We start from the raw sequence: 108,960 nt of genomic DNA, 5'->3' as shown, positions 1-108,960 counted from the left end.
GTCGCACATTCGATTGATCGGTGTCGAACATTCGATTGATCGGTGTCGAACATTCGATCGATCAGTGCCGCACATGCGATTGATCGGTGCTGCATATTCGATGGATCGGTGCCGAATATTCCATTTATAGGTGTCGCACATTCGATTGATCGGTTTCGAACATTCGATTGATCGGTGTTGCACATTCCATTGATCGGTGTCGCACATTTGATTGATCGATGTCGAACATTCGAATGATGGGTGTCGAACATTCCATTGATCGGTGTCGTACATTCGATTGATCGGTGCAGCATATTCGATTGATCGGTGCCGAACATTCGATTGATCGGTGTGTCACATTCGATTGATCGGTGTCGAACATTCCATTGATCGGTGTCGAACATTCGATTGATCTGTGTGTCGAACATTCGATCGATCAGTGCCGCACATTCGATTGATCAGTGTTGCTCATTCGATTGATCGGTGCTGCACATTCGATTGATGGTTGTCGCATATTCGATTAATCGGTGTTGAAAATTCGATTAATAGGTGTCGCACATCGATTGATGGGTCTAACATTCGATTGATCGTTACCGAACATTCGATTGATAGGTGTCGCACATTCGATTGATGGGTGTCGAATATTCGATTGATCGGTGTCGAACATTCGATTGATCGGTGTCGAATATTTGATTGATGGGTATCGCATATTTGATTGATCGGTGCCGCACATTTGATTGATCGGTGTCGAACATTCGATTGATGGGTGTTGCATATTCGATTAATCGGTGTCGAAATTTCGATTAATAGCTGTCGAACATTCGATTGATGGGTGCCACACATTCCATTGATGGGTGTCGAACATTCGATTGATCGGTGTGGATCATACGATTGATCGGTGCCGCACATTTGATTGATCGGTGTCGAACATTCCATTATTAGGTGTCCCAATTTCGATTGATCGGTGTCGAACATTAGATTGATCGGTGTCGAATATTCGATTGATCGGTGTCGAACATTCGATTGATCGGTACAGCACATTCGATTGAACGATGTCGTACATTTGATTGATGGGTCTAACATTCGATTGATCGTTACCGACTTTAACGGTACTGCACATTCAATCGATACTGTACATCAACTAATACCCTAACTCGTATTTGACTATAAAACTGTTGTAAAAGGCGTCGTTAGGGCGTTATAATGGGTCCTTGTATGTATATAATTATGAGGGCTTTCCTGCGGAGAAATGCTTGGAGAAAAAGAGGAAGCATACACGATGAGTTGCGTGCATTTAGCACATCTGTTTCACTCAAGACCTGGCAATCGAATGCCCTCGAAACTACTAAAAATTACAGCTGCTATACTGCAACTAATTAACATACACACAACAGAAATAACATTGACATACACAGCAGCTGTCTAAAATACTTCTAACATGCAAAATGCTACAGTTGCACATATAGACAATTAACATGACATAACGTCAACTCTTACTTCACTCCCCCGCCCATTAGAAAATGTCCTCATTTTTCCATGCATCTTTTCACAAATACAAATATACAAAATATATGGCTCAACAGGACCACTGTGAAAACTATAAAGTAAAGGTAATTAAGGTATCAAAACATCAATATACAAACATTGGTGAAACAAACATATGAATTTGTACAAATCAATAGTAACATAATAAAGCATTATATTTCTCCTTATGTTTATAAGGTATTCCTTTAATGTGATTTGCTGTATGCTTGTGACTGTTATTATTGCCTCTTCGTGTATTTGTTGTTTGCTTATTAGTAAGAGTATCTGGAGTTAAATTATTATCTTCGTAGAGTATCTCTCGAGAGGTTATTACTTTTGTTGGTATTCTATACATTCTCCAGAAAACCGCCGTAAATCCCAGAAAGCCACCGTAAACCCCTGTACACCGCAGTTTGTCGTGCGGTTGATTTTGCCAGATAACGATTGTAAGATAAGTTATAATTATCAAGAATGTAATTCTCTATGTTTTGTTTCATGTTACCAAATGTTATTTGTTATACTTCTTCCTTTTGTGCATTGGTCAGTCTTAGGAAATAACATACATCCGCAACGATGACACTCCCCCACTGGAATGCGTCACATTCAAGTATAAGAATGCCTACAATACCTAAACCACCCCATCGATGTACATTAAAATTCCATAACAGCTTTTGCAATCAAAATTGTGACGTAAAGCTTCTATACCAAGTAAACAACTATAAACCTGACAGTTCAATAACGAAGATAAAAAAATAAAAAAAAACTATATTTACATGGAATTTCAAAGATAATGCGTGCAAACACTTAAGAAGATGAGAATGCAGATTCAAGTAAAACAATCTTAGTAATAGGACGAACCAGCTCGGTAGTCCTAGTCTTAACTCTTACCGACCTAACTAACCCATCTCTACTACAGTTAACACTAACAACCAGCGTCAACGGCCAGAGGTTACGGGGAGTCATTTCATCTAAGATTAAAACCAAGTCACCAACTGCCAGATTATCTGTGACCCCCGTCCACTTAGACCTCTTTTGCAATTCAGGTAGATATAATTTTAACTACTTGCGCCAGAATTGGTTAGCTAGGTGCTGGACATGCCTCCAGCGGCGACGGAAACGGTCAACATTTTCAAACTTGCCCGGCGAAATGCTAGGACCATGTCTCAATAACAACAAATGGTTGCGAGTAAGAGGCATAGGGTCACGAGGGTCATCGCTGAGTTTTGTCAACAGACGACCATTAACAATGCTTTCGACTTCGCAAACAAAGTCCCCAAAATCTCATCTGTAAGCCTCACAGTACTAGGGAGGATAGCAGCCATGACTCTCTTTTAATTACACCCGCCATGCGTTCCCAGGCTCCCCCCATATGAGAAGCAGTAGGGGAAATAAGAAGCCAATCAAACTTCTCCTTTACTGCATAAGCATGTATTACCTTATTGGAGAGGTCTCTCATGCCCCGTCTCAACTCCGCCTCACCCCCAATAAAATTAGTGCCATTATCTAAAAATATGGTTTCTGGACACCCTCTACGTGCCACAAATCGCCTAAATCCATTCAAGAAGGACTCACTATCTAATGAGTCCAACTTTTCAATATGGACAGCCCTGACTGTTAAACAAGTGAACAACCAGCCATAACGCTTGACTTCAGAACGGCCAAATTTAACGTAATACGACCCAAACACATCAATGCCCACATGGATAAAGGGGGCTACATTAGCCGCAATCCTTTCCCTAGGCAAATTTGCCATTTGTTGTACACATGGCTTAGAATACAAACGTCGACACGTGACACAAGCCCTGAGAATCCTCTTGACCAACGGCCTTCCCTTAGTAACCCAAAAATCATTCCTTACAATACTTAGCACCAACTCAATACCAAAATGGGCAATACTGTGTACATCCTTAACAATAGACTCAGCAATAGGATGTCTACCTGAGATTATACACGGGTGTTTGCTGTCGAACTCAAACGGCCACCTACCCTGAGAAGCCCTTCACCATCCAGAAACAGAGTTAACGTTTTAAGGGAACTAGATGCTCTGACAGCCTTACCCTGACTTAACCTTTTTAACTCAGAACAGAAACTAGTAGACTGATTCTTACGGAGGAGGATATCTCCTGCTCGACGAACTTCTTGGACAGATATTCTGCCTAAAGGCATATGTCCCTTAAAAAATCGCACAAGACGCAAGAACCACGCTAAACCCCCCTCATTTTTAAACCATAAAGAATAATGATTCATTAGCCTACATAATGGCTCACCTGAATCTTCAACAACACTTAACTTAAAGGGGACACATGACCAGTAATAGTTGTATTCCCCACGGTGACGTCCGTCCCTTTGACTTCAGGATTGTCATCAGTTATGACGAGCGAATTAAGTTTAGCAGTTTGCCAACATTCTTGCATCGACACAACTTGTCAGGACCGTTACACCATCTACTGCTATAAAACTTTGAGAAGAAACAACTTCTAGTAACTAGATCAGCTGGGTTAGCTTTAGTTTCAATATGGAACCACTGTTGCGGGTCGCTGATCTCCCTGATTAGACTAATCCTATTGCCTACAAAAACATGGAATCTTCTGCTATTATTGTGAATGTACTCCAAGACAATTTCTGAATCTGTCCAAAAAATACAACTTGGCGAGTTCAAGAGCTAACTCCCTTCGCAATAGAGAATCAACCTTTACGGCTAATACAGCAGCTTGTAGCTCTAAACGAGGTATAGTACGTAGCTTTAAAGGAGCAACTTTACTCTTACTCATGACTAACTGTACATGAATTTCTCCTTTTCTATTTACACAACATACATAACAGCATCAGCCATAACCTTTAGAGCTAGCATCTGAAAAATGATGAAGTTTGATGAAGGCATCATCAAAGGAACAAGGCTTTATACAACGAGGTACTCTCAAACGACTAACAGAAGACAACAACTGAACCCAGGAGTTCCAAGCCCTTACAAGATCAGGGGGTATCTCTTCATCCTACGACAACCCACGGGCTGTAGCTTCCTGGAAAAGGAGCTTGCCTGAAAGGACTACAGGACTTATCAAGCCTAGCAGATCGAAAATTGACGAAACTATACAAAGTATTCTCCTCCTGGTTAACAACAAGCCAGTACCAAAATCTTTCTCCAGGGCGAAGAAGAACTCATCGCGGGAAACCATACACTTTATACCTAAAGCCCTGCTCTCACTACTAGTACCAAAATCTAGAACTTCCTCTGCATAACAGTTATCTACAAGTTTCACAATTTCAGCGTTATACCTATCATACAAGCCGTTCCTAATAAGTTTCTTGTACAGCGAGTCTAACCTAGTTTTGGCAACAACAAAATAACTTGGGAGGGTCTCCGACCTGTCCCTCCAAGGAATGGGAAGTTCATGGTGACCATCCACTTTCCTGTGCTCTTTGTCCCACAAAGATATCACCAACTTATCCTCGTATGACCATGACGTGAGATCCAAACCTGCATTCTCTATTTCCCACAAACGAGAAACATCACTCTGAATAGTCAAAGTAGATATAAAATTTGAAATTATCTTACGACTCGGGAGGCTGATGGAAGATTGTCAATTAAGATTCCAACCAAATATGTAACGTACATTAAACCGCCTAACCTCCAATGGCACAAGTGCTTCAGTATTATATTGACCTATCAGTATGTCCACTGTGATATCATTACTTTGATAAGCAGACAGGGGACCGATACCACTAAGATGGGAATAACATTCCAGATCGACTACAGAATTCTTAACTGGTATTTCTTCAACTACGTAAACGGCAGATAATTTTAAGATTTCACCCGATTTAGAAGACAAGGACAGGTCCACCATTTCGGATTGCTGAATACCTGAAGAGTTCAACATTCTAAGCTCAAATTGATAAGAATTAACAGTGATTCCTAATTGGTTGACCAATGCATGGGAACAAAATGAATTACTGGATGCACTATCTAACAATATAAATGCATCACACAAACTGTTCATGGTTACCTGAACTAAAAGGCATATACATACTTTTGCTACGTGGAAAGCTTGCATTAGAAACCTCAACATCGGGTGAAGAATTTACAGTATTATCATCGCAATGAATGTACATGGTATGTTTCCTACCACAACCTCGCACACTACAAACAGAGCGCTTGCCACAATCACTAGTGTTATGAGAGGCACAAAGGCAGTTATGACACAACTTATGCCTAATTACATCAATCAATCTCTCTCTCTAGGGCGCAATTGTTTAAACTATCACAATGCCACAGACAGTGTGCTTATTCACATAGTACACAACGAGGTTCAGCCCTAGCGTACGTTCCAGGTTTTACTGCCTGGGCACTTTCACCAGTACACGTATTGGACTTAGACAAAGAGATAGAATAGCTGCTAGAAGTACTCCTTTGTTCACGTTTACACTTATCTGAACGTTGGAGATACACGTCGACATAAACTGGGATTTCTGGCGATTTCACCTGTGTATTCAATAAATTCTTTAAACCCTGGATAACAACCATCGGCCCATTTGGCCTTCAATGCATATATTTTCCATCTCAAATGCACATAGTTAGGAAACCTGGCAACTATTTCGATAAGGACTGCTTGAGAATCAACCTCCTTCATAGTTTTTAACTCTGAAAGTACAAGGAATGCGTTTTGCATATCATCAGCTAACTGTTGTATGTCTTGCGGAAGTCTTACTTGCAACCTTAACTCACGTATTAACCCCTCAGTAACTATAGGTGCGATTTCCAAACCGGTTTTCTAATATGAACCTAGCTTTAGCATAACCGCTACTTCCTCCAACTAACTGGCAACTCCTAATGGCCTCTTTAGCAGAGCCTGATGTATATTGCATTAATCTAGACAACTTTGAATCGTTGTCCTCACATATCTTATCAACATTAGCCTCGAAAGCCTTTATGAATTGATGATAATGTACTGGATCGCCATGAAATATTTGCAGCTCTACCTTAGGTATATTCAATAAATGTAGAAATTCTTTACAAAATAAATCTGCTTTTGGATTATCCGTAAGGGATTGATCCTCTACAGCAGAATTCAATGCATCTTTAACTAAATTTAAAGCGGAAATGAAATCTTTCTGCTTTTCACAAAAATAGTCGTCACTCTCGTCAACATCCTTCTCAACAGTAAGCGTCTTGTGGTACTTGTCATGGGCCAACGTAAACACTTTAAAAAGATCTTTCAATAAAATTACATGATCGTTAATGTCCACGTTACCTTCCGCGATATACTGCCTGACACGACTAATCTGCATCGTAGCAGCCCTCTTTGCTGAAGTCCTGACAGTCTTTAGGTCTTCCATGAGTCATCAGACGACGATTACATTGGTGCTACGGGAATTAGGCACGTGGTACACTATTTCTGTTACTGGAATACGATGGTGATCGAGCTTATATACGACAGGAATTGGTGGGTTTGTAGACGACAGGAAAGGTGAATAACAACGGCTGGATACCGGACGGCGGAGGATATACAGGACTTCCAGTTGTCAAAACCCAACAATTATTTCACTGTCACCAAGACGACGCTCAATGAAGCTGAACCAGGTGTCGTAGGTTTTAACCCATTTATTTCATGCGTGGCTCAACAGGACCAGGGTGAAAACTATAAAGAAAAGATATCAAAACATCAATATACAAACATTTGTGAAACAAACATGAATTTGCACAAATCAATAATAACATGATAAAGCATTATATTTCTCCTTATAAAAAATGCACAAAAGAAAGAAGTACAACAAATAACATTTGGTAACATGAAACAAGACATAGAGAAAGATTGACGACAATTACATTCTTGATAATTATAACTTAACTTACAATCGTTACCAGGCAAAACCAACCGCACGACAAACTGCGGTGTACAGGGGTTAACTGCGGCTTTCTGCGGTTTACGGCGGCTTTCTGGGGTTTACGGCAGCTTTCTGGAGAATGTTTAGAATACCAACAAAGTAATAACCTCTGGAGAGATACTCTAAAGAAGATAATACTTTAACTCCAGATACTCTTACAAATAAGCAAACATCAAATACGGCAATAATAATAACAGGTACAAGCATACAGTAAATCACATTAAAGGCATATCTGTATAACACAATATTAAAAGAGATATACAATTACAATATCTAGTTCCTTAATACCTATATAAAACATTTAGAATACTTTCATACTAAGGGTCTACTATAGTAAACACATGCGACATCTTCCTGAACCAGGAGAGGAATGAAGCATGTGTACCTCACATAATGCGTAAGTATGCATCGATACGTAAGTGTGCATCGATTACGTAAGTATGTAAATCGAGGAGGTGGGTATAAAAGATCCCAGTTAAGGGCAGTATTGACCTTTGCCCGACCGGAAATTTCCCCTTGGTCACTTTTAGGAAATAACATACATTGGCAACGATGACAGGAAGGGATCCTGATGAAGCGGATTGATGTGGGTTTGGATAGACCTACCCTTTATTTTGACATGATGTTGCCTCGTCTGACATTTAGTCCATTTTCCACCAAGCGTAACTCCTCACCTGTGATGGCTGGTAATGAAAATTACAGAACAGGTAAACTTCAAAATGATGTGTAACTTAAGCTCTGGCCAGGAATAGGTCATAGGTGATTCAACATCATCCAACAAATGATCCTCCTAGTACATACAAATTTAAATGCCAATTTTAATACCTAGTTTGCCTTAATACATATCCAGGGCTTCCTTTGAGATACTCCCTGCATCTACCCATTGATTAAATTTTGAAGAGTACCCTGCCACGTGACCAGATACTCAGTTTTTCCCTTCTTCTGCCTCTTCTTCAGGACCTTCTCCACCGTGAAGAAATCAGCTGAAACAAAATATACTTTTACTAGTGTAGTAAAGTGAAATTTTGTTGTATGCAGCCTTTGAGTATTTACATGGATTACGTAATAGCAGGTTTGTAGCGTTAGTTGTTTGCACGTGTATTTCTTCAGTTCTGTATACGCCGTTTTAATGGCGAGCATAGAAGAGTATAAATTTTTCCCCGAGTAGGATAGATTTTAATAAGATAGTAAAGAGTTTATTAAAGCCATATAAGTTCAAGCCATTTTATATTGTCATGTGTCATGACTTATTCTTCATTTGTATATTATCATTTTGTAGAAATTGCAATAAATCGTCAGCCGTTGATTCAACGCAAGAACACTCTTGCATCCTCATTTATAACTTATGTATGCACCTTTTGAGTATTTACATGTATTACGTAATAGCCAGTTTGTAGCGTTAGTTGTTCTTCAGTTCTGTATACGCCGTTTTAATGGCGAGCAGCGTCTCTGCAGAGCTCCGGGGTTCGCCTCGTTATCCCTTTCATATTTTGTTAATATTCATTACTCTGGATCGTTAATTACCACTATAATACCTATATCTGTACTGCCTGGGGTCTGTGAGGAGATGTCCACCTTTTTAGAGGCAGGATGCCTCAGGTTTTGGATGGTTCGGCTTCAGGCTCGAAGCCACTGGTTTTTCCAAGATGGCGGATCCACCTTATAGCGAGCTGGCTAAAGTTGATCGAGTCTGGATGTCCGTTCCTCGATGTCCGCGAGCGTGGAGAGTTATTGTTATCCGCGAGCGAGTTGACTTCAGTATAGTAAGAGATTAAGTAATACATATTATTGTTTTGAAATGCCGTACGTACCCTTATTGTTATTTAATTGTATTGTAGTTTTAAGTGTTGCCCCTTTGGCTAGGTTGTACTTTACTGTACAAAGTACATGTTAGGTTGTGTATTTGGACCTTGGTCCTATGGGTTCGTAGCGTTTATTGTTAAGCATGTGGGTGTTATTGCGTACTTTTATACTGTAGTATTACAGTACCGGTTAGGTTGGTTTCAATTACAGAAAGTTATTTAATGATGTTTGTCATCTTGGTTCAGTGTAATTGACAGTTTAGTTGTATTGAAAGATTATTATTGATTATTGTGCCTTATTTTAGTATTGTACTGCTCGTGGTGTAAAGAGCGTATACGTATTTGTATTTTAATGTATCCTGAACATTATTGTTACTGTTGTTAACTAAAGAGTTGTCTCAGAGATTGTCCTTTAATCTTAGCCATTTTGGATAGCTACAGAGTGACAAGTCTCTTGAGAGTTGTGGGTTCAGGAGGTGAAATTCCTGCTGTCTAGGAACAGTAGGTAGAAAATGCCTATAATGGGTTGCAGCTGGCAACTGACCATTATGAAGGTGCCAAAAGTCCTCGCCTGTTGGCAAACGTTTTGTATTATTTATGCAGATTATATACATTGTTCTTTATACACTTTATACCTTATTGTACAGTATTGTACAAGACTACAAGTATTGTATTCATAGGCGTAGGAGGTGGGGGGGGCTGGGGGGCTGCAGCCCCCCCAACAAACTTTTTGGGTAAAAATTCGGGCAATATGCTGAGAATTTTCGGGCACCTACTGGAAGAATAATAATATGCAATGTGTTTTTCTGGGTTTTTTCTGGTAAAAATTCGGCAATATGCTGAGAATTATTCGGGCATCTACTGAAAGAATAATAATTTGCAATGTGTTTTTCAATTTTTTGGTGAAAATTCGGGCAATAGGCCTATGCTGAGAATTTTTCGAGCACCTACTGAAAGAAGAATAATTTGCAATGTGTTTTACAAATATTTTGGTGAAAATTTGGGCAATATGCTGAGAATTTTTCGGGCACCTACCAGTGGCAGAGCATCAGAGGGGTGATGACCCCTGACGGACTCAAATGGGCTACTGGCGCCCTTTTCAGCTTTTTACCACTTTTTACTTATTCGCGATTATTGACTTTTTTTATTGCGCTCTCAAATACCTATTGACATTTTTCACATTTTGTTGGTGCAACTTTCTGACAAATGGAATGACACCTATTTATTCTTCATTTATCTGCAAATTAGCAAGGCCAGGAAAGGGTCATTTCCGGCGATCTAGGGAGTATCTTTACTCAAAAATTTCTGTACGCTCCGCGCCAACCTGTGGTGGCGCCCCTCTTCCCCCCCCCCCTGACCAATTCCCCTAGCTCCGCCACTGGCATCTACTGAAAGAAGAAGAATTTGTAATGTGTTTTTCAATGGTTAAACTTATATTATTATTATTATCATTATTATTGTAACGACTTCCCCAATAATTCTAACCAATATAGAAGGGTAATAACACAGAAAATGATTTTATGTTATTGGCAGGTGATTTAATAACTGATTGATGCCTATATAATATGCACATTAACATGTAGAACGCGCGCGGAGCGCGCGAAAAAAAAATTGGTGATACTTTTCGGGCAAGTCGTTACAGCCCCCCCAAATCAAATGAGGCTCCTACGCCTATGATTGTATTGAGTATTGTATTTGTGTGGAAATGTTATTGATATTTCACAGATTGAGCATAGGTTCTGTGCATTTGTCATAGTATTGAATTAAGGTTTTCCCCGAGTTAGGATACATTTTAATAAGATAGTAAAGAGTTTAATAAGCCATTTAAGTTCAAGCCATTTTATATTGTCATGACTTCTTCATTTGTATATTATCATTTTGTAGAGTTTGCAATAAATCGTCAGCCGTTGTTTCAACGCAAGAACACTCTTGCATCCTCATTTATAACTTATGAGTTCGAAGCGAAGGACCCTAAATCCGGTAATTTCCCCCGCCATCCGCGGTTCGCTTCACTAGCATGGTAAACATAGTCATTTAACAACAGTAGTTGTGAATGATGTTCAAATCAGTAGGCCTATGCCCTAGAAGCAGGAACCCACAATGTGCAACAGATGCAAGCATTGAAAAATCTGTTAAAAGCAACAGAATCATCTACATTGTTGGTTAAGGTGTAATATACCATGGAAAGAGGGTCACCACACTTGCTTCTTCTTCCTGCTCTTTTTCTTCTCCTGCTTCCACCTCTTCACGCACATCTTCCTCAGTATTTTCTGAACATGACCACAAGTCTTTATATATGTCAAGTAGAATGACTGAAGGTCCTATGGAGATATGAAGATGATACATAGTTTCATCAAAAGTGCAAAGTCATGCATCGGGATGTTACAATCTTCGTAACTTCCAATGAAATGAGATGATGAAAGGGATAAAAAGAATAAACAATTTGCTCTTTCAGCACAATGTATTTTTAAATGACAGGAAGTAATGGTACCATTCACATTTAAGAAGGACATAATTCAAATGGCTTTAATGTGATTCATTTCAGTCATGCATGTTTATGTGAGACTCATTAGTTTTAATAAACCAATTACATAGGGAATTACATCATGCACTGTACATGACATTTGTCGCTTTTTAAACCTACTTGTACACGCCGATCAACACTTATTAGGATAGGAATGCTCACTGGCACACTGAGTACTAACAAGGGTTTGCCTGAGTGTCATGGTGAAAAATACTCCCCTAAGATACTACAAAATCTTTGTCACTCCAATGACTTTTGGAGATAATAGACACAAAATAAAGACCTTGTAAAATATCACCTTGCATGTCACTTCACAAAACATGTGATTAAATCTGACATTTCACATGAAAGAAGAACCAGATGGCACAAATGCACTGTGGTATCAATGATGAAAGATTTATAAGCAATAGCATAACAATCTGACCTTTATAACGATCTGACCTACTGTGTGCATGGTGAGGCTGTACAACATAAATAGATCTCAATAAGACAGAGAAAGCATGTATAAGATACTATCCATAATGAAAGCTTCTGCCCTAATGTAACCACCGATAAGCTTCTTGAACACATTGTGACATATTAGCTTATTATTTAGCAGCAAGCTACCTGTTGAGATATTAAATAGACAATTCCTCACAGCTTGATCCATTTGACCTCCACCAAACTCTTCTTGAAATAATTGTGATACACCTATACTTACCATGTATGAAATAGCTCCAAGCTTCCCTGCTTGAGATATGTTTAAATGGCTTTCACAGTTTAACCTGTTGACCCCAACTGACCTTTTACCTTCACCAACTGAAAGGCTACTTTCATTTAATGTATTTCATCCACATATCAAACATGAGATAGTTCTTTAGGTTTCCTTTAGAGATATCTTGTGTCTTAAGTTTTTACAATTTTGACCTCTGCTGACCCCAAAAAACCTCTGACCTCCACCAAAATGAAAAGAGTTCTTGCACTTAATGTGATACCGATATATCAGATATGTCCACGCTTCTCTTTGTGAGATATCGTGTTTACAAGCTTTGCTTCACAACACATACACATGCATGCATCACAACTAAAAAGGTTACGTTTATCATCAAAACCAAAAATGATGAAATGCAAAGCTTGTTTCATGCATAAGCAAAGAACTTTGTAACCACTGCAATAAAGATAGAAATGAAGTAGAACATGACAGCCTAACCACTAACCCTCTTGGTCGTAGGATGGATGAACAGCTTCATCACTGCTAGAGCCTTGTTCTTGATCTAGCATTTGACTATCATCACTCACAGACACTGCAAACAGAAATTACAGAGAAAGAGAACAACACAGTGAGGGAGCACATTATATAAAATTGATTATATTTGTGTTTTGTTTTAAACTTAGATATGTGCAATTCTGCTGCCGACATATTAACATTCTGATCATGGTCACTACAAAACTGCAGAACTACAATTAGCCTGAGTGTAGTACAGTCATTTTGCTCCAGAGAATTTTTACCAAATGGTCAACTTAAACCAAAAAGTTTAGATATTGACAGTCAGTAGAATGACTTGTGCTGTAAAATCGAACAAAAGACATCATTAAAAAGTATGTTATATCAGCAAACTTTAAGTTCGATATAAGTTTTTACATATCATGTTCAGTTGCTGATAGGCAATTGGCACCTGGAGTTCTAGTTGCATTGCTGGAAGTAACTTGTGAGGAAAAGCAGGAATGTTTCCAATGAAAATTAAACAAATTTGATTGGTTACAATGTTATGTTCTCACGAGAACTTACACACACTATAAGTATATACAACAATATATGGACAATATAAATGTGTACAGTCATGAGCACTATTACAGGACGACAAAACAGCAAGTACCCTTAGCCCAGGTCAAAATGTTTATGTAGCGGTGTAACTATAACATACCACTATCTATATTATGGACAGAACCCTCCCTCCTCCATTTCAGTGAATATATTTCATTGTGATTATTTCCCTTCAAGCCGGTATTGTGTGTACCTACCAGCATGTATCATGTGACAATTTCACTGAAGTTCTGCAGCAAAAACACCCAGACCCTCTCGTCCACTCACCCCCCCCCCGCTTCCCCTCCTCTCATATCATGTTTATAAGTGTTCAAATTGTCCTTCTTAGCTTTATAACAATTGATCAATGTAAAATGCAAAGGAATCTGCTCACTGAAAGGTAACACTTGCGATAGCCCCCCCTGAAAGCTTGTTGCCCCCCCCACTGGGATTTTGGGTGTCAAAAAAAATTGCATGTGCGAAAAGTATATCATTGGTCTGAATGGTCTCGAATCTCCATGATGACCACTCATGAACGACCCTTCGACCGCGGACCGGCAGTAGGCTATAGTTGCTGAAAAACCTGACGTGACATAGCGCATAGGCCGAGAAGTCTACAGTAGTCGCACTGTACTGAAAACACATGTTAACCACCGTCACTCTTTTTTAAATATCCATAATCCCTAACATACAAATAAATACTTATACAAACAGCCAATCAGTATCTTGTAACCAGTGCACATTAACTGATCAAACAAGATAGTAAGCAATACTATACCCTTATAGAAAGGTGGTTTCCAGGTACTTGAATGCCAAAGAAGATGTTAAAAGGTAAAAAAATGCTGACATCATACACATGTTTCTCACATCATTGCTCGCGTCATTGCCTCGATACCCTGTTACATTTTCAATCGGGTTTTCACTTCTGGGACGTACCCTGAGGCTCTTAAAACCGCTAAATAAAAACATATTTTCAAGAAAGGTGACTACACTATCGCTGAGAAATACCGGCCATCAGTGGCGGAGCGTCCAAACAGTCAGGGGCGGTTGCCCCCCCCCACCCCTGACGGACTCAAATGTACTGCTGGCGCCCTTTTCAGCTTTTTAGCACTTTTTACTTATTTGCGATTATTGACTTTTTTATTGCACTCTCATCTACCAATTGACATTTGTCACATTTTGTTGGTGAAGTTTATTGACAAAATGCTCTAACGTACGATGGTATTTAATTTATCGGCACTTTATTCTGTTGTACGAAACTCTTTCCAAGAACTGTACAGGGTTTTTGATCTATTTTTTCGAAAACATGAGCACTCACAAAGATACCACAGGGATTGTGATGAAGCGCATGTACTTTCAACACCCATATAAACTTCCGACTTGTCACAAATGGCGATGACACATATTTATTCTTCCTTTATCTGCAAATTAGCGAGGCCCGGAAAGGGTCATTTCCGGCGATCTAGGGAATATCTTTACTCAAAAAATTTCTGTACGCTCTGCGCCAACCTGTGGTGGCGCTCCACTTAGATAGTGTCGAAAGCGCCCCTACAGGCCATTCTCGCCCCCGACCAATACCTCTAGCTCCGCCACTACCGACCAATCAGTCTATCACCCTAATAATATTTCAGACGCAATCTTTGATGTCAGTTTGAAATATAGTTCGGTCATTTCAGTATGTTACTTGGCTGAAAGCCCAGTAAATCTTTCTTTATTTTCCACGCGCAATTTGCATATTTGTCGAAAAATGTCAATGCCAGTGTCAAACTCACAAAAGATATGTCATGATATTTCAAAGTAACATACCAGATTGTTTTTTTTTTCTTTTTCACTAAACTATTTGATGACCATATCAAAACATGGGATCTCAAAAAAAAGGATGTTGAGAAAACTTTAGAGCAGCTTAGAAGGCCTGGGAAGTGTCATTTCCAACGATCTAGGAGGCCTTTTTAGCTAAAAGTTCTCGGTACGCTGCGCGCCAACCCATGGTGGCGCTCCGCTTAGATAGTAACAAGAAAGTGGTCAAGCCCCCCAGGATATGTTCAAGCCCCCCAAGGCCCCCCCACTGAAAAAATCCTGGCTACGCCACTGTTGCAGATCATGGACTCCATACGCGGACAGTCGTTTACAGCTAATACCAGGTGGCAGACCATCTACCACAATATTCCCCATAGCAAGCTGCTTGTAGCTCATTGCTCTTCTGCCCGTACCTGCATCTGTGACATATAAACCAGTTAAACACCCAGCAAGCAAGCCGAAGTCGGCCCGACGGTGGCTGCCGCCGGTGGGCCGCCGTAGATTTGGCAGACGGCAAGTCGGCATACCACACGCGGAAACCCTGCCGGGCCACAGACGGCTCGAGGCTTGCCCGCCAGTCATCAAAGCAGGCCCGCCGGCAGGTGGCCGGCGGCGGGCAGACGGCAAATCAGCGCCGATGTCTTTCAATTATGTTTTTTTTTCATTTATACTCTAATTTTCTACTGAGTATAAAATGCTGTAATAGTCAAATAGATTATTTTAAAAATTGTGACAGTTGATGAAATATGGAATTCCCATTACATTTCCAGCTGGAAAATAGTCACTGCATGTGTATATTTAAGTGGGTTATTTTCGAAAAGTTTTATTAATTGAATATCCAGAAAGACTCTTAAGGGACAGAAAAACTTTTAGAAGTGTGTATTCCAGATATAACGACAGTAAAGTTTTTTAATAATAAACATAAGACAAGGAGCATTGACATAACATTGTCACAATTTATTAATTTCATGCATTTTCCTTAAATTACCAGATGTTTTAGCCATTTATGAACAACTAACACCAATTATTCGATAAAGCCACAGAATGAAGGAAAAGAGTGAAGCAGATTTATGAAAACACTTGCCATCATAATATCAAATGAAGACGCACACGGTGTGCCGAAATCGAAACAGTGTGAATTTTTATATAAGGAAAGCAAGACCTATCAATGCAGACATTCTAAATGCCATTGGAATTTAAAATGAAATACTATACTGTATCCAGAATTAATGTTGAATGAAGTTCATAAAACGTACAAGCACATTTTGTGGCTCAATTTTCAGTTGGGCGCATGATTCCAGTCACCTATGGTAAGATATACACAGCATTCAAGACACTATCATTACATTTACTGTGATAGTTAGTATATGTTTTTGGTTTTTCTCTCAATGTTTAATGGCCTGCTGCAAACTTACATATCAAGCGGTCCTGATAGGGGGGGGGGGGGAGGCACAAAAATGCTATGACCTGATGGGTTATGTACACATACAAAAAAATTCACATTTCGAGATTTTTTCTAAACCATTTCAAATGTATTAAGATTCTGGAAGAATAATGGGCTATACTAGATCGATACTTCTTGCACAGTCTGATTACTTCCATTTTTGGGCCTTCTGTTAATGGAGATAGTCATCCTTATTGGTAGGCTGGAAGTATGCTTTGAATATTTGGCATGTTTGCTATACCATTTGAAATTATCCATGCCAATTGTGCTCGAATGCCATCCCCTTGCACACCTCCCTGTAGCCCACTCTCGTTAATCTGTCTACAAAAACACGTCAAGGTCAGTGTCTACGCAGAGGCCCTCTAAAGGTTGTCTCCCTAATAACAGTATGCCTAAACTCATTAGCCACGATTGCCTAATTGTTATTCTAATAATGTGCATACTCAATTGTTTAGCTTCAGCTGTGATTTATCCCATAAGTGCAGTAAAAAAAGATCATGTTACAAAAGATAGTTGTATGCTGCTACACAAGGAGGTCCTGTGTGATGTAGTTCTCTTTAGCAAAACAAACGACACCAGCTATAACAACATGTATGGACGATTTGCATTGTGAGCATGTATATATTTTACTGAGATGGTAAAAGTTATCGCATTTTTCTCTTTTGAAACTCTTAAAATGTGTAACAAGGAATCCATCAGGCATGTTTTCTGTGGTGCTCCAATTGCTTGTGTATCTGCTTTTGTGGAGTTGTGACTTACTGAAAGCCTTATACTTTATGGCAGCAAGACATACCCCGCAGAGCTTTGTATTTCTTGGATTCAATTATTACTGCATCCACTGACTGAGACTAACTGCAAACACGATTAATTGCAACAACAAATGAAGACATATCTGAAATGTTGATATTTTTCACAAGGTAGGTATTGGAATTGCGGCAAGACCTCAATATCATACCGCAGACTATGTAAAGTGACCTATAATGCAACGAATCTTACAAAATATGATCAGTCGTTGAGGCAGGTTTGTAACCATAATTTACTTGTAATTGAAGAACTGCCAACCAAAATGAGTTCAAGTAGCCATGTGTGAACAATTCTAACAACCATTTCTTTCTCTTGTTGCTGCATGTTTATTGCAAGACTGAAGTTAATAAATGGCTCACTTTCTTAAGAGAAGTACAAAGAAAGTCCATTGTTATTGTTTTGCATTAGCGGTACACTCTGCAGACTAACAACACAGTGACTTGTACGTTCATGAGCTTTTACGCATCACGTTTCTGGTCAGTGAGAATCTGCTAACTTTGACATCAAATTTCTCTAAATTACTTTCTTTTCAACTAAACGAAAACCACAGTATTGTTTGTGTAGTAAATACTTTACTATGAGCCGAAAAAATGGAATATTGCATTTTAATGTCTGCAGCTCATAATAATGAACAATCAATATTAGGCAGCTAATGTAAGTAGCACTGTGAACAATTGGGAAACTGATTGACTGATGTTCCAATTGTTCGTATTTCACTCAGCAGTTAAAGAATGGAATTTGACTTTATCATATCAAAAAAAAATCCTGTTCATTGCTAATGAGTAAGTGATCACTTACAATGAGACAACACTAATATTTCTCTCCCAAGATGCAATCGATGAACGTGAGTTAGTCATTTTTACTTACAGAATTTTTCGTTAAGAGCTCCTGCACGCGGTACATAGTGTTGTACAGGTTGTTTTTTTAACAGGACCATCAGCATTACCCCCTATTGAATGAAACAGAAAGAAAAAAACAATCATAAGTTTAATCTACCTTCAAAATGAATGTATGACCTTTAAATACTTCCTCATATGCAGCTGATTTTTGTTGCATAATTATGCTACTGTACATTATACCACTTAATAGATTTGACTTCTACTGAAAAACCCGTTCATATTTCTGCTGTGGTGTTGAAATTCTCCTTACTACTTCAAATTTACATCAGCAACTCTTCTTCTTTTCTTGGTTTGCTACAATTTGAAAGGGATGTTGGTCGGTAAGAGGGATGGAGTCAAAGCAATCTGACTTCCAGGCATTTAAAGTCTCTATGCCACAAAACTTGACTAATAAATAACTGCAATGATTAGTAATTCAACACTGGAAATTGTTTTTGCATACCTATAACACTCAGTCCAAATTTTCATAAAATTTCTACCTCTTTATCTAAAAACTTTTGGCCTTCAGTAGTTCCTGAACTATGGAGATTTTGCTCGGTATATGCTTCATAGTCCAACTCTTGAAGATGAAAACACTGGAAAGAAATGAATAACAATTATATTACTCCCAGTAGTACGAACAAACATTAAAGCACCCTCAACAATCTAACACACACACAAACAGATGTGCAAAAATAGATGTAATCCCTTTTTGTTTTCCACCACAATACCCCAATGATAATTCATTGCAATTTTCAGGTACATTATTGAATTGCTAGTTATTTGAGTCAATGATATCATAGCGGACATGCTTGTAACATCTACTGATGAAAGAATACAGTAACTGAAATTTACATGCAACATCACAGAGTCAATCTGCTTCACTGGTTATGACTTTTGTGGTAAATTTGATTGTGATTGTTGTTTTTTTGTTTAATACTTTGAAAGATGACTTTGCTGTTCTTCAGTACAGAAGCAGAAAGTTCCCTCACCCCCTACTACTGAAATCACATCACTCTAGCTTCCTAGTTGGATATTAATAAAAAGAATAGGCACAGTGAAGATTTTTCCTCTGCGTTAATTGCAATGATATCACACTAATATTTCCACATTTATTTTTCTATAGTAAAAAATGTGGAGGTATGTAGCGGTTCCATGCAAGTTCTATCATATGGGGGAAATTGGTTAGAGTTTGCGTCTTAATTCTTCTTGCATGGGAATGTTGCTTTAGAGTATTTTCATTGGTGATGAAATATAGAGAAACATAATTTGACATAGTCATTGGAGTCCTACTCAGGCAATAAAAACATAAGTGAAAGACTATTTAATTAGCAGCCATGATAACACCTGCAATGTCATACCTACAGATGGGAGTGAAACAATATGCAGCTCTAATTGTTTTCAATATGCATACAGATTGTTATATTCATCAGTCTTCCACTGAAATTTCTGCAGCATATTACTGACATACCATGAAATTGTATTTATAAACACTCTCACTGCAAATGATAGCCTTTGGTTACTGCTATTTCAGTTTTTTACCATTTTCTTGATTTCAGTCAAAATGTGCCTGGCCATGACCTTCTTATGCGGCTGCCAAATTTTCTTCTGACTTGCTTTGTTTTTGTGTTGTCAATCCAGTTCTAATGAGATATATAAAAACAAAAGGTATGTCAAGTGTCATTCAAACAAGTACAAACAATCCAATAAAGTATGAGGCAAGTCAGAAAAAGCTAAATTCAATTTAGTGATGGCAGTGGCCTAGAGATACGTACTATACATTCCTGGAACATTTCTTCATGTTTGTCTTTCAACCTTCTCGACTATTTAATGCAATTTTTCATCGTCAGATTAATACGACAGATTTGGTCAACTCAGCTTACCAACATTTGGCTTATAAACATGGTAACAAATGGCGATGCCATGCATGGCAAGCATTGAATAAATAATCACTGATGCAAGTGTAGGTTACAAATTTTGGTAAACAGTGTAATCCATACAAAATCCAGACAGGCCTAAAATATGCTGTTGTAGCACATTATGTTGCCAATGAATTAAAGTGAAAGAAGGTTGAAGTCAAAGTACTGTACACTTCGTTATAAGGTAATGATGGGAGATGTAGGTTTAATGGAAAAGAACTTGCCACGCTGCTAGACTTGCTTTGCTTAATGTAGAGCACCAAAGAGCAAACACATTTAAGCCAATTGCAAGGCCCCCAGCTTTCTATATACATACTGGTAGCTGATATGATTTCATCACCTGAGCTCTGAGATATCCTGATGGGGTACACCCCTCAGTCCGACAAGTTTTCAGTCCGACAAGTTTTAAGTCCAAAAATAAAATACACGTTTTCAGTCCGAAAATTAAATATACGTTTTCAGTCCGAAAATGAGATACACGTTTTCAGTTGGGGAATGAAAGCATGCAGTTTTAATGCCATAATATCACCAATAAAAGTGACAGCACGAACTGATAGTAAAGAAATCGATTGAATCTTTCGTATTAAGTCTCACATCACCCGCCTCAACAAAGATTTGGGACCCATTAACAACTATCAGTTCTACAAACATATGTAATCCGTTCTTTGCTCCTAAATCCGCTTCCTGTATAGTCATGGTTTATTTGGTTCTAATTCCATCAATGCAATTTACACTTATACCTAGCGTCAGGGGGATCGAAAATTCCAACATATTTTCTCAAACTTTATTCCTTATTTGTCAATTATGAGTCAGTGTCAGTGGAGAAGAGTGTCGGCATGGTTGTGAAGTCAAAGCGACTTACTGATTTCTGCTGAATTGAGCAGAAGTTTTAGAAAACTGGATTATTTTAATCCGTGTCGGATTATTTTATAATCTGATTCCATCGTAATTGCAACGAAATATATTTATAACAATATATAGGCCTATATATATAATGAACAGTATACATATATATATATATATATAATAAACAGTATATATATATATATATAAACAGTATATATATATATATAATAAACAGTATATATTTATATATATATATGATAATATGGACCTATTTATATGAACAGTATATATTTAAGCTCCCACTGAAAACGTGTATTTTATTTTCGGACTGAAAACGTGTCGGACTAAAAACTCGTTTTTTCGGACTGAGAACGTGGATTTTTTATTCGGACTGAAAACGTGTCGGACTGAAAACTTGTTTTATCTGACTAAACACATGTATTTTATTTTCGGACTGAAAACGTGTTGGACTGACAACGTGTACCCATCTTGATAGCCTGATTGCTGCAGGCTGCCATACAATGATATAATTCCAATGAACCCAAATTATGTAAATTTTCAAATCAATCTTCTAAATCTTTATTAGGAAGACCCAAACATAACTTTCTTTCACAATGCGCTGGCAATACATTCAGCTGTGACAATTCAGGAAATGGCCACAGATTGAGGTAATTACCTCCACTATACACAAAACATACAACTACAATATATGAAAAAACAACATTTCTCTGTTTACAGAAGACACCCTGAAGGAGTGCAGGTCCAACCTAGGAGATCCTGAGATTTTTCCATGGTAAATTTGTTCTGCAGTTCAAACGCAGATCTGAACCATCAAAAGTTTAAAGACCTTGTGTTTGAGAAATATACAAGATAAGCTCTGCAAAGTGGTAGTAGATCCATAACAAAGCTGTGCATTCATGACCACAGATCAACTGGGACCCAGTGGCAGAGCGTCCATACAGTCAGAGGGGCGGATGCCCCCCCTCCCCCTGATGGACTCAAATAGTCTGCTGGCGCCCTTTTCAGCTTTTAAAACTTTTTACTTATTCACGATTACTGACTTTTTTATTGCGCTCTCAAATACTTATTGACATTTGTCACATTTTGTTGGTGTAATTTTCTGACAAAATGGGGATGACACCTATTTATTTTTCATTTATCTGCAAATAAGCAAGGCCCGGAAAGGGTTATTTCCGGCGAAGTAGGGAGTACCTTTACTCAAAAAATTTCTGTACGCTCCGCGCCAACCTGTGGTGGCGCTCCGCTTAGAAAGTCTCGAAAGTGCCCCTACAGACCATTCTTGCCCGCCCCCCCTGATCAATACCCCTAGCTCCGCCACTGCTGGGACCTTTACACAAATTATGTGACATAGTTTTATACATATGGCAAGACAGCTGTATTGGTCACATGACACTTTATACTTAAATCCAACGGCATGATCACACAGTGGGGATCTAAGTGTAAGCAGGATATTCATGACAAACTAGCCTTTTGAAAGAACATCCAGTGTAGTGAGGTGAGGGGGAGTGGGATTGACTTAATAGAACATCCAAATTTGCAATCTTACAAATGTCAGATACATGTCATGTTTGAAGCATTTCTTAAAGGTTTTTATGACTAAATTTTACTGCTGACCAGGGTAAGAATGAGTAGGCCTATGAACTATGTAAACACTGTATAAGGGTATAAATGAATGCATTTATCCCCAATTCTCAAGAGAACAGACAGGCACGTATCATGGATGCATGAAACTGCTCACTCTGGTCTGTGAGTCATAGAGTACTGCTCATACGGGAAATTAAACAGGGAGTGTTTCCTACAGTATATTGAGAACACATAGACAAGTGCTATACAATGTGTCCAGGCAAGACCTATTTTTGAGGTTTCTGAGAGATGCAGGAGTGATGACCTCTTAATTGACAGAACAATTTACACCTGCACCATCCCTAGCCGATGCACAGTACAGCTGTTCACCGACTTTCACAATCTGATTAATTATGGATCAAGTTTACATGGCACAACTGACTCTACCAGCCATTATTGGCTTTCTTACTCCATATAAACATTCAGAAAAGATTGATTCCTAGGAACAGTATCAGGCGCGTATCCAGGGGGGGCCCCCGGGTAAGAAAGAAAGGAGAGAAAAAAAAGAAGAAATATGGGAAAAAAGAGGGGGGAAGAGGAGGAAGGAGAGGAAGGAAGGGAAGAGAAAAAGAAGAAAGCAAGAAAAAGGAGAAAAGGAGAGAGTAGAAGAAAAATGCCAAGACAACGGGAAGCGAAAGAGGAACAGTGACATAATTACAGCGCTGAATCCTAGGGTAGCCAGTGACGGATCTAGGATTTTGGAGGGGCGTACGCCTCACCCTACCCCTTACACTGAGAACTCCATTTTTGACGTTTCCATATTTCCTCTCTCACTAATGAATATATATATATATACTATATATGGTTTATATTAACCACGGGGAAAAAACACACGTTTAAATCACTGTTTTCGGTCTGTAATTGCTACGTAAATTCCGCGTTCCATGCCTGTTTCCGTTACGTTTCCATTCCTGAAACAAAGTGATTAAGGTTAGCTTACGACCCACCTTAAACGTGTGAGTTTTCCGCCTTTGCGATGACTTATTTACCGAGTACGGGGTGACCGTAAATGCCAAGTGTCATCCAAATACAGTGGAAGCTTACTTAATCATGCGGTTTCAGGGAAGAGTAATCTTTACGTTTCCGGTCACAAATACAGATTCGCTACCTTAAACATGACCGTTAATCTAGAGTTTACGTTTGAATCCAGCATTCAACTTCTCGCATGGATCATCGTAAACGCCATGATTACACCAATATATACGGAGAAATGTGGTCATCGTAAACATATTACTTACGACCAATACAGGCTGGGCTTATTCGCCACGTTTAGGGAGTCTTAATCAGCTTGATTAGGCTGAGAAATACACGGACCACCTCTATCAAATATTAAATTTGATTGAAAGAAAATTGAAAATAATAAACATATAATCGCACTCGTTTGATTTTCTACTTTTTATTATATATTTGCACCTAACATCACATCGTAAGCGTTAGTTTTTATTTTTACACTCATACAAAAATTATGTAAATAAACGCAGACCACTTCTTATGTGTAAATACATCTAAATGCAACTCAACATTGCTATACAATATTTAGCTTTTTGAATACAAAGTTTATACCTCGAGAAGCCATTTTCCTTTCTAAATTTCAAAACATGCATAATTGTCTGGAGAATGTATTTTGATGCCCAAATATTACTTTACTTACATTGTGGCAATTATATACACATGCAACGATTTTAATGCCAGGTGAAAGAATGAAAAACCAAGTAAATATGGAATGTTTCTATATTTAGTTACTAGTTTGCAAATCAAAACCTCTGAAAACCAGCTACCCACTTGAAGTAACTTAACATATCAGCAGTTAAATTGAACAAAAAAAATTATGTTTAAAATTTGGTGTGCTTATCCTCAGATCATATAAACGCCTCGGCACTTCTTCCATTCATGGTTATCGGCCCCTCGACCCCCCCCCCCCACCCAGGCCCGGAAACGGTACCAGCCTCTTTTATGTGGAACAAACTTGACACAGAACACCATTTCCTGCCTCATTTCGTAGCACGCTTAATATTTTGTTGCTGCTTTAATTTTTATTTTAATTAACATATATTTTGATATAAAATTCAATTATAGCCCAAACAAGATCTCTAAATTCTTTACCCTGAAAATCTGGAATTAACCATGCATGAATAATGAAAGACAAACGTACAAGTACAACAACATTTCGATGACAAGTTATTAGGCATATGCTCTTTGTCTTATTTTAAAATATAATTTACGAAATGATTCATTAACAATTAATAGAATCATGCTTTTTTCTTGGCTTTTGTTTCCTGAAAATATTTTAAGGATAACTGAATTTACATTTAATCCCTTGATGGAATATATTAGTTGTGAAGGGAAATTTAACAAAAGGCTTCCATTAACAGCAAAAGACTTACAAGAAAATAATAATTAATCTGACATCTATTATTATGGACATATTCTTTCTTCCTTGTTGCATTTATCTCAGACAGGATTTCGTTTTAAAGGTATATAATTACACCAACCAAATGTTAAATTAGAGAAAACTCTTCTTTATTATACAAAATCATCCACTGCAACTTGTTTGTATCCGAAACAACAGCGTTTGCTGTTTGGTCCTGGTGCCTCATTAATCAACAAACGCTCAGGACAGGATTATCCACGTGCAACAGGGGCACGAGTTTAGACGTTGGGTAAAAATTTCAAAGAATTATTGTTAAAACGTTACATTATTCTACGTTGTATAAGGTACAAATGGACTTCGATATGCAGTCCTTACACTTTTGATCAATGACTGTTTTTATGTGATGTTTTAATCTACGTATCATAACCACCGTGGGCAAATAGATGTATTTTGTGAGCTGTACATCCGGCGTTATCCGGTACCAATGTATCTCTATGGGAGCTCCAATAAAATGTTTGCCACGGGCCTCCCACAAGCTTAATCTGGCACATCAAACAATGACCATTTTCACCATTTGGAGGAATTATTGTTCAGCCTAATTAACAGCCCAAGTTGGGGCGTCAGTCGGTATGCATTTTAAAGATGCGTCTCCTTTCCTAACAGTGGGTATTCTTTTTTTCTGGAATTTTCGCTAAGGAGAGCGTCCTTATAGAATGAGTCCAGCCTCATTTTGTTCAGTCTTTCCGACTCCCAGGTGAACTCCTGCACTACGGTACCCTAGCTCGTTCGCTCTCCATGTCAGATTCCTCGGATGACATAATCAGTTGACATCACTGTACTCAGTCTGTCTGTTCTCTCCTCTGACCAGTCTATCTTCTTCATTGCGCTCAATCTACACTGAAGTTTCTGTAAACAAAGACACAAGAATAAGTATGAATTAGACATATATAAAGATCAGTTGGCATAGTTCACTTTTGTTGGAAAATGTACTAGCTCCAACTGTCATTATCTCAAAAATAGCAACTTTTGTCAGAAGCTTTAACTTGCAGTAGGCCTATGTTTCAACGGTTTTCAAAAGAAGATTTGTTTTTGGGTTGGGGAGGAGGTAGGGGGTACGTGGTCGGGTGACGTTCACCATCACAAGGCTAGAACGTTAACGTATCAATAACAGTTTACCCTGGCAAATTGTGCATGAAACATTTTACAGATATCTAAAAGGAGATTATTGTATTATTTCTTTCACTGTCATATTTTAACTCTTTTAATTTATCGTATTTAAAGGAACGAATGCCTGTACAGGTCTAGGGTTTAAATAACGGCAACTTTTAGTGCTCGTAAAATTACATTAATAAGTCTTGGCCTAGTGTTACGTACCGAACAATCCAGTGGCACAGAGAACTTCGTTTTCGTTTTTTTTTTCGAAAGAAGTTGTTCCTTCTCAGTCAGTAGTGCTCTGAGTGCCTTTATTTCTCCCTTCAAATGTTTGCACCAAGCTTTCTTTAAGTCACAACATGTGCATACTGCCGCGGTAGCTCCAACTGTCCTTGCTTCTAAATGGTTTGTGTTTTCTTTTTCCAATACACGTATGACATTTTCCTGCGGAATATCATTAAAAACTAGCGACGGATCGAATTGAAAGTCCTTAATAGGTGTATAAACGTTTTATCCATTGGGGAAACTCCCGTCCGTCGTACCCATAGTGTGAAGCTACTAGGTGTTTACTTGGATGAAACCCTCAATCTCAAACATCATATTTCCATGAAAGCTCGTGCATCAGCCCTCGCCATGTTTAATCTGAAGAAGATCCGGAAATATTTGGACAAGTCGACATGTCTCAAAATTGCAAATGCCATGATTTTCTCTCATATGGACTATTGCAATGGTCTTTTTATCAACCTCCCGGCCTCCACACTTCATCCCCTACAAAGGATCCAAAATTACACGGCTAAAATTATTCGAGTACAAGATCCTCCTCCTCGTTTATAAGTGTATACATAATTCAGCACCAGCTTATCTGTCCGAGTTGCTGGAAATTAAGACACCTGGTCGTTCAACACGCTCGTCAAAGGGCATCCTTCTTAAGGTTCCTTTCACACGCCGAAATTGTTTCGCAGCCCGCTCTTTCAGCGTCGCTGGCCCTAGACTTTGGAACGCTCTCCCCGTCGACACAAGAAATTCGAAGACCATCAGAACTTTTAAAGCTGCTTTAAAGACTCATTTATTTAAGAAATCGTTTTTATAATTGTTTTGTTGTTCAGCGCCATTGAGTGTTTTTTTACAGTAATGTGCGCTATACCAAGTTTTACTACCTTAACCTTAACCTTAAACTGGCAACCTTGCTTCCGCGGAGTTTTCTGTTACTTCTGCAATAAACCATGGAAGCCGGAATCATCCATTTTGAATGCTCTTTGCAATGTACAACTCGATTGAGGATCAAGTGCGGTGTGAATCAAACCAACGTGTTGCTACTAATACCGCCTTTTCCTGATTTCAAATTCCCCGCTTTCTAGTAAGCCCAGGCTGTGACGTAATTAACTACTGAATACGTAATTGTTACTAACCAACTGGAGTTGCCAACCAGTGAACTGCAAAGTGACAGGCAGTAAACTTTATCATTGTGATGTGACCGGAAATTTCTCTTGCTTATCTGGAAATGGTATTTATAGTAAGCAGTATACTTTTCTGTATCGTACATATATTGCGGTGGGTATTTGTCTACGTTTAACGTGCGTTTCATCGCTTTACGTGCATGATATAGGCCTATACTTGTTCGAATATCACTTGACGGCTTATTCAGAGAAATCGGCAGAGCAAATAAACGGACTGTTGAAATCTATCTCTGACTAATCTATGAAGAAGGAAATGGACAATGGGAATCGTAAGAGAGGGCATTTGAAACGGGGGAAGGGGGCAGGGGGGTAGGAAGTTGGAGGTTGGGAAAGGTTTCGCACAATATTTAAGCAGAAATTACTTAAATCTCAAATATGGATTTGCGCCGCTGTGACCGACAAAGTTTAGCTGAGGTTTTTGAAGCCTGACACTGAGTACCGATTGTTCGATATCCCAGTTCCGAGGCTTGTCCCCCCACCCCACCCCCTGTCCCCGTTTTTAATTAAATGTCCTAAATAGCTATTCTGGACTCGACCATTTCTAAAGCCGCAACAACGGCATCACCAAGAAACCGGCTAATTATATTTTAATTTCTATCTTAACTCTCAGGACTAAACTCGGAGGTGGTACATAATTAGTTGGATAGAAGGAGAGATCCACAAATATCCAAAATATGAATCATCTGTAATATGAATTCTACAACCGTTCTGGACCAGTATAGGGGCAAATGTTGTATCCATGAGATGTCAATGTGTTCACTCGATCACCTAACTTTCCATTAAAATTTACGGTTAACATTCTATAACAAAGGCATATGCAATTAAACAGGTTCATAATAAAATAAAGAACGATTCTTTGCATTACAGTTTAAGTTTACCACACATTGGGGAACCTGACGAGGAGGTGGAGGGGCGAGTGGGTGGGGTGCACTACATGGTTGCATCGGGTCCCCAATGTAGTGTTAATGGAGGTCTAATTAAAGTACCCTAATTATTGTAAATGCTCATTTAAACGCGGGTTCTCGAAAGCTCACCTGGCGCAAACAGAAAAGGGAACACTCGATTGGATTTCAAGTGACAAAAATTGTGCGATGCTATGTACTCAGTGTGAAACCTCCAAGCAATAGTTTTTTTTTTTTGTCTTGTCTTCGAAAAGTCTTCAACGCAAAGCGATCCTTTTCACATATCAGTTACTAGAAACTGCAATTATTATATTATCATTACGTTCTACTAGTACATAAATTTGTTAGTACAATGTCCCTTCTACGCTTCTGTAGCTCCGTAGTTAGCATCCAACATTGATATTTCCGAAATCGACGGTCCAGCAACAATAGGCAGTTAAATTCAAATATGTATGGAAGCTGCAATAATTTTCAGGAAAATTCATTTTATATATATATAACTATTGGAGAATAAACCATTACCTTGATCCGGCACATGCATATGGCTTTCGCTGTGTGTACGTATTGTAATATAGGCGGTCTATTTTTGCCTTTATTAAGGCACTTATGTATGTTTATTTATTATTTTTATTAAATTTGTAACATCAATTATATGTTTATGTATTAATTTTATATTAATAAGTTGAGACTATTTAATTTATGTATACTGGTAGGGAGTTTGATTTTCTCTAATGGTTAGCATGTATTTAATAGTGCCAGTTATGGAGGAATATATATATATATATATATATATATGTGTACATATATATATCTATATATATATATATATTTATATATATATATATATATATATATATATATCTATATCTATATATCTATATCTATATATCTATATATCTATATCTATATATCTATATATATATATATATACATACATACATATATAAAAAATACCAATGTGTACATATATATATATATATATATATATATATATATATATATACATATATATATATATATATGTTTGGGACTTGTTTGGGACTTGCTATTCTGTTTATTAAAGACTTGCATGTGTCTCAAGCATGAATGTATTACCCTCACAGGATAAAACTTCCGTGTCTCAGGTATGCATTTCTTAAATGGAATTATATAACGGACACAGGACAATCTTAGCTATTATATATTTGCATATAGGTGCGTGAATTTTACAAACACCACACGTGAATATGCCTATTTTTGCATATTTTCTCAAGTGAGGGCAAAATTTATAGTTGTAAGTATGCGCACAGTTTATCCTCGTTATAAAACATATTCAACTTGTGCAAACAAAGGAACATTCAGTTTACATATAGGATGCAACTGAGGAAGATTTTAACAGAAATTACCATGAAGTTCTGTCCATGAATTGAAAATGAGTGAAGTGGACGTGAAAAAGAAGCGGGTGGGGCGAGCATTGGAAGAATACTTGTGTTTGTTGACTGGCGGATTGGAATCTGTGAATACTCAAGTAATATAAACCTTGCAAGTTGAATAATCTTTCAAACTACTACATTTTTTAAATGTAAAAATAATAATAATAATAATCAGCAGTTATTTTCACGACGCTTAAGCCACCACAAATGTGGGAGAAACCCGCATTGCTTCCAAATGCCACCGCCTTTATCCGCCACTCTGTCATAGCACCGGTATATATATATATATGTGTTGGACTTGCGATTTACTTGTCATACTTTACCAAGCTTGGGTAGAATTTCTATATAAGCGTTGGTTCAAGTCTTCGTCGCACGTAGTATTAATTTCTACTATAAAGGCCCGTAAAAACTAAACGGTAATGAACGTCGGGTACGTATTATACACTACCAACCTAAGCTTGTTCTCCTAAGCGTACATACACAATTTTAAACTAAGCTGATGGGTACAGTTTCTTCCTCGTTATGATCCCCCACTATAATTTTCAGTTGATATATGTAATCAACATATTAATATGTTAAATTAAAAGTAAGTATAGGTATCATCAAACTATAAATGAAATTGATCGCAGAGTCAATCAGGTGTAATAGATTTAGGGAGGGGAAATTGAGTGTGGGGTGAGGGGCTTCGAGTTCAAACACGTGTACTCCTTAAAAGTAGTCTGTAATGGCCCCAAATTACGGCATGCTATAATTGCTGGAAGTTTTCAAAACAGTCCTTTCCTGAAGGTGTTTACTCTCCATATCGTCGCTGACATTATAAACACACACAACAAGATGACTGAATTTCCCAGTGAGGTAAATTTCCTCCAAGGTGGTAATAAAACAGTTTAAGAATTTTAACCAAAGGTGACCATATTTTAATATGTAACATATATGGGGCCAATACATCATACTTTAAGCCTTCGAAATAACCTATTGGCCACAAATTAAGCAATTGGCTATAATTGCTAGGAGTTTTCAAAAAACACTTTCCTTGGAGGTCTTCACTCTCCAAATTGTTCTCAGACATTCTTAATGAACACAAAAGATGACTGAATGTCCAGTGAGGTAATTTTCCTCCAACGATGTAATATAAACAGTTTAAGAATATGGACCAGGGGTGACCATTTCTCAATATCTGGCATATATGGGCCAATACAGCATACTTTAATCCTTCTACTTAACCTATATTAGTTGCATATAACAAGTTTGAACCTAACTGGAGACCCAAACTTCTCCCGTAGCAACGTTAACACCTTCGAAAAATAAATGGGTGGGGGGGGGGGTCGGAGTGAAAGAGAATATAAGAAAGTATATGATATATAGGCTTTTGTCTCACTTGCATTTTCCTCATAGGGCCTTCTCGTTTGTACATGGTGTAATGCCTTCCAAATTGTAAAATTTTAGAACAGTTTTTATGACAACTAGCCTAATATATTTCAATCATACTTTTCCATGTGTGGGCACAATTCCCTAAGCGTGGGCACAATACGGATTATATGTATATATGTGTGTGTAGTGTACGCCGCTGCGTGCAGTATACGTTGTCCATGTTTATTTTAATCGTTACGTCTGTATCTAGCCGGTAAGCAATAGGCCCTACCTACAAGTTGTTTTTCATTCTACATTTATCTTCGTGGCATTGTTCCACTAATTTTGAGGTGAATGTTTGTAAAACATTTCCATGTTTGAATTCAGAGTTCAATAACATTTATTTACAATAGAAAATTTACAATAGAAACGAATGTGGAACAAATTTCTGGCATCAATATGTGTCATTTATTTACACTTGCTTTCCATCGCTGCAACAGAAACATTTGCAGCAATGAATAAGAGAGGAAAGGGAGAGCAAAATCGTTATTAAGTTGTCGCATTCCTGCAGTAAAGAGTGCACTGTCTTAACTACAAATTTATAAATATATACTTTGTACCTCGTAAAACTTGTTTAAAGTATGTTGTTTACTTTGAATCTTTTACTTGCAATTGTTTAGATTTTACACCCCAATACAAAAACAGTATATCCCGCTCCAAAGGTTTGCTGTTTTGGCCCCTAATATGCCAGGTATTCAAATATGGTTACCTTTGATAAAAAAAAAATATTGTATTTGTGTTACCACCCTGGAGGAAATTGACATTCAGTCATTTTTCGTGGTTAATTTAGAAAGTATGAGAACAATTTCAAAAGTGAAGACCTCCGGGAAGGTAATTTTCGTAAACTTCTGGCAATGCGTGCTATAATTTGTGGCCTATGCAGACTACCTTTCATCCATTTAGCCACCAACAAATTGCTCAACGGGCAAGTTCTAGCTTTGAAGTTATGTTTTCAGGAACACCGCCCTATAAATGTGTTACATGTGCACATAATGGTAGCAGTGTTATACATATGAGCTGTTAATGTTACCCTAAAACTGTGGCTTTCTAGGCATTAACCCATCATTTCATGCTCACGACCCGACCTATAGCCAGATTGTTTAACAAGTGAGTTACAACTCCCTGATTTAACTAGTAATTAGCTAGGAAGCACATCAACGCAGGAGGATCGCCATCCTTTTGGAAATTTTCCAGTTCATATACTCCCCTAATGGGGTATAAGAGAATGTATAGCAAACGCTGATACGTGTACGAAAATTATCAAAGGAGAAAACAACCTCCCTGTGAGAAAAGAAAACAAAGAACAAGAAGAACGCAGCCGCTAATTCAGAAAGAGTTACTATTACCATGGAGCTATAAACAGACATTCAAACATATATAGAATTAGTCAGCCATACATTTCGTACGCTATTCGCGGTCACATTATTAACCCTCCTGTTGTCATGTTAGCAGCTTTGACCGCGTTTGAAAACAAGCACGTTTTTTCATGCTGGTTTTGCTGTCGTTTGATTGGAGGATGAACAGCGACTGATCAGGGAGGTCTAAAATATCACCTCCCTGATCAACAGATGAGGGTTGTTCATTGCAGTTTCACAAATTCTCTACAATAAACCGATGGGATGCATTGTTCTGTTTGATCATAGCTCCATGGTTTGATACAGTATAAGGCAGGCCGTATCGTGTATTTTCATTGTTGTATCTACATATGCATCAAGAAGCAGATAAACCAAACACGTACCATACTAATCGGACATAAATAATTATAATAAATAATAAAAAAGTCAGGCCAACTTACTTTAACACATACACTAGAGCACCAATGGTGCAGAAGCTCATACCTTTTCGAGCTTAAAAATGTAGGGCCCACAAAACCAATTTTGGGCCCATGAGGGATACCCCCCCCCCTCCGTTAGCAGAATCCTGGCCACACCACTGGCTATAATTCCTATTTTCCCCCTTTAAATCCTATTTTACCCACTCTCTCAAACAATACCACTGACCTACTGTACCCTGTTAAACCTTCTCCCCTCTACCTTAGCAGACATAACTTCACAAGCACTCCCTATATAACTTCACAAGCTGCCTACATACCTCAGGCTCAAAGACTTCTAAGTATCGGCAAGTGCTGATTGGCTATAGGGCTCTCATGCTTACAGTTCAACAGTTAATAACAACTCCCAGTCCTGCTTTAATTCCACTAACAGCCTCTGCAGAGCTTAACCACAAATGTAAACAAACACTGCAGAGACTGGGAGACAAATTAAAGGAGCTTTGGCAAAAAGTGAAGGCTCAGATTTTTTTTAAACAATGGGGATTAATTGTAATTAATTAACTTTTGACCAAAAATTATTAGGCATCACCTTATTCATACACAATCCAACAATCATCAGTTCAACTTTGAATATGATCCATCAAAATCTTGAGGAGATTGAGATATTTGAAAATATTACAAAGAATGACCCCCGATGACCCCCTAAATGACATTTGACCTCAATTTTCCGAACACCCCTCGTAACTCTCATCCCGAGGAACATTGTGACCAAGTTTCATTATAATTGGCCATACACTGTACGAACAGGAGCAATTTGAAAATATAGGGCCGCGGCCCGGGCCACAAAAGACCCCTAGTTGATCTTTGATCTCAAATTCATGAACACCCTGAAGGTAAAACTACCATAGTACTATCGTGACAAACCCTCAACATTGTACCATGGAATCTGTAGGAGAAGAAGCATTTTGCGTATTTCCACACAATGGCCCATTACGGCCCACAGGTGACCTTTGACCCCAAATTTTGGACCATTTCTGATGGCCCTATACCCAATGGTCCTTGTGTCCACGTTTCATGAAATTCCATCGAACACTGTGCGAGTGGGAGCGGTTTTACCAATTGTTGACGGATAGAGTGATAGAGTGATAGACGCCGCACTGTAACAATAGCTCACACCAGCATGCTGGTATGAGCTAATAATTATACATAAAAAAAGTTAGACAGGCAGATGAGGAGACCCGTGTATGTGTCTTCTCATCTCTTTTCTCATGATTCCAGCGGTAGTGATCAGCCATGCCATAGCGCTAAACTTAATTCTTTGTGAGTGCAAGCTGTTTTTTGAGGTATTATGAGGGCCCGCAACGTGAATTACGTAACTTACCAAAATGAGTACAGTGGCGGATCCAGGATTTCGCCGAAGGGGGGGCCCAGATGGGAAATGCCTAATCGTCGTCCTGGGGGAGGGGTCTAAGGGGAGTGGGTGCCCCCCTCCCCTTTGGAAAATTTCACAAAATATGGAGGTCCTCGGTGCAATCTGGTGCTACTTTTCGTGAAAGTTTGGAGTAAAATTTATTTCCAATAAATCATGTATTCATGGTTTGCCGGGCATATATTTGCAATTTCGAGCAATGAGCTGGGATTTACGTCTTTGGGGAGTAGGTGGTGAAGCAAACTACTTTTTACCAGGCTACTCCAGGCCATTTCATCTTGGATGCACCCTTCCAGATGGAGACTATTGATGCAGTCAGAGTGCCCCTCTCACCTTCACTTTATCAGAATGATGGTGTACTCTTTTTGCAAATTTATTTTACAAAAAATTACATGTGGGATATCATTAAGGTGCAATAATTTCATGTTCTTAAAAGTAGCCTCGTGAGGTCACGCAATACTAGGGTAAGTTGCAATGAAAAACTTAAGCATTAATAGACTAGCATATGGAGCCTGGAACCTCCAGGCCACTGAGATGATTGCCAGTCCCCCTCACCCCCCAAAAAAATCCAGCCCCCCTCTGGAAAAAAATCTATCCTGGCTACGCCCCTGCCAGACAATCAGAATTGTGTTCCAAGTTCCCACAGTACAGAAGAGTGTGTAGTACTTTCATAACATTAGGCCACACCATGGGCGGCAATCCATACTTCCGAGTGAGGGGGAATATGACCTTGTTGACTATCTAAGCGTAGCGCCACCATGAGTTGATGCGAAGCGTACAAGAAAATTTTGGGATTTACAAACCCTCTAGATGGCCGGAAACGGCACTTCCCAAGGTTTCCAAGCGGCATATACCAAACTTTAAAATAGGGATATCATGTCCGAAATATCTCATAATCAGGATCCAAAATACTTTTTTTTTAAATTTCGGGTGTTATTTTGGGAAAATTGCCCCTGTCAATCTTGTTTCAGACGCTACGTTAGAATGTTCGAGAGCTTTTTTATATTATTCGATGAAGAAAATGGCCTCATGCAGGCTATTATAGGCCTATACACATGCAATACACAATTACACATAGTTACATTCCTAGGTACCGATTGCTAGGGCATCCAGGTGAAACGTGTACTAAGCATTACCTTGGTAACATGAGATTCTCAGCTGTTCGAGGGAACATGTACGTGTGTAGGCCTACTATAGGGCCTATATGAATACTATGAGGGTGCATATATGTACTATACAGGCACGTAGCCGAAGGGGGGGCGAAGGGGGCAGCCGCCCCCCCCCTTGAGCATATTTAAAAAAAAAATTTTAATGTTTTTATGATATCGCTAGTATTTTCAAAAGAGAAAATGCTAAAATGCAACTAACAAGGCCTGGGAAGTGCCATTTCCAGCGATCTGGGAGGCATTTACAGCCAAAATTTTCTTGTACTCTTTGCGCCAACCATGGTGGCACTCCGCTTAGATAGTTTGCAATGCCGAATCTACAGTTTCGACCCTCCCTTGGCAAATTCCTGGCTACGCGCCTGGTACTATATCAATACCGTGGGCGCAATAATACATTTTGTTGTTATAGGGCCAATGAAGCCAACAGTCAACTATTCTTGCTTTATAAAGACGGTTTATTTGAAAAGATCCCACTGCGTTTATGGTAGGCGAGAAATGAAGCTAAAAAAGAACTGTACATTCACGATGCATAAATGTAGGCATGAAAATATTCTTATCCCTATCATTTGGTGGGGGGGGGGGGATATGGTGTATTACATCCCTTCCACCCATTTTCATGGGGGATATATCCCCCCTCCCCCCCAGGATCGCCGCCCATGGGCCACTCACTGTAGCAATGGTACCGCAGTGATGGTATTGTTAGGGAAAACATAGGCTATCATGTGTGGATAGCCTAGGCTTGGATTGAGTCTGTCGTGCGATCGTACCACACTCGTTTTCTCACATTTTTGAAACTAATAATTTCATATACACACTGTGCGTGCTTCTGTGCAGCATGTAGCATGTATTGCTTTCGTCATATATACTCCGACGTCTAGTTGCGAGTCGTTTCCCTCTCTGCTAGCTTCGTGCTTACTGGATCCGGACTGCCGCGAACGTACGTTAAAAGTGCATCGTGCTCAGTGCTTCCACACTCAAAATTTGTTTTTCCCGAAATGGAATCCAAAATTTCCCGAATCGGCTCGGTATTTCCTGAAATTTCCAAAGTGCCGTACGGCTCACCCTACCCAACACCTACATTTTTGTATACAAATAATTTTCACACTTTGAGACTTCATATGATTTTTTTCTTTGAATTTTTTTCATCACGCATGGGGCTCTTTCCCTCGAACGCGGTAAAAAAAAAAATCAGGATTCTCAAAAAGGGGGGGCCCGGGCCCCCCGGGCCCCCCCTGGATCCGCCCCTGGAGTAACCACGAGGAAGTTTGCTGATACTTTCATAGAATTAGCTTAGGTTTTGTTGGTTGACTGAGTTTTGTTGGTTGACGGCTGTATATATGTATATGTTATAACATAACTGAAGTATGAGAAATACATTGTGAGGTACATGTGGTAGTATATGTATGTGTAGGCCATGCACATTCACGTTTAAAGATATATGCTGTATTAGAAAAATGTCAGATATTCAAATATGGTCACCTTTGGTCAAATCCTTTAACTTTTTTCTATTACCACCCTGAAGGAAATTTACCTCACTGGACATTCAGTCATCTTGTGTGTCAATTTACTAGAATGTCATGAGAACAATTTGAAGAGTTAGAACCTCTTTTTGAAAACTTCTAGCAAGTACTTAAGCATGCTATAATTACAGACGAACATATAATGAACAATAGGCAGCTGATTGTCTCAGTAAAAATTACCAGTGGGTACAAATTAAATGTGATGTATATGGGCATTGTAATCATACCGTAATCACATACTGTGTATTATTTGAAATTTCTGACGTTTAAGTTAATATTAATAATCTCTTAAATTCCCAACTTTTATTGAGTCAACTTAAGCGAAGTGTGCAAGTTGATGTAATCATGCTGTACTGACACTTGTGGTGTGTGTATGCTCTGGAATTTCCGACGCGTAAGTGAATCGTAATCTTCCCGTAAATTCCGAAATCAGTGGAGAATACATTCAACGTAAACGCAATGCGTAAGTTTGTGTAATCATGCTATATCCTGTGGTGCGCATGCTTCGGAATTTCCGACATGTATATCCTAAGCATGCCGTACTGTTCCTGTTTGAGGTGAACGAAAATATTCATATATGTTTAATACGAACAAACACAGTATAATGTCATCTTCGTATAAATAGTTTTAAGCATGACAAGTCCATGTGAACTTGACGTTTAAGGATTTCGTTATCAATACGTGAACGCTGAAATGAACGTATTTGTATATATACAGTAAATTTTTATCTGCACTCGTTTCAGCCAACGTAAATGTTGAAATTTTGTTCATGAGATGCAGTCACAGGGTAATATCATTATCGGGAAGATTGACCATGAGAATGGTGTCCAGTGTTTTATTTTATGGTGCAATCAACGTTAACGTGATGTTTAAGTTTGGCGTAAGTTTGTTGTAAACGCGTTGTATCTATGCTACGAGTTTCCGATGTGTAAGATAATCGTAATCCTGTCGTAAATTTCTTTGTGGCGAGCTTAAGGTCAACGTAAACGAGGAGAAGAAATAAGTTTTAATCAATACAAAAGTAATTATTAACTTCCGATATGTAAGTTGTCATAAACGTAACAGAAATCAGTTGTTCCGTGTTTACATTGTTTACGTATGCGTAATCACATCGTAAACGCCTTGTTCCAAAATGTACGGGTTTCCTCTGTTTAAGGTGACCGTAAGCAAGTCGTAAACATCTAAGGACTGTGCTTACGATAACTTAAATGCGTGTCTTTTTCTCGTGAACGCTTGTACAATTGTGATATGAAAACAAATGTGGCTGGTTTCGAACTTGACCGAGTCGTCGGGGAACATGACACACTTCGGAATTAGACTTTCACCGATAGTAGATTTTACTTTTTTTTCTCAAAATGAATTAGCTAGACGGGCCGCATCCGTAATGATGTTTGGTTTGCCGATAAAAAAAGGAAAATAGGGCTGTAGCACACAAGTAACCATAAAGATATAAAGATATATATACTATAACGAATATATATACTATAGCGCGAACGATGGGCGGGATTACGGGGGGGGGGCAAGAGGGGGCATTTGCCCCCCACTTTTTCCCAGACCTTAGTTCACTTTTTTGTCGTTTTTGCAAACAAATGTGCACAACCCTAATCAAAATTATTCCCCCAAAACAGCCCTATCAAATAGGCCTATTTGTTTTGATTCTAACATTTGTGTTTAACATCGTAACATGTAGCATGCAGAATAACTGGAGCTGGAGCTAGCACATGGTTCGCAGCACAGGTAACGAATCCTGGAGCAAACACACTAGCGATTCAATTCTGCATGTGATGAATCCGCGGCATGTGCTACAGTGCTAGCTTCTGGAATTGATTTTCAACATTGCAGCTCTACTGAATGCGTTGAACAACTAAATCCAGAGAAACGATTTCCGAAAGCCAGATTTGCATATTGGGTATATCAATAATTAAATTCAATACACAGTGTATTGAATTTGTTGCACCCAGGGACGTCGCTAGAGAGGGGGTGTGGGGGGGTGTCAGGGGAGCAGGGGAGCGACTGATCCCCCCTTTGAGTGTCGAAAAAAATGTTTAAAAACTGTTGTTTTTTTAGCATGGTATTTTGTTAGTGCTCTTTTGATCTTGAATACTCGTCCGTTAACTCGATTATAATCGTAAGAACATTCAGGCCTACTGATTCAACTACTAAGTGTGGCAGATGCAATTAGCTAAATTTAGCCTATAGACTATTTCAAGCCTACAGTTGGCCACTGCGTAATAAAATACATATCTACCTAACCTCACTCGATGGAATGTCACGAACCGTATGCACAACGACGACGACAACGTGCGTTCTCATCCTTTCTATGATTCTTCCTAAGTTGTTGCATGAACAGCATGTTATGAAGCTAAGCTAGCAATCGTACGCGATACGATAAATATGTATAATTATTACACTGCTAATACCCGGCGATAACAATATTTTTCTTTTAGTCCACTGCAAATCTGGCTGTCTTACAAAATATGAAAGTTTATATTGTCCATTAGTTAAGTTCGTCAAATGTATTATCCAAAGTCCAGACATTGGACAATAAACAAGAATCATCCGTATGGAAAAATTGTAAAGGAGCACTATGTTTGTCTTTCTGATATATTATGTAAAAGAACATGTAAAAGAATTCAAACAGGAAACAAAATCTGCCGATAATATGATATCATATGATAATGATGAAACTGGCAACAAATTGCACCAGATCGCATCTAAGGACCTTCAATTGTTCAAAAATATATCAAAGGGGAGGGGGACACCCCTCCCCTTAGACCCCTCCCCCATATTAATCGCAAAAAGTGCTCCCCCTTTCAAATTCCCCGCTACGTCGTTGGGATATACATTGTCTCTATGGTATACAATTAAAACACTCAATGCTAATCTACGGAAGTTTAAAAGTGCCATCAACATAAGCAAAAAACTTTGCCCCATAAGGTACAAATGTATAGAAAAAAGTTCGGAACAAAAGTGCAGTCGCGAAAGATGGGGTGTCTGACTGACACTGACAGTATCGTTGACGATTAGTACGGGGGGGGGGGTACAAGGCAGCAGTCGGAATTTTCTGGCTCCAAAACCCATCCAGTTGGAATTTCAGCCACTACACCCCCCCAACCATCAGGTCTTAGCTACATCCTTGGTTGCACCTTGTCGCATTGTAAAATCCACAAAGTCACCCCGCCACTACTTCAGTGGCAACAGAACCGGTGGACTTAAGGGGCTTATCCCCCATGAAAAAAGTGGGGGGGGGGGTAAAGGTATGTTCAGCCCCCAATATTTGCCAAGTGTTCAAATTCAAAAAGTGAGACAAATTGCCGATATTCTAAGAGATGAGAGCTATTCAAGTGGGTTTACAAGAATAAAACAGAGAAGGATCTTACGGAGACAAAGTCAGCCTTTCAGACTGGCTGAAAATGGAACTCTTGCGTACCGAAATTGAAGGAAAGTTTTGCTATCTAGGGCTTCTCAACTCGCCCAAATCCAGGCAGCTCATACTGACTAGTGGCATCTAAGTAAATGTATGTAACTTACAGTATAGGATACATACTATGCTCTTGGTTATTAAGTGTCGAAAGGCCATCCACAGTTAAAATATAACCAGGCCTCTAGGCCTGATTGGTGCACAAATCATGATATACTTTTACCACGTTTGTTTTGTTGTAAAAACTCGTTCGCAAAAGTCAAGCAATTTGCTTATGCAACATTATAATCAGTTGCATGCGTGAGCAAAGTTATTAGGGCCTAGTTCTTCTCGTTTTGTTTACCCAATTGTCATAACAAATTTTTGGGAAAATTATTATAAATTTTATCGCCCATGCCTATCATAGAAGTTAACAACATATCACTAAGGCTTACAGCAGGGTTGTCCAACCTTTTGCAGAGGAGGGCCACATGAAATGATCATGATGAAGGAGGGTGCCGCATGAACCCTACCCTTGATTTTTCGACTTTTTGCCCGAAGCCCAAGGCAACAAAATGTGAGCACTGTGCGGAGAGCACTGATTTATTTTCCTTCCTAATAAAACAGATGAATAAAGTCCAGCCGCCCCTCCCCCAACCCTCAGTATGCGCTGAGAGAGTGTCACACAAACTGACCTGTATGCAGTTTTTTGGACCCTTTGAATGATTGTTTATATAGCTTCATATTGTTATCAAGAAATCTGCTCACTAAAATTTCGCACTGTAGAGCAATTCTGGCGGGCTCGACGCAACCCTGCTGTGGGCCGGACCCGCGGGCCGTAGGTTGGACATCCCTGGCTTACAGAGATAGTCTGATATGCATGCATGGGCCACTATCAAATGCAATTAATGGACTACAGCATATATACAGCCTAGCCTACTTCTAGAGGAAAGTGGCACTAATACTGTACGTAACAAATTCACGTTCATTAATTTTGGTTGGTAAGAACAGATATTGAAGGCCTGATTGTACTTTTTTAGGTGTGCCATATGCTCTACATGCCAAACCTCACTACAGAAGAAAACTTCATAAATATCTATAGATCCCAATAGTGGCCATGCAATATGTACAATAATGGGAATATTCCATTTCAAATACTGATATAGAGTTGTAATTCAATTTTAGTGGCACTTCAGCTGGAACTACCAATTCTGCAGCCCATATATTTGTGTGTGTGTTGTTTTCTTATCTCTTTAAAGGTGTTCATCTTGGCATATATATAGAAAACCAGACAACAGATTATGTCTAGATTCTATTGGAAAACTATCAACGTTGATGTAACAAGGTATGTTCAACAGGATGTCAAAGCGTCTTTGTCCTGTAGACCTACGAACAAGTCTCCAGAGCATTCCTGTAACTGGATTATGGAAACAGGTAAATTCTCAATCTGTTTTAATTGTACAGGTTGTCCGAAGTATGCAGTGAAGGTTTAGTTTAGTTTATGTCACTCATTCTGGACAAATTAAACATTTACAAGTTTAAAGGTAGTCTGTATCGGCCCTAAATTTTTGGCCACTTTAATTGCTAGAAGTTTTCAAAAAGTACTCTCCTGGGGTAATAACCCTTTAAATTGTGCTCAGACATTCTAAATGATGACACTAGCTGATCGAATGTCCCAGGAGTTGTTACGGAACTCCCTGGTCCCAGTGAGGTAAATTTCCTCCAGGGTAGTAATAAACCTACTTAAAGAATTTTGTCCATAGTGAAAATCTGGAATATTTATGGCCAATACAGCATACCTTTAAGCCACACTTTGGACTAACTGCAGAGCAACCATCCATATAGGCATATAATTGTAAGTTGCAAAGTGTTTGATATACCTATTTCCAAATAGGTATAAAGCATACAGAAAGGTCACGAAGGAAGGTGAGAACCCAGAAAGTGTACTGTAAATCTTTGCAGGTGTAGTTCCCATTAATAAGTTTATGTTTCTGTTCCTATATTTACTTGCAAAGGTTCCACATCTGGTTCCTAAGTGGCATATAGTCTGACAATTGTCTTAATTTGGTCTACATCCCCAAAAAGTGATTTTGCCTGGACATGTTTCACTGTAGCAGACACAGTTTACTTGTTCAAACAAATGATGAGTAAATAATAAAGACCACATTCCACAGCTTGACACCACCTATTTTGTGTTGTTTTTCAAAAAAAGTGTTGGACAGTTTGATATTGTAACCACAGGGAACTTTTCTGTTTAGAAAGTGTGAACTTAAGGTGGCATACTCCTATTAGAGTCTATATCAATCCGCTCGATTGTTCTCCTTCAGGAAAAGTGCCAAAAAGCAGCAGGAGAACATCTTTTGTGACCTGTTATCAATCATAATCTAGTTTTTTGTGGCTTTCATGTTGAAGATCATGAATGGAAGTACATGTGGTGAAAAAAATTGGGTCAATTGAGGCAATTTTAGACCCCTTTAGGCTTCCCAGGAGCAGCGTAGGAAATTTGTTTACCACTGAGTGAAGAGGTTTGTTTACAAGTGACGAAAACTTCCGGCTCGGATAGCAAAAAATTTTCACGGTCATGGTACGGAAAATTGATGGTGCCATGAAAGGCCAACTTGTCAGCTATCCGGTGATGGGTAGCGTTAAGCTAGTGAAAACTTCTATCTAGACTTAGAGACCACATTACTTTTGTGGTTTAGTGTGTAAGTCAATGGGGCTTTTAATGGGCGTATGCTACCTTAAGCAAAAATGCCAAATTTTTCATTTTAAGTGCTAGAAGTCCCAATTTTGGATCAAAGTAGTTGCTATGGTGTGTAAAAATGGTTTTCAAGCAAACGTCGGAAAATTTCACGCTTGGGTGATTTTTACGCATAAATTAGTATTACAGCCTTAAAGTACCACAAAGAGCATGTGCGTGTCCATACATTAGACTAGAACAGCCTTCTGAGCATTTCTAACCAGTTTTCCTCCCCAATAAACTATTGGGTCATTAAGCCTTGACCTACCAAAGCTTCCATAGTATGATTCCTGCCTTGAATCTGCTAAGTAGGTGCCAAATGCACGAAATTCAAAATCCTTCAGAATCAGACCAAAAAGCCTGCAGTGTGTGTGACATGAACGACTAAGTTCAGTGAAATTTGACATCTGTGGGCACCTAAATTACATGGTAATCATACTTTAGGTTATTTTTGCTAAAGCTGGAAGTACCTGGTGTTTAACTAAGGACAAAAACTCAGTTTCAATGCATGAAATACCCCTAATGTTGTCAGCTTAGGCCTAGACCTCAGGTTCATAATGGCGCTACGTTAGTATCCTAGACCAAGTCTACACCAGCTGTAGCACAATGTTGTATGAGGTCTGTATCCTAAGTGGAGTGGCTGCTGAGGGCTAATACCTTGCACAGAGAATGTTTTGAGTCTTATTTAGCAAATAATCCACAAAGGTATGCATATTCTGCTTCTGCCAATGTGCATCAAGGGGTTTTTGAGCCTATTCACTCATTAGTTTTCTGTTGTTTTGTCAATTTCAGAGAAAGTTGATGTGCTAAGTCCTCAGCATGCACAGCGATATACTTTGAATGGGTGCGGTATCAATGGACTCAACTGGTTAGATGAGGTAACAACAAATCCCAAACAACTCTGACAGCAGAAAGAGATATCCTGATGCTTCCATGGGAGATCTACTGTAGTAAATATAGGAACCAGTGCTTGCCACCAATGAAGAATAAGGTAATTTGATGTTGTTGTTCTCTGCCGAGCAACAAATTTGAATGTTTTATCATGAAATGTGCCCCCCTATCCACCTCTCTTCTCTTATAACTGTCTTTAATACATTGTAACAACCTATGCACAAACCTTTAAATGGACTGGATATGCTATTGAGGTGAACAGTGTATCTAGATAGCATTCCAGTAAGCTTTCCTTTTGACTGCTGTAATACTGTTACAGTGAGGCTGTTGTTTACAAATCCCGATGATCCAGTTTTGGCAAAGAACACCTTCAATTCTCTTCTTTTATTCTTAGTAACTTAACAGTTGCACTGGAGTGACATGCAATATCAGTTTAACATGTTCCAAACAGTTCAGGAATACATTGGGGTATGTCCTGTGGGTCAGTTTGTGAGGAATCTGCTGAGCTAAACAAAAGTAGTTTTCATCACTTTTCAGAGCCAGAGACGAAAAAGCCCTCACCGCTAACCCTTCTATGGATGATGTTTCTGCAGGTAGGGCAAGCCAGACCAAGTGGATTGTGATCAGGGATACCAATAATACCTGCAAGAATCATAGATGCACCCAAATTGGTCAAGCTTATCAAAATTGGTGACTGGAAGTGTTGTTGCAGACATAGACCTGGTTACTGCTTACACAGTATTGCTCATATGTGTATTTACACACTGCACCGTGCATACTGAAATCTCTGAAAATACATCTTTATGGACCTAAAATGATAATTGCATATAATTCTGTTGTGGTTTATATTGTGACGACTATGAAAAGTATCATTTTGGAAAAAAAAAAAAAATTCAACTCTCACTTAAGGTGGCATACTCCTATTAGAGTCTATATCAATCCGCTCGATTGTTCTCCTTCAGGAAAAGTGCCAAAAAGCAGCAGGAGAACATCTTTTGTGACCTGTTATCAATCATAATCTAGTTTTTTGTGGCTTTCATGTTGAAGAGCATGAATGGAAGTACATGTGGTGAAAAAATTGGGTCAATTGAGGCAATTTTAGACCCCTTTAGGCTTCCCAGGAGCAGCGTAGGAAATTTGTTTACCACTGAGTGAAGAGGTTTGTTTACAAGTGACGAAAACTTCCGGCTCGGATAGCAAAAAATTTTCACGGTCATGGTACGGAAAATTGATGGTGCCATGAAAGGCCAACTTGTCAGCTATCCGGTGATGGGTAGCGTTAAGCTAGTGAAAACTTCTACCTAGACTTAATGACCACATTACTTTTGTGATTTAGTGTGTAAGTCAATGGGGCTTTTAATGGGCGTATGCTACCTTATTACTACTTGGCTGATTTGACAGTCCTGCTTCAACAAGATAAGAGAGATGATGTATCAACTGAGTTTTGGTACCATTTCTCTGTTAGGTCCCTTGTGGAAAATCGCTAAATGTGTTTGTGTGTGTATTGGTGGGGGGATATTTCCTGAAACCTGGGGGAGGGACCCCTTTTCTTTGGCAAAATAAGGCAATTTTTAGGTTTCTTGATGCAAAATGATGTATATTAGTACATATTACTATAATAATGGTTAGCTAGCATTATCTGTTTTTGCATTTGGGTCATACAGAGGGTGTTTTGAACCCCCATGGATCCTGATTCAGGACAATTAATGTTTGATCGGCATTAAACAGTCAGACCATGCACACACACATCAATAGAGCACCAAAAGGCATCAAACTTCTGTTGTATCCTAGCTTACACTAATTTGTTAAATGTGTGATATTAAATTTAATTAATATGTCACAAATGTTGTATTGGCTCATGTGGTTTAAACTTTTCTGGTTTGGTAGTGAACTGTATGATATTGCATGTCATATTTTTGGCGCTATATATATAGCACCAAAATTATGACATGCCATCTCCAATAAAAAAAATTGAGCTAGTAATCCCATAAACATGTAGGTGTCACTACAACTAAAGATAATCCAATTAACTCAATGCCTAAGCATAGTACAGTTGTACACTATACAGTCTACATTTAACCAATATGGTGAATGTTTATCACCTTTGTAGTGGAGCTTAAACATAAACCTTTCAAGATGATAATTTATTTTATATATGACTTACAGTGTGGCATTCTCTACTCATAATATCGCTTTCAACTTCTATTTTGCACAGATTTGGTTGTACTGATATCTCATCTCTGACCACCAATGGAGTTAGTATGTATGAAGTTAACGGAAGACATGTCTAGACGATTTTCTTAGCAGTTAACTTGTTACCGACAATAATCTTGTCCCTTCACTCTAACATATCATGATCATGAGAAAATTTCGTCAGCTGCTACACATTTAAGCAAAGACAGGCCATTGACTTTACACTGCCAGTCGTTCGCTGGAAATCCATATATTTGCAGTTCAAGTTGATGGGATATGACACTCAAAATTCTTTATCACCTCATTCCTTATTAAATAACAAATAAGAAGGCGTGTTTCTTGGTTCTGGAAATCGTGTTCAAGATAAGTTCTCATAGTAAACATATAACCGACCATATTCTGCTTCCTGTCGTAACTTTTGCTGTTATGGAGTTCTGTGTATGTCTTAAAGGTATTGAAGACTCGCCCCAAAACAGCGTGTGGCCATCTGAAAAAGTTAACTTTCCGTTGCTTGCATGTGACGTGTTGTTTGTGTTGCTACAAAATGCAGACAGTACAGTAAAATGTGATACCTTGTTATCTTTAGCTGGACTTGAGATGTCCATCGCTGCATTGTTTGTACACTGTGCTGTGGGTATTGACCGCAGCTGTATGTACTGACTATACACTAGTGTCTAATTACCAAAGGTAGCAAGCTGTGTGCGTATTTTCTGGGATACAAGATGGTGGTGTCTAACACATCTCTTACACCTCATTCGAAACTAGGTCAGATTACAGGCTATAGACATTTCTTTTTGCCCGAGCCTTAACACCCTTTAACAAAATACCCGTTGGATACATGAGAATCAGCCATTTTATTTGTAATTTACAATCAAGATTAAACTTTTGATGGTATCAAGTTGCACATTAAAGCATTATATAGGTAATCCTACTGTTTGTGGAAAGCAGTTCAATGGGGGAATTCTACAGGGAAACTTCTGCATGGTTTTATTGAGGTCTTTACCAAACTCCAAAGTGGATGTTCTTCATGCCCCCCCCCCTGGCTCCTACCCCCTGATCCCATGTATAATCATTTTTTCACTCTTTGCCCAGTCTGATATAGATTTGGAATATTGTGTTTGTGCATGACTATCATCCAATTTCATGTTTTGATTTTTACTTCATTAACTTTCTTTGAACAAACTTATCTCTTTCAAGAATGACATATTTAAAGTGTGAGAAACATGATGAGACAAAAAATCTAGCATATTGCATCCTGCTCTGTCCTATTTGCTTTATTCTTTCCCTTGTTTGGCTTTGTTTTTGTTTGTTTTTGTATGTTTGCAGCTCTTTTGAAGATGATATCGTTCTAATATATCCTTTCTAATTTGAACCACTTTTTGTCCAATAAGAAAAATTCATAATAAGAAACAACGAACCTTTATCACTGGAATTGCCTGGAATGTCATTTGTATATACAAATAAAAATTTGCTTCTTGCATGGCCATCACAACGGGGTTTAGGGTGCGTGGGGTGGGGGGATGACCCTCCATCTTGTTGAGAGGAAGAAAACCTTGACTCGACGATTGAGTAACAAAAAATAAGGCAGTGTAAAAAAGTAAACAATGAAGTAGTAATAAATAGGTGTCAGGCCCGTACGGAGAGGGTTGGGGCAGTGATGATTTTTTAAGGTCAGAGAAGTATCTTCCAGCTACTTCAGGGTTGCTATTAGCAACAACAAAAAAGTATTTTGGAACTCATCACAGATAGGTCACAGACTAAAGAAGACCCCTCCCCAGGTCACAAATCAATAACTTACCATCCCAACTCCTCCCCCCCCCCATCCTTGGACTCAAAATTATGTGTATTGGCAGGGGCGGCGATCTGTTTCAAATATTGGGGGGGACATTTGCTTGGGTGCAGACGAATTACTATCAAAGCGGAGCGCCACCATTGGTTGGCGCGCAGCGTACAAGAAAAATTCTGGTTTTGATAGCCCCCCAGATCACCGGAAATGGCACTTCTCGGGCTTGAAAATGGCCAACCAAATGTACACTTTTGCCTGAGAACCAAGTTTTTTTTTCATTTATAACCTTTTTTCAAGATTGTCACCAGTCACACATCATGTTCGACCTCATTGCATCTCCTGTGGATCATTGCTTTTGCAGGTAATTCTACGTAACGCCCCACAATACCCGTCAGCCCCAATTTTCAAGGTATTAAGCCCATTATTTGTTCAGAATTTGAATAATAAATTCACTTCAAAACATATCCATAATGTTGCAAAAAATTCTATCTATGGACAACCAATATAAAAAAAAACCTCAACCCCTAACAGACCGGTCAAAATTGAACGAGTAGAGGGAAATATGATGAAGAATGTTGGTCAAGGAATTTTCGAAAATTCAGACACAGTTAAATTATTGGTGTACAAATATTAAAACCTCTTATAACGGCTACTATCAAACTTAGATATCATAGAAAATACCCCAAAAATATGCTTGAGGAGGAGGGGCAGTTTCCACCCTTCGCCCCCCCTCCCTTGGCTACGCACCTGCGGTTAGAAATCTTGTAGGAAACAGGGCAAATGGAAACCCAGTGAATCCATATCGATGTGGATCATATATATGATTGTACGTACTGACACTCATACACAAGAGTCAAACCAAATTTCATTACGGATGCGGTCCGTCTAGCTATTCATTTCGAAAAAAAAAGAAGTAAAAACTACTTTCGGTCATATAGTAACAAATTGTGACACGGTTAGACAGGCACCTTGCGAGGAATTTGCCAAAGGAGGGGCAAAGCTTGTACCCAGACTTTCTAAGCTTAGCGCCACCATAAGTTGGCGCGAAGCGCAAAAGAAAATTTTGGCCGAAAATGCCTCCCAGATCAATGGAAATGGCACTTCCCAGGCCTTGTAAGTTGCATCTAAGCATTTCCTATTTTGAAATTACTAGCGATATCATAAAAAAATACAAAACAAATGCTTCAAAAAAACTACGCCACCAAATATTGGGGGGGATATTAGATACCATATCCCCCCCACCTAAAATATTGGGGGGGACATGTCCCCCCCGTCCCCCCCATGATCGCCGCCCATGTGTATTGGCCTGTATGTTGTATACAGCATTGCCGATTTCGTTTAGCATGTAACTTGAAAAAACCTTTGGTTCCCGTCCAATAATGAGCTTCATGCACGGATGAAATTTCATATTGGCTAAGCAACTCTCGTAGACCTATGAAGTGCAGTTACCGTAATTGCCAAACCTTACCCATTGTGTGTTGGGGACACACGACTACAATGAAACTTTAAATTCCTTAAGTTCGTAATCTTTTACCTCTGCAATTATCATTTTTTGTTGTAGCTGTTGCCTGCACTATCCCGTATCCAGAGGAAGTTGGGGAGGAAGTTAGGTTTATGCGATCTCTCCCTCTGTAAAGATGACTCCCAAAAACTTACCTGGTTTTAGGGTCTACGAGCAAAGATACCTATCTCATACTTACACAGCGCCCCCCCTTATCTAGCCTACTAGTCCCATTCTGGCAAATTCTACCATACCCCAACTGGCCACCCACCCGGCTCTTCCTCTTAGTCTCCAGAATTCACATCGTAAGGTCTTGGCAATCCGCCTCGACCGGTGCCCTTGAGTGGGGAAGGAGGGAGGGAAACCAGTATCAGATAGGTATCGTCGCTCGTAGACCCTAAAACCAGGTAAGTTTTTGGGAGTCTACTTCACTCCTTTACCTATCTCATACTTACACAGCGCCCAAGAGTGACACAGGCGTCATCGGTGGTGGACCCAGGTGCCGCGTCTTGTTAAATGTTAAGATGACGTACCCGTTACTTCAAATCTCTTCATGTCGAGATGTGTCCATTTCGTAGTTCAGTAAAGGTTTCCAACTTCCTATCGAAACCACCTAGCGCATAGTCACGACTAGGCCATCAGGTGTTACGAAATGCAATTCTGCTTAAAATGTCGGAACATCGAACATTATTCATGAAGCGCCTACTGTATGTTCGGGCGTGTTATCGTTTGTAACTATGCTGGGGTTCTATCCTACCCCTTTTCCTAACTTACTAACGCGTTTGTCTTGGTAATTCACCAAAGAAATAGAGAGGCTTACTCCGTGGGATCACTCTCGTATTCGACAGCTCGTTGCAGCAAACGTTGAGCTCACACGTGGCAAGCCAGGTGCCTGCTTGGCGCCTTCTCTCTTAACAAATGTACAGCGTGTACACTTTCCTGGCAGTTTGCCAAGGTTCTTAAGTTTTCGTTTTTCCCTGGCACTTTGCCAGGTTTGCCAGGTGGCTGCTTGGCCCCCGTCCTCTCTTAACAAATGTACGGTGTTGAACACTTTCCTGGCAGTTTGCCAAGATTCTGAGAAGTTAAAGTAAAAGGATACGTCCTGACAATCGATTTGAAACCGTTCAGTCTTGCACATTTTAACCTGTTCTGGGTTCCACAAGTAAGTGTTTTAAACAACCGTGTTTGAACAACAGTGTTTTGACACAAGTAAGGTTTAAAACCTAGGCATATGAGCAACACCTGCGATGAATTATAATTGGAGAGGAGTATAATTAGCGAGGAGAATATGACCCATGTATGCCCAGGAAATTTATGTCATGTCCTGGTTTCCGCTGGTACCGGTTAAACACACATTTGGGATGTGTGGCGATTAATGGTATAGCTATTGCGGTGTTTCTCCGCAATTGATTTGAACCTGTCGTCGCAGCTCAAGCTGCTAGTTCCGGGGGCAACACTTCCCCGATGTAGGAGACTTTCCCTCCTCCGTAACCCCGAAATCTAGGGGTCGACCTCGTCGTCTAGGCCGGACAGGCTGAACAGCGCTCTGCAAACCAGAACGTCCTCACCGAGGAACAAATCAGGTTCCATTCTTTGGTCTGGGATTGATCGTGGTGTCGCGGCCGGGCTGGCCGTGGGTTGCGGTCGCTCCTCGGCCCCGATGTCTGTGTTCGGTGCCCGTCTGTCCTTCCCCCTCTGAGGCTGGGGATGAGTATATCTCCCTTCGCCGTGGGGACCTCGCTCGGGGCCGGCCCAGCAGATGTTACTCTCGTCGGCACCAAGCCTCGGGACCGGGCGCGGCTCCGATTAGGAGATCTGCGGGCCGGGCTTCTGCCCCTGCTGCCCCGTTCTGGGGGCCCAGCAGTTGTTATTCTCGTCGGTTCCCGGCTCTGGGACCGGCTCTGGGTTCGGAGTGGGACTTCGGTTCTGGGCTCCCTCTGGAGTCTCGTCAGACCCGGGCCCTCCGGAGCCCATCTCTGGGGCCCCAGCAGTCGATTGTAGCTCTGGTTCCCAGCTTCGGAACAGGTCTCGGATCTGAAGTGGAACCTCGCTTCCGCACTCCCTCTGGGGTCTCGCCGGACCCGGGGTCTCGCCGGACCCGGGGTCTCGCCGGACCCGGGGTCTCGCCGGACCCGGGGTCTCGCCGGACCCGGGGTCTCGCCGGACCCGGGCTCCCGGAGCCCATCTCTGTGTGTGTACCATGTCGGGTACCACTCTCCTCGACCGGACATTTTGTCCGTTCCGGTCGGATTTTTTTTTTTTTTTTTTCTAGGCTGGACCAGACATCACTGGTTCGGTCTTCCGTGGGATCGTCCCCAGATAGAGCCGCATCCTGCCCGGGTCATCCTGGCTCCCGGGTCTCTGGGAGTCTCTCCATGCTCTGGCTCCGGCTCCGGGGGGCCGGACCTTCCGGCCTACCCGGGTCCTGGGTCGAGCCAGCCTCCTTGCTGGCTCCTCGAGTTGGGCTTGAAGGCCTACTCCGCACGGCTACTTTGGCCACCCACTCATGATCCAGGGACGGCTCAGCCTGCCTGCTGGCCTCCCGAGTCGGGCTTAAAGGCTTACTCTGTGCATGCACAGCTACTTCAGCCACCCCCTCTGGATCATATTGGGACCCTCCTGGGTCCCGACTGGAGGCGGATACTCTGGGCCTCTTAGGCTTCTTCGCTGGTGCCTTCCCTGGCTTTCCTGGCTCCCTGGAGCCGAGTTGTCCTGGTCTTTCTTCCGGGCTTTGTCCGCCAACCAGTCCTCCACTTCCTTCCAGCGGTCCTCTGGCCAGTTCGTACAGACGTTGCATCTGGTGGCCTTGTTGCAGGTGCGACATCTGAGGCAGGAGCCGTGCTTGTCCCACGTCACGAAAGGCCGGTACCGCTTGCATTTGGTGCCATATCTGGGAACATGTGGTAAAGGAAATCATGCACACATATAGGTAGACAGACTGTCTATCAGAGCCGGGAACACCGGACAACTGTAAATCCTAATTGCTCCACAACTTTCCCGCCAAAACGATGGAAAGTGGCAGGCATGAGCGAGCACCTCTGTGTACCGAAAATAAGCTTAGGGCCGGGAATACCAGACTACCTAAAGTGCTAACTCAATTCCCAGTTGCAAAGTCCGCGATTTTCCGCTAAGGGAGAAATGGCGAGAAACATACATGTATACATATAATACGCATATAGTCAATGAACCCCCGACACTAGGGCCGGGAATACCGGACAACCTAAGTGCTGAACTAAATCCCAAGTTAACGAAATACCCCTGTAAGGTGATCGAACCTGTGGACAATTGGACATCGAATCTAAAGCGACAACCGCAACCAAAGTTGTAGCAAAGTAGCAAGGCCCGCAGCCTAAATGCTACCAAGCTAGGCTTTCCTAATGAACAAGAAGTAGCTAAGGCCTCAACTGCCCGCCCGCTACAGTGTGTTAGGCTCTGCCGCCTAAGCTGACAAAAACTGACAAAATTTGCAGTGCAAATTTTACTTATGAAAAACGAAGGATACCCGACAGAATGGGCTTGATTCTGTTGCTGGCCGCTTGTCTATGTGTTTCTTCAATTTAGTTGATATGGTAGATCTTATCGTTAGAAAATACGAATTAGAAAATTCATGAGCCAAAATAAGACCAAACTCTTTGAATTCTGGCAAATAAGAGGAAGAGCAGGGTGGGTGGCCAGTTGGGGTATGGTAGAATTTGCCAGAATGGGACTAGTAGGCTAGATAAGGGGGGGCGCTGTGTAAGTATGAGATAGGTAGAGGAGTGAAGTAGACTATGAACGCAATGTAGTGGCCGAATACAACATGCAACATATGCGAGGATAAAATAGCAGCAATCACAACAAAAACATGATTAACATCTTTTACAGATGGAAGACTTATTACTTTTCTTCTTTTTTCCCTTCCATTTTTGTTTTGCAACAATGCACAACGTCACATTTATTTCCTGTAACATCGAACTATGTATGCATCTGCTCTAATTATTGATATAATGAACTAAATTGCCTTTTGAATGTCGAAATGCCTAAATTTTATGCAGGACAGAATATGCTATGAAGTATTTGTGGACATTCTGTACCAGGACATTTCGTCCGGCAGGACTATATTTGCTGTGAGGTGGGGACACAATTTTCAGCGGATAATGTCCGACCGGACTAAATGTGCTGGTACAGAGTGTCTCCGCGGACACTTTGTACAGGGGGACACTCTGTACTGTCACACCTGCACCAAAGCAAATGTCCCCCCCCCCAATATTTGAAACAGATTGCCGCCCCTTGTGAAGACATGCATATTTTTTATACCCAATAACTGCCTTCAATCAGGGAGTCATAATAGAAAACTGCTTTAATTCATTGGATGCTTTCTTTTTTCTAGAAAATGCTGTTACATATAAATTTTTTTCTTTTCCCCCCATTATGGGGACATTCCGTTTGTAATGCAATATCTTGGGTATGTCTCAACATGCTCAGTAAAATTTACCTCCGTATTTTTCTGTCAGTAATCTGTCATGTCTTACAGAGATTGAGCAGTTTGCTTCCAATTGCCAGTTGTTGCATTATCTTTAGATTAAAGTTAGAGACTACAAGAAGCTTTACTGTGCCTTTTGTCATTGGTTGCGAGGAATGTTTTATAGCTGTGTGTTATTGTCTACATAAGGCCTTCTACAGAATAGCCCAGAGTACGTGCAGCTGGTCCAGATCAGGTTCCGGCCATTCCTCCGTATAAATTAAGCAGGCATAGCCTAATTGGGTTCAGACATAGGACCCCTTTCAGAAGAATCAGAAGGTACCTTGCAACTGAGATAAAAAAAAATTTAGTTTAACTACTGCGCTGGATCAAGGTGACCTTAGAGTACATTCAAGTGGGCTTTCTAACATCATGCCCGGGTTGAGCTCTAAATATCAATTTCATAGGAAACGAAACAGCAGTGGCAGAAAATTAACTCATTGTTCAAATTTGAGCAAAATAATAAATTTTAAACTGACCTTTATTCTTCTGGCACTTAATGAAGTTTGTTTGGTTAACTCCAATATCTTTTCCTTGTTCAAACTGCTCCCCCTCTGCAGCCCATGACACCAATATTCCTCAAGTAGTTTACTCTCATCAGCAATTAGTGAATTCCTACAAAAGAAACAGAAATGTAAATTCACCTGGGGAAGCAATTTATTTAATTCACAAGCTAAATTGAGCAACATGTAGTAAAATTTCAAATAATACTTAAATACTTTTAATTAAACCAACTCATTTTCCATTCTTTCTGTTTGTAGATAGTTTGTGATCAAATATTTCATGTACATGCAAATTCATAATGGACTTTACAACATTGAAGGTTTGCTGTATTTGGCCCTATATGCTAGATTTTCAAATATGGTCGCCATTAGACAAAATTCTTTAATCTTTTTATTACCAATCTAGAGGAAATTTACCATTTCTGCATGTCCTTACTTGGCAATATTCAGGCAGGGAGCTGCTACTCTAACTAGCAGCTCCCTGTTAGAGTAGCAGCTCCCTGATTCAGGTGAGCATGCAAGGTGCCCAGGTCTTTCTGGGCCTGCATTACGCCTTATAGCTTGTCCTCACTTTTTTGTTTTTACAAGTGACTTCAAGGTTATATGCTACCTCAGTTGATTCTTCTCTAATTTGTCAATGGGGAATATATGGCATGACATTTTGATCTATTAGAAGGTTATCATCACAGCTGCTGCTAAGGATTAATGCCATAAATTTAACTTCAAAATCTCCTCAAGCTGAGATAAATTCCAAGGACAGGATGCAGTAACAAATTGCAGTGGGATTTATTATTTATTTCAGAAACACTTAGTTTCTACAGCACTAATCAACAGGCCTGGTAACAGCTAAAAGAAAACCTCTACTCCTTTAAGAACAGTTAAAAGAATATCACTATATTGATTGAGGATGAGGGGATTAAAAAAAAACTATAGGCTTATGTTGTAACTGCCCTATATACAGAATGTTAGATAAGGTAGCTGTCAAACATTTGAAAATATTTATAGAGCAATAAGAACAACGTGCCAGTTAGCCATGAGTAGATGGAAAATGAACAATTGGTACCAGGGGCGTATCCAGGATTTTCTAACCCGGGGGGCGCGAATTAATATCTAAGCGGAGCGCCACCATCGGTTGGCGCGCAGCATACAAGAAAATTTCTGGTTTTTATACCCCCCAGATCACCGGAAACGGCACTTCTTGGGCTTGAAAATGACCAACCAGATGTACCCTTTTGCCTGAGAACCAAGTATTTCCCAATAGTTTGTTTTCCATCCATAACCTTTTCGAAGATTTTCACCAGTCACACATCATGTTCAACCTCATCGCATGTCCTGTGGATCATTGCTTTTGTAGGTGACTCTACGTCGCGGCCCACAATGCCCGACAGCCCCACTTTTCAAGGTTTTCAGCCCATTATTTGTTCAGAATTTGAAAATTCACATTTCTCGTGAATAAACTCACTTCAAAACATGCCCATAATGTTGCAAAAATTTCATCTATGGACAACCAATATAGAAAAACTTCCCTTCAACCCCTGACAGACCGCTCAAAATTACACAAGTAGAGGGAAGTATGATGAAGAATGTTGGTCAAGAAATTTTCGAAAATTCAGACACAGTTAATTTATTGGTGTACAAATATTAATCCCTCTTATAACTGCTATTATAAACTTGGTTGAAGGAAATGGAAAAATACCACATATTTTCGGAACCGAACACTACACACATAGGCGTAGGAGGCGGGGGGGGGGGCTCTTACTGAGAGAAGACATAAATTGCAATGATGTAGCTAAAGGAAATGAATAGTTTACAAAATATCTCCATGATAATTAAAATAAAGTTCTAAGTCATTCGCCATTACTAATGTAAAAGAGAATTTGACATAATTGGACCTCCATGCTTTTTCTCAATCTACATAAGACATTTCGTTGTTTACATTAGCATCCCACGGTTTACTGCGCTATATCCACGGACGTACGGTACACGATGGCTGGCGATGTGATAACCGGTGCTTGCTTATATGATATTGACATTAACACGTTGAACGAGCGCAGAGCGCGCGAAAAACTTAGGTTTTATACTTCCAGGTTAAAAATGGATATATCCAGGTTAATTATAAATTTAAAGCAAAATTCACAAATCTCTATTAGTAAAGTAAAGGTCTGGTGTATTAGCCCTTAATATAGCATGCCAGCACTGAATAAGTCATCACTCGCCACATGCATTGATGTGCTTGATCTACCTACCAATGAACACATTGCTTTAAAGCCAACACACATGTTCTCTGTACAAAAAGCATCTAAGCAGAATGCAAGCAGAGCAGACTGTTCCTGTCTAGCCTGTAAAGGTCACTTACGAATGATGTTATGTAACCATAGATTTTTTCAAAATATAACATGCACTGACAAGGTGAAATGGGAGCACTGAAGTTGATAGATCAACAAAATGAATTAAGACCAAAAATTAATTTACAAATTTCTGCAAATGACGCAGGTTAAACCAGCCCTCACCCTCACCATGCCCCAACTCCCAGCGGACTAACAAATAATGCAATACATGTGCTCTATTTATACTTCTAGTACACTAGCTTTTTCCTTATCAACATTCTGTGATTTGGATCCACCAAAAACTATATAATACTGGTACTTACTTTAGGCTCATTGTCACATGTACGGAGAGCCAAACGTTCCATAAATGTCGAAAAAAAAAGTGAAGTGTCCAAGTTAATATATATATGTCCAATTCGATATCAACATGTTACAATTGGATATCAACATGTTACAATTCCATATGAACATGTCGAAACAAAATACAATATGTCATTGCGTCTTGCGTCTATCAACATGTCAAATTCAACATCAGCATGTCGAAAACTTGTAACAGCATGACACGTACTACACTGGTCATGTCAACATTGCATGCTAGATACAATATTGACGTTGTGCTATAATTTTGGAAAATCGGCGCGCGCCAACGTTTCGTTAATGCCCAAAACTGTATATATATGTCGAGATTTATATGAGAATGTCCAAAACTTGTGTCAGCATGTTGAGAGAAGGAAATCAAATATTCAAGCCAAAGGGATCATGTTGATGCCTTAGTGCAATTTTTAGGCCCTTTGTCTGTTTTCACATGATTAATTCCTGTGTGGGCAATTGGGCCTTTGAGGTTGCTGCATGGGCCCCGTTACAGTTAAAAAATTAATTCGTTGATATTTTGAATACCGCAATGTCCAATAGAGCCAACACATCTAAAAGAGTTATCCTGCTTTTTGTTAACATAATCAAATCATGTGTGGGCCATGGGCCCTTTATGGCTGTTGTCTTGGGCCCGGTACAGATAAAAGTCGCCAATGGTATTTTTTGGTTTCTCCAATGTATAAAGGGTCCAATGCAACTACAGGAATTATCCTTGTGTCTTTGCACATGATTAAATCAATATTATTATTATCAATAAAATATATATTAACTTGGACACTTCATTTTCTTTTTCGACATTTATGGAACGTTTGGCTCTCCGTACACATGCACAATTTGAAAACTTTAATGGTCTCCAATTAACTCAAGGCACACACATTCACCTGCAACCTCGCACACACACACACCCAATAGAAAAAATATTTGTACATACATATTCATACAACTACCTCAATTATAAAACTAGGTGGCATATGACACTTGCAAACTTGTTCTGAAAAATGAATAGTAAATCAGAATTCTGTACGAGAGGAAATCAGACATTTGTCAGAAGCGGGCATGTGTTTACCTGGCAATGAAGTTTATGTCCATATGCATGAAATACAGGCAGTGCCATATCAAAACCTCCCAATTCCGGCATGTTTCTCTGTGGATAAAGAACAATTGTTAATGATTTGAATTCAAAATATAAATTTGTTTCAATTATACTCAATTGGCCCTTTCACGGACATTAATTAGACAGTTTTGTGGTCATGTATCATGTATTACAGTAACAAGAGCACCAACAGGGCATAATCTCTTACTATTAGGTGATAAGTATTTAAGGGGAGATGGGTTTTGCAAGGCTATGGTAAAAAGGGGACTGTAGTTTTCTTGCAATGACCAATAAACACAGCAATCACTTACTGTTACCAAGTCGCCAAACAGGAGATAGCTGTAGTAAAAGCATTCAATATCTTAGATTGGTAAAAGGTACTTAAATACTTTTTCATAAAAAAATTTCCATTTTGATTCAAAACTAATCTTTTTGTTCTGTAACATAGTATCCTTGCTAATCTGTATAAGAAATGGGTATCACATTACTGAAAAGGAAATGACCATATATAAGGTCAACAAAATGTACCGTATTACAGTGGTTTGTGCTGTGGATCATTGCCATTTAAAGGCTCAGTTCTGGTCAGTACCAAGAAATGTCATATGGTTACGAGACATGAGTTGGCAAAGAAGGTTTGCACTTTAATGTGCTCTAATTGGATTCCAGTAATTGGTGTTTCAGATAAAGTTAAAATTATGCAAAGGCAATTAATTCTCACTCATGCATGCTGATGTATACTTGATACAGACTGGGGGCATATGGCTGTTGGCTACATGCTTACTCCTACACCTTAGAGAGCTATCATCATTTCAAACATTTTAAACTCCTTAGTGATAAATGTAGGCACACACGATGTTAGTTCTTGAACATCCCATGTAGGCCACTGCATAGCCTATGATAACTGTAACCAACTTCATTGTCCATCTATTGCAACTGTGGGAGGAGAAGCATATTTTTACAGCCATCAGCCATTTTACACAAAATGGCTGATGACTCCTACTGTAAATGAACTTTGATCTAAGCTTCCTGAGCACTAAGTTAATGCCCCTATTGTGGTGATCACTGTGATAAATTTTCACGAACAAATGCAGGAATAGTAGCATTCTATTTGTACTTATTGACAGACGGATAGGCAGACGTACAGACATGGTAGATAGACTGACAGATGGGCAGACCGACGGTCAGACAGATCTATAGACAGATAATTTCAGATAGATGGATCTGAAATTGGGCGATGTCTATGTCGGATACTAGTGTGAGCTAAGAATGTGATGCATATTTTCCTCCTACATGAAATTCAATTAATACAACAATGTGCCAAAACGAATTCAAGGAATAAGATTTAGAAAAATCACTCTGAAACCTAGATTAACTCAACATTGTGAATCTGTTTCCAATGGAAAATACATTACGTATTGGGCATATTGTATTCCACATACAGGTGTTAGAGGTACGCACCTTAATGCGTCCTTTGAATTTGCATGAAATATCATAATGTAGTGAAGTGAAATTTTGTTGTGTACACCCGTTCAGTATTTGCATGTATTATGTAATAGTTCGTAATAGCCAGTTTGTAGCGTTAGTTGTTTCCACGTGTATTCTTCAGTTCTGTACACGGTGTTGTATGGCGAACATCGTCCCTGCAGAGCTCCGGGGCATCGCCTCGTTATCCCTTTCATATTTTGTTAATTTTTACTTAATCTGGATCGTTAATTGTCCAGAAATACCTATATCCTTACTATCTGGAGTCCGTGAGGAGATGTCACCCTTCTCAGAGGCAGGATGCCTCAGGTTTTTGGATGGTTTGGCTTCTGGCTCGAAGTCATTGGTTTCCAAGATGGCGGACCTACTACAGTATATAGCGAGCTGGCTAGAGTTAGCGTTGATGAGTCTTGATGTACGCGACCTCCTGTACCGCGAGCGAAGAGTCTCCTTCGTCTTGTTATCCGCGAGCGAGCTGAACCCAGTATAGTAAGGGATTAAGTCATACATATTATTTTTGTTAAATGCTGTATGTACCATTATTGTTAATTGAATCGTAGTTGTAATTGTTGCCCCTCTGGCTAGGTTGTACTTTACTGTGTAAAGTACATGATAGGTTGTGTTTTGGACCTTGGTCCTATGGGTTTATAGCATGCGTTGTGTACACTGTGTAGATCAGTGGTTGTGTATTGTTAAGCACGTGGGTGCTAGTAGTATTGTGTACTTTTATATTGTAGAGTGACAGTACTGGTTAGGTTGAGTTTATATACAGAGAGTTATTAACAGTTACGTGTATTGTACTGTATTGACAGTTGAGTTGTATTATTATTTTTACTGTACCTGTATTTTGAGTATTATACTGCTCGCAGTGTAAAGAGCGTATACTGTATTCGTATTTTGTATCTTGAACATATTGTTACTGTTGGTCACTATAGAGTTGTCTCAGAGCTTGTCCTTCTAATCTTAGCCTTTGTGGATAGCTATGGAGTGCCAAGTCTCTTGAGAGTTTGTGGGTTCAGGAGGTAGAAATTCCTGCTGTCTAGGAACAGTACGGTGGAAAGGCCTATAATGAGTTGCAGCGGCATGTGTTGCCCTAGGCTGGCCATTACGAAGGTGTTAAATTCCTCGCCTGTTGGCAAACGTTTATTATTAATTATGCAGTTTATTTCATAATGTTCATTTTACATTGTTATTTATACGCTTTACACATTTTTATACAGCATTGTAAGAGTACAAGAGTTATTTCATAGCTTGAGTATGTATGGTACAGATAGAGTTCTGTAATTGGTATTTCACAGTTGGAGCATAGGTTCTGTGAATATTTCGTAGTTTCAAGTATAGGTTTTTCCCCGAGAAAGGATAGTTTTAATAAGAGTAAAGAGACCCTTAAGCCAGTTAAATTCATAAAGCCATTTACCGTATACTGTCATGTATCATGATTTGTTCATTTGTATATTTTCATTATCATTTTCATAGAGTTTTGCAATAAAATGTCAGCCGTTGTTTCAACGCAAGAACACTCTTGCCTCCTCATTGATCACTTATGAGTTCGAAGCATAGAACCCTAAATCCGGTAATTTCCCCCGCCATCCGCGGTTCGCTTTGAAGTTACATGATAGTGCAATGTACTGCCACCAACCAACTTCTTTAACAGTAGTGCTGGGTATGCATACCTGCAAAAGGAAAAAATTACCTAAAAGTGTTAACATGGAAAAAGCTGCTAATATACCTTTCAATTCTTATGCCCTCTTAGGACTTGGGAGAAATTCTTATTGTTACTTCAAGGCTTAGGATGATCCTTATTTAGAATTACTGTGGAAAGTACAGAGCTCATTTCATACCATGGCAAGACCATTAATTATTCCAAAACTTACTGGTTTGGATATTTACGAGTGACGAGCTTACCTGTCTCCTCACAACCTTAGCACCTCATTTACCGTGCCTATAAAGTCCTGGTAAAATAATAATACTGTGCACCCTCTATGACCGAACCCCCCCCTCGGTCACTCCTCACTACTCATGAGACCACTCCTTAAAAGTGGCCTCACGGTCACCGAAATAGGGGTGGCCAGAATCCTCTGGCCATCCCCAAGGACTCCCGTCGACTAAACTTCTCAAAGGTGAGTCCTTAACAAAGGGCACTGATGCCTTCCTAGCAGGGAGAGTGTAATCCTCCCCGCCGCAGCGGGTAAGGGGGGGGACACTCTCCTGAGCCCTGCAGGCGAAACTACCCCTTTTTCCTAACAAGGAGCCTCATCCTGTAAAGGCCCAACACTTGCTAACCCTAAGACAACTTAGGTGAGTACGCATATGAAATACACAGGGTACAAAGTTACCCTCACCGATAGACCTGGCCGGTGAATCTTAGTAGTTGTTGGCTCTGTCTATCTGGTGTTGTGCTTGGAGTCGTGAGCCTAGTCGAACGACTGCTCCCCCGTCCGGCTGTGTCACACCCCCTCGGGGGAGGGAGGCGGGAATGGAGACAGGTAAGCTCGTCACTCGTAAATATCCAAACCAGTAAGTTTTGGAATATTTACTTCGCTCCTCGCTTACCTGTCTCCTCACAACCTTAGCACCGAGTGGCACTGCCCGATGGTGGGAGGCCCGAGGGGTGGGACCAAGTACCAACCGGACCTCGCATCACCGCGCTACCAAAAGCTGCCTCAGCATGTAGAGTGTCAGGTAAGTAACAGGCGACGAACGTAGTTGGTGTTTTCCACGCTGCCACCTTGAGGATGTCCTGTATCGGGATACCGGCAGAGAGAGCTGTGGAAGCCGAGGCCCCACTGATGTTGTGATCTCTTGGCCGGGTATCCCCCCCCCCTCGTGAACGGGCGGATCATCTACTAGCCATCGGGATAGGGTATCCTTGGCGGCTGCTGTTTAAGGTGGTCGTGGCAGGATGAAAAGGGAGGTTGTTTGTCTCAACTTCTCTGTCCTGTTTAAGTACCACTTCAGTGCCCTGACTGGGCACCATCGCTTGTCCTCAGCCACTGATGAAAGGGTTTTGATTTCCGGAAAGAAAATGTCCCCGGGCAAGAAAGTCAAGGCCCGGTTCTTGGCAATAAGGGACGGGTCTGGAACCGTCCTCGCCCCATGGCCCTCGAATCTGATGTGGTTCTGTTTGGTTGTTAGGGCTTGGAGGTAACTCCTTCACGCTGACGCTACCGCAATGACGAAGAGTGTTTTCTTTGTAAGAGCAGCCAGGGAAGCGTTCCCCATTGATTCGTACAGCGGCCCTGCCAGGGCATGCAGCACTGCTGAGAGCCCCGCAGAGGGGGCTAACTGTCTGACTCGTGGACGGCGATTAGCCATGCCTTTGGTGAGCTGGTCAATGTCTGGGCTAATGCCCAGCGTGGAGCCGTCTGGAAAACCAGACGTCCCCGTCTGGGGCCTGCGTGTGGGACCTGCGGCCTGGGACCCGGGATCCGGAGGGAGCCACTAGGATGAATTTACCCTTGGAGCTGCGAATCTTCCTCAGTATCTGGCTGATCATGCCAAAGGGGGGAAGACTTTAAACCTCTGGTCCGTCTCAAGGCAGGGACCTGGCGCTATGTGGAAGGCTGCAGGTGGGACCGCCTATTACAAAAGATGGGCAGCCCATTGTTGCCCTTTGTCGTAAACAGGTCTATCAGAGGTATGCCGAACATGTGGAAAAACCTACCGCATATTCCTTGCGAAGGGTTTACTCGTCGGGGTCGAGTTGTCCCCTGGGCAGAGCATCGGCCCTCACACTCTCCTTTCTGGCTATATGGGAGACCCATAGGGCCATGCCAGATTCTGCAGCTGTGGTGAGGGTCTCCCATGCCAGACGGCACAATCTCTCTGCCCTGGTGCCACCCTGTCTATTGATGTAGCTACTGTACAGTATGCCACCACCATCGTGTTGTCTGAGAGGATGGTGATCAAAGTGCCCTGTACTTGGGCTTGGGAGGGCTCCAGAGAGCCCCAACCCCACAGTCCTGAGAGCGAGGCGAAAGTACATGAAACCTGGTTATCTTTGCAAATAGAGTGTTGGGGCCGATCCCTTGCCCTGCTGACGCCACTGTGGTGCAGGAAAGTGGTTTCTCTGTATATGCTGCTAAAGAAGTCAAGGACAGTGGCCTGTATGATGACCTTGTTAGCGCCTGCAGTACAGCAGCACTCGCAGTACTGCTTGCAGTACCACAGTACCGCTGATGACCCCTTTAGTTATCAACCAGTTGCAATCAGAAAACCTCTGAAGAAAAGTAATGCCTTGATGATGTAGACCTAAGCTGTACCCTGTAGGGAGGTTTAATGGAGTTTCTTTCCATGAAAAAAAATATTAATAATAATATTGAGGGTTGAACTGCGCCGGCCTATCTATCGATAACGAAGCCAGAGGCGCTAGCAATATTACCCTGGTCAACAATAACCTGTTAAACAGAGAGAAATCCCTCCTGGATGGAAAGAGGCAATGGAGATAAAGTGCCTTGCCCAAGGAAACAACAGAATGATCTGGCCAGGACTAAAACCTGCAAGCCTTAGATCACCAGTACACTGCCTACACCGCTTGACCACAGTGCTCTCCAAAGATTGAGTACTGAATGGATAGTTTGCTTCATCAGAGTCTTAATCAATGCTACAGCTGCTATGTGGCTTTTACAACTACAGTATATGTATGTATTTGTGTATGTAATTTAGATCATCCTGCAAGTAGGAACTTGTGAAGAAGCCTCATTGGCTTATCAAAGCTGCAAGCTGACCAAAGTCAGTCTCGTACATTCATATTTAATGTCCATGACTATGAATTGTCAACAGCTCAGTAACTGGACAACATACATTAATCTTGGGGTGACTTGAACCGGGGACCTTTTGATTGGAAGGCACCGGGTTTAACCACTGTGCTAACTAAGCTACAGCCCTACTCACCAGGAACAAACTCCCAACAGGGGATGTGTAGGGTGGGTTTGTAGAAATTCCACCTCATAAATCCTGGCTGTTTAACGGAGTCCAGGGAGTTACTCAGCAAACACAAAGGCGTTACTAAATGTTTAGTCTTTTGCTATGATAGCGTTATTAGAGGTGTAAGAAATATGTTACCGAAACCCTTTAGGGGCTATTATTTCAAAACATTTTCCGTTAAGACATTAATATAACATTAATATAACGTAATATCTCATAGACATCTTATGTCAACGTTTTATCAACACCACATTTAACGTAATAAACACGTATTGAATGTTAAGATAACGTACCCGTTACTTCTCAAATCTCTTCCTGTCGAGATGTGTCCATTTCGTAGTGCAGTAAAGGTTTCCAGCTTCCTATTGAAACCACCTAGCGCCTAGGCTAGTCAAGACTAGGCCATCAGGTGCTACGAAATGCAACTCTGCTTAAGATGTCGGAACATCGAACATTGTTCATGAAGCGCATGCTATATGTTCGGAGCGTGTTAGCGCTTGTAACTTGCTGGGGTTGTATCCTACCCCTTTTTCAACTTACTAACGCGTTTGTCTTGGTAATTCACCAAAGAAATAGGGAGAAAGGCTTATTCCATAGGATCGCTCACGTAGTCGATAGCTCGTTGCAGTAAAAGTTGAGCTTACACGTGTCAAGCCAGGTGACTGCTTGGCCCCCCCTCCTCTCTTAACAAATGTGCCACGTTGTACCTTTTTTTCTGGCAGTTTGCCAAGGATCTATGAGCGTTATGTTTCCTGGCACTTTGCCAAGTCTCGAGAAAGTTCTCTTCCTAGCATTTTTCCAAGGTTTTAAAGTAAACAGAATACTGTACGTCATGAGAACCGATTTGAAACCCCTCAGTCTTACGCATTTTAACATGTTCTGGAAGTGGGTTCACCAGTGTTTTAAACGACAGTGTTTTTAAACACAAGTAAGATTTTAACCTAGGCAAATGGCGATGAATTATGATTAGAGAGGAGTATAATTAGCGAGGAGAATATGACCCATGAGTGTCTGCAGGTACTCGATAAATAAACACACATTTGGGATGTGTAGTGGTAGCGGTGTTTTTCCGCAAATGATTCGAACCTGTCGTCGCCGCTCAAGCTGCTAGTTCCGGGGGGGGGGGACACTCCCCCTATTCTGGGAAGCGGGAGTAACCGTCCTCTGTAACCCCGAAATCTAGGGGTCGACCTCGTCGTCTAGGCCGGACAGGTTGACCGACGCTCTGCAAACCAGGTTGTCCTTGCCGGGGAACAAATCAGGTTCCATTCTTTGGTCTGGGATTGATCGTGGTGTCGCGGCCGGGCTGGCCGTGGGTTGCGATCGCTCCTCGTCACCGATGTCTGTGTTCGGTGTCTGGGGATAAGTATATCTCCCTTTGCCGTGGGAACCTGTCTTGGGGCTGGTTCTCTTTTCGGATTGGGCGCTTGCCCCTGCTACCCCGTTCTGGGGGCCCGGCATTGGTAATCTCTTCGGTTCCCGGCCTCAGGACCGGCCGCGGCTCCGGTTAGGGGGTCTGCGGGCCGGGCTTCTGCACCTGCTACCCTGTTCTGGGGGCCTAGCAGTTGTTAATCTCGTTGTAAATGTTGTTGTAGTTGTAAATGTTATTGTAAATGTCGCAGTTGTAAATGTTGTTACTCTCGTAGGCTCCCGACTTCGGGACCAGTTTTGGATCCTGTTGGAGATCTGCGGACCGGGCTTCTGCCCCTGCGCCCCCATTCTCGTCGGGCCCGGGCCCTCCGGAGCCAATCTCTGAGGACCCAGCAGTCGATTGTATAGCTCTGGTTCTCGGCTCCGGGGGCGGTCTCGGATCTGGAGTGAAACCTCGGTTCTGCCTTCCCTTCGAGTCTCGCCGGACCCGGGGTCTCGCCAGACCCGGGGCCTCGCCGGACCCAGGCTCCCGGAGCCCGTCTCTGTGTGCGTACCACGCCGGGTACCACCACGCCGGTACTCCTCGACCCGGACATTCTGTCCTTTCCGGTGGGATTTTTATTTTTATTTTTTTTTTTTTTTTTTTTTTTTTTTTTTTACTCGCCGGACCCGGGCTCCCGGAGCCTGCTATGGGACCGGCTCCGTTTCAGCGACCCCTCGGTCGTACTCTCTCTCTCGGACCCGAGCTCTCCGTGGCCTGTAGCCCGCGCTCCATGGTCTCTCTTGCTGCGACCCGGACTGAGACGTTGCCTCTAGCCCGGCCGAGCCGTGCCTCTTCTCAAGAAGTCTTTTCTTGGCGGGAGCCTTGCTCCTGCCCTTCCCTCTAGCCGTAATCAACCGGACGTCGCCGGGACCGTTAGGGGTACTCTTTGCTGCGACCCGGACTGAGACGTTGCCTCTAGCCCGGCCGAGCCGTGCCTCTTCTCAAGAGGTCTTTTCTTGGCAGGAGCCTTGCTCCTGCCCTTCCCTCTGGCCGTAATCAACCGGACGTCGCCGGGACCGTTAGGGGTACTCTTTCTCTCTCTCTCCACCTCTCCTTCGGCCCTCTCCTGGCCACTTTCCTCCACCTCTCTCACCACTTCTCCCTCCTCCTCTCTCTCTCTCTCTTGTCTCTCCTATATCTTTTTCTGGGGCACCGATGGCCTAAGGAATCAAGTCCAGCCTGCCCTAAAGCTTGCTTCTTAGACTCGTAAGCCACTGGTCTATCTAGTGCCACTGGGCTGGCGAAAAATTTATGCAGACCAGGCATGGGTCCCGTCTGGTGTAGGTTCTACACTTAGGACACAAATCGTGTTCGACCCAGGTTCTGCCTGGCCGAAACATCGAGTAGTTAAAAAACTTCAGCTGGTTATGAGACATACTAAAACGCTCGAATTAAGGAAAGACTAACTCTTAAGCTTACGGAAAAATGCAAACTAACGAGAACGGGAGATAACGGGAGGTACATAACGGTGAGTAGAGGTACGTAGAGTAACCTAGCAACGGCAAAATACGAAAAACGCTACGAAGTGGCCTAACAAAATCAACACAAGCTGAAAAAGAACATGAGAGAGCGAAATATAGAAGAAGAAATCGTGAATAGAAATACAATGTAGACATGCTATGAACATGAAAATACAACGACACGCCTATAGCGTGGGGAAGGAAAATGGCGGGAAACCTAGGCAGTTTGCGGAACTGCTACCCCCGCAAAAAACCTAAGGGCGGAAACGCACTAGGAATAAAAACAGTCCCCAAAACCCTCCCTTTCAACAAAAAAGGATACTTATCGGGCTGGAAAGGACTGCAATACTCCTAAGAATCCGAGGAAAGAAACTTCCAAAGATCGCTAAAGAAAACCAAGACGAAATCCAAGGGAAATATATCCACAAGAAATTCACTTGAAGACACTTTTAATGGTAGAATGAGTAGTGAGGAGTGACCGAGGGGGGGGGGGTTCGGTCATAGAGGGCGCACAGTGTTATTATTTTACCAGGACTTTATAGGCACGGTAGAATGAGGTGTTAAGGTTGTGAGGAGACAGGTAAGCGAGGAGCGAAGTAAATAATACAAGACTGCTTTACAATATAGGGTGCTAAATTTAGGCCAATAACACAGATCTCCAAGTACAAATATAATCTTAATCTGCATCAATACTACCAGTGATTAGCTATGTATGACCATGTGATCATGATAGGCTGTATACCTACGTTCACAATGTGTACGTACAGTAATATATAATAGGGAATCACCTGTGCGTGTACTTGTGAGAGTGAGTATGTTGCGGAAATAGAAGTGCTAACTGCAAGTCGATTGTTTTGCCAATTTGCACACATTACATCAATCACCCAATAGATGCACTCAAACAAATGGTGCTTTAGTGAGAAACTGGTGAATAATTAAAACTATTTTGTACAAGCAGAAAACATCAAAAGGGGACAAGTTAATTCACTCGGTTAGAAAGACAAATAAGAACTATGAGGACAATATATCAAAATCTTCCATCAGAAAATGCTTTAAAATGTTCACTAGAATTATCCCACACCATTTCATGCTCAGGGTGAGTAAATAAAATAGCATGATCAGAACACTCTACACCAATTTCTCAGACATACTAAATATACAGCAGTTTGATATCCATGTTACCACAATGGCCAAGTTACACCACATCAACGGTAATGTATGGTGTGTAAATACTACAGAAACCAATTACATACAATTTGACATGCATCGTAGGGAGGGCATACACTTTTCGATACATGTGCAGGCTTCTAGGATGACAAGATCAATGAATGCATTAATTCGATTGTGGATACTGAGTGTGCTTTGCACCTCTGATGCATCTTATCATCACTAAGAAAAGATGTTAACATCTCTAAAAGGATATAGTAGCTGGGTCTGATGAAAGGCATAGTCTTCAAATAAAAAGAGGGCAAAGAAGAGCAGTTCAGGACTTCATTCAGGAATGCTCACGACAACCACCAGCATATCTCATTGTGTTCACGTGATGAACAACCTTCAAGAGCTACTACAAACAATGCACTAGTTTCTGAAATATGCAAACTAAATTTCATTCCTGATAGTCAAAGAGTTCTTGCAAGTTGAGTTTGACATGCAAATGTGCCAAATAGGTTTGAAGTTTTGGTTTACATCACTTGAACTTTACTTACATCATCATAAATCAAAGCAACACAAATATTATGCATTTGTACTATGCCAACTAATCCATTTCATCAGACCTATGGTCAAGGAAGTGTATGTGGCACAGAGCCCATGAAAAGATATTTCAGTAATTATATTCCTTTGTTAAAGATACAATAACTTATGGAATGAGATTATGTGAGAAATAACAGTAGCTGTGGCCTGTCGATCATTGGATATCTTGGTATTCTCTATTAATGCTCAACATTTGATAGTTGTGACACATGAATTAGGCTTAAAATATGGCAGAGGATCTTGAAAGAGTCAAAGATATGTTTACAGAGCATCTGCACTATGACAAACATTTTACAGGCTTTAAATCTATCGGCCATTCCCAACCACATCAAATTGGCATATTCAGCCCAAGTGGTTGAAAGATCCTAAGCTATACCCTCAAACTTGCCTTGGAAGTATAACTATTTCAGTACATTACCAAACATGGCTACTAGGGTACTGCCGTGTTGGTACAAGGTTCTTTACAAAAATTGACTGAAGCAGCACACCACCCCCTTTCTTGTATCATGGATGCTAAATAATGATATAACTTCCTGATCAACAAACGTAACTAGCTGATTATATCTTAATTTTATTTTATTATAACTTGTTCATTTTTTTTAAATCTGAATTAAATTTCTCACTCAGAGTATATTATATACTTTTGACAGAACTTGAGTTACAATCATAGCACAACTTGATATACTCACCGTTCACCATAGCGCATGCTTAAGAAAAGGCGAGGAATACCACGTCTACATGCACAGCCGAATACACCCTTTGATGATAAGTTTGCGGATTTGTTCTTTGAGCGAGTTGCATTGGCTGCCTGGAAGTTGCTACAATCCTAGAGATATGACACAAAATACAACACAATGTACATCAAAGGAGATTGCACATTTCAAATGTGGCTAAAATGAATGTACTTGAATAATAACTCAAGAAGTTCAATAATTTGAAACAAGAGAACACAAAAGAAGACAGACTCGAGTGAACCAACTGTGCAAAACTCAGGGATATACTTGTTAGATTGCAAGTGCAGGCATGCAAAGATAACAATTATAGTCATTTGAGGGCAATACCTCCATTTAGTTAGATAAATGCCCCCCCCCCCCATAGGCATACGGGACCATTTCAGTTTGAGGGGGCAGAAATTTTTGTGCCCGAAAGTTCCTGTGACACTATCTAAGCGGAGCGCCACCATCGGTTGGCGCGTAGCGTACAAGAAAATTTTGGGCAAAAGATGCCTCTCAGATTGCCGGAAACGGCACTTTCTGAGGCCTTGCAAGTTGCATCTAAACATTCTTTATTTTATAATCTCACGTTTTAGAAATTTACACTTCCCCAAAAATTTGGTAAATTAGAAGAAGAAAAAATGGTAACATCACTTTGAAGGGGAAAATAGGACAGTATATGTTTTAAGCTCCTATTTAGTTACCGTATTTATTATTTTAACACAGTACTCAGCTACCTCCAGAAAAACATACATTGTTCAACGACACGTAGGCGGGATAATGTCGCTGTGTCGGGTGAGACTGCAATTTGTCTCACAAAAAAGTATAAAATATCACAAAGAATATGATAAATCTGTACTTCTAGGCTTGTAGGCACTCCCCCCCCCCCCACCATCCATGAAAAAGAAAATGTTTCTTATAGACACTCATGTCGGGGATGTCCAGGTATACAGTTGACTAGTTAGAAAAAAAATTGGTCATGCAAAAAGCGTGTTAGCCCAGATGAGCTGCGCTAACGGTTACACGGAAATATTCGGGCATCATGATGCTAAATAAAGAAAATCATGGAATTGTCGGGCAAAAATTTGAAAAAGATTCGGGCAAGCTACTGCATATTTATATACATATATATTTTTTTTTCTCCTCTTAGGCTGCCCGAATTTTTTCAGGACTTTTGCCCGAATTTCTTGTCCTCTGAAAATTTGGGGGGGCAATCTGCCCCCCCTTCCCCCCGCCTCGTATGCCTATGCCCCCCTCCCCTCCTTGTTTGTTCGAAATGGTCAGGTTGCCTGCAAAAGCTGTACCGTGTGAGTTGATCAGAATTGCAGATATATGGTCTCAGATGAGAGAATTTTATGTGTATTTTTTGTTCAATGAATACAAAGACTGTGTTTCAACAAGAGAAAAGTTCAAACTTCTCATTTCGGACAAAAAATCCAGAAGGTCACTCCCAGGTCAGCAACTGAGTTAGGTCAGGAGGACAAACATTATTGTTTAAGAATGTGAGCTCCTGATTGGATACTACATCATTAACTGATTATAAATATCTGAGGCAAAAAGAAAATACATGAACTTTCACATGATAGCTTGAAAGTCTTTGTTTTCCAAGTGTGTAGGTCTCCTACCATAATGTCTTCTTTGTTCACTTCATCAGATTGGTAGCTGTCTACAAAAGAATTAACTTCTTTATCATCAAGGAAGTACCTTGTAGAATGCTCCAGTGGCTGTGAACTTGTGCCTTAATAGCTCTTTCTGACAAGACCAAAATTGGCATCAAAACTGACAAAAATGTTCCATCTTCCTATTAGGGGAGTAGAAAAAATATAAAAACAAAGATTACCATAAAAGAAATTGACACATGTCATACTGAATATAAATAGTGGTGGGATTAACATAAACCACATGTTCACAGACACAAACCTCTTGATAAAGATGGCGAGACAAACAAGATTGATGAGGGATTATGTATTGTAATAGGCTTTAATCCATGCTATTCTGTCCTCTCAAGGAACTTGATAAAAATAGTATTATCCACTTATAATATTTTGAGGATTCCAGTTGTTAAGTGTGCAAACAAAGCATCATTTAAATTTGGAGAGAGTGCAACAAATCTACTTTTTATGATTGATTTAAAACTGGTCTGCTCTGTTCACTTCCAGAAAATAAGATCATGTATGTTTATTCCAACACTGTTACTACATATGCTTTCATGATAATATATTATTTCTTGTTACTTTTGTAATATTAGCACAACAAAACTTAAAATAACATTTTGCATTTTTTCGCTGTTTTCCACTTTTTTGACATGTCCATCAAGGTTTTTAACATCAATCACAAAACAGCAACTAAGATATTAGCCAAGTTATTCCCTGCCAACAGCGTTAATTGGCGAGTAATTAAGGACATTTGCAGATAATGAGAAAAGTGTCCTCCGACAAATTGCACATTTAATTTATTCGCACACAGTTCCCCCAAAGCCACTAGTTTGAATGCAACCAATCAGAGATGCAGTTTAGTTATGAGCCGATGCTAAAAATAGATTCAAAACGTTGTGTTGGTACAACCAGGGAGTTGTTATGAACTCCCTGGTACAACTGCCATATAGACTGTGCACAAATCAAATATGGTGTTGTATTACGTATTGGTCAATGACGTACGTAGGGTTTAAATATTCATATTATGGGCGAGGTTTATGAGGGTCCCAACGGAAAATATCTTCGAGAAAAACAAAATTGAAAGTTGTAAATTTTTCGACTTTTATGCCACCATTTGAAGATTTGAATAGATAAGCTAGTTATGTATGTTGTTATTGCATCGTGGAGTCAATGAGGTTGAGAAAGTTCATAGAAAAGGACCGGAATGCTGCTTTAAGACACCCTGTGATATGTTAAGAAGTATTCTCCAATTGTGAAGGACAATCAGTGTGAGACTAAAGTGATGGACTTCAGCATTGGTTCTCCTGGTGTTAGCATGAAATATCTTTGAATGAGCTGTCACAAATTTTTAGAGCATGCAATTAATATTCCAATTAAAAGTCCACAAGAGACATTAAACTTTGCACTACAGGAACATTCTAGGCAATAATCATAACTTCAAACATTATAGAAAAGCAGAATACCCTAACATTTGTATTTATTTGAGCTGTAGTAAATTTAGAGCAACATTATTGCCCAAACTTGGCAGCTGAGAATTCAATCATTTATAAATAACAGGGGGGGGCAAGTGAATGCTAAAGATACAGAATGATGCTAAAAGTTTAATATTAAAGTATTTAAATATTTGCAAACATTTCTTTCTACTCCTTTCCTTATATCAGGTAAGGCATCGTCATCCCATGTGCTGCCAATGATTGAAGGATTCATGTAATGCTATTATATCTTGCCATTTGCAAACCTTTGTATAAATTGAATGCAAGTGTTAAGTAATTTGTATGATTAAATTCAGGTTTCACTTTACCTTTGGACAAGCGGGACAAGATGTTCCATCATCTATATCGAGACCCTCTCCTTGAAGTTACAGAATTCCTCAAAGGTTTCATCTGTTAAGGTGCGATACCAGTGTTCGATTTTTCCGGTATCGCATCGCAAAATGCGATCCAAAACGACAAACTTGCGAGACGTTTCCAAATCAGCATCGCACATTGTGCCGATTTGTGCGATACAAATTCCTAGTCAGATTTGGGAGCAAACACTCAAACCTTAACTTACGAACTGTCGATCACAATGTAGAAGTTATAATTTATTGAGTTTATACTCAATGCACAACTTATTCACTTGACCGTATAGCGAAAAAAAAACCTGAAAAAATAATATCCTACCATAGTTAAGTGTAAAGCAAATAGCCTAACCACCTCGGCGGTTACGGATCTCACGTAACTGAAAGGTTCCCTGGCAACGTGCCAAAAAATGTTAACAAACAGGTGTTACACAGGGGATGAGCTCACAGTTGTTGGGAAGGTACCTGGGCAAATTCGCAGCACATGTACCGTGGTACAGTAGTTGGGTATAGGGTTAAACACTGCAGTTGTAAAAATGTATGCATAGTGCACGCTATTCATTGTTAGGCAGTCTAGAAACGGGGCTTTGCTGAACGTTGTTTGTTTCATAATATCGGAAGTTTTGTAAGTTGCACTTTTTAAAGATTGAAAGACAGATTAAATCTCTTTTCATTTTATAACATAATATAGCTACTTTAACTTGTCATTTTAAAATTTTCATCAGTTTCGTGACAATTTAAATAAAAAAGTTGTCAGTATTTTGCATCCTCAACTGCGAATTTTTTCATCGCCAGACATCGCAAAAAATGACAACAATTTTCGGGGGCTTTCGCCCACAGGATCCCCACGAGGGGTTCTACCCCATGACCCCACCATAGCCCTAAGACGGGCCCTGGACACCACGCCTTTATGCTTGCACGTTACGCGTGCTAGGCAGGCGAACACCGGCGGGAAATCGGCAGTGTGTTCGCGGGAAATTGAACAAGGTTTTCCAACACTGCTGAACTGTGCAGTTACTGTATGCATCATGTTCAAGGTTTTCACGGAGGCCTTTGAGGAAATGAATGGTTAGTACAGTGTATATATGCTGCACTAATGCTGTGTGTAGGCCAAGGTTCACGAAGGTCATTGGTTATATTCGCGCGCCGTAGACGTGTTTTTAGATGTTACGGAGAGTCAGGTTTCCATGGATATTAATCGAAAATGAATGAGTTTAACTGACGCTAAAGAAATGGATCGTTTTGGGCAGATTAACAAATCATTGCAAGTATAAATAAGTACAGGTAGCTCTGCTGTTAAAAAGAAAAGTTCAATATCGGTTTGCTGTTATCGGCAATTAGGCAAAATTTTACCGATACCGATATGCTGCCGATATTGCAAATATCGGCCGATACCGATATTGAAAACGATTATCGTAGCAACACTAGTATAAATAATAAACAAACATTTTCTAGTTAATACATTGATCGCCAACATTTGGTCCGTTTTGTGGTAATTTCAAAACTGCTATTCAATATTGGGGAACTGCTATGCAACAAAAATATTGTATAGCAATTGTCGAAATTTGTTGCTATGCAATTTTTTGGCCATAAGTCGAACACTGTGCGATACAGGTAGGAAATCTGAAAATTCCAAATGTTAGTCGGATACAATTTTTGCTTGTAAAAGAAGATGTGCTCACTAAATGACTGAAAAGCAAGCAGCACATAACTGTTGGTCAACAAACTCCTACATCAAAAATCAAAGCTATGATATGTATTTCCTTTGGCTGTTTAAACTGTGTCAAAAACAACTTTTTATGTTAAAAATTAACTTGAGAAAATAAAGCATGCCCATCTAAAGTATTAAACAAGACATGTGTTATATGCGGTGGAGTCCTCGATGTGTGCTCAACTTCAAATAGTTACTCACTGATCAAACAATATCGTATTGTTTCCTGGGAACATCAATGTGCAGTCAGTATTACGACATGTTGAATTCTAATTCGATAACTTAAAATTCTTACCAAAAAAAGTTTCTAACTATTTCAAGACCAAGATCTAGGGAGACACAACAAGCTGCAAAGTTTACTTCATACTCACATCGTTATCTGCTATTCCATGTAGCTGATTGGAATATAGACTTAAGAGAAGATTGCATCTCCATTGTTGCAATTCATGTTAGCAAGCAGATACTTATTGCACAAATTGGATTCCTTGGACTGGATGGCCAATCACCACATCTCACAAGACTCTCTGTATCATTTGTGCAATGGCAAAAGGTCACTTGAACAGAAAAAGCCATTCCTGTAATGATTTAAAGGAAAAGGGAGGCATGCTTAAAAGCATTGAAGACTCTCGCACAAAGAAACATCTCATGCCGGTAATCTGACCTAGTTTCGAATGAGGTGTAACAGAAGTGTTAAGCACCAGCATAGATCCCAGAAAATACACACACAGTTTGCTACCGTCGGTAATTAGACACTTGTGCACAGTCAGTACATACAGCTATATGGTTAATACCCACAACACAGTGTACATAGCAGCGATGGACATCTCAGGTCTAGATAAAAGACAACAAGGTATTATGTTTCATTACTGTCTGCATTTTGTAGCGACACGAAAGAAACTACACTTGCAAGCAACAGAAAGTTAATTTTTTCAGATGGCGGCACGCGGTTTCGGGCGTGTCTTCAATGCCTTTAATCAACAGATCATTAAACCCCTGTGTCTGATATCTATTGGCTTTCCTTCATGCAGAGAAGAGGGATGAGGGCAAAATAATACCAAGTAATTATCATGGTTCCCTTTCTTGAGAAATTGTAATGACTCATGGCATTATTATTAAAGGCTGCATAAGAACATCAATTTCAATCGACAGTGAATTCTGATTCCAATACACAAGAGCAAAGAGGCACATACAGATTACAACTAGGCCTATACACACTGAAGAGGAGACTCAACAAACACGAAGGAGATCGCAATGGTTAAAGTTTCTTTGCAATCTTCAAATAGAGAATAATTTCATAATTTGTTTCTCCTGGAAAATTTATACAAAAGCTCTACAGACACTTTTTTCCTGAATATATCTAAGCTAAAGCCCTTATTAATATGAAACAAAAGTATGTGTATAGCATGGGTATATATAAACCCATGCAGTATCATCATACCCATTTTAGAGAAATCCTGACTTTCGGTTGCCACATTTTTGCAACTACTGTAGACAATTTCAACATGTGACCAAATTTGGTATGGCGTGGTATGGTGTGGTTAATATGGAGAAACATTGCACTAAATCCACCCGCCAAGTATGATGATAATGAATTACTCCCTTGTGTGGTTATCCTACACAATAAAAAGTCACAAACCCATATCCTTCACACAAAAGTGCAACATGGCATTATCAGTTGAATCGCACATAGAAGCATATCACAGCATGATATTATACAGTGTAAGTATTCCACTATGGTGTGTAACTCTTACCATGTTTGTCAAATAACCTCATTGACTTCAAATATTTCTTGTTACAGCTGTGTTGTGAGGCATTGAGCTCTCTGCAGAAATTAAAAGTTGAGCAGTATCCATTCTGTGAGCAAATAAACATAAAAAGCAGAAGATAGCTATCTAGACTACATTATGCTCATCACTTAAAGGTCAAATAAAAATTGTCATATAATAGCAATTTTCATTTCTTGAAGATTTTCATAATACTGTGAAGCAGGGTCCTTTTTAATCTCTCCAGAAGGTAGTTTTAATAAAGAATCTTGAAAATTTGTGTACTACCCCAACTTTGAAGAGTGCCATAATTTCTCAGTGTATTACAAGGGTGGTGTAAAAGTTTATGAAAGCTCCATATGTGCAAGATTCATTTTACATGTTTTTTTTAAGTGGGGGGGGGGGTGCAGATGGGAGGTGTCTTGAGCAAGAGAGGTTGCCTTGCACAGACTGTTGCAATAAATAACATGTCTTTTTAATATCTTGGATCTTAGAGTAATGTCTCTGTCTGCCATGCCCATTATACTTTTTTATCTGAATATAGGGCACCAGATTTGTAGGCCCCCAAGCAGACAGTTTGACTCCATCAAAATGGAAGGCCCAGTGTACCAGGTGTGGGTGTCATATTCCTCTCCTGTACATGATTTTACATTAATAGGTTGGATATCATTGCAATCTACAGGCAGCCTACACTAAACTTTTTCTGTTTAAATTAACACAGTTAGTCGTTATTAATCCAAATTTACCAGAAATTATCAACCAGTACCGAAGAGGTCTCTTCAATTCCCCTCTCCCCAACCCCTCCCCTGCATGTTATTGCATTACATAAAGCTCAGCCTAGTAGAGTACAGAGTGGTAACATATAAAGTAATTATGATCGATACAAGCATGAAAATCAATTGTCCTAAAACCTGCAGTTTAATCTTAGTAACTTCACATAACATCATGGTTTTTTAACTGTGGAACACACAATATGACAAAATGCATTACATTCATAATTCATAAAGGTCATACTGTAATAGGTGAGGGGAGAATCAGAATTTGTAGCTTCATTGAGTGTACTGTTTTAGTTCATCCATGCCACTACACATTACAGTACCCTAGAAATGTAACCATACAAGAACACTAGAAATTGGCATATACTGTAAGTTCCTATTCAGAAATTAAAAGCTAGGAGGAACTACTGTTAGTGAAAGCCGTGTTTTCCATACTGTAAATCCCACCTTGGGATCATTCACTAAAAGGTACCAAAAGAAATCATGAGTAACCATGTTGTGAAATTTTCAGCAAATGTCAAATGCCTACTGTTTCAATTTCTCTTTCAGAACAGCTATCTCTTGGAGCCAAATGCCAATGCAGAAAAATTAGTCATGGTTCAAACTATATATATATCCATAAGGTTATAATTTTGGGCATGAAATAATGATATCCAGTACTTGACAGGACATGTGTAAGTACTTACAGATCAGAGCGCACAGACCAATAAAACTACTTTATTGTGATCCAATTTCAGAAATCGGCATCGCAGTGCCAACCCCTAAACATGGCGCTAAACAGTGGCGAATGCCCCCCTGACGGACTCAAATGGACTGCCGGTGCCCTTTTCAGCTTTTTATCACTTTTTACTTATTCGCGATTATTGACTTTTTTATTGCGCTCTCATCTACCTATTGACATTTGTCACATTTTTTTTTCAAAATGCTCTAACGGCTATTTATTCTTCGTTTATCTGCAAATTAGAAAGGCCCGGAAAGGGTCATTTCCGGCGAGCTAGGGAGTATCTTTACTCAAAAAATTCTGTACGCTCCGCGCCAACCTGTGGTGGCGCTCCGTTAGATAGTGTCGAAAGCGCCCCTACAGACCATTCTCACCCCCTCTGACCAATACCCCTAGCTCCGCCACTGGCGCTAAAGAACAAAGTCACATATTCTCATTTTTTTTTTTACTTTGTGTGAATATAAGAAATGGTTTTGAAGTTACCTGTGTGTAGTTTGGTAATCTTCAACTAGAGCATTGGCTACCTCAATCTGGAGGGCTGGTGTAACTCTGAACACATTAATGGCTTTTACCCTAAATTGTACTAAATGGTGGAACTGTGCATTCTCTTTGTGACTTTCTACCGCACACTCCCCACAGAAGATAGGTCTCGAGGTGATGTCTTCACACATTACTGGTTCTGAAGTTGCAGTGTTGCAGGAATCACACATGCTAAAGCTTGGGACAACTGATACAATGAAAGCATTGGAAAGCTTGGAACGAAGTGCCTGCCAAGCATTTGCAGCTGATGATGATGATGCTGACACAGTGTGAATACTGAGTTTTCCTGTGAGAGGGCTTGGATCACCTTGATGGAGCTCCTCGGTAGCAGGTGGATATGGGTATGTCTCCCCAGCAAATAAACTGCTCTCAGGGTATGTCCTAGTCAAAGGGCTACTCCTCTTGTTCTGTTGACTACATCTTGTGTACTCAAACGTGGCCCTCATCTGGGTCAGGTCGTCGTTTACCTTTGTATGGAAAAACTTTAATTTCTGTTTTTTCACTGGTGGCTTTGGAGGCGTGATACTCTGTGAAAAGATGATGGCCAGTATTTTTAAATGTTTTTCTTTTACAATCCTGTACATGTCTGGCAGTTGGTTTTACTATTCTTTGGTTTTATTGTCACATGGAAGCTTGAACGACTTATTGCAATTTTGCAAAAAACAAAGGCATTATTTGAGAGCTTTAGAGTCACTTCTAGGTTCAGAGGGATGCTGAGTAACCAACGTAACATTTTATCGAAGTGTTGAGTAAGCACGACTTTCTATACAAATTTGATGTAAGAAATCTTCTCCTCTGTTGCACAATTGTGCAATATTAATATAACAGCAGTGAAAATATGTGAGTCATTTAACTAGATTGTTTCCTAGGTAAAGTTTTAAGATATAAAAGATCATTTCTATGTATGATGCAATGGTCATGTACATACACATTTTACATTCAAACTTCAACTGATATTTGGTAAAATACTGAGTAAATAGCAATGGGCTCATACAAGAAGTTGGTGAAAGCCTATTAGTACTACAGATACTGTGTTAGGTTTGTTTAAGTAAACATGCATCACAGGAAAGATGAAGTCCATGAAACCTTCAAGAAAAAAAATACCACATTACATTTGAACTCTTTCCAATTTTAACAACAATGATTAACAGAGGTTGTTTCTGGTTTTAAGATATTGTGTACACATGAGGTCATATATACTTATTTATTTTACCCAAATGACCTGTGATCTCCATTAAAGGCAAATGGCTACTTGTAATCAGTATGGAACACCTTCCCTACACTACTAAACATGAGATATGCCTCCAAGTTTCCTTCATGTGATATTAAAGTAAGAAGGTTTTTACAATCTCACCCAGTTTGCCCTCCACACAATGAAAAACAGTGCTCAATTGGGTCCACCTGCATACCAATTTAAAAATTTGTCAAATCGTCCCTTTGAGGTATCATGTTTACAATGTTTTCACAATTTGACCACTGTTGACCCAAATGACCTCTGATCTTCACTACAACTCACAAAAAATAATAGGCGTCTGGTACTCAATTTGGTGGAACACCATATCGCATATGTCATTTCTCCAAGGTTCACTTCTTGCCAGACGCTAATAGAACTTGACTAACTGAAATTGATGCCATCTGCCCTTTAACTAATTCAACTAAAAACATAGATTTCAACAGTTTAATCCTATAGATATATAGTGGTCTGTGAACATGATCTGCCCTGCTCTGTGCTCATAAATTCCTGGGCATTATCCTTGCAATATCCACAAAGTGTAATATTTTATTAAAAAAGGGATATTAGTGGGGAAATGATCTAAATAGATTATTCAAATGATTAGTAATCCCTCTCACCAGCCCCCCCCCTTAACCCCCCCTCCCGATATTCCTCATTTGACAAAATATGTAAACCAGTATCATTTACTAAATTCTGTCAACTTTGGTGTCATAAGTCTATCAACAAACACATTTTCATCATTGGTCAACTATGTTTATGATAATTTTCTGCTTCTTCACTAGCTGTTCAACTGAATATTTAATATCCAACAGTACAGGGTTACCCAGAATCCAAGTATTTAATATATAAACCTGAATAGAACCATCACATCAATGGGGAAGTCACAAACACCCACACTAGCGCTGCTATATAAACATTGCCCTTTTGTGAAATCCATACAAAGTTTTGGTGTATACAGGCAGGATTCCACAGCAGACATGCTGTTCCCTAGCAATAGTTATGAACATCTAGCTTAATATACTACCTAAACTATTGATGAATATGATAAGGCTACTCAGGCGTCTTCCATTGGTGGAAAGCTAACATTTTCCAACTAAGTACTGATAGCTAGGATGCCATGAAAAATATGGAACAGTTAGATTCCTCAGATAGTGGTAATAGAAGGGAATTGACCTAAGCCTTATATCATACAGTGCAGCAGGAAACAAACTGTTTATGAAAAGAAGCTTGGCAGTATAGTTGTACATGGACCAATGTGACATTGAAATGTCATTTCAACACAACCCGTCTTGTGGGCCTATACTGTACTGAAGTACATTACAATTACTGCACCGTCGGATATTGGGAAATAACAACTATGTGCCGCCATGGGATATGTCATATGATTCTCTATGCATGGTACGTGCACACCCACTGGCTAACAGGTTTCTCCTGGTTTTTCAAACTGTCTGGTTACCAGAAACTAAATGTAATCACCAAATGTGATAATCACACATACTGTAAAGAAATTAGCAGTGATATTATTTTAGTTGCATACAGATTGAGAAGCTGAAGTTTATCACCCCTTTGATACAGGCCCGTAGCCAGGATTTTTTACACGGAGGGGCACCATAGTATCAAGGGGGGCACAAATAATGTTATGAGAAAATAAATATAACGCATCATGTGTTCAAGAACGAGTCGCATATTATATCATGCAGTTACAGATATACATGCAACGATTGCTCTTGTATTTATATCAGCAAACATCATTGCATGGAAAATGGTTGAGAATATTGTACTACTGTACTTTTTATTGTACTGTCACAAGCCTGGCCAAAAATTAATCGTTGATACTTCCTAAAGTAAATTTTTATCTCGGAAAAAAAGTGCGTATAGTAAAAAAAGACATGCAATGCATGCATATGAGATGCATTCAGAATATGCATTCTTAAGCAACTGACAGTCGGATTCAGCATTAAATAAAAAAGCAAATCACAATTTTTTTTTTTTGCTTGACCCTACGGACCTTTTCTATAGTGAGTGCCTCATGAAACATTTCTGTAGGACCTATGATTTTATATTTAAATGAGAGTAATACACAATTTTAAAAGGTCCGATGCATACTTAATTTCTTTCGATATAAATTTTGATATAAGGAGTGGCGTAGGAAAGAGGGGGCAGGGGGAATCCCCCTGGCGGAATTTTTTTTTTAAATTGGAAAATCTGGGGTAAAATTTACCAAATTTGGCCCATTTTTCTTGAAAATTCGAAGAAAAATCAGAAAATCTGGATGTCTTGCCCCCTCTGGAAAAAAAAGTTTGAAGAAAATTCGGAAAATCGCGGTGAAAAGTCAGAAATTTTGAGGATTTCGCCCCTCTGGAAAAAAAGTCTAGCTACGCCACTGGATATAAGTACTGGTCTTCAGCCCCTTCTCTTTGAAAATCCTGGAATTTCATTGTCATTTTATCATTTTTTTATATAATAAATTGAATATAATTACCCAATCTTCCTGACATGACACTAGCTCTGTCATATGATTGGGTAATAATCTTTTCAGGTTACAGTCCTGCCTTTTCAATCACGCCAATTATAGCATTTGCCGTACTTTCTGCAGTGAATAACAAAAGTTGCTTAAACTTTCCCCCGAGTATAAATCGTCCGGCTTTTGCAATTCCTCCACAGTTTCGTTATTTCCCCGAAATGCCATTTCAATCATGGCAAGAAATTTAATTACATCAAAGATACTGCAAAGATAGTACCTATTTTTCTCCAGTTGTCCTTCTCACAGTTGCTGATGAACCCCACTTCCCTAATGACTTCGGATATCTCTTTCTCTCCACAAGTTCATAGCCTGAATGTGAGTCTCTGACCCATTGTGCTCAACAAAACCCTCCCCCTTCTCCATTGCAGATTTCTGGCTACGGGCCTGCTTTGATAACTAGCTAGAGCAGACATTTCTAAAGGGGCAAATTTCACCTTCTAATGCACAGAAGACCTATCCTAGGCTTAGCAAGTTAGACTAAATAATATTAGACTAGATAATGTAGAAAGAATTAAACACCGTACACAGCAATACTTCAAGGACGCCTAGGTCTGTGGTAGTATTATGAGGATTTGTGTTGAAAACTGCAACACCTTGACTGAATAAGTGGCATTTGCAAAAAAGAAAACAAATGTGCTACACTCAGGGACGTAGCCAGGGGCGGAGCAGGGGGAGCGACCGCTCCCCCCCTTTCAGTGTCGAAAAAAATGTTTAAAAACTGTTGTTTTTTTAGCATGGTATTTTGTCAGTGCTCTTTTGATCTTGAATACTCGTCAGCTCCGTTAACTCAATTATAATCGTAGTAACATTCACGCCTACTGATTCAACTACTTACTTAGTTTGGCAGATGCAATTAGCTAAATTTAGCCTATAGCCTATTACAAGCCTACAGTTGGCCACTGCGTAATAAAATACATATTGCCTACCTAACCGCACTCTATGGAATGTCACGAACCGTATGCACAACAAACGTCAACAACGTTCGTTCTCATCCTTTCTATGATTCGTCCTAAGTTGTTGCACGAACAGCATGTTATGAAGCTAAGCTAGCAATCGTACGTGATACGCACTTCCTATAAATAATTATTACACTGCTAATACACTGCGATAACGATATTTGTTTTTAGGCCACTGCATATCTGGCTATATTCCAAAATATGAAAGTTTATATTGTCCATCAGTTAAGTTGGTCAAATGTATTAAAGTCCAGACATTGGAATAAACAAGAATCATCCTTATGGAAAAATTGTAAAAGAGCACTATGTTTGTCTTTCTGATATATTATGTAAAAGAACATGTAAAAGAATTCAAACAGGAAACAAAATCTGCTGATAATATGATATCATATGATCAGGGGCGTAGCCAGTATGTAGCACTGTGGGCCCGGGCCTACACTTTTTTTGGCCAAGTTATCTTTTTTTCAAAACACCCATATTTCAAATCCATAAGCTTGCTGAACGAGTTTAAGAGTCTAGACAGGAATAACTATTGAAATGAACGTAGCAAGAATATGGCTTAATTAGGTGACCTAGTCTTCTAATTTAGGCTGTCATTTCTATCGCGTGCCGTTTCATTCAACACTCTACCCGCCGAAAAAGACTATAGGATCCGATCTTGTCAGTGTTGTAACATCTAGTTAAGAATCTGTTTACGTAGATAATATTTCAGTTGAGAAAACAGTTGAGAAATTTGAATCAGATGGCAATCGTCGGATAGCTCTCGCCTTCTCTTATTAGGCTAACTTAAACATTTACAGTTGTATCAAAGACAATTACTGGCTATAGTTGTATCTAAGACATTTCTGGCCTATCTATATATGTAACTACAAGTATCAGCAGTTGAAAAGTAAGACTACTCTGTACATGTACCTTGCTAATTTTAAATACATTATGTATTATTGAATTATGTATCTTTATGTATCTTAACTCGTTTGTTTGTTTGGTTGAAAAGTGATATTGAATGAGGTGTCTCAAGTTAGGAAGAGGCCATAGAACCAGCATGAACACTCGGGAAGGGCCGTTTCCGGCCATCTGGGGGGTTTGTAAAACCAAAAATTTTCTTGTACGCTCCGCGCCAACCGATGGTGGCGCTCCGCTCAGATAGTCGTGCCTAAATTTTTGAAAATCAATATCAATCGCAAAAAGTGCTCCCCCCCTTTCAAATTCCTGGCTACGTCGCTGGCTACACCGTTAATGTCTTTGACATGCTTTGAGTTAGGTTTATCACAAACAGTGACCATATTTGTTTCCTAGCATTAAACAATTTCCTTGGTAGGTTAATATAAATATATGCCTATATGCGAGGAGAATCACTTCTCGTCAATCTAGCACCAGACTCAAAAGTAATAATCCTATTTCCTCTGCCAAAATTGCATTCAATTTTACCCCTTCAAATAACATTCCTGAGTTGTTTCTCATGCATTTAGTATATATAGTTTACGGCTCAGTTAAAACTAAAAGGTTATACTTTTCAGTGCAAGGAATAAACGATTGCATAAAGTACCTGTTATTTCCGTGACTAAAAGGGTGTGAAGACTCGCGCAAAAAGAAACGTCTACCCTGGTGGAAATTCCAGTTGAACTTTTGAACTAGGTTCAACTGGAATTTTCTATACGGAAATTGGCCCAAATTTGAACTAGGTTCAACTGGGTGAACTGGGGTTCCCAACTGGTTCAACTATGTTTTACTTGGTCCAACTGGTTCAACTATGTTTTACTGGGTCCAACTGGTTCAAGTTCAACTATGTTTTACTGGGTCCAACTGGTTCAACTATGTTTACTGGGTCCAACTGGTTCAACTATTTTTTACTGGGTCCAACTGGTTCAACTATGTTTTACTGGGTCCAACTGGTTCAACTATGTTTTACTGGGTCCAACTGGTTCAACTATGTTTTACTGGGTCAACTATGTTTTACTGGGTTCAACTGGGTCAACTATGTTTTGCTGGGTTAAACTGGGTCAACTATGTTTTACTTCATGTACAGCTGATCTGGGCCCAGTCAAAGAATTAAATGAAACATCTTACAGTTGTGAGGTGTGCACCCAAAATATAAAGAAATACACTTAATTTAAAAGTCTGTTCTGGTGAGTTAGCCTGCTAGTGACAAGTATTCTACGACCTCAGATCTTGCACGACATCAGATATTCTACGACATCAGTATAGTTGAACCCAATAAATGGTATTATGAATGTCCGATCCCAACAAAAAAGTATCCTTTAATTTATATGAAATAGTGTTCCAGGGTATCCTTTCAGTAAAATAATGTCAATATCCTTTGTAGTAAAATAATGTCCTTTATAAGTGATGGGTGTCCTGGAATATCCTTTATTGTAAAACACTATCCATTATAGTAAATAGTATCCTTTATAATAAATAGTGTCCCAGACTGTCAGTTGAATATCACAACTTCCATAAAATAATAAGGTCTACAGAAACTTGAACTATGTAAATTAAGGTTTAAAACCAACGATCCAGCCATTAAACTATCTTTCTCTTCTTTTACAATTAACTGCCTTGCTCAGATACTCATAGCCAATTGCCAACTCCCTATACTGTACCCTCACAAAACTCCTTTGTTCCTAAACTATATACACACAGACCCCATTTCCTGTGAGGGCTAATTTCCAGGAAGAACAATATAGTTGCCTAGCAACCCAGAAGAGAGTTATTAATCAACCCTTTTTCTGCCACAAGACAACATACAAATGTACTGTACAAATGTATAGCCCTCTGTACAGTGAGCACTGCACAGTGCACTAATATTTAATAAGCAAGTAAAACTATGGTACAAAAAAAAAACTTTATGTAACAGCTGACCATCTTACACTGTAAAAAATAGATTGATAGTTTAATCATATGTTCATAATCATAATGTTCAGTGAAGGGCATCCTCACATTTGTAGCATATAACGTGTATGCTGTACACTTCACTAGGCTAATGACTTTTGCAAAGTATGTTATTATGCCAATAGGACATGTTTGAAACAACAATCAAGGCAATTGCGTAAATTTTGCAAATTGCTATTATGTTTGCGAGTTGACGATAACTTTCCCTAAATCATGCGGCTAAATATAGGTGTTAACTTGAGTATAGCTAGGTTAGGCACCTATAAGCTAGGCAACTATAACATTAGGATATGTCTAACGTTAGTAATTGTACCATGTGGAATACCTAGTAGGGGACCGGTTTGTTAGGCCTAGCCTATACTATAGTCCTAAGTCACTAGCCTATATATATAAAGTTTCTGTTCAATTATTTATAATAAAGAGCACGTTTACAATCAATTATAATGTTACAAGTATGCGCAATAATATAAAGATACTGCAAGATCACAAAGGAGGGAAATTAGCCGCAGTAATAATTTACAATTGTTGGCAAAATCGGTTACAAATGCGATTATTCTGCGAAGCTTCTGTTGGCGTATGTGGTTTGCGGATTCGGAATTTATAAATTTAGCGCTCACGCAAGGGACAGATGTCAAAGTTCAAATTTAGTCGGATCATACTATATTGCATTAGGAAGGCATTTTGCCTACCAATTGTTCAAATCGACGAACAAAGTATGACATAATTTTTCAAATTTATTGTATAGGAAATATTACATATTTTTAATCATTGCGGTACAAAAATGTAATCGTTTATTCATAACTGTGATAAATATGACAAAGATTTATTTTACACCCCTCATAAGTTGGCTAATTTAGCATTTTCATTATATAACGATACGGTTACTGCTTACGAACTTACATTATAATATTCTTGATAATTACGCCTAAAATAATAGCAGTCAACATAGTCCAAACCCAGTTGTGCCAGTGTGAAACCTAGTTCAACCCCAAACAGGGCAAGTTCACCAGTAAACATAGTTCAAACCCAGTTGGGCTTGTGCAAACCAGTGAAACCTAGTTAAACCCCAGCTGGGTCAGTTCACCAGCCAATAGTCCAAACCCAGTTGGGCCAGTGCAAAACCAGTTTAAACCTATTTCAACCCCAACAGGGCAAGTTCACCAGTCAACATAGTTCAAACCCAGTTGGGCAGTGCAAAAACCAGTAAAACCTAGTTGAAGCCCAACTGGATCAGTTCAAACATAGTTCAAACTCAGTTGGGCCTGAACAAACCCAGTTGAACATTGTGTTAACCCAGTTGAACCTAGCTCATATACAGCATAGCCCAGTTGGAACCCAGTAAGACCCAGTTAAACACAGTTAAAAACCAGTTAAACATAGTAGGCCCTAGTAGAACCTAGTTGATTTTTTAACTGGGTTCTACTGGAATTTCTACCGGTAATCTGACCTAGTTTCGAATGAGGTGTAACAGAAGTGTTAAACACCACCATCGATCGCGAAAATACACACACAGCTTGCTACCATAGGCGTACGAGGCGGGGGGGCAGGGGGGGCAGACTGCCCCCCCCCCAAATTTCCAGAGGACAAGAAATTCGGGCAAAAGTCCTGAAAAATTCGGGCAGCCTAAGAGGAGAAAAAAAATTTTTTTTTTTTTTCTCCTCTTAGGCTGCCCGAATTGTTCAGGACTTTTGCCCGAATTTCTTGTCATCTGGAAATATATATATATATTTAAATATGCAGTAGCTTGCCCGAATCTTTTTCAAATTTTTGCCCGACAATTCCATGATTTGCTTTATTTAGCATCATGATGCCCGAATATTTCCGTGTAACACCAACGTAAGCGCAGTTCATCTGGGCTACCACGCTTTTTGCACGATCAATTTTTTTTCTAACTAGTCAATTGTATACCTGGACCAAGGGCGGCGGAACTGGGGGGCACATGGGGGAACGTGCCCCCCCCCACTTTTCCTCAGGTTAAAAATGTGCCTTTTTTCTACATAAAAATTGAGGTGCCTCAAGTTAGCAAGAGGCCAGGGAACCAGAATGAACTCTGGGGAAGGGCCGTTTCCGGCCATCTGAGGGGTTTGTAAAACCAAAACTTTTCTAGTACGCTCCGCGCCAACCAATGGTGGCGCTCCGCTCAGATAGTCGTGCATACAACTTTGCAAATCCTGGCTAAGCCCGTGACTTTTAATGAATTTCTGTGGGTCAAACTCAAAAGCTATTTCGAATGGAAATGATTTGTTTAGATATTAAAAAGAAAAAACTCTAATTCGGAAGATTCCTACATTAGCAACTAGCATGATTTCACCTCATTTTGTCTCAAAAGAAAACTTGTTCTTTGTTTCCCAATTTGCGCATTGGATATTGCAGTGCTAGTATGCATATTTTCCTTTGGGGGGGGGGGGCATTGATGGAGTGATGTGTTTACACAACTAAGATAATACAATAAGAGTTATAAAGGGTACTAAATACAAGGCTGCATCAGTTCAATCGAATATCTGCAAAGTGCCCTTTGATGTCGGTGCCCCCCCCCCCAAGATTAAAAGTGCTTCCGCCGCCCTTGACCTGGACATCCCCAACATGAGTGTATATAAGAAACGTATTCTTGTTCATGGATAGTGGGGGGGGGGGTGCCTACAAGCCTAGAAGTACAGGTTTATCATATTCTTTGTTATATTTTATACTTTTTTTGTGAGACAAATTGCAGTCTCACCCGACACAGCAACGTTATCCCGCCTACGTTGAACAATGTATGTTTTTCTGGAGGTAGCTGAGTACTGTGTTAAAATAATAAATAAGGTAACTAAATAGGAGCTTAAAAAATATACTGTCCCATTTTTCACCTTCAAAGTGATGTTACCATTTTTTCTTCTTCTAATTTACCAAATTTTTGGGGAAGTGTAAATTTCTAAAACGTGAGATTATAAAATAAAGAATGTTTAGATGCAACTTGCAAGGCCTCAAAAGTGCCGTTTCCAGCAATCTGAGAGGCATTGTGTGCCAAAAATTTTCTTGTACGCTATGCGCCAACCGATGGTGGCGCTCTACTTAGATTGTGTCACAGGAACTTTCGGGCACAAAAAGTTCTGCCCCCCCAAACTGAAATGGTCCCGTACGCCTATGCTTGCTACCATCGGTAATTAGACACTAGTGTATAGTCAGTACATTCAGCTGCGGTCAATACACACAGCACAGTGTTCAAACAATACAGTGATGGACATCTCAGGTCCAGCTAAAGATAACAAGGTATCACGTTTCATTACTGTACTGTCTGCATTTTGTAGCGACACAAACAAAACATCACTTGCAAGCAATGGAAAGTTAACTTTTTCAGATGACCGCACACGGTTTGGGGCGAGTCTTCAATGCCTTTAAGGGCAAGGGTGGACAATTTGGTGCTACATTGCTTAAAGGTGATTCACCTTCTCGTATATAGGCCTATATATATATTACTGTGTAAATTGTATAACACCAGGAATGCCTGTCTGTCAGTTTAGTGACTGTTTGGGCCTAACCTAAATGTCACAAAAATATCTATGCTTTCTACAACTACATACGCCTTTAGGAATAAGGGTCAAAAGGGGTACTTTATACCACAAGAGAAAGGTGCATGCCTTTTCGCCATGTTTACACCATGGCGATAAAGCACTTTTTCTATGATGGCGGTAAGAGTACATTATAGTACAAGAAATTCCCAGAATTATGAGGTAAGGAATAATCTAATTGTAAAGCTTTGTTGGGGCAATTTATGATTCAAGCACTTTTCAATGTTCAACACATGCACTGTAAATTGCTCCACTTCACACTACCAATTAAGGCTTGTCTGTCCCCAAGTAGGTCTTCTAATATCTAAATCAACAACTAGAATCTGTAAAATTTTATTTTAATTCAATTACTTCAACCAACATTTGCCTCCATGCGATTTTAAGTAAGTTTCACCGGTACATTCCTGTACACCAGTGTAAAGTTCTTCCTAAAATGTACGTTTCCGCCCTAGGCGGTGCCATGGGGGAAATGCTCGAATCCTATGGCGGAAAGGTATAGCGGCATGTACCTAGGCTATGGCGGAATGGCACTAGACCTAGATTCGGATTAAATACTACTATAAGTTTACATTTGTTAGGGAAAACCTTAGGTACCTGGTACAGAGACTGTACGACTTTAATAACCTAGTGGGTCTTGTTTTAAATTCTGACCATCCAACACTCCCGCATTTGCAAAAACCAACGCACGATGCAGGGTATAGTAGTAGCAGTAATGTAGTAGTTGCACTGCCGAGTCATTATGCTGGTAAACTATTGTATTACTATATTAAGGCCTTATTAGAGGTGGAACTACCCATAAGGCTAATCTAGCTTCCCCCTCCCTCCCCCCCCACCCCCACCTTAAGTCCCATTTTGTGTATCTGTTTTGTATCTATTTGAGACTGCACACACTCACCTGTCCGTGAAGAATGTTCAAATCAGATGGATTTACTAAAACGATTGGAGAAAAGTTAGGCTGCCATCTGAATCTCGCATACAGTATTAAATAACCGCCGCCGCAGTGTCGGCTATATTACGTGTTGTGCTATGCGCCGACCATGTACTCCGTATTATATGGCTAGGGAGTAGTCTTCGTTACCCAGCCGCTTTCACACCTTTCGGTCTCGTAGTTCAACGTGTAACAGCTTTGCAGTAACTACTGTGCCACCTGTCTCCTGGAATAGGAATTTACTACGCTGTTTCGCATACGTTTTGCTATTCAAACTAGGCCTTAACTTTCTTTAATGAAAGTGATAGTAACGCATCACACAACAGACAAACATGATTGGAAGAATAGTACATTTTACATTCGTCAGGGAACCAATACACTAAGGTAGCATACGCCCATTAAATGCCCCATTGACTTACACACTAAATCACAAAAGTAATGTGGTCTCTTAGTCTAGATAGAAGTTTTCACTAGCTAAACGCTACCATCACCGAATAGCTGACAAGTTGGCCTTTCATGGAACCATCAATTTCCCGTACCATCAACGTGAATTTTTTTGCTATCCGAGCCGGAAGTTTTCGTCACTTGTAAACAAACCTCTTCACTCAGTGGTTAAAGAAATTTCCTACGCTGCTCCTGGGAGGCCTAAAGGGGTCTAAAATTGCCTCAGTTGACCTAATTTACTCACCACGTGTACATCCATTCATGCTCTTCAACATGCAAGCCACAAAGAACTAGATCATGATTGATAACAGGTCACAAAAGATGTTCTCCTGCTGCTTTTTGGCACTTTTCCTGAAGGAGAACAATCGAGCGGATGGATAAAGACTCTAATAGGAGTATGCCACCTTAACTACTTTCAACACTGCAGCTTTATATAAAAAAAATTGTTGTGGCCCCTATGGAGTACTCGTGCATGGTAAAGGGGAGTTCAGGAAAAGCATTGTCTATGTCAAAAACGATATACCTGATTATTGATGTAGGCAACATGTGTAGTGAAGAGAAGACTCCCTTATACATTTAATATGGTTGTACTAGAGTTATGATGTCTGTGCATTATATTTAAGGAATGTACATCTGTCGTAAGTAGTATAATTGTCTACCTTGTGAACTAATTAATTCATTAATACATCGTACGTAGTTATGTTTAATTGGTTGTGTAAACCTTAGGAATGTGTTTAATACAATTAAAGTGTTACGTAATCGCTACGTCGTGCTAGCTCCTCTTTGGTAGTAACTGTGTTAATACAATTAAAGTGTTACGTAATCGCTAAGCCGTGCTAGATCCTCTTTGGCAGTAGCTGTGTTAATACAATTAGAGTGTTACGTAATCGCTACGCCGTTCAAGTTATCTTTGGGGTAGTTTTAATGAATTGGTTCAGTCCAATTCACTCCTCCCAACAAGAAGGATATCTTCTATTCACTACACATGTTGCCTATCTTTTCATTATCTGTCAACGCCGTTCTACTTTACCAAATTGTGCTTTGCCGTTCTGTTCTGCCCGTGCCTGCTTCCACGTGGTTGTTACTGTATCATACGCAATGAATACATCTATGCTGATTCACCACACTCTCTCTTGCTAGTTGGATTTACTTTCCGTCAATTCATTTACCTGGAGAATACCCTCGTTCATTTTGATGTTTTCTAATTGGACTGTTGTGTATAACTTTTACTTGAAACCTTTTCAAGAGGACTTTTTCTACAAAATATATATATTGCTCAATTTCAAATACACGCTCTTCCGAAAACCTGACTAGCCAACTGTACAGAACAACTTTCGCCTGCCTATACCAAAAACCACGCCCTGCTCTCAGAGACGTCATTCTTTTGCAGGTAATTGAAATGTATTTGTTATATTTGTTAACTTAATGTATGCTTTAATGATAGTTTAACAGAACAAATTCTCCTTTCCCGTCTCTTCTATTATGGTCGTGACTGTTGGTTAATCTCGAGGGGTTTGATCTCTCTTATAGATAGATAGCAGTCTCGTAACACTAGTATGTGTGAAAAGCTTAATTTTAATCTTATAACTGCGTCACAATTTCAGCGAATAAACATATGGTTAGGCTTAGATTTCTCATTGACTTAGTGTGGGATTAGGTAACCATGTGGTCGAACGTAACAGCAATAATGAAAATATTCCATGGATATCTTATAACTGAGTCACAATTTCAGCGAATAAACAGATGGCTAGGCTATTTAACCCCATTGACTTAGTGTGGTGTTAGGCAACCATGTGGTCGAACGTAACAGCAATAATGAAATATTCCATGGATATCTTATAACTGCGTCACAATTTCAGCGAATAAACAGATGGCTAGGCTAGTTTATCCCATTGACTTAGTGTAGTGTTAGGCAACAATGTGGTCGAACGTAACAGCAATAATGAAAATATTCCATGGATATCCTATAACTGCGTCACAATTTCAGCAAATAAACAGATGGCTAGGCTAGTTTACCCCCATTGACTTAGTGTAGTGTTAGGCAACCATGTGGTGGAACGTAACAGCAATAATGAAAATATTCCATAGATATCTTATAACTGCATCACAATTTCAGCGAAGAAACATATGGTTAGGCTAGTTTACCCCGTTGACTTAGTGTAGTGTTAGGCAACCATTTGGTCGAACGTAACAGCAATAATGAAAATATTCCATAGATATATTATAGCTGCGTCACAATTTCAGCGAATAAACAGATGGTTAGGCTAGTTTACCCCATTGACTTAGTGTAGTGTTAGGCAACCATTTGGTCGAACGTAACAGCAATAATGAAAATATTCCATGGATATATTATAGCTGCGTCACAATTTCAGCGAATAAACAGGTGGCTAGGCTAGTTTACCCCCATTGACTTAGTGTAGTGTTAGGCAACCATGTGGTCGAACGTAACAGCAATAATGAAAATATTCCATGGATATCTTATAACTGCGTCACAATTTCAGCGAATAAACATATGGTTAGGCTTAGATTTCTCATTGACTAAGTGTGGTGCTAGGCTTCCATGTGGAAGAAATTCATTATTTTGCTATTTAGCTAGACCTTAAATTTTTTAATGAAAATGATGTTTAAAATCATCACACAACATACGAACATGATTGGAACGGTATTTTAGTTTGCATTCCAAGGGAACCAATACATTGACTGCTTTCAAAACCAGCTTAGTCAAATTGTTTTCATTGTTGTGATCCTATGGAGTACTCAAGTTAAGAACATTAAAACAACAAACTCTTACATGTCAAAAAGATATTGATGTAGATTTAAACATTTAATATGGCTGTTCTAGTCCGTAGGTAAGAGCTTAAGTTTAATGATTTTTATTAATTGAAGTAAGAAGTTAATACTGATGCTATTCCAGGGTTTTTTCTATGGTTGTTTGCATCATTTTTCGTTACCCGATTGTCTGTAAATAGTTTGCCTTTGTAATTTAATTTAACTTTTTATAGAGTTATATCCTTCAAGCAATTTCAGACATAGATATAACAGATGTCTTCTTTTTCAATTCTGTACCCAAAGATACCTCCTGGTTTGGTTAGGGGCGTGCTTCAAGGTCTCTGCAACTTCTATCTCTTCGAAGGACACACACGTACCCTTGTGGGATCGTTCACAAGCTTCTGCAAGAAATCATCACGTGAATTGTTCGCAAGTATATTTATTTATTTACATTGTTTGAATTGATTTCCATCTAAAATGAGGGTAAACATTTTGCTTCAAATGCACTTGCTTACGTCAAAAATATATTTTCAATTATTGATGGAAGTTTATTCATTTAAATATATATAGGCCCCAGATTATAGTCTCGGGCATAGTATAATTGCTACAAGTTGTCTAAATGAGAAAAAAAGATGTTTGAATGTCCCAGTAAGGTCAATTTCCTCCAGGATGATAGATAACAAAATTGGTTTAAGAAGTATAAATAAAGGTAGATTTCTCATTGACTAAGTGTAGTGTTAGGCAACCATGTGGGCGAACGAGACAGTAATAAGAAAAATATTCCATGAATATCTTATAACTGCGTCACAGTTTCAGCGAATGAACAGATGGCTAGGCTAGTTTTCCCCATTGACTTAGTGTAGTGTTAGGCAACCATGTGGTCGAACGTAACAGCAATAATGAAAATATTCCATGAATATCTTATAACTGCGTCACAGTTTCAGCCAATAAACAGATGGCTAGGCTAGTTTATCCCATTGACTTAGTGTAGTGTTAGGCAACCATGTGGTCGAACGTAACAGCAATAATGAAAATATTCCATGGATATCCTATAACTAATTTCGAAAAAAGCATCGCCCTAAAAATTAAGGATAACCCAAAGGCCTTCTTTTCTTATGTCAGGTCTAAGCAGAAAGTTAAAGATGCAATTGTTTCCCTTAGGGCACCACAGGCTGATAAGATAGTTACTGATAGTCAGGATGTTGCAGATCTTTTGAACGACTATTTTGTGTCGGTTTTCACAAGGGAAGATACGAGTAGTATTCCAGATTTTCAGGGGGGCAGTGATAGGCCTAAACTGGATACGGTCTTATTTTCGGATGACGTTGTCTTAAAGGAGCTGCTTCGTCTAAATGTTTCTAAAGCTTCTGGACCGGATGCAATCCATCCGTATTTGTTGAAGACTTTTGCACACTATTTCTGCGTTCCACTCTCGTTGATTTTTAGTAAATTTATGGATGAAGGTTATGTTCCTAGGGACTGGAGATGTGCTAATATTACCCCAATTTTCAAGAAGGGTGATAAGACTAAGCCCTGTAATTATAGGCCCGTTAGTCTCACTAGTGTAGTTTGTAAGGTCATGGAGTCTATTGTTAAAAAGTCTTTGGTCTGTCACTTCAGCAGTCAGTCTTTGATCAGAGAGTCTCAGCATGGCTTTTGTCAAAAAAGGTCTTGTCTCACTAATATCCTTGAGTTTATGGAAGATGTAACAAGCTCACTAAATAGGCAGATGTCTGTAGATGTTGTGTTCCTGGATTTCCAGAAGGCCTTTGATAAAGTTCCCCACCAGCGTCTTTTACTTAGGCTGAAGAGCATGGGTGTCATAGGGAATTTACTGTCTTGGATCGGGAATTGGCTTGGTAATAGGGAACAGAGGGTGGTAATTAATGGCTGTGCTTCTTCTTGGCAGAACGTTACTAGTGGGGTTCCACAAGGGTCTGTATTAGGTCCCCTGTTGTTTGTTGCCTATATAAATGACATCGACGGAGATATTTTGTGTACAGCTAAGAAGTTTGCTGATGACACCAAATTGTATTCTGAGGTCTCTTCCAAAAGCGATTCTGAGAAATTTCAAGCGGATTTAGATAAGATTTTTTCCTGGTCTCAGGGGTGGCAAATGCTTTTTAATATTGATAAATGTAAGGTAATGCACATTGGTAGTAGTAACCAAAAGTTTACATACAATCTAAATGGTGTGGAGTTACAGGAGGTCTCTGTTGAAAGAGACCTAGGTATCTACATTGACTCGTCTCTGCAACCTTCCAAACATTGTCTTGAAGCTGCTAAAAGAGGTAATAGGGTTTTAGGTATGATCAAGTGGAACTTCAGTTTTCTGAAAGAGGACATCGTAGTTAGGCTTTATAAGCAGTTGGTTAGGCCTCATCTGGAGTATGCTGTGCAGGCTTGGAACCCTTATTTTGCTAAGGATAAGGAAGTACTTGAAAAGGTCCAGAGGAGGGCTACTAGGATGATTAGTTCCTTAAAGAGGGTTCCTTATTATAGGCGGTTACAACTGTTGAATCTCACCACACTGGAGCTTAGGAGGTTACGTGGGGACTTGATCCAGGTTTTCAAGATTGTGTATGGTTTCGACAATTTATCCTTTACCGACTTTTTCATGTTTGCAAACAGTAGTTGTACTAGAGGTCATTGTCTTAAACTTCAAAAGTCGCATAGTAGGATTAATATTCGGCATAACTTTTTTTCTAATAGGGTTGTGAATGAGTGGAATAGTTTGCCTGAGAAAGTTGTACTTGCAAGTAGTGTCAATGGGTTTAAGAATGCTTTGGACAAGCACTTTAAGCATTGTAATCGGGTCTGAGTGTTTGTGTCTTCAGTTTTTTTTCCCTCTCTTTATAGGGTCCTTGATGGGGACTTAAGTGTCCCTCCTGATCCTTTTTTCTACTAAACTAAACTAAACTAAACTGCGTCACAATTTCAGCCAATAAACAGTTGGCCAGGCTAGTTTACCCCATTGACTTAGTGTAGTGTTAGGCAACCATGTGGTCGAACGTAACAGTAATAATAAGAATATTCCATGGATATCTTATAACTGTGTCACAATTTCAGCGAATAAACAGATGGCTAGGCTAGTTTACCCCCATTGACTTAGTGTAGTGTTAGGCAACCATGTGGTCGAACGTAACAGCAATAATGAAAATATTCCATGGATATCGTATAACTGCGTCACAATTTCAGCGAATAAACAGATGGCTAGGCTAGTTTACCCCATTGACTCAGTGTAGTGTTAGGCTACCATGTGGAAGAAATTTATTATTTTGCTATTTAGCTAGACCTTAAATTTTTTAATGAAAATGATGTTTAAAATCATCACGCAACATACGAACATGATTTGAACAATATTTTCGTTTGCATTCTTAGGGAACCAATACATTAACTGCTTTCAAAACCAGCTAAGTCAAATTGTTTTCATTGTTGTTGTCCTATGGAGTACTCAAGTTAAGAACATTAGAACAAAAAACTCGTACATGTCAAAAAGATATTGATGCAGATTTAAACATTTAATATGGCTGTTCTAGTCTGTAGGGAAGAGCTTAATTTTAATGATTTTTATTAATTGAAGTAAAGAGTTAATACTGATGCTATTTCAGGGTTTTTTCTATGGTTGTTTGCATCATTTTTCTTTACCCGATTGTCTGTAAATAGTTTGCTTTTCTAGTTTGATTTTACTTTTTATAGAATTATATCCTTCAAAGCAATTTCAGACATAGATATAAAAAATGTCCTCTTTTTTTAATTCTGTACCCAAAGATACCTCCTGGTTTGGTTGGGGGCGTGCTTCAAGGTCTCTATAACTTCTATCTCTTCGAAAGACAAACACGTACCCTTGTGGGATCGTGTACGTAGACAAGCTTCTGCAAGAAATCACCACGTGAATTGTTCGCAAGTATATTCATTTAATTACATTGTTTGAATTGATTTCCATCAAAATGAGGGTAAACATTTTGCTTCAAATGCACTTGCTTACGTCAAAAATATATTTTCAATTATTGATGGAGATTTATTCATTTAAATATATATAGGCCCCAGATTATAATCTCGGGCATAGTAAAATTGCTACAAGTTGTGTCTAAATGAACAAAAAAGATGTTTGAATGTCCCAGTAAGGTCAATTTCCTCCAGGATGATAGATAACAAAATCAGTTTAAGAAGTTAGGTAGATTAAAGGTAGACTAAAGGTAGACTAAAGGTAGATTTCTAGATTTCTAGACTAAAGGTAGATTTCTCATTGACTAAGTGTAGTGTTAGGCAACCATGTGGTCGAACGAAACAGCAATAATGAAAATATTCCATGGATATCTTATAACTGCGTCACAATTTCAGCGAATAAACAGATGGCCAGGCTAGTTTACCCCATTGACTTAGTGTAGTGTTAGGCAACCATGTGGTCGAACGTAACAGTAATAATAAAAATATTCCATGGATATCTTATAACTGCGTCACAATTTCAGCGAATAAAAAGATGGCTAGGCTAGTTTACCCCCCACTGACATAGTGTAGTGTTAGGCAACCATGTGGTCGAACGTAACAGCAATAATGAAAATATTCCATGGATATCGTATAACTGCGTCACAATTTCAGCGAATAAACAGATGGCTAGGCTAGTTTACCCCATTGACTCAGTGTAGTGTTAGGCTACCATGTGGAAGAAATTTATTATTTTGCTATTTAGCTAGACCTTAAATTTTTTAATGAAAATGATGTTTAAAATCATCACGCAACATACGAACATGATTTGAACAATATTTTCGTTTGCATTCTTAGGGAACCAATACATTAACTGCTTTCAAAACCAGCTAAGTCAAATTGTTTTCATTGTTGTTGTCCTATGGAGTACTCAAGTTAAGAACATTAGAACAAAAAACTCGTACATGTCAAAAAGATATTGATGCAGATTTAAACATTTAATATGGCTGTTCTAGTCTGTAGGGAAGAGCTTAATTTTAATGATTTTTATTAATTGAAGTAAAGAGTTAATACTGATGCTATTTCAGGGTTTTTTCTATGGTTGTTTGCATCATTTTTCTTTACCCGATTGTCTGTAAATAGTTTGCTTTTCTAGTTTGATTTTACTTTTTATAGAATTATATCCTTCAAAGCAATTTCAGACATAGATATAAAAAATGTCCTCTTTTTTTAATTCTGTACCCAAAGATACCTCCTGGTTTGGTTGGGGGCGTGCTTCAAGGTCTCTATAACTTCTATCTCTTCGAAAGACAAACACGTACCCTTGTGGGATCGTGTACGTAGACAAGCTTCTGCAAGAAATCACCACGTGAATTGTTCGCAAGTATATTCATTTAATTACATTGTTTGAATTGATTTCCATCAAAATGAGGGTAAACATTTTGCTTCAAATGCACTTGCTTACGTCAAAAATATATTTTCAATTATTGATGGAGATTTATTCATTTAAATATATATAGGCCCCAGATTATAATCGCGGGCATAGTAAAATTGCTACAAGTTGTGTCTATATGAACAAAAAAGATGTTTGAATGTCCCAGTAAGGTCAATTTCCTCCATGATGATAGATAACAAAATTAATTTAAGAAGTTTGACTAAAGGTAGATTTCTCATTGACTAAGTGTAGTGTTAGGCAACCATGTGGTCGAACGTAACAGCAACAATGAAAATATTCCATGGATATCTTATAACTGCGTCACAATTTCAGCCAATAAACAGATGGCCAGGCTAGTTTACCCCATTGACTTAGTGTAGTGTTAGGCAACCATGTGGTCGAACGTAACAGTAATAATGAAAATAATCCATGGATATCTTATAACTGCGTCACAATTTCAGCGAATAAACAGATGGCTAGGCTAGTTTACCCCCATTGACTCAGTGTAGTGTTAGGCTACCATGTGGAAGAAATTTATTATTTTGCTATTTAGCTAGACCTTAAATTTGTTTAATGAAAATGATATTTAAAATCATCACGCAACATACGAACATGATTTGAACAATATTTTCGTTTGCATTCTAAGGGAACCAATACATTAACTGCTTTCAAAACCAGCTAAGTCAAATTGTTTTCATTGTTGTTGTCCTATGGAGTACTCAAGTTAAGAACATTAGAACAAAAAGCTCGTACATGTCAAAAAGATATTGATGCAGATTTAAACATTTAATATGGCTGTTCTAGTCTGTAGGGAAGAGCTTAATTTTAATGATTTTTATTAATTGAAGTAAAGAGTTAATACTGATGCTATTTCAGGTTTTTTCTATGGTTGTTTGCATCATTTTTCTTTACCCGATTGTCTGTAAATAGTTTGCTTTTCTAGTTTGATTTTACTTTTTATAGAATTATATCCTTCAAAGCAATTTCAGACATAGATATAAAAAATGTCCTCTTTTTTTAATTCTGTACCCAAAGATACCTCCTGGTTTGGTTGGGGGCGTGCTTCAAGGTCTCTATAACTTCTATCTCTTCGAAAGACAAACACGTACCCTTGTGGGATCGTGTACGTAGACAAGCTTCTGCAAGAAATCACCACGTGAATTGTTCGCAAGTATATTCATTTAATTACATTGTTTGAATTGATTTCCATCAAAATGAGGGTAAACATTTTGCTTCAAATGCACTTGCTTACGTCAAAAATATATTTTCAATTATTGATGGAGATTTATTCATTTAAATATATATAGGCCCCAGATTATAATCTCGGGCATAGTAAAATTGCTACAAGTTGTGTCTAAATGAACAAAAAAGATGTTTGAATGTCCCAGTAAGGTCAATTTCCTCCAGGATGATAGATAACAAAATCAGTTTAAGAAGTTAGGTAGATTAAAGGTAGACTAAAGGTAGACTAAAGGTAGATTTCTAGATTTCTAGACTAAAGGTAGATTTCTCATTGACTAAGTGTAGTGTTAGGCAACCATGTGGTCGAACGAAACAGCAATAATGAAAATATTCCATGGATATCTTATAACTGCGTCACAATTTCAGCGAATAAACAGATGGCCAGGCTAGTTTACCCCATTGACTTAGTGTAGTGTTAGGCAACCATGTGGTCGAACGTAACAGTAATAATAAAAATATTCCATGGATATCTTATAACTGCGTCACAATTTCAGCGAATAAAAAGATGGCTAGGCTAGTTTACCCCCCACTGACATAGTGTAGTGTTAGGCAACCATGTGGTCGAACGTAACAGCAATAATGAAAATATTCCATGGATATCGTATAACTGCGTCACAATTTCAGCGAATAAACAGATGGCTAGGCTAGTTTACCCCATTGACTCAGTGTAGTGTTAGGCTACCATGTGGAAGAAATTTATTATTTTGCTATTTAGCTAGACCTTAAATTTTTTAATGAAAATGATGTTTAAAATCATCACGCAACATACGAACATGATTTGAACAATATTTTCGTTTGCATTCTTAGGGAACCAATACATTAACTGCTTTCAAAACCAGCTAAGTCAAATTGTTTTCATTGTTGTTGTCCTATGGAGTACTCAAGTTAAGAACATTAGAACAAAAAACTCGTACATGTCAAAAAGATATTGATGCAGATTTAAACATTTAATATGGCTGTTCTAGTCTGTAGGGAAGAGCTTAATTTTAATGATTTTTATTAATTGAAGTAAAGAGTTAATACTGATGCTATTTCAGGGTTTTTTCTATGGTTGTTTGCATCATTTTTCTTTACCCGATTGTCTGTAAATAGTTTGCTTTTCTAGTTTGATTTTACTTTTTATAGAATTATATCCTTCAAAGCAATTTCAGACATAGATATAAAAAATGTCCTCTTTTTTTAATTCTGTACCCAAAGATACCTCCTGGTTTGGTTGGGGGCGTGCTTCAAGGTCTCTATAACTTCTATCTCTTCGAAAGACAAACACGTACCCTTGTGGGATCGTGTACGTAGACAAGCTTCTGCAAGAAATCACCACGTGAATTGTTCGCAAGTATATTCATTTAATTACATTGTTTGAATTGATTTCCATCAAAATGAGGGTAAACATTTTGCTTCAAATGCACTTGCTTACGTCAAAAATATATTTTCAATTATTGATGGAGATTTATTCATTTAAATATATATAGGCCCCAGATTATAATCGCGGGCATAGTAAAATTGCTACAAGTTGTGTCTATATGAACAAAAAAGATGTTTGAATGTCCCAGTAAGGTCAATTTCCTCCATGATGATAGATAACAAAATTAATTTAAGAAGTTTGACTAAAGGTAGATTTCTCATTGACTAAGTGTAGTGTTAGGCAACCATGTGGTCGAACGTAACAGCAACAATGAAAATATTCCATGGATATCTTATAACTGCGTCACAATTTCAGCCAATAAACAGATGGCCAGGCTAGTTTACCCCATTGACTTAGTGTAGTGTTAGGCAACCATGTGGTCGAACGTAACAGTAATAATGAAAATAATCCATGGATATCTTATAACTGCGTCACAATTTCAGCGAATAAACAGATGGCTAGGCTAGTTTACCCCCATTGACTCAGTGTAGTGTTAGGCTACCATGTGGAAGAAATTTATTATTTTGCTATTTAGCTAGACCTTAAATTTGTTTAATGAAAATGATATTTAAAATCATCACGCAACATACGAACATGATTTGAACAATATTTTCGTTTGCATTCTAAGGGAACCAATACATTAACTGCTTTCAAAACCAGCTAAGTCAAATTGTTTTCATTGTTGTTGTCCTATGGAGTACTCAAGTTAAGAACATTAGAACAAAAAGCTCGTACATGTCAAAAAGATATTGATGCAGATTTAAACATTTAATATGGCTGTTCTAGTCTGTAGGGAAGAGCTTAATTTTAATGATTTTTATTAATTGAAGTAAAGAGTTAATACTGATGCTATTTCAGGTTTTTTCTATGGTTGTTTGCATCATTTTTCTTTACCCGATTGTCTGTAAATAGTTTGCTTTTCTAGTTTGATTTTACTTTTTATAGAATTATATCCTTCAAAGCAATTTCAGACATAGATATAAAAAATGTCCTCTTTTTTTAATTCTGTACCCAAAGATACCTCCTGGTTTGGTTGGGGGCGTGCTTCAAGGTCTCTATAACTTCTATCTCTTCGAAAGACAAACACGTACCCTTGTGGGATCGTGTACGTAGACAAGCTTCTGCAAGAAATCACCACGTGAATTGTTCGCAAGTATATTCATTTAATTACATTGTTTGAATTGATTTCCATCAAAATGAGGGTAAACATTTTGCTTCAAATGCACTTGCTTACGTCAAAAATATATTTTCAATTATTGATGGAGATTTATTCATTTAAATATATATAGGCCCCAGATTATAATCTCGGGCATAGTAAAATTGCAACTTTGCTACAAGTTGTGTCTAAATGAACAAAAAAGATGTTTGAATGTCCCAGTAAGGTCAATTTCCTCCAGGATGATAGATAACAAAATCAGTTTAAGAAGTTAGGTAGATTAAAGGTAGACTAAAGGTAGACTAAAGGTAGATTTCTAGATTTCTAGACTAAAGGTAGATTTCTCATTGACTAAGTGTAGTGTTAGGCAACCATGTGGTCGAACGAAACAGCAATAATGAAAATATTCCATGGATATCTTATAACTGCGTCACAATTTCAGCGAATAAACAGATGGCCAGGCTAGTTTACCCCATTGACTTAGTGTAGTGTTAGGCAACCATGTGGTCGAACGTAACAGTAATAATAAAAATATTCCATGGATATCTTATAACTGCGTCACAATTTCAGCGAATAAAAAGATGGCTAGGCTAGTTTACCCCCCACTGACATAGTGTAGTGTTAGGCAACCATGTGGTCGAACGTAACAGCAATAATGAAAATATTCCATGGATATCGTATAACTGCGTCACAATTTCAGCGAATAAACAGATGGCTAGGCTAGTTTACCCCATTGACTCAGTGTAGTGTTAGGCTACCATGTGGAAGAAATTTATTATTTTGCTATTTAGCTAGACCTTAAATTTTTTAATGAAAATGATGTTTAAAATCATCACGCAACATACGAACATGATTTGAACAATATTTTCGTTTGCATTCTTAGGGAACCAATACATTAACTGCTTTCAAAACCAGCTAAGTCAAATTGTTTTCATTGTTGTTGTCCTATGGAGTACTCAAGTTAAGAACATTAGAACAAAAAACTCGTACATGTCAAAAAGATATTGATGCAGATTTAAACATTTAATATGGCTGTTCTAGTCTGTAGGGAAGAGCTTAATTTTAATGATTTTTATTAATTGAAGTAAAGAGTTAATACTGATGCTATTTCAGGGTTTTTTCTATGGTTGTTTGCATCATTTTTCTTTACCCGATTGTCTGTAAATAGTTTGCTTTTCTAGTTTGATTTTACTTTTTATAGAATTATATCCTTCAAAGCAATTTCAGACATAGATATAAAAAATGTCCTCTTTTTTTAATTCTGTACCCAAAGATACCTCCTGGTTTGGTTGGGGGCGTGCTTCAAGGTCTCTATAACTTCTATCTCTTCGAAAGACAAACACGTACCCTTGTGGGATCGTGTACGTAGACAAGCTTCTGCAAGAAATCACCACGTGAATTGTTCGCAAGTATATTCATTTAATTACATTGTTTGAATTGATTTCCATCAAAATGAGGGTAAACATTTTGCTTCAAATGCACTTGCTTACGTCAAAAATATATTTTCAATTATTGATGGAGATTTATTCATTTAAATATATATAGGCCCCAGATTATAATCGCGGGCATAGTAAAATTGCTACAAGTTGTGTCTATATGAACAAAAAAGATGTTTGAATGTCCCAGTAAGGTCAATTTCCTCCATGATGATAGATAACAAAATTAATTTAAGAAGTTTGACTAAAGGTAGATTTCTCATTGACTAAGTGTAGTGTTAGGCAACCATGTGGTCGAACGTAACAGCAACAATGAAAATATTCCATGGATATCTTATAACTGCGTCACAATTTCAGCCAATAAACAGATGGCCAGGCTAGTTTACCCCATTGACTTAGTGTAGTGTTAGGCAACCATGTGGTCGAACGTAACAGTAATAATGAAAATAATCCATGGATATCTTATAACTGCGTCACAATTTCAGCGAATAAACAGATGGCTAGGCTAGTTTACCCCCATTGACTCAGTGTAGTGTTAGGCTACCATGTGGAAGAAATTTATTATTTTGCTATTTAGCTAGACCTTAAATTTGTTTAATGAAAATGATATTTAAAATCATCACGCAACATACGAACATGATTTGAACAATATTTTCGTTTGCATTCTAAGGGAACCAATACATTAACTGCTTTCAAAACCAGCTAAGTCAAATTGTTTTCATTGTTGTTGTCCTATGGGAGTACTCAAGTTAAGAACATTAGAACAAAAAGCTCGTACATGTCAAAAAGATATTGATGCAGATTTAAACATTTAATATGGCTGTTCTAGTCTGTAGGGAAGAGCTTAATTTTAATGATTTTTATTAATTGAAGTAAAGAGTTAATACTGATGCTATTTCAGGTTTTTTCTATGGTTGTTTGCATCATTTTTCTTTACCCGATTGTCTGTAAATAGTTTGCTTTTCTAGTTTGATTTTACTTTTTATAGAATTATATCCTTCAAAGCAATTTCAGACATAGATATAAAAAATGTCCTCTTTTTTTAATTCTGTACCCAAAGATACCTCCTGGTTTGGTTGGGGGCGTGCTTCAAGGTCTCTATAACTTCTATCTCTTCGAAAGACAAACACGTACCCTTGTGGGATCGTGTACGTAGACAAGCTTCTGCAAGAAATCACCACGTGAATTGTTCGCAAGTATATTCATTTAATTACATTGTTTGAATTGATTTCCATCAAAATGAGGGTAAACATTTTGCTTCAAATGCACTTGCTTACGTCAAAAATATATTTTCAATTATTGATGGAGATTTATTCATTTAAATATATATAGGCCCCAGATTATAATCTCGGGCATAGTAAAATTGCTACAAGTTGTGTCTAAATGAACAAAAAAGATGTTTGAATGTCCCAGTAAGGTCAATTTCCTCCAGGATGATAGATAACAAAATCAGTTTAAGAAGTTAGGTAGATTAAAGGTAGACTAAAGGTAGACTAAAGGTAGATTTCTAGATTTCTAGACTAAAGGTAGATTTCTCATTGACTAAGTGTAGTGTTAGGCAACCATGTGGTCGAACGAAACAGCAATAATGAAATATTCCATGGATATCTTATAACTGCGTCACAATTTCAGCGAATAAACAGATGGCCAGGCTAGTTTACCCCATTGACTTAGTGTAGTGTTAGGCAACCATGTGGTCGAACGTAACAGTAATAATAAAAATATTCCATGGATATCTTATAACTGCGTCACAATTTCAGCGAATAAAAAGATGGCTAGGCTAGTTTACCCCCCACTGACATAGTGTAGTGTTAGGCAACCATGTGGTCGAACGTTACAGCAATAATGAAAATATTCTATGGATATCTTATAACTGCGTCACCATTTGGAAGAAATTTATTATTTAGCTAGACCTTAAATTTATTTAATGAAAATGATATTTAAAAGCGTCACAAAACATACGAACATGATTGGAAGGATATTTTAGTTTGCACTCTAAGGGAAACAATACATTAACTGCGTTCAAAGTCAAATGGTTTTCATTGTTGTTGTCCTATGGAGTACTCAAGTTAAGAACGTTAGAACCAAAACTCATACATGTCAAAAAGATATATTGATGTAGATTTAAACATTTATTATGGCTATTCTATTCTGTAGGGTCTGTCAAACAAATATTATATATCATATAGTTAAGAAGCCATTATGTACTTTGTATCACATGTTATGGTGGAGCATAAACACTTTTTACATTTTGTTTCCACAGAGTAGATTCCCCAGTGGTGGTATTCTACCAGTTTATAATACAGAACTATGGCAGAAACTTTTGGAACAATGATTGGAGCTTAATAACTGCGATGTAGGTAAGAGGCAATGGTTTAGGGAGTGTGGCCCATCATAACTATGAAATATATTGCAAAAACCTGTCGAAAAATTATTGCAGCTTACTAACTGCATTGTAATGTGAGAGACATTGGTTGAGGCTGTTCATACTACATAACTATGAAATGTGTTGCAGAAACTTCTCGAACAATGACTGAAGCATACTCACTGCAGTGTATGGTGAGGGACATCAGTTTGAGGGAGTGTATCCTACATAACTATGAAATGTTTTGCAGAAATTTCTCGAACAATGGTTGCAGCCTACTAACTGCACTGCATGAAAGACATTTTTTGAGGGAGTTATACTACATAACCATGAAATGTATTGCAGAAACCTCTCGAACAATGATTGCAGATTAAATAACTGCAATGTATGGTGAGAGACATTGGTTGAGGCTGTTTATACTACATAACTATGAAATGTATTGCAGAAACTTCTCGAACGATGATTGCAGCCTACTGACTGCAGTGTATGGTGAGAGACATTGGTTGAGGGGTTTTATACTGCATAACTATGAAATGTATTGCAGAAACCTCTCGGACAATGTGTGCAGCCTACTGACTGCAGTGTATGGCGAGAGACATTGGTTGAGTGATTTTATACCGCATTACTATGAAATGTTTTGCCGAAACTTCTCGAACAATGTGTGCAGCCTACTGACTGCAGTGTATGGTGAGAGACATTGGTTGAGTGATTTTATACCGCATTACTATGAAATGTTTTGCCGAAACTTCTCGAACAATGACTGTAGCCTACTGAATGCAGTGTATGTTGAGAGACATTGGTTGAGGGGTTTTATACTGCATAACTATGAAACGTATTGCAGAAACTTCTCCGACAATGTTTGCAGCCTACTGACTGCAGTGTATGGCGAGAGATATTGGTTGAGGGGTTTTATACTGCATAACTATGAAATGTATTGCAGAAACCTCTCGGACAATGTGTGCAGCCTACTGACTGCAGTGTATGGTGAGAGACATTGGTTGAGTGATTTTATACCGCATTACTATGAAATGTTTTGCCGAAACTTCTCGAACAATGACTGTAGCCTACTGAATGCAGTGTATGTTGAGAGACATTGGTTGAGGGGTTTTATACTGCATTACTATGAAATGTATTGCAGAAACTTCTCCGACAATGTTTGCAGCCTACTGACCGCAGTGTATGGCGAGAGATATTGATTGAGGGTGTTTATACTACATTACTATGAAAT

General features: G+C 39.2%; 1 protein-coding gene and 1 long non-coding RNA gene across 26 annotated transcripts; one reads left to right on the top strand and one right to left on the bottom strand.

Moving 5' to 3' along the window:
• Positions 1-1,263: 1,263 nt before the first annotated feature.
• On the bottom strand, positions 1,264-92,529 carry LOC139959354 (uncharacterized). Of its 12 annotated transcripts, none has more exons than XM_071956860.1 (17): positions 91,524-91,840; positions 79,421-80,004; positions 77,429-77,531; positions 72,097-76,252; positions 70,448-70,584; positions 61,624-61,879; positions 58,698-58,775; positions 54,909-55,044; positions 50,384-52,818; positions 19,961-20,061; positions 18,919-19,014; positions 18,408-18,489; positions 12,909-12,995; positions 11,368-11,509; positions 7,993-8,069; positions 7,355-7,458; positions 1,264-7,139 (listed from the first exon to the last, which is right to left on the bottom strand). In XM_071956860.1, the coding sequence occupies exons 10-15, from the start codon at positions 19,994-19,996 to the stop codon at positions 8,057-8,059; spliced, it is 456 nt and encodes a 151-aa protein (XP_071812961.1). In that variant the 5' UTR covers positions 19,997-20,061; positions 50,384-52,818; positions 54,909-55,044; positions 58,698-58,775; positions 61,624-61,879; positions 70,448-70,584; positions 72,097-76,252; positions 77,429-77,531; positions 79,421-80,004; positions 91,524-91,840; the 3' UTR covers positions 1,264-7,139; positions 7,355-7,458; positions 7,993-8,056. The 12 variants fall into 12 exon arrangements, with proteins under 12 accessions (XP_071812961.1, XP_071812962.1, XP_071812960.1 ...); XM_071956861.1 differs by lacking the exon at positions 50,384-52,818 and adding an exon at positions 48,060-48,193 and having other exon boundaries at positions 91,524-91,839; XM_071956859.1 differs by lacking the exon at positions 50,384-52,818 and having other exon boundaries at positions 91,524-91,832.
• Positions 92,530-92,871: 342 nt separating this feature from the next.
• On the top strand, positions 92,872-108,646 carry LOC139960231 (uncharacterized). Of its 14 annotated transcripts, XR_011790440.1 has the most exons (9): positions 92,890-93,390; positions 95,073-95,202; positions 98,541-98,676; positions 99,945-100,080; positions 101,167-102,706; positions 103,793-103,928; positions 105,205-105,340; positions 106,428-106,563; positions 107,631-108,646. It is a non-coding gene; the product is annotated as an uncharacterized lncRNA (long non-coding RNA). The 14 variants fall into 14 exon arrangements; XR_011790444.1 differs by having other exon boundaries at positions 92,878-93,390; positions 98,541-100,072; XR_011790442.1 differs by having other exon boundaries at positions 92,878-93,390; positions 98,541-100,076.
• Positions 108,647-108,960: the final 314 nt, after the last annotated feature.

The sequence above is a fragment of the Apostichopus japonicus genome, chromosome 19 (genome assembly GCF_037975245.1).
Source record: "Apostichopus japonicus isolate 1M-3 chromosome 19, ASM3797524v1, whole genome shotgun sequence".
In the NCBI taxonomy this organism is placed as follows: Eukaryota; Metazoa; Echinodermata; class Holothuroidea; order Aspidochirotida; family Stichopodidae; genus Apostichopus; species Apostichopus japonicus.
This window is presented reverse-complemented; position numbering and strand designations above follow the sequence as displayed.

Bases quoted from the DNA above. Each gene is read 5' to 3' on its own strand.
- LOC139959354 (XM_071956856.1), bottom strand. From the start codon at position 61,643: ATGATACATGACAGTATACG. The intron at 58,776-61,623 runs GTAAATGGCTTT...CTTTATCCACAG, and splicing joins ATGATACATGACAGTATACG to AGAAACATGCCGGAATTGGG. The intron at 55,045-58,697 runs GTAAACACATGC...TTTCTTTTGTAG, and splicing joins GACATAAACTTCATTGCCAG to GAATTCACTAATTGCTGATG.